Raw genomic sequence first — 144,179 nt, 5'->3', positions numbered from 1 at the left:
TCAGAGAAAAAACAACCTACTATTATGAAGTAATATCGATCTATCTTCATCACAAAAAGTGCAGATCTGTCCTTCATCTCCTCGGCCCTGAGTAGTGTTTACAGTTAGCCCTAACAAACTCCACCAGTATGGGATAGCTTGTATGTTGCCTGAGAGGTAAAACCCAGTCCGCAAAATCAGACGCTGACAAAACACAACAGTGAAAAGTGTTGCAGACGTACCAGAGCCAAATAGATGGAGCCCGCAGCCTTTTATTGCCTGTAACCATCTGTGAATTGTCTTGTTAGAGCATTCACACTTTGGGGAATTTCCCCAACGTGTTTTGTGGCATCCCGGTCCCAGTTTCAGCCGAGGTGTTACACTCACTTTGATAATAGAGGGCTTTCAGGTGTTGCAATGCTTCCTCAGGCAGCGTCACGTCTTGGGAAATCTCGTCTTGTGAAGAGCTGATTGCGTTCTCAAATATTCCGCTCGCATGTCTCAAACCAGCGCGGTGAATTTCTCTGGTGTTTTTTCAGTAACATTTACAGGTTCTGTGTCAGGGCTGCACAATTAATCAAAACAGCAAAATGGCAAAGTGAAATATCCAAATTGCAGGAGCTGCATATTTTGTGATGAAGGTAAAAATGTGGCACAACATATCATTATGACTGAAGCATTGTGGGGCTACAGAGATGCCCCGGCCTACGAATCACATATCAGACAGCAGGGAACATGCTTGTTTGGTACAGACCTTCACAAAAATCACAAGCATTTTTATATTTCTTTCAGGGAAATTGCAAATATTACCTTCGCGACTAAAATCAAACTCATATCACACTCGCAATATTTGTCAAAAATGATCTTTTTACATGTGTTAATCACCTCCACAACTTTCACTGCCTGTAACAGCCTCTGGATTGATTTCTATAGAGGACCCAGGACGAATCTTACAGGAAAATCCAAACTGTGTGAGTTCAACGTGCACTCCTCAGTGTCTCAGAGCTGAAATCAACTTTCAACAGTCCTTTTTTGCACAGGCAGTTTGGTGATATCCTGACAGTGATGGTCTTGACCGGTCTTAAATAAAATCCAGAGACATCTTTGACTGAGACCAAGACAACAAGTCTGAAACCAGACCTTAAAGAAGTGGCCTTGACATCAGCTTCTAGACCAAGAATGGTAACAAGTACAGTCAGGTGCCAAGCATCGGCCAGGCGCACCCACTTAGTGTACGTTTAAACCAACAGCTACCAGAGCTTCCAAAACAGTGGAAGTCATTCATTTTCAATGAGAGCCCAGCGACTTGGGCGACTTGGATGACCTGGTCGTCAGCAGCACGTCTTCAGCGACCAAAGCGACCGGAGCGGTCCGGAGGGAAGTTAAAACACGTTTAACTTTATGGTAGTGAGTTCTGCATAAAGTTCGGTAACAAGTCGGAATGCTGACGTGCTTCGATGAAGCCGGTCCCACAGAACAAGCCATGTAACTTTGGTTCCTACTGCCATTTGTTCCAACAATGGATATCGAGAAGTTTACTACTTGCGTTTGCGCCCACTCAGTCCTTTATAATGTGTCGCTGTTCGGTTACAAAGACCAAAATAAAAAGAATGAGGCTTGGGACCGCGTCGCAGAGGTAGTTGGTTGGTCTGGTGAGTTTTAAAGTGTGTAATGTTAGCAATAGAGGAGAGAATTGCAGGCTAATGTTGACACGTAGCATGCAAGTCTTCCTTGCTTGGTTTCAATGGGATGACATACGTTTTCTGTTTACACTGACCGCACATCACTTTCTGTAGGCCAACTATGAGCTTTTTGACTGGACAACAGCAAGCAGCAACTATGCTGCTTTCAAGCCAGTAGTCCGCTTTGCGGCTCCTTTAAATTGACAAGCATGATCGAACGTTCAATGATTGACGTGATTAGCGACTAGAGCATCTGCAGCGCACTTAACGTCCAAGAATTTTCTGAAAGTTAACTACTGAACCTCATGATGGATAACTGAATTAATACATCAGAGGATATTCTCCCACATCCAGCAGATACAGAGCAAAATGAGCGCTCATTTGGAGTCATGCCTCTGGCCACCTGATGAATGTTAGGCCGATATTAACTCTGGTGCTACCTTTGTTTTGGTCTCTTACAGCTCCTGAGGGAAATATCTGGGTATTTAGCTGCTAGACGCTCCTCTGTGTTCATTAGCAGTGTGTTGGTTGTTTGGTACAGAGGGTTTTTACAGCTCCATCTCTAAAAAACAGCTGCGATGAGAGTCGACGAAAAGTAGAGTCGTGTGTGGATTTTGTTCACCCTGGGTTTTGCCTCTCAGGCTACATATTGGCCATCCTGCAGTGTTAGTAAAGGTTGTTGGTTCAGAAAGGAACACCTAAAGACACTACTCCGCCAACTTCATTTTTCTTATTGGTCTCAATCTTTACTTACAGCTAATATCCCCTTCAAAAGATTCTGAAACTATTGTCACTAGTTTCAGACAGTAAAGCATATTTCTCTTTGTAGAAAGTATGAAAATACAACATTATATGTCAGAGAGTTTTGTTACTACCAGCACAATAACTATTTGTATCATAGTGTGCAATTTGCCAGATTGATTTAAATGTATTAAACTTAATACTGATGAAGTTAATCCAGACAAAACATTTCTTACAAAACATAATCGGCGTTGCAAATTAGTCGAACGAAATGTCTAGGAGACGGGGTTGAGCAATCACCTGCTGATACATGGATCCAATCAGGAACGATTAAGTCAATCCACAAGAGTGTGTAAACAAAGGCAGAGGGCAGAACAACTTGTTCACATTAACAGGTACTCTGTGTGGATGATGTGTCACTGCTAACACAGTCAGTGCAGCGGCCAGGGGGCAAACTGGCTCCATGCCTGGTCAGTACAGGGACTGGGACTGACTGAGCTACTGCCACCCCAAAATGTAAATCCTTTCATTAAAGTCACATTAGATTCTTATCGTTATGTTCTGATAAGGAAGTAAAGAAAAAGAGATAAGAGGGAAAACTGGGAGAGATGGGAACAAATCTCTGCTGGCTGCCCAAATTCATATCAGGCTGATAACCATCCTTCCGCATGATCATGCAAAGAAATGGACAGGGGTCATTATGAGTTTTCATCCTGTCTGACTTTCCCTGCAGCAGGAGCAGTGCAGGTTAACACAGAAAAGAACACATGTATGTGGAGTTCATGCAGTCAGTGAAAGGTTCAATAGGTAGGTATCAATATGCAACAGGACAGAGATAAGATAGTTGAGAACAATCTGTAATCTGTATTCAAAAGACCACAAAGTTGTAAATCCCTGTGTTCCCTCATGTTTTATTCACTATCAGGACCTTTCAGATCTTAAAGGAATGGTTTGACATTTTCCAACAAGAGTGTCTGCAAGCTAGCTATGTAGCTGTTAGCTTAGCTAAACATAAAGCCAGAAACCAGGGGGAACAGAACCAAGACTGAAGACTTAGCTCAAGATACTTGCTTTAGTGAGCTCACAACAGGATACTATACTAGCAGCTCTGTGAGGCTGCACGTAGCCACAGTGATGCTTTGCACTGTATCTCTTAAATTTGGGGGTCACCTAGTATGAGTGGTGCACCTGGTCACGCATGTGCTCACTTGCTAGCTTCTGTTTCCATCAAAACTAGATCGCAATAAGGACTTTGAAGTGCGGGACAAATGTGTTTGGATAGAAAAAATCATAGAAATGGACATTAAACAACAAAATTATTTCTATATGGTGTTAAGAAATATTCATTTAAACATATTAATTTAAAATAATGTCGTATAATGATTGAATTAGCATATTGTACGTATCTCAACACTGAGATCAAAGTTGTGGGACATGAAAAAAGTGATGTTTGGGCCCATAAAGTGCTTTATAAGTTTCATTAAATCACAGTATTTATCAATATTTTTTTGTGTCTAGATGTGTAATAACGTTGTGTATATATTTATCAACCATCACATGACAAATTTTAACTAAAATTTCACAGCTGGGACTTAAAAGAGCCCGCAGTTGCAGCAACACCCCACTGCACATACCGAGGCAGCTCCACTGGAATGAACAGGTGCCATCTTGGGATTCAGTATCTCGGTGTTATTATAAATCTATACTCAACCACCAGTGGGAGTGGTTATTGGTCCAGTGAGGCACAGTGCATTCTGGTAGTTGTAGGTTTTCTACCTCTGTAGCAAAAGCAAATGCCACTGCAATTTTCCCCATTTTCTATGGACATATAGCACCAATTTCAAAAGTATTTCTACTGCACAGTTTAGTTTAATGAAAAGACCATCTTTATAATTTAACCAGAGTGAATACACCTCTAGCTTTAATTATTTATAAGTAGCAAGTAGCTTCCTTGGACATTAATGTGTGTGATTGCAATATGTTGCTGCATGTTTCCTGAATGATGTTATACTGTGGTACTGCTGACAGAAAATAGGGTCAGAAACACTGTCGCTGTGTAACACCATATCTGAACGTGTGAATGTTTCTGTATGAATACATTAAAATGTGTGAATGTTTTGATCCAATTAATTTAAATGTTTGAGTGTGTAAGAAAAATATCTTGGGAAATTAATTTTGCAATCCATCACGAGATTTGTCGCCGTGCATGACAGTTTGTGAAGACATGAAATAGATGCCAGATAAATTCTAACATGGTAGTGCATGATGACGATGGGAAGACGGTTTGGAGTTACACATCTATCTGTGGGTGAGAGAGAGACGTTCTCCAATCTCCGTATGGATTCAAAAATCATTTTCTTCTGATGATTTTTACACTTTAAACATGTGAATTAATTTCATCAATACAGCTTTACACATTCACACATTTGAATGTACTCGTACAAAATGTTTTCACACATGCAGATATGGTGATACACAGCTGCAACACTTTTGACCTTATTTTAAAGAATGTCGCAGTACTGTACGTGCTCCGCCACACAAAGCCAAAAGAAAAGAAAGCACAGCCATTCAAACAAATAATGGAACAACAATTTCATCTTTTTATGCTGAAGTGAAAACCATCTGCTCTTCAATATACTCATCTTATATCCATAATTGACGCCGGAAATTGCTGCGTGTCTGCGTCGTTTGCCGCATGAGCAGTTGTTGTTGCACTCCTTTATGTCTGCCACTGTTAATGGACACTTCAGAGCTATTTTACAACAATATGAGCCCTGACATTCTTCAAATAGCTTTTCGAAAATGAATCTGGGTGTTTTGAAACAACTTGAAGCACAAGATGGTTGAGCGGGGTTAATATCATTAAAATGATTCGGATGACAGCATCAGGAATATTGTCAGTTATTAAACTGGGCACAGGTACCTGGCCCACTTATTGAGAATCATCTACGCTGTCTGGTGCTAGAATAGTCCTAAAAAAAACAATCAAATCTGGGGTGATGGGAGGCAACAGCCTGAGGGCTACAGATGCAGAGAATTGTTGCTTCAAAGACGCGCTTGTACTGGGCAGAGAATATTTAATTGTTAATAGAGGGTAAATGTGGAAGACAGCGCTTTTAAATGTTCCCAATAAAGTGATCAGTGCTGTTATATTAACCCCAGCTGCTCAGTGGTGGTACAGTACAATCAGTGTCATGTCTGTGATTCAGGGATCAACAAACCCTGTCTGTCTCAATAAAGCAATGTGATATTCTTAGGAGTTTAAAAATGAAAACAGAGTATGTCGGTTTCATTAAAGCTGCAAATTGGATAGTGGAATGAAGGCATGTGCCGCATGCACAAACAAATCTCCGACAACTCTGCAACCCCGCAAAACATTTGGGCCTCATCTGAGGGCTTTCATCAATGGAAACTCTGGGGAAATCTGCTCGTTGGTGAGGTTCGTCTGACTCTCAGCCTTATGCAGAAATGTTTACAGCACAGCAGTGGCAGCAGCAGCAGAGAGAGAAACGCAGTACTGGGCTTCATCTCACAATGCCCGCCACTGACGTCTTCATTAAAGATGCATCCTGTTTCTGTCTGTGTGCCTAAAGTAACAAATAGGAGCTCAGGGGAAATCTGACCAAAATAGTTTCACAGATATATCTTCGTCTTTCCGTGGGGAAATCTTCCGATCAAAACACAAATCCGATGAGATCATCTGTGAGCCCAATTTACATATCTGTTCCGGTCCATTCCATCAAAACCAAAAGCATGTTTTACAAAATTTATATGGGAAACAAACAAAAATAAGGCTGAATGTCTTATATCTGCCACATAATGGACCTCAGTTTCCTAATTTCTACTGGCGCTACTGCCCGGAATAATACAGAACAGCAATGTCTTGGTTCTCATACTTCTCAGACATGGGTAAGTATTGAACAGAATACAACAACTGCTCTGCCCTTAAATATGGTCTTATACTCCACAAAGCTTCCTAGTACAAAGAGTTGCTCCTAGTGACAAAAGTCTAAGCGTTTTCTTAGAATTTCTCCTTAAAGTTAAGACTACGTCCTTGTAAATATAAAAGGTATTCACAAAGTGTCTTAGACCTTAAAAGAGCTCCTAAGGTGAAAAACTGTTAGGAGCAGAGAGGAGGACTTTTAAGAGGTTTAAGAGTTTCTTAATCAGAGGAGAAAATGGTGGAAACACAAAGAGGTCTGAGAAATATTCTCCCTATGCTGGATGACAGTGAGTAAATGAAATGCTACAGATAAGATCAAGCAGGGATAATATTTGTGGTCGATCTCATTAGGGGTACGCACAAATTTTCCACCTAACGCTATAACACCAGATATAACGTGATCAAGATATCTGGACATTTGGACAACTGGAAAAACGCAACAGTGCAGCAGTCCACACCTTGTGGGCTCACTGAAGGGCGTGTCTGTGACAACCAATCACATCTGTCAAAAGAATGCATCATACCTAGCAACGGGGTCAACCACACCTCCTCAATGGGATAAAAGTAGGAGCTATCTGAGTGTATTCTCAGAATGTTTGTGAATACGGCCCCTGGACATTTGGGTAACTGGAAAAATACAACAGTGCAGCAGTGATGACTTGGGTCTGTCTCAACCTCCCATCAGCAGAGTGATCAGACTAACAAAGACAACACTCTCACAGTCAGCAGTTCATCTCATTTCCACTGAGTGTCCACACCTCGCAGGTTCACTAAAGGCCATGTCTCTGACAACCAATCACATCTGTTAAAAGAATGCATCATTATCCACAGAGGTCTCCACATCTCGAAAAGGAATGGATCCAATGATATAAACTATTAAAATTACTGAATAAAGCTGTTTCACATTACAAATCAGTGTTTCTTTGGCATGTCTGAGACAGGCCACGAGTCCAGCACCTGTTAATGTGTGCTGACCTTTCTTCTCTGATAACTTAAGATCCAGACGTTACAGAAAGCAGGTTTCCTCTCCAAAACAAATGGACCCAGAGATTAAAATGGGTAAAAACACTGAATAAAGCAGTTTCATGTTTTAAAAATCTGTGTTTTCCGGAGGAGGAGGAGCAGCAGAGCAGAGGAGCTGCTAACGTCGGGTGGCTGGTGCAAAACTGCAAATTGCCCTTTCTAGAGCCAGTGTTTGGTTTGTCCATTCTGAGGTACTACAGAAACATGGCACTGCAACATGGTGATCTCCATTAAAGAGGACCCCTACATCCTACGCACTGGACCTTTTACAAAATCTGGCTTTTAGTCATTATCATTATTATTTTTATTATTGATCTGCAGAATGATAAATTCACATTTGAGGAATTAAATAAAACACAAAATTCCCAATTCTCATTTTTTTCAAATCTACAAAGAAGGGATTAAAATACCAAAATTACATTGATACACAAGTCCACAAGTGCTTCACATCACATTCGCATTTCCTCAGCTAGATCTCCTGTTTCACTGCACAACAAAACCGCGGCTCAGGGGAAATCCTCTGACCATCACAGTCATTACAGGGGAGTGATTAAGAGAAATGAGCAGCCGTCGTCCGAACATCTGTGACAGCTCTGTTAGCCTTTTTGGATCCTGCCAGGGGGGAACCTGAGTCAAAGCCATCACGTCCACCAGCTGTCACCACCAGGCGCTCACACTCCTGAGGTTGGCCATTGTGGTCGTTTTGATACGACTATCTGTGTCTGTACCATGATGTTACTTTTCACGTCTTAAAGCACTGATGCCTTTGGCTCGGCAGGACTGCAGCCATCTTGTAGAATAATAACACAATCCTATTGGCTTTCATAAAGTCAGGATTTAAAAACAAGACGTCCCAAGTGGCTTCAAAGGCGGATTAAAAATCAGCCAAGCCAAAACAAAAAAATCCAAACTGCGATTGAGGTCCAACTTTGGATTGACCTGCTATCCATCCATTCATGTTTGTCATGGCAGTGGAGTAAAAGGATTTTGAGTGCACATGTTGTTTTGCTTTCATCCCAATCACACAACAGACCTTGAGGAAACAACATACAAGCTCGTCCAGTGGGTGTCTTAATGGATAAGCAATGTGAGGCAAAGAACAAAATGCTGTCTTTACACCCAACCTCTGTTACATGCCGCCTCCCGTCGCTGCCGTACTTGCTCATAAACGCCTGTAGATATTTAGCGTACTTCAGGTGGAATGCCGATCTACGCTGTGATGTCTCTCGCCTTGCTGAGGTTTTTATTTGCATTTGAAATGGTGAGCTGTAAAAAACAAACCCGAGGCAGAATCAACACCAATCTTCTGGCAGCTGCTACCTTGCAGAGTGCTCTCTCTGGATTTAGGAGAGGACGAAGCCAGATGCCAGAGGAGAGGCCTGAGACAAAAACACTGTCAGAGTACAGAGGTACATTGTTCAGAGGAACAGCAACTGGGCCGGGGGATGGTGTTTTCTAAAGTGCACCTGGACTCTCTTTATATTAAGACTAAATTCTCTGCACAGGGTGTTGAATCTTGTGTTGAAAGGTTTCCATCTAGCAGTCAGGTTTTCAGGAATTGTGGAGAAATGTATTGTCAGGCTTTGGGTTGTGATCACAGGTATTGATTTGACTGAAAGAACCATGAATTTATGAAACTAAAAATAGTGTTAGAGAAGCATGGACTGTTGTAGCTCGGTAGCTAACAGAGCTTCTAGTCAGTGGTAAAGGGGTCTCTCATTTCTGACTGACAACCGTCAAACTTATTGGCTGAAACATACAACTAGGAGTGGCTAGGAGGTTTTATCAGCTGTCGTTAGCTTGTGTTAGCTAATTGAAATTTGCATTCGCTAAATAAAAGGGCAATGGCATTTTGTCCTATCATCCAGATGGAGCTGTGATTTCTCATCTTTCTGAGGGTCTCATGTACCTACACGGATCTCTGTTTTCCTGTGTCCAATGTCCAAGTATTCGGAAACAGCTGATCACCCTCAGTCAAAGCTGGAGTGAGTGCCCTCTACCTTTCCATTTTTAATACAGATTTTGTCCAAATGGTTCATCTTGGTGCAGATTTCAGCTTTGAGACCCTTAATATCACATTGAGGAGCCTCTTGTTCTTCCCTGTGTTTAGCAGCCAGCTCTGTCAGGTCTTTCTGGTCCTTCAGGAGCTGCTGCTGGAGGTTCTCTGCCCTCTGATCACACTGCTCAGTGGGTTGCTGCTGCAGCTTCTCCTTGGCCTCATCCATTTGGAGATTCAGGCTGGTCTCATTGCTGTATGCATGTTCCAGCTGGTCTTTGAGCTCTTCAATGATTGTCATATTGTGAAGCAGAGTGGTTGCAAATTCTGCGAATTTCATCCAGCTGCATCTGTAAATCGATGACCTTTCACTCCTCAGCTACATGTCTGCATTGAGACGTGCTGCTTGAACTCCTCCATCATATATCTGACTTTGTCACCCTTGGGTTTGAAACTGGATTTGCCCTGGAATTGCTGAACCTCCACAGAGTCCTTAGTGTTTTGTCCACCGTCCAGGTCAGTGTTTTGCTGTGTCTCTATGTTTTTTGCCTTTGGTCTGACAGCTTTCTGGTTTTCTGTTGCCTACATCGATACTTTCGTCATGATACAAAATGAAATGCAATTTTAAATGTTTTGCGATAGGCCGAGTATTGTGATAACATATTTTGTGATATATTGCAATTCATAACCTTTTTTCATCTGTAAATAATGTCCCCAAAGGAAAACTTTGTCAACTGTTATCTAATAGGACAATGTTTCAACAATAACATTTTCACTTTTCGAGTGGACTAAAGAGCAATTGATTTTACTACTATTCTAGGAGTGCACCAACATTTTAATTGGCATTTGCAATATTAATCATTTATGTATTAAAAAAAACAATACTTGGCGTCTGTGAATCAATACAATATTGCCACACAACATATTGCGATACTATGCTGTATCGATTTTTCCCCACCACATGATTTCAGCTAGTTAGACGGACATGCCAATATTTGCAGCTTACATTGAAGCAAGTAAACACACCACAGTCCATCTATCCATTATCCATAACTGCTTGTCCTTAGCAGGTCAGTGGGGGCTGACTCCAGTCCCAGCTGGTCGCCAGTCAGTCAAATCTTGGTTCAAATTTTGTCAGTACTAAAGCAAGAAAAGATACAACCTGCCAAGCTCTTGCTGTCACCCCATGTACATCACTTGTGGATAATTCCTCAGCTTAATAAGCCGTGCCGTGTTACAGTTGATAAGCTATGATCAGACTATTGCTATTAGGGGAGAGGTTTAGAAAAGTTACAGACAGACATAACTTAGATGTCTGAAAGTGGACCAGGCCATTATTAACGTGAGGAGACACTGATCCACCACACCTGCTCTCATACCTTCTGTTAACTAGAAAATCTCCATTACAACCCTGCAAACATTGTCTCCACCTGAGGGATGGACAGCAGGTCAAAGGCACAATCTCACAACCACAGAGCAACCAGACATTGTTAAAGAGTATTTTTAAATGCAACTTGAGAGTTATGTTTGCAGAGCAAGCTGTATAAATGTAAAATGTGCTCTACTGTGCGAGCCTAGCACTTTCAAAACCAGGAAGTATTTATTTCAACCTACTGCGAATGTCTGGCATCCTTCAAACATAGAACTCTGTGTCACTTGAATAGAGTAGCACAAACAGCACACGGTATCAGTAAGTTATGTATTAATGTAGAACATCAGAAGATTTTTATGCCTTCATAGAAACTTATAAACAGTGGCACTTAGTTTGCGTAATGTGTTATCTGGCGGTAGTCGGTGGTGCATGCTAATGCTGTACACTAACTAGCTACCGCTGTTCTGTTTGTGAGTGTGTGCCCGTCCATTTATTACTGTCATCTTCTTTTTGTGCTTTTGTGGCCACTTCGTATTATTTTCACCTTTTCATAATGAACACAAACAAGAACACTGTGCTCTTTTGATTAATTCGCAGGAACACGGCAAACTGGAACTGCAGAGCCATAATGAGGACCTCGTGATTTGTGGAGAACATAAAGTGCATCCCAGTCAACTATTTACCTTTCAAGAGGGTGCACCAGACGCTGTGACCCATGACCTCAAAGTAATATCATTTGGTGTGGTATTGGACTTTAATAGCTAGGTTTAGGAGGTAATGGAGCAGTGATGCCAGTGAAGATTTTGCCATTTACACACATTTTTTAGACCATTTCTCATTAACGTTTCATTTCTCTAAACCTTTGCTTACCCAGTGATAAGTCAAAATGACTGCCAATGTTGAAAGTACTGACGGATCTCAAGGAACTGTTTGTTTTGCCTCTCGACAGATGAAATGATGGAGAGCTGACAGCATAACCCATGACTTAGAGCATGCTATGTCTGACCACTTAAAGCATGTTTCAGGAAGAGGGGAGGTGGAGGGAGAGGGAGGGAGTGGAAGTGCCAGGCAGGCGAGATTCTTTTTGATTGGTTCAGTGAATTATTTTATATGCATCAGACTTAAAGAACCTGTATTATATGTGGTAGCATCTATGTACGGAGCCCTTAAAGTCCCAGAGGGTGATATTTTTTATTTTGTGGGCACAAGTGCAAACAAGACGTCAGGATATAGAAATGGAATAAGTTTAAAAGCTGAAGACTGCACTTTGAGATGATGAAAACATCGTGACCTGATGTTGTGGAGACGTTAAAACTGCATGCTGAGATGATGATATTGTGACCTCCTTGGTTCAGGTTGCATATTGGTTATATTTTCCAACCTCCCTGACTGCGTCTAGGTTTGACACCATCGTTTCAAGGTCAAAATGTATGCTGGGAAGATTTGTTTAATGCACCAGTTGGTATGTTGGTCTGTTTACTGTGTATCTGTGTAAGGCAACTCTGGGCTTAAATGCCCAGTGCATTGATTTAAGTGCTTCTTTAAAGCCTCCCATCCAGGAACATGATTGCATAATTGGACTGATGCCACAAAACCATATACAAGACGTGTGAAGGGTGCAATCATGTGAAGTGGAGAACCTTTAGATACACCGACTCGTTTAAAAGCTGGAGCCTCTTCTTTTTTTTTCGCGTGTCTTCTTTTGAGCTCGCTCGAGTCAAATAAAATATTCAGGCTCCATCCCTGCAAGCTGAAGACACTCCGGATGGAATTTTTCTGAATGCACACTCTGCCTTTCTCTGTCTCTCTATATCTCCGTCATACACACACACTCACATGCACACCCACCCCCCCCCACCAATGCCACAAACATACACTGTTTGCCTCTGTGCTCTGTGTGCTACAGATAATCTTTATGAGGCAGAGACCCCATTGAGAGTATTTATAACCCAATCAGACGGGTATTCAGCCTTTTCTTCTCCTCTTTCCACTGTTTCTGCCCTTGCTCCTGTACGAATGTTACAGCTACTAAATCAACATATCAACGTGAGCTCCACGTTAGCCTTGTGTGCATGTGTGTGTCCTGTATGTGGGAGCAGGTGGTTATCCTCAAAGGAAAATTTAATCAAAAGTCGTTATTGCCAAAACCAAAACTAAATTGTCATTCTGTTTAATACAAGTACACAAATGTGCACGCATGAAAGGTGAAAAAGCTGTGCATGCACGCGCCTTCCTACAGCTCTTTCGGCCAATAATCACAGTTGTCAACTCAAGATGTGCGACTCCAGATGGCAGACTTTGAGGTGAAATCTTGTTAGTTGCATGTCATTTCCCAGGGAGCTGCCGTGTTGCTATTTATTTTGTCAGTGCTAGGTGAATGGAACAAGCAGGTGTGTTTGTGCGCGCAGGCATGTGTGTGTATCTGATCAGTGATGTTAGAATTACACCTTTGGTGAAATCTTGCCAGAAATGACAAGTCGTATCCCTAAGCTGCTGCGGTGTCTCAGCAGTGGAAATAAATATACAAGCATGGCGGTGTATGAATATTCTTAGATCGTGTTTGTGTTGATGAAAATTGGCTGGTGACACAGTCATGTCTCACTTGCTTTCATCTGGAGAAGTGGGTGGATGTATCCCAGGGATATGTGTATGTACAGTATATTAGTGGGCTTTGATTTAAATTGACAAAACTAAATGTTAACTGGATAGAAGGAATGCTAAAGAAAGAAAGAAAGATCGTTAAAAGACAGATGAGTGAATCAGGAAATGGGTATTTTGAGTGCAGCAAAAAAAGGTTATTACAGACCTGTACAAGCAGGGCACAAAGAAATGTTTTCCAATAAAAGTAACACCCACAGTGGGTATAGTGGATGTACTTAGACACCACAGGTTTCTCCACAGCTTAACAACAGTGGAGAATGTATAGGACAACTGTGTCCACTGCCTCAGGCTGTTGGCAAAAGCACTGCCCAGCCAGAAAACCATCAAAAGGGTTCAAGTGCTCTGAGTGTGTAAAGTTTATCTTTCAGAGTCTGATCTGTGGAATTTGAGTACAGGAAAAAATATATATTTCAGTAGAGGAAAAGCTGCAAAAACAAAGGAAATGTTTTGACAATTTTTACGTGATCAGGGAGAGAAAAAAATATTCAGGAAAGCAAGAGAGCTCTTATCAAAATGAGCACACGCTAATCAAATCACAGACTTCCTTTCATGTACATCATATGGCTCAGCCATAGCAGTGAGCTTAGGGTCACAAGAGCCTGCTGTTTGCCAAGTGTGCACCTGCGTCAGACGAAACATCCGTCTTGACTGGAGAGTTGTTCAGCTCCGATCTGTGATCATCTGCAATTTAGCCTCCACTTGGATGTGCTGCATCCTGATCCAATATATCAAGAGGCCAGAAAAGTGTGTGAGATAGAAGGAGGGAAGGATTGTGCAAGCCATGCATCAAGGTTGACCACTGTCATCAGCAGCGGCTAATGGCCCTATTATTACATGTTAATACAGCCGTCACAGGCCAAATTACAGGGACAGAAAATAGCATGTAGTTCATAAAGAGATGCAAATTTCAGAGTTGCGGTCGCAAATTAAAAAGATGGTGCCAGAGACGCAGAGCCATCCTTTGTATTTTATGACAATAAAATTCAATGTTGTCGACACACCTCATCAACACCCTGCTATTTCCTCTTTGGCATGTTACATCAATCAGGCGCTTAGCTCCTTCGCAGCCAGACCCCACATCAATCAGGCGCTGATTTGTGAGTTTCACCTACCCCTGTGGGGAATGTGCCGGAACATGGCATGGAGAATGGTACTGTGTGCACATGAACCTGAGACATGGGAGGTTTGTATAATCCCCCGTTATTGACTACGGACACACCTCGTTGTGTGTGTGTGAGAGGGTTCTCGTTTTCTGCTGTTTAATTACTCAAATTAAATGACAGAAAGTTGTTTATGAAACACGATGTAATTTCAATACAGTGCAACATCTAAAAATGTGGTCGTAAACAAGGTGGTTATGGCTGATCTGAGGTACGGAGTCTGGTGTAAATCCTGGGAGCTGTAATTAAAATTGAATGAGACAGGCATATTGAGAGGAGGACATGCAGGAAAACAGAGCACCCGCTGAAAGTGGTTGTACTGTACTTGACATACAGCTATGAAAATGTGCAGTGGTGAGTATAAAAATGAATTATGAAAATTAAAAATTAAAAAACAACAGCGAGGAATGCCTTTTCACTTACTTGACATTAGACGTATTGCTTGTTTGACTGCTAAATATTTCAATAGTCGTTGCATTTCTGATGGCGCAAGACAAGATGTGAGATTAAACAGATGACATATGGCAAAGGTCAAGATTTCTGCTGGGACTAGCAGAGCTGTTTTCATTCAATTATTACTGCTAAATTGCTTGTTACAATGCTGCTGTAGTTTGGATGGGGCACCATGAGGAACTGTTTGCAAAATATCAGTGGCTGATCCTTAAAGTTACTTATTCTCAGACTGTGTTTGGTTGTTAAAACATATTTCACAGTTTTAGTTAGTTTCAGTAAAGTTCTTTTCAACAGAATATATAAATTACATAACTTAGAACAGCAATATGTAACTTTTAAAGGAAGAAATAACACGTTCTTCATCTGGAAAATGTAAAGTTGGATTATTAAGAAATAAAACGCTCCATAGTTTACAGGTATAGGTTACCATGGGTGCAGTGTGCAGGTGAGGTTGGAACTTTATAAAAAGGTAGCAACCTAGTGCCAGATCGTAAGCAGCAGGTATACAAGGGGATACAAAGCTACGAAAATTGCAGACACAGTGCTGAAAAACTCAAATATAGTGTATCTCAGGTTTCACTTTCACTTTTGTTGGTGATACTGTTCACAAACACCTCATTGTTTTGCCAGTTGGCGAGCATGATCTCACTCCAAAGTTGTCTAAATCCGGCGCCTGGGCAGTGATTTGCGGCATCAGAAACTAACGAAAAAAGGGGTCCTTTAACGTTGTCGTGATACGCAGACAGTTGCCATTATAATTTAATGGTGCCCGGCGGCATGAGGGGGAAACTCAGCGGGTCAACGATGAAATTTAAGGCAGCGAAGGTCTGAGTGGGGCGGACAGAAGTGGTGGTCGATGGGTCCAACAAACACCAACTTTCATTTGAGAGAGCAGTGTTCGCGTCCTGTAAGATTCTAAAGCTATACCCTGTTCTTTTTTCTTAAACATAACCACGTGCTTTTGTTGCCTAAACCTAACCACATACTTTTTGTTGCCTGAACCCAACCACGTGGTTTGTTGCTCAAACCTAAACACATGTTTTTGTTGCCTAAACCTAACTGCATACTTTTTGTTGCTCAGACCTAACCACGTGTTTTTGTTGCCTAAACCTAACCACATGCTTTTTGTTGCCTAAACCTAACCATGTGTTTTTGTTGCCCAAATCTAACCATGTTTTTGTTGCCTAAACCTAACCATATGTTTTTGTTGCCTGAATCCAACCACGTGTTTTTGTTGCCTAAACCTAACCACGCGATTTTGTTGCGGGGTACCTGGCACATTGTATGTGGACGTGGAAAGACCAAGACCAAAACGTCAATACATGACGAGGTCAGAGTAAGAATGTGTTGAGTTGGCGGACATTTTTGGCTGCTGTTCTTCTTTGAGTTAGCTGCTAACTGCTGCTAGCTGCTTTTGCAATCTTCCTGGGGTGGGTCAGACACATATCACATCATCGAAGCTTCACACCTGTCTGATAGATTCGGCCTTGTTACTACCTCAGCTACTGGCCCAAAGGTGAGACAACTATCTCTCCATCCTGCCATCATACCATTTATAAGGAAAGCGCAATAATAGCGCGACATTCTCGCCTTTAAAAGGCAGTGTAAAAGGGGCAATTGACTGTAAAGTAAGCAACCAACGTATAGCCTCTTAGTATGGGATTCCTTAAGTCTTATATTGACTAGCAACAGTGTAAACAATTCCTGAAATTCAGTTTAGCTTTTGGTTTTGGTGTGGCACCCCAAGATTTTCAGTGGCCCCGTCTGGCCACCCCTGTGAAAAGTGCTAGGGGCGCCACTGACTAATGTTAGCAAACTTTGGTTAAATATTGTTGTGTGCTACTGTCATGTTAGTTTAGCATTTTAGCTAACATTATCCCAACATTGTCACTTTCAGTTTCCTTTTAGTGACTTGTTACTATATATTTGCTTGATGTATTTTTAATGTTTGTGTGTTGAAACAGTCTACTGTACTGCTTTGCTGCTATCTTGTCCAGGGCTCCCTTGAAAAAGAGGCTTTGTCATTTCAAAAGGACTACCTGGTTATATAAAGGTTTAATAAAATAAAAATAACAAATCTGAGTTGCTTGAGCAAATCATTTAAAGATGGATTATTTTAGTGCAGCTGTGAAGTGAAGCACAGAAACGACTTTGTTTTTAACAGTCCTTTGATTTAAACAGGAGAGGCACAAATCAAAATGTAAAGAGCAATCCTGTTGCACAGTGCCTCTCGAGCGTTATGAAGGATTCTGACTGTGAGGAGTTCACCTCTGTGAAACCAGACTGAACCTTTGGTAAACAAACACAAAGAAAAACATGCTTCCTTGTTTCCATTAGAATCCATAATTCATATGATCTATATTCCAGTGGTTGCCCCTTGCTCTGACAATACTGAAACTGAATCCTGTGATGTGGACCGTCCCAACCTGAGGAGCTTTGCAGTCTCAGGGTATTGTGTTATATAGGTTTGGGGTCTCATCTAAATTTCACCAGCAGATGATGCTATATAACACTCACATCCTTTCAATAATGAATATAGCAAAACATAGGAATGCGTCGTGGCCTAGTTACACTGGTATAGATGTGTTTTACATCTCGCTTTGAAGAGAGCATCTGAAGACTTCAGTGTTGATTCGGTCTTTGTATTAATCTTTAACAAACATTTGGATCAATCACGTGTAAGCATTGTTGAAAATGATTTACTGTGTACTAGTGCTGCAAATGTATTTTCTGTCTTTTCAACAGTCAGAATAACAAATGTTAGAGTTTACAGATTTGATTCAAATTGAACAGCAATAGAAGGACCTTCCTTATTATCACAAGATAACTGAATGCACTAAGCACATAAAGTACAGACGCCACATGCCACATAGTCTCGCCACCAGACAATCAGAGATCTCCGCCTTCTGATAGTCTGGGGACACTCCTTTCTAAAGTGTGTTTAACACACCGGCGAAAACGGCCGGCAACAAAGCAACGCCTCTTGCATTTTTGAAAAGGAAACAAACACACGGAGAGCTTGAAAATGGATGCCGAGAGATTAAACTCTGTTTTATCAAACGTGTGCTCATCCAGCGGATGTCTTAGTTACAACATGATTGAGCTAACTGGAGTAGTTTCATGTCGTATCCGACAACGGGAGGCTTTTAACAGATGACGTCCTGATGTTAGCTTTGCTACTAGTGTTAGCTGTCCCTGTCAGCTGCAGCCACTGATGCTTTCTAGACATCGTGATTTCCCAAAACTGAATAAATACCACACATAGCAACACAAAACTGCTTTGCTAGCTCAATCATGTTGTAACTAAGATATCCGCTGAAAAGATATTTTTTTTCACGGACCGTTTAATTTTAGTTTAGTTATTACCTATTACAGACACCGCTAACGGCTAACAGGGCTAACAGCTAACGGTTTTTTGTACCGCTACACGTGTTTCTAGTGGGACCATGTTTACAAGCACAAGATGTCAGTGAGCCACCGAAGGACCGCCCTGCAGATTTACTATTGGTTCTGCAACGTAGGGATTTTTTTTAAACTCTGAAATTATATCCGCCCATCTAAACACAAAATCAGGGAGAAAGACACTACATCTTTAGTTAAGCAAAGCGTCTAAAGACTGACTTGTGAGTCTACATGCCACATACAGACACCAGTTTCTGGCAACATGCTGGCTATTGTAGCGGTTTGCCCCACTTTCTTAGCTAGGCTGTTAGCTTGGCTATATTAGTTAGACTGATTGTTGCTTAGGGCCCAAAGTGACATCTTCAAATGTACTCACAATGGAGAAGCTTGAGCTAGGGAAGGTTAATCATTAACTAATGTTTCGGGTCTAGGAGAGAACTTTTGTGAGCATAGGTAGCACTAGTTTCAGAAACAAATGCTAGCCAAACAGTGTTAGCTTGGTCAAAAGCCAGTTGTTTTTCTGTTGATTGAGAAATCGATAATTCGACTTCATATCGATTCTCTGGACAAATATACAATATATGCAGAGATCACAAAGTCTGCCACAATACGATTTTAATTCAATTCATTTCAGCGGTCTGCGATTGATATGAGACAATATCACATGCCAATTTAACACAATCAGTTACAGAAGAAGCTGCCACCTCTGTCTTGTTTGCTTTTGGCCATAAGAGGGATAAGTTAATCTTTAGGGCCTTCTGCAAGAAAGACCTTTCTGGAAGAACCCAAACCATGATCTTTTTCCTAAAACTTCAGGGTTATCTGGCTTAAACCCCTGAAGGCTAACTTCTCCAAACAACCATAAAACATGAATTACTAACAACATCATTGAACAAAAGTATTTATTTGGCTCAATAATAACTCTCGAGGTTCATAGAAGTCGACTGTTCTGGCTCAAGCACTTTCACGTTGCATAAATTAGCCTAGTGGCTACTGGACTTTCTGTCTACTCATAGCTTAACAAATTACTTGTATTATTCATACTCTATCTAAGAGTTTAAATCTCCCAACAGTTAAGCATGTCTAAATTTCTGCCTGCATGCACGGTATTTCAGCTCAATACTGTTGAAACAGAACCGCTTATGTTGCTGATGTGAGAAGTTAGCAGAGTGAGATGCCCAGGCAGGTAGGTACGTTGTGTTTACTGAGTATTTTATCTTATAATAGCATTACATGACAGGTTCTCTGTCTGTTGACCCGTATTTACCAATATCTGCATGCCGCTGTTTGCTAAACCCCGATGGGCAAGGAGAGAAATTTTGTTTTCATGAATAGCTTTAGTTTCTCAAATGAATGCTAACGAAACAGCACTAGTTTGCAGCGAAGGCCAACTATTTTTCTGTTGATTGACCAATCTATTATTTGACTAATGTTTCAACTCTACTTTGATGACAAGGAGAGAACTTTTGCTAGCACAGGTAGCATTAGTCTCAGAAACTAATGATAGCCTAACAGTGTGAGCTTAAGTCAAGGGGCAGTGTTGAGTGTGTATTAAAACCATTTTTTCTTTTGTAAGACAGGTAAAGGGACACAATTTATGTGTGGGGAGGTTTATGCCAATGAAGCCAGCTGTGGCAGTTTATCCTAAGCAGACACTATGCAGATATAAGATATGGTTAAGCAGCTCTTTGTGTGGGCAAGGGTTGGATCCAAAGTCAGTTTAAAAAGTACGTTAGGCCAGAGTTAGAGAATTGTGATACCAGTCCGAGGGCTCATTACCCACCGCAGGGCTTACAGTCAAAACACCATCAACCAACATCATTCTGTGGGAATGCTCAACCAACCTTTGGCACATTTACTATGTATTGATTCAGTGTATACAATATTCAGGCTAAATCTAGCTTGCATTTTCTTCACCATCAAGGCCTCATCAGCCTTACCATTGAAGGAGAGAGCTATAGAGATTGAGCCCTTCTGAAGGCTGATTACCCTCACAGGACTCGCAGTTTAATCTTCAGTGGTACTCCATCTCTTTACTATCATCTCATTCTTCTTGGCTGATATAAGACTGACTACTGCCCATGAATGAGGCTGGGGTAAGGGAACAAGAAAAGCTGCCTTTTGGTTAAGATACTTCTTTATGGTTAGATGAAATCCTGGAGGGGATACAGGCTCTTTTGCTCAAGGTCAATGTCAAAATGTAGCCAATATAAAAGACGTGAGCTTCTGTCCCTAAAGTAGCTAAACAGAAAATCCACACTCAGTTAGTCTTGATCAGTTTCTGATGTTTTGCCTTTCAAGTTATTTTGTGATTTCCCAGAATGCCAAACAACAACGTCAGAGGGGAGAGTGGGTTTTTATCAGATGAAAAAAAGTGACATTATACTAAAAATGTAACACAAACTGAGGCTGTATGATCTATCTTGGAAGCTATGAGCTACACTGGACCAGGGAAAGGTGATATAAAGTGAAAGGGTTCATTCGATGAAACATGCAGTGATTCTTGCACTCCATAATGTGAACCACTGTTCATCAAGAAGGTGTTACTGGTTGATCTGGTGTCTTGAGCTCAATACAGACTATCCAAATGTGTTTTTAGTTTTGATTTATTTATTTCCAGTGCAGGCAGTCCCTGATGGGAGGGAAAATGGAGCAATGGTAGCCCAAAGGTTACAGGAACAGGCTTGTGCCTGGAAGGCCACTTTTAAATCCCCTAGAAAACAGAGAAGGGAAGATGAATGAGTAGCACTCTTGTGTCCTTCAGCAAATATACAGCCACAAGGTCCTCAAGCAAGGCATCGAGCTTGCAGTAGAGCTGCTAAACAATAAAGATGCCAGTGGACGGTACTCCATCAGAAGTGCTTGTTGGATGGTCTTGCACCTTTCTGATGTTGCAATCGAGGGGCATTGCGTCAGACTGTAGGCTGTAACTTTCTGAAACCAACAATTCAACACTCACAAACACTCCATGTAGTGATTTGGCAGAGGAGTGGGGGTGGACAAATAAACAGGGTCTGAATTTCTCTCTCAAGCTGTCTTTTTTCATTCTTTACACAACTATTTTCTGTCACTTTTCACGCACAACTCTGTAAATGTCTTCCGGCAAAGACAGTTATTCCAATATTTAAACAATTATCGCATCTAGTTCCTGTCTGTGGCCTTTCGTCCTACTTTTGAGTGTGGCTGTTTGCCTTCCAACAAAGTGCTCTATGGATTTGTTTCTACACAGGGAGGACGGGTACTGATTTTAAGATGCCTTTAAACGATCCCTAAAAATACCCTGCTGTTTTTTTTCTTTCTGTGTAGGAATAGTTTGACATTGCTTTCATTGCGAGACTCAGATAATCAATACCAATCTCATATGTTGTTAAGGCTACAGCCAGTAGCCAGTTAGCTAAGTTTAGGTCAACAAGACAAGACATTGACTTGCTATATCTTGTTTTCCTTGCACAAAAAGAGTTAACCTGTTAATCAGTGCCCTGTAGGGCAGGCACCCATGTCTCTAGATATTTAGTAAAGAGCTCTGTTATCCTTAAAGGCTTATGGGTATAATACTCGTGGTTCTTGTAGGGCTGTGGTAAAGTGTGTCTTGGTGCGCAATGTGTAGATTTGTTCTAAACATGATAAAGAAACCATAAGTTACCATGAAAAACAATTTTGATGTACAGCATACTGATAAAGATATTATTTACACTTTAATCATTTTTAAAAATGTTTTGTTTTGATGCAATTTTGATGCAATAAGTCTTAAAATCTACAAAGCTCTGAGTAAGAGATTTCTGGCCTGATAGTTCATTTTAAACTCCAAAAACACAATTAAAGTTGTTTTTTCCTTTGACTGATGGAAACAGCATGGCGTTTCTGTAATTAATTACTTACAGTACCGAGTCATTTGCATGAAAAATGAGGAGTTTTATTATATTTATCAAGATTTGGAGAATTCCTACCCTATCATTCAAAGTCAGAAAGTTTTGGAGTAAATATTAAAGATCAAAAATGTCCTGCTGCGAGAGAAATGACTGACAGGCGACACAATACAGATACACATGTGCGTGTCTGTGTGTGTGAGGGGGGATTTAGGGAAAGTGATGGGGGTTAAATGGGAGTAAATGAGGAGATGGGGGTGAACATGAGATGGGGGAAACAGGAGGGAGCTAGAGGAGAGAGGAAACCGAAATGGAGCGGAAGAGCGTAGCGAGGGCGATGGCAGCAAGAGAAAAGTCTTAGCAGGAGATAAGGGAGGGAAAGAAAGAGGAGGGAGGGAGGGGGGTGAGATGGAGAGAGGAGGAAGGACAGAAAGAGATAAGGGCTGGCAGTTAACGGGGGCAGCCTGCTGATGTGGATAGCTTGGGGAAAGCACATCGAAACACAGCAACTCCCCCGCTTGGGGGAATTATTCCCCAAAAAACTCATCTGTCCTACAAAGGTAGCCACAGCAGGAAAGGTACAAAGAATGTGCCATTACTGGATTTCTTTTCTCAAACACGTTCTAGCCTTACACTGCTTTTTCAGCGAGCAATAAAAGCCTTTCAGAGGCAGCTTTTTTCCCTCCATGCGATTTCAAATCTAGTCACTGAAAGATAAAAGATGTTATCCCCTCTTCGTTGTTCATCAAAGACGCTGACAGATTTATGTGCTTTAACCCAGCAGGGGCCAATTTGTGAAGCCCTAACACCACAAAGGTTTTCATCTAACTGCTTCCATGCTTATTGTAAATTTGTACATATTAAATGACAGAAGAAAAAACAAATAAGTTTGACATTATGTATAAAACCTGAGTCAGTTTTAGAAATGTAAAAAAAACTAAACTTGCTAATTCATGAAAATAAATGAGTTTTACGCTTGGCTGAGGTGGAAAAGTTAGCAAAAAAGTTAAAGGAAAACAATAGGGAATAAATAATACCAGACGGCTGAATCACTCAGGAGGTAAAGAGGTGCTTTTCCCCTAGATGTTTTATAATTGCTTTTTAAATTCAATTTGATTCATTGCCCGTGGGACATGCAAAAGTGGACCATGTCTTGAGCTGAGACTTTTTGCTGTTTAGTGGTGAAGGGCTGACTGGTTGACGACTGGAACCAGCAACCAACTCTTTGGTACACTGATCAGCCAAAACATTAAAACCGCTGACAGGTGAAGTGAATAACTTTGATTGTTTTGTCCCAATGCATTGTTCTGCTGGGAAACCTTTGGTTCTGGCATTCATGTGGATACCACCTGACATGTTCCACCCACTCTAACACCGTTGCAGATCAAGTACCCCCCTTCATGGCACCAGTACTGTTTAGAAATGTCCTGTGGAGCGTGACAAAAAGCTCAAGGTGTGGACCGGGCTTCTAAATTTCCCAGGTCCCAATCTGCTCAAGGATTCTTGTGATGTGCCGGTACCCCAGATGTACCCCTAATCCAAGGTGGGGCCTCCTTGGATCGGACTTGGCTCTGACCTGTCCGAGCATGGACACAGGATCTCTGGGAGTGTCTGGCACCAGTGCGTTGGCGGCAGATCCATTTAGTCCAGTGGGTTGTGAGGTGGATTAATGGCACATGCCACACATGCTCATTCAGATTGGGATCTGGGGAATTTGGAGGCCAGGTTGACACTTTGAGGCCTGTGTCACATTCCTTGGGCCATTCCTGAGCGATATTTGCAGTGTGGCATGGTGCATTATCCTGCTGGGGGGCCACTGCCATTGGCGGGTACTGTTGCCATGAGGGGGGGCACTTGAATCCTCATGAATGCCAGAACTAAAGGTTTCCCAGCAGAACAATGCATTGGAACAACATAATCAAAGTTATTCACTTCACCTGTCAGTGGTTTTATTGTTTGGCTGATTGGTGTATTTTGTTATAAAGTAAATTAAACTGAATTCATAAATGTTTTTAATACATTAATATTGATGTTCATGTTTTTCTCTTCAAATGTAAGTTTTTAAACCTGCAATAAATTTGGTTTTTTTGTGTCCATTAGGGGGCAGCAGAAACAAGCTGTGAACACAACAATATATTATAAACTTTAAATGTCTAGTGTGTAGGATTTAGTGGCCTCTAGTGGTGAAGCTGCAGACTGCAACAAACTGAAACTTGTCCCAATGTGCCAAGCATGTAGAAGAACCAAAGTGGCCACCACAAAAAGGCAATACGATGGCCAACACAAAAAATAAACAGAAAACAACACAAATGGCCCTATCTAGCGCCAGTGTTTGGTTTGTCGTTTCTGGGCTAACTCATTCTGAGGTAATAAATACACAATGTTTCTTAGTTTCAGATGATTATAACTGATGAAAACATATTTATGAAGATAAATATTACATTTCTTCCAACATGTCCCCCTAAATCCTTTACACTGGACCTTTAAATTGATATGGCAAACTTGTTAGCATACAGTCATATGCTGTTGCAAATACAAAGCAACATTAGCATTCATTTGGAGTTATGTTTCTGACTACCTGGCAAGTCCAATATTTACTCAGCGTTTCTCTCTGTTTTTAGCTCTGTTTTGGAAAAATATCAGGCTGCTAAATGTTACACTATGTTCACTCCCTAGTTGCCAACTTTGTCTGCCATTTGTAGTCTATATTGAATGTAGCCAAAAACTATGCCATGACAAAAGTGAAACTGAACTAAAACAGCAAAGTTGTGGGCCAGAAAACCAAAACAAATATTTGAAAGATGCTAAAATGCTCAGTAGAGCTGAGGGGAGCTGCAGAGTCAGGTTATAATTCTGTCAGTTCGTCACTATGAGCAACACCTTTTATGTTACATGTAGTCATTTAATACATTTTCAATGTAAGTATATGGATTATAGCAGACTTAAAACTAAGCTACCAGCCACTCAGTTGCTATGTGAGAAATAACCCATTTCTCTATTAAAGCCAGTTCATGGAGGAACACAGTTAAAGCAGCAGGAGAGACAAGAGAAGAACAGTTTAGACAGGAACATTTATCATGCAGAGGTGCAATCAGCCTGAGCTCCTAAGTGGCATTGATACAAAAAAAGTAGATAATTAGTGGGAAAGCCTGTTGTGTGTGTTTATGTGTGTGTCTGTCTACTGTTTGTGGGCATGTCAGAGTGGAGGACAGGGTGTCTCAACAGCACAGCACACTATATCACCAGACTGTCATGTTTGTTACATTCCTGGAAGTATTTGTACAAGTGATGTCATCTACCTACATTTTTTACACTTCACTAACTCATTTCTTATATGAATGTGAATTTTCAGAGTTCTACATGGGCACAGAGAGAGGGATTACATGGCAGCTGCACCAGCAACGTCAAGAGGAGCTTTTGGTATGGAAAAGTGCTACTCGAGGTCCTTATGGAAACCACCACTCTACACTTCTTGTGGCTGTGCAGCTCAGTGCAGTGCATTCTGGTCAATTGAAGCTGACAGTGGAGAAATTGGTACTTCTGCCTGCTCGGAGGACTGACAACCAAACCTGACACTTTCACTGCAGATGTTTAGCTGTGTTGGAAATAACTTACACCACAAAATGGACCAGGAGAACAAGGTAAATCAACAACAGCTAATGGTTTTATGAAATCCCTTACAGAGATACTCCAGTGATTTAAAATTGCACTTTTATAACCCTATAATCCTAGTTTGTATTGGAGGTTTTCTGCCAAATAATTAACTTTATATGACATCATCTGGGTTATTTTCTCAGACTTAGGAATCTCATTTTAGAGCAATGGAAGATATGGTTCGATGCAATACGATATGATACGATACGATACGATACAATATGATACGATACAATACAGGAGTCGTACTATCTATGAGGAGTAAACTGTAAAATTGGCAGAGCCCTTCTTTAAATTGCTCAATAAAAGTTGAAATTTCCCTTTAATCTCTACAAAAATGGGCACTGGAATGCCATATCTATGGGAAGAAGCAAACTTCCTGAGCAGATGGATGTATATTTGCCAAGTCCAAGACTGGCATCTGCTGCTGAGCATCACAGTTTTCTAATTTGCAAGGGAAAAAAATCTGCATTGGATGAGATATTTAAACATTTTACTTTGAGACATATAATGAACCTTCATCTGTCTTCAACCTCCTTGGACAACTATGTCACACGTTTGTTTCATCTTCTCTTGTATCTCTCTCTATTCACCTGCAACGGTTTTGTTGTTTCTCCTCTCATTCTGCATGTTTGTCTGCCTTTTGTTTTGATCGCCTTCCCCCTGGTAGGCCAGTTTCATTCAATCATGCATGACAAGTGAAACAGAACTAATTTTCTGGGGAGCAGAGGGACGCCGCAGCAGCAGCCACAGCCATAGCGAAGGACAGATATAAAAAGTAGGCCGTGTACGTCTTTATTTTGAGTTCGTTTTTTGGAGAAGATATCCCTACTTTTAAAAAAGGAAGAATTACAAGAGTGGCAAACTGCGTGATGTTGGTCCCCCATGTAAACTGGTTTAAATAAATCATGTCTGCTCTGAAAGGCTCGGCGCTATTACCCTGGCTTCAACGGGTCAGAGAAGACAAGGCCTCTGTCTTATTCTGTTTCTCTCTTTTTGTCTATCTGTTACCACGTATCTATTGCCTGTGTTTATCTGTATCCATGTCAAATCATCATTGCTGTTCAATGTCTAAAAGGCAAAAGTGTGGGACACTTTGTCCCCCCTCCTTTTCTGTCTATCTCCTTCTCTCTTGTTGCAGTTTCTGCCCCAGTGGAGAAGGAAAAAAGGAAATCTTTCAATAGAGCATCAGTAAACAAGCCGCCCAAAATATCACAGAAACAAAACGGACAGAGTGGGCAGCTTACTGAAGTCAAAAGGAACTTAACAGCCGAGGCCGAATGGAGGACAGTTTTCATGTTCCTTTTGAAAGTTTCATACCCGACACTTAAGCCTGCTGGGTGTTGTTACAGGGTGTTGTTAGACTGACTGCTACACACCAGCTCTCAGGCCACTAATCCACAAAGACTTGTTTGATTTGTGAGAATCTGCTGAGGCTGCAAGTATGCAGAACTGGAGGTTATCCAAATTATGTTAAAAATGGCTCTGTCCATTATATGGACGTCAGTGGTTAACCATATTTTTGACCAGTCACACGTCTTGGTCTATAGGTCAGTTTTGCTACCCTTCAGTTTATCACCACCTGAGTCTGGTGGGAGCTAGCTGGCAACACTGCTCATTTGGCGATTACAGCAAGTAATGCCATCACATTGAGGGAACTGGATACAGCATTGAACGTTCATTCCTATGAGAGTTGCTCAGTGGTGCATGAAGCCAAAGTGGTTAAACTGCTGTGTATAAATTTGCCCAGATGATCTGAGAATTATCGGCACTACTACAGCACTGCAACACCCTTTACCATTATTAACTATGTTATCACTGTTAGCTCTGTTAGTGGTGTTAACATAGTTTACAATGCTAAAGGGGTTTTGCAGTTCAAAATAAAGCTGTTTACACACCAGGGCTACCTGGGGACAGACAGGAGAGTGGTTACCATGTTTGTGCACCAACACCACCTTGTTACCGGCAGTAATCACAGAATGAGGGGCACCGCTAGCTAGCTCCCACCCGACTCAGTTTGGTGCGCAGTACAGAGCACCCAAGGCTAACGTTAGCCAACCAGTGGCTGCTCGAGGGTGGGCAGTGGCTACTATGCATATTAACGCGGCTAACCACATGTCTGTCAGCAAAGACGTCACGTTATTTTGTGTTGGGGTTTTTTCTTCTTACAAAATTAACTGGTTAGGTACCAGACACACAACAGCCCTTCTTTCTACTCCTGCAATAAAGTGGAAGCATGCCCATTTTCAGAATTCTTACATGTTATTCCTTTGGTCTTAGACAGTCCTTAACTTTTAATAAACATGAATAACTCTCTCCCAAATCCAAAAACTAGAGTGCTAAAATTAAATTCTGTTATGTTATCAAGAATAAAGTCTGGAGTTGCTCCACAGACAATGAATGGGTGAAGATGTCATAGATGACACTGAGAGCACCCAGGGGAATGATCTGAGAATATGGGTACAGTTTCTGTTTCAGAACTGAGAACACTCCAATAGGATAAAGCTCATTTGGGTATAAAAATGAAAATCATTCTGTAGGGCAACAACATCAGGTTCTCATTCACTGTCTACAGAGCAGCTCCAGACCTTGAACTTGATGACACCACAATTTTGATGCTTGATTCTCTGGTTTCTGGCTTTGAGACAAAGTAGCTCATGTACACAAATATTGACTGAACTTTCCTAGGTCATGGAAATAACTTATTCTTAAATCTTAGTTTCGGGAGTGTGCCCCTTAAATAAAAGTGAAATGTGCAACACAGATAATAAACTATGACAGCCTCCTCCATTTTGTACTCTCCAGCCCCTCCTTTACTTAAAGGTCAGGACTGTCAAGTCAGTTTGCTATTGGTCAAGGGCAAGGCTTTGTGGATCAAAGTTCACCAAAGCTGGACTGAACGCTAAAAATATGTGCAGACTTACTGGGCCATCCATCAGCAAAAGGTTTCCTTAACAGCTGTGATCCTAAAGCTTTGATTTACTTCCAGCAGTCCTACATCTACTGAAGGTTTGCATTTAATGTAGAAGTTCAAAAGTTTAAAGCAATCGCAATTCATGTGTTTCTACAAAAAAAGAACAGTCAGAGGCAGGGGCTGCATTTAGATATCATGAGTGCGGTAGAGTACATTATATACAGAGAACTGACGGGCTGCCTTGGTTCTTGTGCAATTTATGATCCTAATACACTTTCTGTATTTCCAGCACACGACAGCAACATCAGACATGAGTCACATTCAAAGACCACACACACTCCATATGGTCCATTCTGTGAACTTTGATTCTAGTCTTCGCCAAACTTCTGCTTAAAAGAGAGTGAGCGTATACTGTACCTCTCTGCCACTAAGTGTAGTGCATCAGCAAATGCACCATGTTGCTGCTCTGTAATGGAAGGAGCAGGAATAGCTAAGGCGCCTTCTTACAGCGTGTGTGTCTGTGTGTCTGTGTGTGACTGGAGGAGGAGAGCTGAAGAATTCTTGAGAGTATAAATACCTGGGACAGAACATATAGATGAAGCATGTTGTGTGTTGTTGGCCTGTTGGCCTGTGTCAGAACATGAGCTCAAAGGGTTGTCTTTTTTTATCATGTTCTTGTGAGTGTGCTAAAACATGAGTGAGTCACACAGACAGGCAGAAAAAAGCACATAGATGCACATGCTAGTATTTTGGGATTTAATGGGGTTGTGAAAGCTTTGAAAATTATTATTTAGAGCCAGAAGGGGTGAGTGAGGGCAGAGGAGCAGGTGTTAATTGCTTATTTTTTGAGGGCTGAGCCACAGTGTGTGATTTTTGCCAGGCACTGCCTGTCTTCCTTGAGTGCAACATGCTTTAATTGCTCATTCTTGTTGGCAGGAGGAAACACTGCATGCCATTTGGAAACCTTTGGAATACGGTGCTATGACTGGGTGCACTCCATGTTTCTGTCATATGCTGCTTTGGTGCTTGGGGGAAAGTAAATGCCAATTAATCTAGTTTCCAGCAAGTCTGCCTGCTTTGCTTAGGGTTACTTTGTGTTTTAGCAGGACTGACCTGGAATATTTTAAAAGACCAACACTAATTTGGAAGTGTTATACTCTGAGGTCTGATTTAAAACCATTTATTTATCCATCCTAAGGTAAAGACATACTTTAGGTAACAATCTTGTCAAGCTGTAAACATAACGTTGACATCAAATCATCTCATATACTGTAGATGTTTTTGCTAACATGATATCAAGGAGGTGCTTATTTGCACATCCAATAACATACAGAGCAGCATTATCACCTATGTGGAGTCATGTTTCTGGCCACTGTATGACTTTGTTTTTGCTCTGTTTTGTTCTCCACCAACTCCTGAGGGAAATATCTGTCTCTTTAGCTGCGAAGTGCTTTGATATGCTCACCAGTTAATGTCTGTGTAATTTTCAGTAAATATCACAATTTAAAACGTGTGCTTTCTGTTTTAAAAAGTACAAAAGTAGGTAAATACTTCACCCATCTTTTAAGTAGTTACGTCTCCAGACTAATCTCGAGTGTACCGCTGATAGGTACATGATTTGTTTACAAGATGTAACAGAAGTAAATATTCACAGGTTTCAATATGGACAGAGAGCATCCGATGTTATGCAATGCACCGCGATAGCCATACACTTGCTAACAAAAAGGACACAGTGTCATTATGTTCCAAGTGCAACTAGATCTAGTGGTAAAATTCAGTATACTGGTCCAGTCCAGAGTTTGGCTCAATATAAAACTGGTTTGAACATTCATACACCGGCCCAACCCAACAAGCAAACTGCTTTCACATTACTCTTGATCCATTATTAATGTAAAAATATCGATAAGCACGGCTGTGGTTTTCAAAGGAAAACATTTTTTATTTGACAATCTCTGCCTTTTTGTACCTTCTGATAGAAAACAATGATGTAGTCTACATCCAGGTCATTAAACTTTTGCTTGTTTTTGTTATAAAAACTATCTGTGTCTGGACCATTTTCCTCTGTGTGATTCTGCATTTTACATTTGCATTTGTTTTGGAATGAATGAAGCATCAGATAAATGAACAGCAACAGCCAAGCCTGAACACAAGTAAACAGACAGAGAAAAATGTCCATCTGTTTACATTAATGTCAGCAATTATTTTTACAAGAAATTCACTTTTTTTTCAGCTGTTTAGAAAAACTACTCCTCTCCTAGAGATGACAGGTTACGCCTGTGCAGATCACATTTGTACAGCATTTCCAGCCTTTGCTGTGGAGTCATGCACATGCGCCCACGGGCTGAACTGCTGAGTAAATAACTAAATAAGAGAGACTGTTGAGCTGCTGATGATGTGCTTACCCACTTTGTGCTGGGATTGCATCATAAAAACATCAGCTGTTGCGTTTCACTCGCCCACTAGATCCCACCAGCCGCCACGAGCTGCTGATCTGTAGCCAGTGAACAAGACTGAAGAGACAGATTGCAGTCATCGCTTACATGCAGAGCCTCACTTCTGCAGGAACAATTCTCTCAAAACTCTGTGTTGAGCAAGCAGCGCCAAAACTCTTATTTCTGCCCTGAGAGCGAGCCAAACCACAAATAACAAGTGGAAAAATGTCCAAAATGAAAATGAGTGGATGTGAAAAAAAAGAAAAAGAGGAAGAGAAACATCTCAGTTGACATTCAGGAAACAATTACTTTTGTATGGACGCCAGGTTACACACAGAACGTGAGCAGGTTATGAAATTAATCCCACTGTCCACTGCACAAAAGTTTTAAATGGATATGAGCCACTGTTAGACTAGTTATAATACCCTCTCTTCATAGGCAATAATGCACCTACCATACTATAAATATTAAGGCACACTGTCAGGTCCACTTGAAGATAATTGACTGGTGCTGCTGAACCCTCCAAACAATAATGCCTTATTGAAAACACAAGACAGCAAACAGAGGGCGACTGTATTTGTTATGCCTGGAACATCTGCGTGGAAATAAATAAAATGTTGTCTGAGAAAACACGAACCCGAGCCATGAGCTTGTCAGCTGACCTGGTGCCAGAGCACACAGTGTGGCCACTCTGTTGTCCTGTCCCTTCCTGCCTGAGCAGAACGGACATGTATTTTCAGTTCTCGTCAAAAATAGCAAGAGGCCTGTTACACTGCAGCCACCAGAGAACCAGAGAGTGGGAGGCAGTTTCTCAGCTCATTACAGAGCAACAGTCTGCCTTATTGGTGTCACAAAGCAACACCTGGGAGAGCTCACACCCCACACAGCATTCTGCTTTTGAAGTGTGCCAAGTAAGGAGGGGAACAAATATCAATATGGGAAGATATTGTTTTACTTCCTCTTGCGAAACATTATCGATACACTGTCGCCAAATGTCAATATCTTTATTAAAACATGCAGGCGCCCTTTAACAGACTCCCCTGCCAATTTGACTCACTGTACTCAGCGCTTCTTGATTTCTTGTGGTGGTGCTTATCAAATGAATGAAGGTAAAGTGACTGCATGTTAACCAACTTGCAATCAAGAAGAAACTCACAGGGGGAAAATGGCAGACAGTGTGGACAGCAGGGGAAAACAAATCAGAGCGGAACCGTCATCTTTCAAATCGAAAGTCTGGGCACTCATCTGCTTTTTCAACAATGTACAGTACACAAGCAACTAACCCCATCGCCAGAATAAATGTTGGCATTGTACGTGTCTGCAAACCATTATAAAGTGGTATGTTGAAAGTCTACATTTCTTTACTTTTCAACAACACAGTGGTTAATATTTGGTTAAGTTTAGGCACAAACACCACTTGGTTAGGGTTAGAAAAAGATAACATTTGGACTCAAAATACACAGTTTTCGCGCCACAATCACCCCTGGAAATGCCACCAATGTCTTGCAAAAAAACAATCCAGTTTTGGTGACACGATTGTAGCTGGAAATGTCATCAATGTCACGCCAAAAAAACAAACAGTTTTGTTGTCCATTGGTCTCAATCAATGGTTTGCAGCTTGACAGCGGTATCGACGTCCCGATGACAAAGTCAGCTCATACATGTGTCAGAACTAAATCACTTTCGAAACCTTGATATAGTACATATGAAACGTACAAACGTAACATGTCCAGGGTTTGCAGAAATGTACAATGCTAACATTTTCTTCAGGCGATTGGGCTGGGGCAACACATGAGCATGCATGAACACCTGATTCGTCGCCATCCTGATCTCGTCGTAGGGAAAACAGCAAGAGCTTACACAGGCATGATGTACCGTAGATGATTGTCTTGCAATGTATCAAGCGTCACTGCATCACTGTATTGTGATACCATCTTTAACATGGGCAACATAACATGATAGTATCGTGAGTTATGTGATTGCCACCCCTAGTGCCAAGCACACATTCATTTAAACCTTATTTCTATCCAGGGAGGGGGTTTGTCAGGACTTGAGATTTCAACATAAGTCTTCAAGTGCTTGTGACTGAGCAAGATTTCTGTGCTCTGACTAAGGGCTTCTTGATCATGGTTGTTGAGGTGAAGGACAGGGTTACTCCCTTGATTGAGAGTCCTTGCCAGATAAAGAATTTGATGATTGTTCAAAGAGCTCAAAATCACCTGAGTTCAGTATCAAAGCAGAGAGCAACATAGTGTTCTGACTGCAAAGTGATAAGGAGCAGGTTAGAGATGGCACTCCGTCTCCCAGTAAAGTGCAACTTCACTGTGCGGATTTACAGTACTGGATTAGTGGACAACCCAATAAAATCATACCCTGTATGATTATAGAAGAAAGGTCAGAGGCTAATTAATAAATAGTTATTGAATGTCCTGTTGCACATTTCTTCTTACAGTAGCTATGTTTTCCTTTTTATTTTCCAATATAGACTGAGAGCATCAAGTTTGCAGCAATTAATTTCTACACACTCTACACAACACACTAAAGGAAGTAGAGAAAATAAACCCGAAGGTCTCAGTGGGGTCTCTGAGGATGAAGACAATTTGCAGTGCTCCGACATGCTGAGGCAAGCTAAAGAGGGAAACAATACAGGCAAACATGTTTATGTTTGTTCAGGTTGTTGCATACTAAAGATAGTGTGATTGAAAGAACAGGACTGATTGAGTCATCTTCACATGATGTGTGAGTACAGCATGAGATGCAGAGTGAGAGGGTAAGCAGCATGTGGTAAGCAGTGTTTATCTTCTGTATGATGACTGGCGATATTGCCTGATTGATTTCAGCCATGAATTATAAACAAGCAATACTGGGGGAGCTCACTGTCAGATCAGTATTTCATCATCTATATTTTATATCCATGGGTATAGATTATGACCACATTCTGTCACTTCCAGATACACATACATACTTGCTAAAAAATAACAGATGTATGAGTCATTCGGGTCATTTTCGGCAGGGTTGATTCAGGCCAGTGAACTGCTCTGGGAATCTGGATCGACTTCTCACCAGCTTTGGTGGCAGGTGCCAGCATATTGGTGAGTTCACACCCAAAATTACATCAGTTTCCACCATTAGTCAGTGACGCCATCAAACTGACCTCGCTTTAAACCTCCAAGGACAGAAAGACGTTCGATGCTGAAACGTCCAGCACAGGCCCTGGTTTGATAAAACAGTGGCCTCCCGAACCAACCACCAAAAATGGTCCTTCAATCCCCAATTCTTTGAATGGAATGACACAGAATTTTGCACAGACATGTATAGTATCTTAATGAAACTCCTGATTTTTTCTGTGTCACCATCATCAGTCCACAAATATGTCCAAGAACTCCTGCAAAAACAATCACATGCATATAAGCCTCAACTGCACTTTAAAGTACAAATCTAAGTAGCAAATGTTAGCATGGTAAACATTACACCTGCTAATCGTTAGCATGTTAGTAGCATTTCTATTGTAAGCATGTGGCATGCAGACATTTAGCTCAAAGCATAGCTGTGTAATACCTCACAGTCTTAACTTTCCTTTGAGCATAATTGCCAAAAACATCATACTTAGCATTGTCATTGTTAGCATTGTTTATTTAGTGGTAGTGATAAAATTAGCAGAGCAAGCTGATGTCTTTTTCCTCCAGGATTATCCTCCAGCTCTTCCCAGGGGAGTCCCAGGTGCCCCCAGGCCAGCTGGATGATCCACCAGCATGTCCTGGATCAGTCTGTGCAGAACACCTACAAAGGGAGGTGCACAGGGAGCTTCCTTCCAACTCAAATAATCTCAGCTGACAACACTACAGTCCGGTACAATGTCCACACTACTGCAGCTGCTCCCTCATATGAATTAGACCCTGGGACCTCAGACCTGGAAGTGCTGATCCACATCACATTCAGCCTACAAACTGCTCCAGTGCACATCAGTGATCACAGTTCGTTGGAGCCAGAAGGACAGTGTCATCGGCAAAGAGCAGATAACACCCTAATGTCAGTGAACTGGACTCTCTCCAGACCTCAGCTGCACCTTTAAATGTTACAGGGTGAAAAGTGATTAAGGCCACTCCACCTTAAATGTGCTTCGCCTTAGTGTCAAGGAGACACAACTCTTGCTTGGAGGGACCAAATGCCTTTCAGCAGTGACCCTGGCAGTCTGTACTCCCATAGGATACATTGGGCAGCACAGTCACAGCCACACAGCCTTTTCCAAATCCACAAAAAAAAATATGTCGGTAAATTATGTGAGTCTCTGATTCACCAGGACCAAATATTGTAAACCAATCATTCCTCAAGTTAAAAACATCTTCTTAATGTTTCTCTACCTGTCTGCTCCGTGAGAAATGTGGAAAAGAGAAGTAGAGAAGTCGAGCAGTGATGAACTGATGTAGTCCCTGCACACAAATCATTTTACCCACATACTCTATGACTCTAAAGTACACAGGAGCTATGACATAGGCTGTTAGGTTAGTTTGATAAGGTGGGAGGCACAGTGTGTGTGTGTGTGTGTGTGTGTGTGTGTGTGTGTGTGTGTGTGTGTGTGGTAGGGAAATCAATATTTCATCTCATGGAGTGTTTATCTGAAGCGCCATGCAGTAAATATCACTGATGGATGGTTAGCAATGGGGTGGGAGAATGCACATTACACTAACAGGTCAAGGTCTTACACACACACACACACACACACACACATACACACAGAAAAGAATGAGAGTCCAGGACGAGCAAATTCTTTAATCTCTCTCTTCTTGTGAGGACATTTGATCCTCATAAAGAAAGAGTCACACACTCACACTCTCACACACATGCATACTGTAATAGCAGTGGGTAACCCTTAGTAATCCCCAGCCTTCTCTGTCTCTCCCAAGCAGCTGTGGCGTTCCTCCCTCGTGCTTCTCAGTGTATGTGCACATGTGTGTGATCCCAGAGGGATTCCACAGCAGCATAGCAGACAGTGATGATAGCCGACAGATTATTACTCGCCGTGTGCACTCATGTGCACACATATAGACTAAAGCGACCCACTGTGTGCGTTCACACTCCAGATATGAAGGGTTGCCTCAGACTACCTCGGAGTGGTAAAATTTATTTTCAGTGATTTGTTGACAGATTTGCCGATCTTTGATGGCTAAATGCTTTTGAGCAGTTCTGAAAAAATTCACATGATGGACTGGAATGAAACTGACTCCAACAGTGCTTTGATAAACAACCTGTGAGTGTGTGTGTTTGTGGGAGTGAGGGAAGGGATGTGGGAGGAATAAAAAATACAGTTGCAGTTCTACATGCATACATTCATACATACTTTACACACCACACATGTGACCAAACCTGTCAGTGACAGCATTACAGCGTGCACTGAGTATGACAAATGAAACCTCGGATGAAAAATTTAAACTGCAAAAACCTATCATGGCTGCTCTGCAGATGATCTCAGGGCTAAGAATTTAAAAGTGGACCAAATATTAGTAAGCTGATTAAACCCAAAACACAGCTAAGAGTCTAAAGCCATGCCAGTATCTCTATGAGGCTGCACCAAGACACAGGAATGCTCTAAGCTAAATGCTAATGTCAGCATGCTAACATGCTCACAGTAGCAATGGTGGGATTTTGATGTTTAGCTGTTTACCATTTTAGTTCAGCGTTCTAGCATGCTAACATTTGCTAATTAGCACTAAAACCAAAGTACAGCCAAGGCTGATGGGAACGCCATTAGTTTTACAGTTACAGAATGCTTCAGCATTGACTCTTTTTGTAGGACAATCCCGAAGTAAAAAATCACCCTGGTTCCCCTCGACTAAAAGCCAATGGGATTGCTCCATTGGATTTTAGATCACTGCTGGAGGCAAGGTGTGTGGCAAACCTTTATAATACTCACATGGTTTGTTCAGCAAGATAATCTTCACAAATGAACACCACTTTTATGATTTTAGAATCAGAAATGTAATCGCCAGAACGTTCACTGGTCTCATTTAGCTTCTTGTAAGCAACCACCTTTTTTAAGACATGTAAAAGCTTTAAAATCCACAAGTGGGGTATTTACTAACATATTTTGTTGTAGAGCAAAAGCGAAAATCTCTTAAGCTTGTGTTAACCACAGAATCCCATTTTAAAAAATCACTGACTTTGAGATTACTAAATCCAGTCGTGCAAAAATACAAACTCATTTCAAAAGCATTTGACAAATTAAAGTTTTGAACAGATGTACAATAGGGGCTAGACGAAAAGTTCGGAGATCACTACACTTATTACAATTCATCCTATGGGCACCATGAATGGCTGTACCAAAATTCATGGCAGTTCATCCATTAAATCTTGATACAACTCACTCAAAAACACAAATGTGAACCTGCTGGTGATACAGGAGGGATATGATATAGATATAGATAGATAAATGATATATGTAGAAAGTATTCTACCAATGCCGGACAGAAAAACTACAGAAAATAATTACACACTAAAATAAAAACCAATAATATAAACAGAAGGTCCTGTAAGGCAATTGTTGAACGTTACCCCAGCTTCGGCTTAGCAAACAGACCATTAGCTAAGCTTTTTGCCCATGCTATGGAAGCCAGTAGGTCAGCCTGCACTGAAAGCCTGTTGAGCGCACTTCCATCCACCCAGCAAATCTCTATAAGCAGTCAGGAAATAGACCGTGACTCGGGAGCCTGAGGGTTGGGAAAAGTGGGCTAGTGACAGGACAATTGCTGGTCTGAAGCCCTGGAGTGGCAGGGGGAACCTGGGGCAGGTGGGGAGAATGACTAACACTCACTGCGGCTTAAGTGACTGCTGTTGACGTGTCTTTGAGCAAGGCAAAACACGGACTGAGCTGCCCAGAAGCAAGGAGGAGAGAGCTTTTATGTGTGTAGCCGTTTCTCATGCAGGTACAAGATGGAGGCAGATGCAGTGGTGAGAACGATGAACAGAGTACGACAATAAAAGCAAGGCTGGAGCAAACTAACAAAATAACATGCATTAATTAAAAAGTAAAGCTGTGAAAAGTTTTGAAAAGAGGTTAATTTGAAAATATTAAAATGTCAAAATCAGCTCAGGATTTTATAAGCAAGTGGTTGTAGTGGTGTCTGCGTACCTCCCAGCTGTGTGTGTGAACGTGTGAAATTCCCGTCCCTGAGGCTACTGCAAGAGCTTGTTAAGACAAATGTGTTAATGAGGTTTAAAGAAGAGTTAAAGTTGACAATGTCTCGTCAGTTTCACTCCTCTCCTGTCTCTGGCACATCGAGGTGTTTGGTAGAAAAGGACCAGGAGGGATTTTTAGAGAAACGTGGTGAAGAAAGAATTACTGGTAATTAAAGGTAAGCACGTAGAATCCTGAATGCAAGCTACTCGCACTGATACTGTATCTAACAGCAGTGGAGCCTTTCGTAGAAACCAGAGTCATAATCTGTATCAGAGATTAAAACTGTGCTATGGGCCTTAATCCTTCCCGGGGCGCATACACACACTGATGAAGCCCGGCAGCATAAATCCCACTTAGGCTGCTCTAAAGCACGCTTTAATTGAAAGCATTCCACATATTTAAAAAAAGGTGGCTGTCACACTGTGGCCTCCATCAATAGAGAACAGAACAGTGTGTGGATGCTATGGAAATGTATCTGGGATCAAGATGAGACAGACTGAGAAACAACAGCTACTGTGCTGGAGCAATATTCAGTGTTAAACTGCTACGTGACGTGCATGCATAGCTGTGTACATTTATTTATTTCAATGCTAAAGCTACAGCATGCACAACAAATCTCACACACAAAGGTCCAAAGGCATTCATTTCTGTTCTTTGCCCTTTTATTACCCTGCGTTGTCTTCTTTTGACCTTTCCATGACCTCTCTATCCACTCTCCCTCTCGCCCGAGGTCACCCCCGCTGCACAGCTAACATGCACCCTGACACCGAAATGGACCATTAAGCGTGTGGCTTCACAAGATTGAGCTCCCCGTCATCACCTGACTCCACAGATTAGGTGATAGTGAAATTGAGTGCCAGGGTTAAATCAAGTTGTAGGCTGGTTTGGCTTGTTTGTAGCTGGGCGCCGTGTGCCTGGGGCCACGGAGATGGAGCTCGTGAGTAACACCCGCTGTATCTTTAAATAAATCAGAAAAGTGCTGAGAGCAGAATGAGATTTAATACACAGCGGGCAGGGAACACAACAGGAGTACAACCTGAAACGCCAGGATTCAGCCTCGGCGTCAACTCTGAAAACAGCATAATTACAAAGGTGGGTGTGTCGGATTACACTTGTTGCCAATTAGCAGCAGTGAGGTGTGACAATTATAATGGCCCCAGATTTCACAGTTACATAAGCAGTCAAAATGGCAGTAAGCTATCAACACCAGTGCCGAACCCAGCACATTTGGCACCCTAGGAACCCCCAAACCCAATTTCCGCCTTTTTTTTTTCCGACTGTACTGCTTTTGCTTTGCTTACTCTAATGCATTCCACATATAATCCCTTCTAGAGCTGCATAATATGCACCATAAAGGTATCGCCTCTGATAAAGGACCTCTGATAAAAAGGATATCACACACTGCATGTCAATATATTTGGCCGATCAGATGGAGCCCAACTGCCCCAGAGGCCCAGATGTAGATACGAGGGAGTAATTGTGAACAACCAATCTGTGCTGAAACAGTAGCGTCAGGTGACTGTAGGCCAAGATTTGAAAGTATTTCTCATGTCACAGAAACCGCTGAGAGCAAAACATGTGTTTTGGATGTTATTATCATACTGTCCGTGATGAGTCTGTGTTTTTGTTCTGGGTCTCTGCACAGATCTGACGCCTGGCTCTCTGAGGTTGGTGCACAGTGGTTTCCTGGTAAAGACAGCAGGGCGGCGGACAATAATCTTGTACTTTTATATTCGTAAAATACACTGAATTCACAAATATGTAGGATGTTACGACAGACAAGTGGTCCTGCTGGAGTTGACTGTTCCCTGGGAAGACCGGATGGAGGAGGCCTTTGAAAGGAAGAGGGCCAAATATGCGGAGCTGGCAGACAAGTGGCGAAGCAGGGGATGGCGGACCTGATGCAACCCTATCAAGGTTGGATGCAGAGGATTCATTGGCCAGTCTCTCATTAGAGCACTCGTGATGCTGGGAGTGAAGGGACTGCACACAAGGAGAGCCATCAAGAACATCACTGATGCCGCAGAAAAGGCGTCAAGATGGCTGTGGATCAAGCGGGGAGATTCGTGGACAACTAAAGCCACTTAGACACAAGCCGGGGGTTGCCGAGGAGAGGGTGTATGATGTTGTAAGACCCGAAACACCCAATGACCCCAGGATACATCACTGATGATGTGTCTAAGGTGCACCAAGAGGTGTTTGCTAGAACTGACAGAAGTGCTGTAATCACTTGTGAGTGAACATGGTGTTTTTTCCTGATAATGCTACAATGCCATAATGTGACTGTGCTACTGATCGATATGGTCTCGACTCATGTTGATGATGATCTGATTTTTTTTTACCATCCAGACAAAGCTGAGAGAAAGTTGAAAACACATATTTACCGATGGCCACCATTTTCTTACTGTATATATCGTATATTTTGCACAAGACCCATTTTGTTGTTGTTTCCTGTTTTGTTTTTAGTCTCAATAAGCGAAAAAATAAAACATAAAAGCTCTTCTCAGGATGAAACAAAATAAGCATGTTTCTCAAAATGTTGAAGTATCAAATTTATACAGAAATTTTTATGCTTTTTACTGCTCTTAACTCAGCTCAAGATGTGTTTGTATAATGTTTTGTACATAGACTGTATATAAAGATGCATATGAAGTCTTAACTTTTAGATACATTTTCATGTAGCATCAAACAAAAGTTTAAAAGTACAATTTGTCAAAAAACAAATTTTATCCAGACCCACTCAAACGTCCACCTGTGGGTCCCAGGGACTCACTACATTGAAAACCTATCAACCTCACTGCATTTCATTCATTGTCTGAGGTCTATTTTAGCAGTCGAACCTACAGCACAAAGACATTAAACGGTCTGCTTCAATATTTGTTCATTTATCACAAGTCATATTGTCATCGCAATATTATGAACACCTTATAAGGTGAACTTTGTCACCAGGACTAAAGGTGGTGGCCCGATTACAGACTGACCGTCAGACCGCATTAGAACACATTATGTTCAATATTTCTGAATGTAAAAGATATGTTTTTTTTCTGTGTGTGTGTGTGTGTAGGAAGATCTGCCTCTGTATAACCACATAGAAAATATTGAAAATTCCAAAATAATAAAAATGTATTTTAACTTTAAAAGCAGTAAAGCAGCATGCATGCATCAAAATTGTTCAGCTGCTTTAAACTGAAATTTACCAAAGGTAGTTTTGGAGTGCTCATGGTTAAAGTGTGTTGTACAGACCCTGTTCTTCATGTGATTGTGTTAATTATTTTCCAGTATTATCAGATTTTCCCTTTCTTCTTCTTTTATCTGACAGTGAAGACTGAAAGTTACCCCAATGCTGGAGGAAGGCTTTAGATAACAATATATACCTTGCCTATTTTAAAATTTATCTCAAGGTCTCCCTGATTATTTGTAAGACCATCTTGCCTGAAGGCAAAACAGTCTTTAAAATCTCTTCTTCTAACTTTCACATTACTGTAAAGCCTTTATTATTCAAATTCACCTTCAATATTATTGGATGTGTGCATATTTTATTCTCCCTACTTTGTCTGTTTGTTCACGGCATCCTTTTTTTGGCATAATTGCTGATATATCCTTTTGTTTTGTTTTTTTCCATATTTCATGTCAGTCAGTTTCTTTCTTAGTTGTTAAGTAGTTTTGTAACTTTCTTATAAAAGGCCCTCTATTGATATTCATTATTGATATATTTATTATGAGGCAAGCATGGTAGAACATGGATTTCTGCAAACATTGAGTAGATGCTGGGCAATATGGGCTTGTGGTGTTTCCCTACTGTGACAGCATGCCACAGCACAGGAGAGGGCAGGCATGATTTAAATGAAAGGAGCCCAGACCTGGCAGTCTGTTGATATCTCAAGATGATAATACACAGGCATAATTGCCTTTTGTGATGAAATCAGTTGAGGGACTGTCAGCCCTGGGCTATCTGACAGACCGTCTGCTCCTGCATCACACAGAAAAACCTCAGGGGCACAGACTGTATGGAAGCTGTAGACATTTCATTTTCAAAAGGTATATGCTGTATTTTGAGGAAATATTCCACGGCATTGCTCCATTACAGCATGTTTACACTGATTACTCTAACATACAACATGTCACACTCAATAGCCTCAATAAAACTCTTATTCAGTCAAGTTTTTATCTTTAGTAGAGAAAAAAGAAAGAAATAAAAGCAGTAAAATTGGGATTGTGCCATTCTGGTGAACATGTGTGTGTACTGTAAAAGCCAAAGTGGGCCAATGCATCAAAGTTCATTTATTTTATAAAACTGTACAACAATCCACAGTCTTATTTGCTGCTCTGAATATAGATTTCCTGCCCAAAAATAAAAATGTGGTTTGTTTTCAAACTGCTTTCCTCATAAAAGGTAAAAACTCTGAAATTCCCTGCCTGCCAGCTCAAAGCAAACTCAGGATTTTCAAGTCAAGTCCAGGTTAAAACTTGGCAAGAACTGTAATCATGACATCAACTTGTCTTTTTGTGTAGTTGAGTTGTTTTGTGTTCAGTTTTGTTCCAGTCTGCTTGAATGTTTGTGTTGCAGCATCAAAATGTCAAGATGTTGTGTGTTTGGTTGGCAGAATCGATATCACAACAACAGACCCAAGTTCTAAAGAATTCCAACAAGATCACGACCGTTTCAGAGCAACCGTGATTCGCTTTAATGAGTGACCATGTTAACTGGTGACTCAGCCGAATGTCTCGTGGTTGCTCTTAGTAACAGCAGCTGTTGAAACACAAATAAAACATGTAGGTGTCCTGTTAAAACCTTCAGTTTTAAGTTAGTCAATTTAAAATACATACTCATCTGTCTGATTATTATCTATGCCAAACATTTAGGTAAGTTACTACGACCAAGAAAAGCTGAAAGTCACCGTCGGCGTCTATGGCTGCAGGCTTTTAAACATGTTGACGATCACTGGACTGAGGACGTGATTCAAAATTCTCACGCAACAGTAAGACAGAAGCAGAATTTACAGTCAGGTCCATAAATATTTGGNAGGTATTCATTGTTTCATTTAAAACCCATTGTGGTGGTGTACAGAGCCAAAATGACGACAACTGTATCATTGTCCAAATAATTATGGACCTGACTGTATGTTTGCATAACAACTATGGCCCAATCCCATTTCTACCACTTAAAATCTTCCACTTAGTATTGATTGCCCTCATTTGCAAGATAGCCCTTGATGAGGGAAGTGAGAAATACTAGGGTAGAGATATTTTCCTAAGAAATGAGACACCACTTCATGCAAATCGGTGCTGCTGACGTGCAGGCATACATCACACGTAGTAGCGACGCATGATACCGGTAGGTGGGTATTTCTAGGGGAAGTGTGGGTATTGGGACAGGCCCTATAACACCAAGCTCTGAGCTCTGCTAGCTAGCAAGCTAACAACACACCCTGCCATGCCGGTGCAATTCCCTGTTAGGACGTAGCCTTGTATATAGTGGTCTTGGGCAGGGAGAATTAAACATACGCGTCGGCAGCGCTTAACAAATGCAATAACATGCATTTACCATCCCTGTTATGTGGTGGCTGATCTCATCGTCTGCTTGGAGGCCAAGGAGCTCCCAGACTTTAGTGTTTTCCCAATTTGCTGACATTTTCGGCAGCTGCTAACTGCTATCAGCTACTTTTTAAAATCTTCCCCGGTGGGTCCTACGCACAACACGTCAAAACGTCCCACCCATCCCACCCATGATAGCTTCCTGCCAGCTGTCCCTTTTATACAAAGCTCGTTTTGGCGCTGTTACTACCTCCAATGCCGCCATGAAGGCGAAATAACTCTTTGCCCCTTTTCCGCAATTGTACCTTTTACACAGAAAGGCGAGGCGTCATAATTCCAGCCTTTAAGAGGCAGTGTAAAAGGGGCTAATGTTATGGTATTTAATGTTCTGCACGTGACCACAGAGATCACAGTTGTAAGCATCTAGTCACTTACATGAACATACAGAATTTTTCGCCGGTACACATGCTACGTTTCTCTACCAAATATGTGTAAATGTGTGGCCAGATTTTAAACTGTAACATATTAATTTATTGTTTACGCGATCTATCTAAGCCCATCAAGGGACTGGTATAAACACACGTATAGTACATCAGACACTACTGCTCCAACTATCAGTGTTTCTCTATACTTGTCTCTTACGAATAAATTAATAAATTAAACTAAACTTTACTGAAGCTATATGGGAACATAGTTTGACAGCGCTATGCTGCTGTAATGTTAAAACATTACAATTAAGCCTCTGTTTCTCGCTATATAAGCTGTCTGGAACCACAGTGCGCTCAAACACCTTTCATTTTGTGAAAACAGACGCCTGAGCAATTACACACAACAATTTGTGCTCTAATTAACTCTGATTTTTGGCAGTTTTGATAGCTGGAACAATTTTCTATTAGTGCTGCTACTCACAATGAGGAAACAGGCCTGTTAATTAAATTGCTTTAGTTACATTAAAATCAATTATAAAAATATGAGCTCAGGATAAGAAAAATACTTGTCAAGGTCAAGATGAATATAACTCGACAGTGGAGAGAGCTTAAGTCTCCGATGATTCCCTAACATGTGTCTGTGCCTGATAAGTATCAAAAGCTAGAGCCTGTTCTCACATAGGTAGAGAATGTAGTTACAAAAGCCTCTGAGGTTCACCATACGCGCTGTGATCTCTGATTACAGGAGAAAGCCCACTGCATATCAGGATCTACAAATCTGGTGGTGGTTAAAATGAAACTCTCTCGCTCAAAAAATGTCAGATGAAGAGGAGAGGAATGGAGCCAGACATAAAAACAGATAGCAAATAGTCATTTTAGTACCAGGCATGCAACCAAGATGTGCCTGAGCTGACAGAGGTTGATTTTTCACATTATGTTAAGGTTCAGTGATTACAACGACAATCACCACTGCGAGGAGTTTGACCTTGTGCACTCTTGATGATCATCAGTAGATCAGATGGTGCATTAAATTAATTTTGGGAATATAAGTGTCTGTTTTACACAGGTTGGAGGAATATATTAGCATGATAATACATTCAGAACAGTATGGGGAAGTGTGTGGTTTTCATTAACATTCTGTGCATTCGTCACATTGTGTGAGTGTAGTGGAGCGAAGCGAATGTTTCATATTAGAAACAGTTCATTTGTCACAAAATGATTGGAGGATGACTGTCTGTCAGGTGAGACAGAAAGAAAAACATAAGGACTTAATCACCTCTTATACCCTGAGAGAAAAAAGCTAATATAAGGCCACGGCAGGAGGGAAATTTTATAAACTTAATATTCTCTGTCAGTGTTGTTGCTGTCAGTAATCTGTGTGAGTGTATATGGATCTGATTGCACATACAAATATCTAAACCCCAAATACCATACATGCTAAAGAAATTATACTGGCACCTGGTCAAATGTTAAACATGTCAGCTTTTAAATCCAAGAACTTTAGCTCTACACTATCAATACAATAATGTGCGATTATGTTAAATATGACTATGTGCAACAAGAGGATCTACAGACTCTTTGACTCTGAGGCAACATTGTGATTTGTGGCTTCTAGGGCTGCCCCCTAATAGTCGACCAAATGTTCGTCAACCAGAAAGGTCATTGGTCTGCAAGATTTTGCATTCTGCAAGTTGATCATGTTAGCGCAGGGCTACCCAGAGCTTTACATCTGTCCCACGGACGATAGGCTTACACACTTATAAACAGCAACTGGAAGAAGATCAGCTTCTAATTTCCAGGGCTGGTACCTGCAGTTATTCCACAGGCTAGTTAATAACATGTCGGGCAGGAAATCCAAAGTGTCGGATCATTTTGAGAAGGTGAAGGATGAACCCAAGGTGATATGTAAACTCATCTTCATTGGTCAACTACAAACATGACGTATCATCTGAAACATGGAAGTAGCTACATGCCCATTAGCCCACAGCGTCATTAACAGGCGGCTCGCTCAGTGTGTGACGTGCACTTGTAGATAAAATATAGGCCTATATTAATGAAGGTTCATTAGTACGGTTTTGTATTTCTCTGTAATGTAGCACAGTGTTAACAATGTTACTGATACTATTCTTTCTCACACCTTGAACTCAAACCATTGTGTTGCCCCGCCCAAAATCTAAAATTTAATAATTAAATTAATATCGTAAACGTGCGGGTGACTTTTCAACTAATGGCCCGAAATGTCGACTATTGGTCGACTAGGAAAATTCTTAGTCAGGGGCAGCCATAGTGGATTTACAAATATATATGACATGACTTTACCGGGGCTCTTGAAAAACCACCACACAAGAACATCATTGTGTTGATTCTTTAAAACCCTTGATTATGTTCAACATTCTTCTATCTCCAATTCCAGTGTTTGTTTGTTTTGTTTTCTCATTCTTTGCTGTCTATTATGGAAGCCCATTTCCGTCAGGGTGATGAACAAGGAGTACTTTGCTCAGCCTGCTGCCCCTGCAACCTTGAAAATGGATGGATGGATGAATGATGTACAAACATTTCCTGGATGTCATTATATTGAGAAACTTTCATACAGTAATGACTTATTTAAAACAAAATTTTCTCAAAATAAAGAGAATCTTTCTCAAAATAATGAGGTTGTATACCAAATTAGAAAGAAAACTAATTGTTTTGACATACAAAGTCATCATTTAGAGAAAGTTTCTCATTATAATGACTTACAGGGTCTGTAATTTTCTTTTCTTGGCAGAAATTGGCTTTCGTAGGTCAATAATATCTTTGCATACCAATTAAATATACTTAAGGTATGTTTAGGGTTGGGGCAACGAAAACACAAAATATTTTTTGTGCAATTTCCCACCACAGTACTCCAATTAAACATAAAACATTCAACTTCTGAAACAATGAAATGTCTGTATTTTAATGATGAATATGTGATGGAGCTTCATCTGCTTATGTTAAGCTTAATTAATCTTGACAACATGTACTCTTTCAACAGCAGCAGCTGGAGGCAGCAACATCTGGCAGCAAGCGCAAACATTTTCAGAAAACACACATTCTGTTGTCACACTTCCAGCACGCTGGGGTGGTGTGTATAACCACATTCAACTCACTCCACACATTCCCTGCATGGTTACAAAAGTAATGCACCAATACTGGGGAAGCAGCCAAGTAAAGAACTGAACACTGATCAGCATCTGGCAGAGCGTTTTCTTAAGGCAGACTAAAGTGCCACAGCAACATGAAAAGACTTCCAACACTTTCAATGTCTAAACAGTGGCAAACAATGTACTGCAAGGTGAGTCAATGCTACAGTATAAAATTCGAAAGGATTCCTCAAACCCCATGGTATCTGTTCAGCAGTCTTATTAGGCTTACAGAATAATTATGTACAGTGAGTGTTGAGAGGACCAAGCAGAATAAACACTGTTTTGATGAAGTCTCAAAACCACTGACGACCCTGTTTTCTCTCATTTTCTTGTGTTGACCAGGTCTCCCTTGAAAGCTAGCCCAATTTCAAAGGAACTAACATGCATACAAAGAAATCAAATGAGAATAAAGCGTGATTTTTAAAAAGTAAGAGTGTTGTAGTACTACAAACACGCACTGGGAATACTTTTGGCTACAATGGGCTTTTCTAGTTCAGTAATTGGATGGATGGCTTGGAGCCTGTAGAGCTTACCTCACTGTGTTTATGCTGTGGTTACTATGCTAATTAGCGGTAAACATGCAGCTGGTAACCACCCTTCTGATTGTCTTGTGTTGTTTTGTGTCTTACATTTAAAAAAGCAGCTTTTCCTACAGCACTCATGCATTGGTAACTGCTGTTGAAAGCAATACTCCCCTCAAGGCTCTCCACTGGAGCGATGTGAGTCTGTGAGTGTTGGTGACTCTCTTGGGTATTATTATGACCATGTTTGAGTATTCGAGTCATATGGCTGAACAGTGTATGGAGTCGACTTCAGTTACTGAGGGCTGGCTTTAATTGAAAGAACGCCACTGGTGTTGAGGCCACTTAGGGTTTCTAATTATCTTACACCACAATGACACTGAGAGCAGTCGTTTCACACCAAGTGTGATATAAGAGCAGTATTTATTTCTCCAATCCTCCTGGTCTTTTGAAAGGATTAACCCTGTCAGTGGTTCAGGACTCGTGCCAAGAATCAGAGGTTCTTGTTCCTCTATTAACCCTGATTAAAAGAGCGATCAAGGATTTACAGACACATGGCAATGCTACTGTGCCACTGGAGAAAAAAAACACTGACTATAATAAGTGTATTTGCTTTCGGTGAAACACACTCTGAAAATTTTATTATGAACATTTTTGGGGGGTGGGGGTTTTTAAGAAACCTTCTGCAAACTTCAAAATGTTCAGCTCGTTAACATGCCAACTGACAGTTCAACTGAATACAGTGTACACACTTTCACTGCTATTACTACAGCTAAAATTTCAAGTACTCCTATCACTGACTTGTCTACGGACACTTTAATCGCATTCACCTACGCTTCAACTGCTTTTATCTTATTCCACAACGGATGCTTCAACTGTTTTTATCTTATTCCACAACTGACAGTTCAACTGCGTTCATCTCTTACTCCACAACCATTGTTTCAACTGCTTTCATCGCTTACTCCACAACTGACAGTTCAACTGCTTTCATCTCTTACTCAACAACTGACAGTTCAACTGCTTTCATCTCTTACTCCACAACCGTTGTTTCAACTGCTTTCATCGCTTCATCCACAATTGAAGTTTCAACTGCTTTCATCGCTTACTCCACAACTGACAGTTCAACTGCTTTCATCTCTTACTCCACAACTGACATTTCAACTGCGTTTATCTCTTACTCCACAACTGATGTTTCAACTGTTGTCATCTCCTCAGCAAACATTACAAAGCAAAGTTACAGCTGCTTTCTTTTGTCACATGGTTACTTATATTTCAACAGCATTTTTCTTCAACTGACATTTCAACTACTTTCAGTGCTCACAATTAAACCCAGACCCTTTTAAGTCTCAGGTCTTCACCTTTGAGCAACTGCACCAACTACTACAACTACAACCTTGACTGTTTCAGTATTTTAACTATTACAATTTTTTACAGTAAGCACATGTGAAGTTTCTTCAGAAAGCACTTCCTTTTCTAATTTTCACATCTTTGTTGTGTTACAATACAGTTTTCCATCTGCTTCATTCAAACTCAGACTCCATTTTCTACAGTTTTACTTAACCGTTCTGTGTGATGGTCTTTAACATTTGTAATTGTTAGATGCTTCTTCTTCATTACTATTATTATTTACACATAAATGCCCTACAGGTTTTTATATTGACATCTATTGCCCATCTCACAGTTTCCTTCAGGTGGCTGTATATTTAACAACTGAATGTCTGCTGACACTGTGATGCTTTAAATGCTTTGCAACAAAGACTCAAATTGTAAACTAGATTAACTGCTACATTTAAAGGCACCTTGACTGTCTCACAAAGCACTTTGTAAATTTTGTTTTAAAAATAGTGCTTCATAAAGTTTATTATCACAGTATTCTATGATGGGCATGTGTGTTGTTGTGTGTAATGTTTCCATCTGTATCCCTCTCACTGCCTCCCTGTCGCCCTCCTCGCTGTCTTAATAAAACCTTTAAAAAGGATAGCACAAGGCCCAGTCTGAATCACAATCACCTAATTTACCAAGGAACCAGGAAATGGATAGCAAATTGTGTCAGGGGTGTGAGGTACTGCTATTTTGACAAACCTGCAATTTCACAAGCGTAGTGACATAAATGCACGGAGAACAGGACATCCTCTAATAAGGTAAGGCGGACTACTACACATGCCTGCAAGCAGCAGTGATTTGGGTCTCGACCCCATCATCATGTCCACTTAAAAAGAAAATAAGTTCACAGAAAAACAGCCTGAAATAGCTCAAATTTCCATCTCTGGGGAATATCTTTTAATACAGATGCAAGATCAAGAAATACTTAATAAACTTTCTCTTGTCTCTGACTAAAACATTTAGATATATGAAAATTAACTGAATGAGGAATATTTTTGAACCAGTAAATCCACCTTGAAAGCTGCTTGGTCTGCAGCCCTCCTGGACTCAGTCTCTGCTTTTTATCCAGGCTCCAGAATAACCCAATCTAAGGTAAGGCCTGCCCACTCTCCTCGACAAAATGGGATTTTATTTGCTGTTTGTTTTTTCCCCATCAAAAATAAACATTTGTATTTCCGTCCGCAGAAATGTCAGGGGGATTTATGTGGTCCCTGTTTTGTGTCGGTGGCCTATTTAATGCTACAGTGCACACCCCTCACAACCTGAAATGAAAGCATGACTCTTTATGTAGCCAGCCATGTTTGCTGCCAATCACACTGACGAGTATTCCAAATTCAGATTCTCAGATAGCGTATGTTTGGAAATGTATTTCCAGGTATTGATATGAATCATATCTCCAGTCTGTCATAACCTGAATTAGATCCACTGAAGAACAACAGCAGCAAACAGTGGAAAAAGTGTGACTCAGGCCTCACCTGAGTAAAAAGTAGTTCTGGGGACTGTAGTGCCACTTGGTGGATACATTTTCAAGGACTACGACGCCCTCTGTAAACACAGCATGTAGCATGAGTACTATGAAGTCTAAGAGTTGTAGCACAAGGACATGTACACAGAGACGGACATGCAGACAAGCCTTGTTACAAAATTGTTCTTAAGAGTACCCAGATTTCATTCAGCCTCCTTTCTCAGAATCCAGAGTATTAGTCCCTCTGTGGTTGGGCATCGTACCATCTGCCTGCTGCTTTTTCCTATTTGGATCCTCTTGTTATTCAGTCATCTCCACTTTCAGATATTAAGCCTAAGAAACACCCAGCAGTAATCTCTGTGATCTGAGTTTCAGGTTCTTGGAGTAAATCCTGTCAGATAAAGGTAGTGTTTAAGAGAAACCATCTAAAGAGTATTTTTTTAACTGAAGGTAAAGCTAACGTCAGTTGCATGATTTGACTGAGCCAGCACCGACAGGTCACCGTTCACCTTCAGCTGAGACGATCCCCCTCTGGCTCAGCTCTGTCCTGCACCACTTCTTGGCCTAATCGGGGCTAATTTTAAACCAATCTTTTTGGGAAATTGAATTAAACATTTGATAGCGTCTTCTCGCCATCCCCCCTCCCCAAAGACACCCAGCAGCATGGCTGAGTGAAGAATCTATTCCATCACATCTCTGCTTCTCTGCCTTAACACTTTAATGCAATGGCAGGGGGAAATATTTCCTCAATGAGAGACAGAGATTTGTTAATGTGCCATATCCACTGTGGAGAGGAAAGCACAGCGACTGGTTTGAGCTCAGTCCAATCAGCTGAAGACCAGGGCTTTCATTTATTCAGGCATCTTAGAATCCATCCTTGCTCTTCAAACGTGCTCACTGCATTTGCTATTCTGCCGAGTTAATTGTGGCTTTTACATATTTGACTGTCTGATACCATTTAGCAGAGGCTAACAGTTATCATTTTATAGAGCTAACAGAGACGAGCACTGGAACCACAGTGCTCAGAGATGACTCAGAACACAGCAATTTTGCACTGCTTGAGGCTATGTCAGAACACTGACATTTCAAAATACAACATATTAACACTGCGATGAAGCTTATTAAGTCGAAGTGGGGAATGTGCACTGATCACGACTGAGCAACTATAGAACAAAGGTGTAATTCAAAGTAGAAGTTGGGATCAGAGCAATAAAAGGGCACATGAAGGTTTAGTATGATGCAGAAAAAGAAAATGTGACAATATTTAATGGAATGGTAATTATGCCTGTGGACTAAACAAGACAACAACGTCATTCACATTTTTTGATTCAACACAAAAGTGCGTAAGTGCACCAAACAACACAACCACGGTACCTTTATATAGCTCACTCAAAGGTGACTCATTATATTGGCAAGATTACTAAAAAAAGCTGCAGCCTATGAAGAAATGACAACTGTGGCATTTTCGTACCACAGTGCTAAGTGCACGAGTGATAAAGACTTTGTCATTTTCAAAAACCACACAGCACTCTGAATCTAAGTGACGATGCTGACATTCTGGGTGCTTATTTTCCAGGGACCACAAAATCGTTTAGGTTTGGAGTTTGAAAAGTGACTGTAGCATTTTTTTTAAAGGTACACCCATGGCAAGAGAGTAGATTTAAAAGTGTTCATCAATAAAGAAATCTTTCTAGCTAGCTTTCTAGCTCATTTAATCAAGGTTGAAGTCTCGAAAGGAATCAAGTTTAGTGCATCTTCTCCTGATTGTACATGATCTTTGTACCAGACATGGAACCATAGAAAAAATAGTTCCTAACTATATTCAAACTAGTTTTTACTAAACCAACTAGGTTCTATGTTAAACAGATTTTTATGGCCCAAAATGGGAAAAAAACAAAGGGTTCCAAGTTTCTAGGTTCTGCATAGCATATAATGCTAACCTGGAAAAGTTTGCAAGCTCTATATTGGTGTAATTTGACACTGGCTACGGTTTGGTTTGGTTAAATTTTGCTCTTTGTCTGTCTATTGTTAATATCTATTGAAATCGTTATCACAAATTAATCTAAAACTTAATGTATTTAACTACCTGAGTTAGGTAAGTGAGGTAGCTGAGATGGTAATGCTACTGCTCCGCTAAGCCAGTTAGCATTTTCAGGGGTTTAGAGAGCTTTTTTCCTCTGTCATGATTAAGACCCAAGCTACTATGTAGACATAGCCTCATTTCATTATGTTGAATTAAGAACCGTAATACCAATATATGGCTTTGTTTCAATCAATAGTTTTCAATTACAGATAACAGCTAGCAAAAATAAGTCGGCTAGTAACACGGTTCTTATCTTAGAAAAGGGTAGCTGTGGCTCTCGTATTCATCTGTCTTTTTAGCAAATGTTGTAGTTACTCCATGTTTTCTCAGAAATTCTCTACTTCTATGCCATAATAATTTTTATATTGACCAGATATGTAGTTACTGTGTTTTGGCTTTGTAGGCCTTTTGGATTAAATTTTATGCCCCTGAGACCCCGTGGCCTCGTATGAGGACATCACATTTTGGGTTTACTTGACAATGAATACTTTATTCTACTTAATTTAGACTTGTTGTTCTTATTCATGGACACTTTTTGTGTCATCTAGTGGTAGTGAGAGCACAATATACTGATCCATGTAAAAACAAGATGGCAGCCATCTCTGCCAAGTCAGTCTGAAGCCGATACCTTTTAGCAACAGTACCAAGCTATGACGCTGTTAATTAGGAAGTACTCATTTGTAGACATCGTCTCGTTTGAGGACATTGGGACTGAAGTATCATTGACCATGTTGAGTTTTTTTATACTTATTGGGTCCTCCTGATCCCAAATAGCTAGGGAAACATTAAAAATGCATACCAAACAAAAGTTCATAAGACGATCAATATACTCTTCTACATAATGCCATCTAGTAACTGTAACTGGAGCAGTGAAGAAATTTTTTGACGGAGTGAATTATATGTAGTAAGAAATCTGAATCCCTCTGGAGCTCTGATTTTAAGTGGGTGTAAAAGCAGCAGCAATTGCACGAGCAAAGATTCAGTTCACCTGTTGTAGCTTCTCTGATCTGCCTCCATTATAAGTCCGCCTGACAGGGCAGCTCGCAGACATGTCCGTGTTGCGCCAGCTCAGCTCTTCCTCGCACTTAAATGCACCCAATTTTGACAGAAGTAGAAGGCGCCATCGCTTAATTTAGACAGGCCTTTCAGTGATTCCGCTCTACAAATGATTCAGGGCACTTTGCCACTGCCACAGCCATTATGCCGTGCGATGACTGAGGACAAGACGTGGAGCAGAGTCCACATTTGCATGACCCTCAGCCAAAGATCAGAAATAGTCGGTGGAGATGTCAGGGCTATTATTCTGAGCAGAGTTGTTCATGGTGGATAAACAGCTAAACAGAAGCGACTTAATGCTCATTATCACTGGCTCCGACTCTGTTAGACAAAGTGACCTGACCATTCTCCACATTTTAACACTCACTTCCTTCTTCGTTTCTCTCTTTGGATGAAGACACAAACATCAATTTAAAATTATTTAAAAAACAAGAAAAAGGCTGTGTTCTTTTTAAAAGCCTCGAGAGGTACTGCTTTATATTCAAGGCTACACAAATCATGTCTTGAAGCCATTCAAAGCTCTACTTGAAGCCCTTCCAAACACGGACTGCACCAAAGACTTTGTTCAGAGTTGGACTGAATGCATTTCAGCTCTTGACAGAAGTTGCTGGGTTGCCAGTCAAAGAATTTCAGGGAGAATGTAGTATCTCTGAGGAGCCATTACTCTGAGGGAAAACCTACTAAAACCGCAACACAATTTCTCTCCCAGTAAGTTTTAGGGAGTGATTCAGTGAAATGTGTGAAGTGAAAAGCTGTCAAGTGTGAGCGTGTTTAAGGGCGAAAGGAGGAGGGAGAATCAGGACGCTGTTAAAAGTTGCAATCACGTCTGTTGCTGTAGGTCATTGTGGGTGAGATTCTGCCTCACAAATGACCTCTTGTCATCGTTCTGTCCTATTTTTTTGAGATTTTTCACGACGGTCAGGTCATTATGAACTGCGCTAAGCTATTTTCTTGCCACGGGGTGACCAGTAAATGGGCTGGCTAAAGCAAAGCTGCTCCAGTTTTCACTTTGTTGCTGTGAAAGTTTCGCCTTATTTTGCTATCAGGACAGAGCAAAGAATGTACAATTACATGGTGAAAGCTTTACAGAAATGTGAACTGTAAAAGGAGCCATGGTAGATACGTATTTGTTACTGGGAATGGCAGATGCTGCTCACTGCTGGGTGAATTAATCTCTCTCACACACATTTCTGTTACTATTATTACACTCTCTATTACTTATTCAATGCATATCATTGTTATGGCTTTGATCAAATATGTAGCGACAGTATTGATTCCCCTGACGCATATATTCCAGGTCCTAACCTGTTCTAACGTGCAAAAATATGAGCATAAATAATACAAGTAATTTCTCAATGGAATCTCTGCTTTTCAGCTGCAGTGAAAGCCAGAGCTGTGTCCTTTAAAGCCCACCCTCTACTGTCACGTCACTGCGTTCTGACAGGGAATAGTTTGGCTATAGGCTCCAGTATTCCTGTGTGGGTCCGACCCCACGTCTAAAAAATGTGACCTTTTTTCATAAAGTGTGTGTACGTGTGTGTCTGTAGAAGGGACTTCAAATAAGAAATGTCCTTTTAGTGAATTTTTCTAGAGCACACTGCTGTTAAGTGAGTACATACACATTCTCACTGAAGGACAAATAAATGTGGAAACCTCTGACTGTGGAACTTGCAGAGTTGGAGCTCCCTCTAGGGGTGGGAGCAGTGGACACATGCTGTGCCAGACGCCATCCTGGGGAGTTCACAGGATGTCTTTTGATAATTAACCTCTCACCTCAGCTGCTTTCTTTATATATGCACATGAATATTCATTTTAAATGTTGAGTGTTTTTTAAATAAATGTAGAAATAATAAACAGCCCATAGCTCACTACAAATCAGCTGCAAAAACAAAAATCAATATTCAGATGTAGTGTTACTTTTTTGACTTGGATGACACCAATTACCATTTCAAACAATAGAGATCTCATCAAAAACCACACGTCAAAGCAATGAAAAGCATGTGACTTTTTATTTCAAATGCATTCAAATCAAAAAGGGTCAATCACATTTAACTGTCACCAGAGATCAAGTATGCTTGCAATACAATACAGTTTAATAGTAATGAGTAATGAGTGTTTCTACAACACTATGAACTACAGCATAGAGATGCAGAATTTGTATCTGAAAGCTGTTGTCAGTAATGTGATGTAGCTTATATATGGATGTGTGTGGGTGGAGGGATAACGAATTTGCAGGCTTTGTAAGAGCACAGGAGGAGAGCTTACTGGTAATTTTGAGTAGGTGGGAGGGAGGCTTACACGTGGGCGAGAAAGTAACCAGGTTTTATTTTACAGACGTGGCAAAACAGGCGATGCAGAGTCTCGTATAGGCGAGTGGGATGGGTGTTGTTTGTAGTCCTGCGATTGTGTTTATTCATCTGCGTGTGAGTGCATTTTTGGAGGTTTTTGTGCGTTGCTAGAAGTGTGTGGGGGATGTTTTTCTCTTCACACTACTCTCCTGGTGAAGTTCTGTCCGAGACTCCAAGGCTCTTCAGTCTGGTTATCACACTTCTTCCCATCTGGTTAAACTCAGACCTGTAGGATGCCTCTGTCTGAAGCTCCCTCTGGTGCCTGTGACACAAACACGTGATGAGAACATAATAAAATGCAGCATTTCAATTGGGAAAATATATCTTTTTTTTAAAAAGGATCAAATGTGTTTGGATAAGTTGCGATACCACTCAATACTAATTCTGACTACTGACACCCAGGCCTAATAAAAACTGAGTTAACCGAGTTCATATACACGTCACCCTCAACAACACAGTCTTGATTAAAGGTCAAAGGCAATGACAAAAACAAGTTTGACTCAGCAGCATCATGCAGAGCATTCCTGCTCCCAGGAAGCTTTTGTTGGAAGGAACTCCAGGTACACAGTTTGCACATTTACTGACTTCATGTTTATCTTTGAGGAGCTAAAAGTACAACGTGTTCTGATGTCTGTGAGTGGATGTGCTTGAACATTCATATTATTTATTGCATAGGAAGTGCTTGCTTCGTGTAAATAAGCAATTATTGTGGGACTTAAAAAAAAAAAAAAAAAAATCCTCTCTCGCATCTCTTACCTGACCGTCATTCCTCTGGTGAGGTTGCTATTGGAGACCAGAGCTCTCTCAGACAAGAACTCTGCTCTGATAATCTCTGGTGTTAGCTGGACTCCTGAGCTTTCACACCTGAACACAGACACACATAATCTGAGCATGAAAGCAGAAAGAGCCTCCAACAAAAAGATCAATAGCTGTCAATGCTGCATGTGCTTACGGTTTGTCCATTAGTGGTGGCAGATCATCGGGAGGGCCGCTGAGAGGAGGAGGAGGTGCTGTGAGTGGAAGTGTATCTGTGCTGTAGTCCACAGACCTACAGAGGACACACACAGTGCGTTTTCCCCTGAAGAGCCAGACCACACATTACTGAATCCAGATAATGGTCACATATCTACTCCATCTTACTTAGATGAAAGGACTGCTCAGGGTTGTTTGAAATCGCAGTTTGAACGGGAATGATAAAAGATCTCTCCAGTGAAAGTTGATACCACTTACGGGCAAGATAAAATTAAAACGCTGACAAGCCACAGGTTTGCTTTTGGAGGCAGCCGTGGGCTCTGAAAAGACACTTCATAGTGGCGGGCATGGGAGCACAGTTTGCAATTTGAGGCATACTGGGTCATTTTGAGACATTATTAAACATGTCTGTCATATTTCATGTCACCTCTTTTACTCTTTAATCTAAACAGGTCATGTATCTGCAAGCTAACGAGTTCTGGGAGTTATCCAGCTCAGTTAGCTACTCAGCTGACACCTTGCAGTTACTGGTTGTATATATCAAACCTGCAATAATAAATGTTCTTTGCCACTTTGGCGCAGTGGAAAAGGAAACAAGTTGTGACACTTTGACATCACTTTAAGGTTGACATGGCGAACTTGTTTGCTAACAGTTTCTTGTTTTCACATCCAGCAGTTACAGAGCAACTTTAGCCTTCATTTTGAGTCATGTTAATGATTAACTGAGTAATTATGGTAATTGTAAGTGCGTTCTCATCACCTCTTAATACGTGTATTTTCAATTTGCGCTTAAATAAACTAGTTTTTGTGCATGAGAAAGGTGGGAAAGTTGGAGTAAAAGGTAAATGCCACTTTGTGCAATGGAAACTGATTCAGCGAATAAAAGATGACACACAGTCATGACTTAATATCACCGCATTGGACACTACAAGCTCTCTCTATCGTCACTGGATAGCTTTTAACAGTCTTATGTATGCACACAGGGTTACCAGAGCTCTTCCAAGGGCACAGAGCTGTCATATTAGTTGTTCAAAACTCTATTCTTATTGGCCGGTGTGCTCTATGTTATTATACACGTATTGTTTTTTTTGTTTAAGGTTTGACTGGCGCTCTTTTAATTAAATCATCTTGTTGCGCCACGCTTGGAAGCTGATTTGTCAATGGCCAAACCTTGTGATTACAGCTTCTGGGTTCATCACATGGTGCCATTGGGCCCCAAAAAACTTGTTCCCATAGATATACTTTGGGAAAGTGTGCCTTTCCTCATATATGCAGAAGCAGAGTGGAGGACAATTCTAAGATAAAGCACAAATTCACATTTTCTTTTGCAGATTTTATGCTACATTTGGATGAAAACCTTTGTAAGTCCAAAATTCACACGGTGTTAGCTCTGTTTTTGGTCTCTACCAACTCCTGAGGGAAATATCTGTCCAGCAGCTGGTCACTAACTGTGTGTGTCTGCTGTCTGCAGAGTGTTAGTCTCGCCACCAGACAATCATAGATCTCCGCCTTCTGATAGTCTGGGGACACTCCTTTCTAAAGTGTGTTTAACACACCGGCGAAAACGGCCGTAAACAAAGCAACGCCTCTTGCATTTTTGAAAAGGACACGCCCTCCCGAAAATGTGCGCTCCCCCTTTTCTCGTCCGCAAGGAAACAAACACACAGAGAGCTTGAAAATGGATGCCGAGAGATTTAACTCCGTTTTATCAAACATGTGCTCAGTCCACAAGATTGTGGAAATGAAGGACTTACAGCAATTTGAGCCATTTTGTACCGCTACACGTGTTTCTAGTGGGACTATGTTTACGAGCACAAGAGTTCAGCGAGCCACCGAAGGACCGCCCTGCGGATTTACTATTGGTTCTGCAACGTAGGGAGTTTTTTTAAACTCTGAAATTGTATCCGCCCATCTAAACACAAAATCAAGGAGAAAGTCATCAGTCTTTAGTTAAGCAAAGCGTCTAAAGTTCTAAAGTTCTGTAAAATATTCAGGGCACAAATGCTATAAACCATACAGTGTTTTGTTACCAATACCTTAATACTAAACTACAAAATAAGCATTTTGATTACACCCATGTATTATAAGTTTCAGTTGCAGTAAAGTTTGTTTGTAGTTGACTACAACAGAATCCTTTTTAATCATTCTCACACACTGTATAAGGGAAACACACTTCTCTCCCTCTCCTGTTGTCAAGATGCTGTCAAGTTCATTCTCATCTTCTCTTACAGCCACCTGACATAAATCATATTGTTTGTGTTTTTAGGATAACCAGAGAGACTGTGAATGTAACCACTGAGACAGAGATAGAAAATTAATAAGACTGAGCGGGGAGGCTGGGGAAAGTCATCTCTTGCATGATAAAAGAAGAATATATCTACAGTTATCCTGCAGATCAGTGCTGACAGGCATAAAGAGAATACTTTGCCTCGCCAGGCATCGCATTATGTAACACAGGGAAGGTGAGGAGAAATGGGAAGTAGACAGAAAGGTGAGGAGGGAGAGCTGTAGCAGAGTCAGATCTAAGCCCACGCATTCACAAGTACATCATGTGAAACAGTGGCTGCCCAAATTACTCGGGCATCTCGTCAAATAGGGACTTGAAATTGTTTCAGATCTCACAGGGAACATTGCTTCATTAGCTCTCCATCTTTAATACCCATCCTGCCAGACAAATAACAATGTACATGACATTAATTTCTTGAAAGGGTCAGTGTTTTGCATACCTGAGTGGTATTCACTGTGACAGGGCGCATTGAGAAGCATACAGTACACCACATGGGACAGGCCAATGCTGTGTTCACTAATACACTACATCCAAATATCATCATTTATTCACTGTCCATTTAGGCTAAAGACTGAATAAATCATTATTTCACAGTGTAAGTGAAGACAGTGTGCTGGGCACTTTGCCTCCATATGACCTAGATACTGCGCGCGCGCACACACACACACACACACACACACACACACACACACAAAGTTTTTCACTTGAGGTATACAGTAGTACAGGGCAGAATGAGAAGACCCTACACTAGATTTTAAATTCATATTTTCCAACAAACTGAAACTAGGACGGTTCACTGCAGCGATAGCAACACACATCGATTCATAACTACTGAAATGTGGACATCAAGTGTCAAAATCAAATGTATGTTCTGATGAAATCGGAGGCTCGACAACAAGAGGGAGAAACTCATCTCCACACTCAAGATTGATTTTATAAATATAGAACTTTACAGACTATTTTACAAAAACTGGTCTGATGCACAGCTTTGTCAAATCCTAATAAAATATAAATAAAAGCAGGTTATTTATCAAAAACTAATGAAATCAGAGCCAATACTTGTGATCCAACAACATAACTGCTGCGAGTGCCAACAACTGCAAGAAGTAAACTTTCTGTCATACCGCATGTGAGATGATAAATTGAATTCCAAGCTACAAAATACTCAAAGCTTTGTCTTGGAATTAGACAGGATAAATATTTACTCCATGAAGATAAATATCTACCCAAGTGACCAGTTGTTGAACCAGTAATATGAACCTGTGTGTTACAGACCTGATGTAAGCGGCATGTAAAGGATCTCAGTATCTCAAAGTTGATGTTGTGTGCATATTACACAAGTGATCATCGACAGCAGGTCACACACTACAAGACTTGACACAAGGAGGGCTCTCCAACAACTCCAACTCGGTTTAGTCTACAAAACACAAACTAGAAGTGATTCGGGAAAGGGCGCAAAGACAGGAGAACTTTTCTCCAAACATGGATGTCAGCGAGAAGCCAGCGATGCAAGTTGTTTGGGCGCTGATGTGCAGAGACAAACCGAGGAAGAAAAAGAATATGGAGGAGAGAATAGTAGCAAGGATCGCCTGCTATCTACCTTCATTGGCGGTCAAAACTGATTTCACACGACAGGACTTGGTCTCGCAGACAGGTCCAGATATTTAAGCCACTAGATATCTCTCAGGTGTCTGCACTGCATCGCTGCATCGTATGATCACGTCTTTGAAAGTTCACAAAGAGCAATCATCGCTTATGAGAGCGAGGTTTTTGTCTAAGACTGCTACACTGCTGCTACACAATACTTCGATATAAATCAGTGAGATGCACCCTCCCCACTACACACTGTTATAATGTGTGAAAATACTACTGACAATCTTAGAAACTGGGGAAGCTATAATGACCGTGACCGCGCGGACATGAGTTCAAATTCCTCCACAAGCTGAGGAGATATGGAAAGAGGAAGTAAAAAAAACAGCCAAGCTCCCTTCTGTAAACAAGCAATGTAAACACGTACATCTTCATTTAGTCGGAGCTTCTCTGGTTTTATATGGGAACCTCTGGGTGAGTATCCACTGTCTTTTAACTTCTGGGTGGCTGCTGTCAGTATCAAGACTCTCATTGTCTTGTTAAGTGAGTAAGAGCGGATGATGTTGAGTTCTGACCTACCTGCGCAGCGCACAGTCACTGGGGAGAGCCGGCTGGTTGGACAGACACTTCCAGGTAATCGAATCAAATTCCTTCCATGTCATGACCCCGGGGATCACTTCCTGTTGGAGGTAAAGAAAAAAGACGGCATATTTGCATCAGTCCAGTTTAAACAGGAGCTAGTGTCAGATCAACTCATTACATTTCAGCAGCAACACAAAGTGATTGTGTTTGTACTGATGCTTGGTTCAAGTGCAAAGTCTCAGAAAAAAAGTTACCTTACGATCCAGAAACTTCTTCTGAGTGTGTGGAGTGTGTGTCCCTCCACTCTCAGGGATTGCGTACCTGCAAGCACAAAGCACTTTCTGTCTGAGTACCTGGCTTTGGTCAGTGAAAAGTCCAGTCTCTAGCCAGGTATCATCAATATAGAGTTACAGTGTATTGTCAAAAACACGTATTCACTGATGTGTTACCTGGGCAGAGGGCAGAGGTGGAACTCCAGGTCACTCTCCAGGTATTTAGGGGTGGGTTTGTAGCTCTGCAGGCCTGGAGCTGGGTTCTTAAACACACAATGAGATAAACAGGGCATTTAAACATCATACTGGCACACATAACGTACATAAACACATCTGACGCTCTATTAAATAAGTATGATGAATGACAGCCTTACAAAGATTCTGAGTGGGTTTACTGGAAAAGGTGTGAGCAGAGCTTCAGGGGCGCTGAACGAGAGACAGGCAGCCTCCACGTCCTCTTCTTTGTTGTCATGCTGCTGTTCCTCCCGTGCTTTGGGCTCCGCTGTTGTGAGAGACTGCACCGGCTCGTCCTAAGAAGTGACAACAACACATTGAGGGAAATTTTAAATTGAAGTCTTCCGCTAAAATTGGCTAAACCTGTATGTTTTTGTTTGTTTAATCCAGATGCTGTATAGTTACCGGAGCTCCAGTGCGAAGTGGTCTGGCCAGTGTGGTGGGGATATAGGAGTTAAACGCTTCCCAGGCTGACACAGGATGGTAGCCCATAAGCTTATAGTGCTGGGGAACCTAGAGTGACAAAGCAACACCAGTTTTTATTTTGGTTTTAACAGCCACAGAACATAGAAACAGCTGCATTACTAAAATTTTGTTTCACAGAACAGTTTATTAAAAGCTTGACCATAGTTTTTAGTGTATCGTTTGTTCAGTCACAGAGGTCCTTCTCAGTCTGGTTAATCAATGATGTCCTCCTTGGCTGAGCTGTGATGTTAGCTCGCTCTATGGTGCTAGCTGAGCTAGCAGTAGAAGCGTGCTTCCTTCTTCAGGTTTATACAGTTGACAGATGTAGTTTTGTTTGCTTCATATCATTCTATTGTAATCAAGAGAAGTCAGACATCTCTATGGCAAATAGCTCCAACACTTGGGAACTCGCACTTAACAATTAAGACTGGTTAATAGCACTTCTGATTTTGGAGGGAACTGTCCCTTTAGGTAAATGTAAAGTATTATGTACTACAGGTATCAAAAGCAAAAGGTCTGTAATAACTATAATAATCCTCTCTGTCTTGGAGTGGAGTGGAAGTATAAGGTGGAATGAAATGGATACACATACAAGTACAGTACTTGAGTAAATTTACTTAAGTACTCTCCAGCACTGCTGCAAGGTGCATCTCTGTTGATTTATAAGTGTGATGTTCAGATGTCCAGGTGCTGCAGTAAATACCTACTTGAAGCTTGAAGAAAGGAATATGTGTTGTCACAGTCACATCAATAGGATCCACAGGCACTGTGACCAAATTACTGCGAGCCTGGAAATATCAAGGAGACAAATGGCATTATTTGTTCAATTGAACACCGAGGCCTTTTCTCTGTGGGGCATCAGGAAAATGAGAGATTTAATCAAAGTGCGGGAAACTGAGCTTCCTCTTTGATTCCATGCCCAGATCAAAGACATCTTTCAGGGGAAATAATGAATGAAAATTGTTTCATGTGCAGCACAATTGGCAGCGCTCACTTCTCAGTGGTTTCTCATCTTCCGTATGTCAGAACCCATTTAGTGGTTTAGGATTTCATTTCAACAGGCTTTAACAAGACAAACCGATTTGCAAAGAAGTGGTTAAGCTGTTGTGTTGACGGGCTGCTGATTACATTTTTGATTCTAATGTGTAATTTCAAACATTTAAAAACTTGTAATCTGCAAGATCTTTTTAACAATTGTTAGTGATGTCATGTACTCACCAGTGGGTCATCTTCAGCAGAGAAGACAGGAAAAGCAAATGGAAAGACTCTGTCTGGTGAGATCTTCAGATCAAAACTCGTGTCCTCTTCGACTGAAAAGGGTGAGACGATTCATGATGAAATAAGTTTATTTCCAAAGATCACTATTTGTTCAGGTCAGTGAGAAATGTCGCAGCATTCGATGTATGACTTAATGCATGCAGCATAATAAATAGCCCCGTCCCACGGGCATGCATGCATGTTCTAAGACGCTCATAATAACCAGAGGGGATTTCAATTTTACCTCTAGGAATAAATTCAATTAAAGCATGCTTCACTGACATGGCATAATGAGATTATTTCTGAATGAGGAGATTATAGGATAATCAAAACCTTTCTTTGCCAAGGGCAAGTTCTTCATACTGTCTTCAAACTGTTTCTTCATACAGGTCAGTCTCCGGTTCATGCGACATCGGATCACCATCTGGACAGGAGAGAGGAGTACGGGGTGTTACGAGTCAGTCATACTCACCTCTCAATCTAAGAAGGAGGAATGTGGACAAAGTTATATAAAAAGAACGAAAGAAAAAGGATGTTTTTGTAACTTCTTTGAGTTGCCAATAAGCAAAGAGAAGCACACTCCTCCTGTGTCTTTAAAAGGCCATATCAGAATCCTACTTTTCCTGGGACGCACTCAGTGTACCCAGGAAAAATCGACTGTAAAGATATTATACATTCAGTGTGAGAATTTACACATGGCTGAGCTAAAGGGACAGGGGCACAGGGACGCTCGCCCGCTCCTGAGGGAAACGTGGTGATGTATTCATGCATCGAAGCATATGCATGCACACGTACCTCGGTGACTATACAGTGCTTGGATGTGTGTACCTTGCGTGCTGCCTGCTGGAACAGTTTGAGGGCTCTTTGTTTCAGCTCCCACTGAAAACTGGAGTAGAACTGGAAGGATGGGGCTCCCTCGTGGGCCTGGGAGAGGTTCGAGAGACGTTTATTGCAGACTTTCATGTGCTCATTTGGCACTGTTACATTGAGTGCATATGAAGAGGACCATAAAGTGAAATTTCACGAGGTCTCTCAGTTTAAAGTATTTAAAAGACAGCAGCAGATTCATGTAATTTAAGACCATTGAAAGACATTATTTTGCTTCAAAGAATAAAAGAATGTATCATCCAGATGTGCTGTGACTTGGTATTATCCATACGTTCACAAAGAAGAAATATATAGACCTATTGAGCCGTACTTCATCATTATGCAGAGAGATCAGTGAGATCTGTATAAATATATACACACCACAGTGAAGGTTTACCTGTCCTGCCTCACAAAGCACTCGTCTGGAGTAGAGTTTAGGTTGTCCAGCAGCAAAGTCTCCCTCGTGTCTTACGCCTCCCTGTTTGACCTACAACAACATCAGTTAGCATGATTAAGGTCTGAAAAGGAATTGGCAAGAATCTGCTAAAAAGCATAGGGAGACTGGTGTATATGCAGGGATGGAACCTTTATCTAAAAGGTGGGCACAAATCCTCAGAAGGGCTTTTTCAGATACCTCATAGCCTCATGGCCTCATATCTACCAAGTAATAACAAAATATGTATTTATTATGAAACTAGAACTTTAAAAACAAAGCAGTCATAAGCAGAAACACTTTGAGAGCATTTCAGATTGCAAACCTTTTCTTTTTGCTTTTATTAGGTACTGCAGCTGCTCTTAAAAAGGGGACATACTACTTTCTCCTGACATTACGCCCTGAACGTTGACCCTCTTGCTTTTATATGCGTTACCGTGGAGATAAAACAAGCGCCACTTACCGAGCTCGCCAGAGACAGAGATCAACCCTGAGAGCTCTGCTGTCGTTACTTTGCAATGTATGTAGTTTGATTTTTAAGTTACGACTGCACAGATTGTAGATTCAAATATATTATATTTGCGACAGTGAAATTACATTTGTGATTATTTTGCTCACTTAAACAATAAATATTCTTATTACTGTTCCACCGTCATCAGTCACTGCATCTTCTGACAGCTGTCAAACAATGAGCTGTCAAGCTGTCATCTGTTTGCAGTTAAGTCGATGTGACGCATCATCCGCTGTGCAGAGTATTGTGGGTCAGAATACCCAGTAAATCATGCTGGCTTGCATACTGCAAAACTGGGCTGGATGTAGTGGAACATTTTTGGCATACTGCATTTGTCCTACTATGCATTGGGGCATACTAAATCTTTTTCTAGCATTCTACATACTATGGCAGTATGGGTATTAGAACGTTTTTCTTACTTTAACTTGAGATAATTTATGATGGTATTTTGGCACAGTTCAGGCCATCACATTGATTAAGAATCTTTGCACAAAAACAGTGAAGGTCGAAGGATGATACATTTTAAAATGCTTTTTTTTAACATTATGAGACACAGTATGCAAAGAAAAGCTAATTTAATCTCATTTGTACTTTTTAGATTCCAAAATGTATCTCGTCTTACAATGACGTTATCATGCACACAAATATCCCACTATTACTGCAAATATGACAACAATTTCAATTTGACAAAGGTCATGTAAAAGATATGCTGGTATTATTCTGGTTTTAAATGTAAAAGTAGCATGTATGGCTCTCGAGCTGTTTCATTTTTCGAAATTTTGATGGGATAAACAAGATGTTATGGCACGTTTATCAGAGAATACACGGCTGCATGTAAACAGGAATATTAGTGGAATAATCATTTTGTATGTAAACAGTTTAGTTGGAGTATAAGATACGAACATCATTTCAAATCTCATATCTTTCTTTATACAACACAAGTTTTTGATCTGTAAACATGTGGAGGGGTCCATACTGCCCTCTGAGTGTCCCCTCCCCCATAAATGACACCCTTGGATATATGGCATCAAATCAAAAAGTAGTTGCTGTTCTTTTGATTTCTGCTAAACCCTTCAGAGATCTGGCAATGACAGACGGTGCGAGGCCAATGGAAAAAAAATATTCCAGCATGTTTGAAATCCTTTGGCTGAAGAGGCAACAGTCTCCATGTCTTATTCTGCGAAACAATAGCAACCATGACAACTGATCCTGTGGAGTGTGGTCTCATTTGTTCATAGGGATGACATATATATATATATATATATATATATATATATATATATATATATAAAAAGGTCTCACATAATTATTTGACAAATGGTTTTGACAAAGAAAAGAAGTCAAACCTAATGTCACTGTCCCAACTCTTGACCCAGCAGCTGAATCACTCTTGAGCAACACAGGGTGATGGAATGATAACGTCACAAAGCTGTAAACTATTGCTGCAATGCAAACAGAGCAGGACGCCTTCTCTGTTGAGTTATTTAAGTTGTGGATCCTAAAGATGACATATAGAACAGAAGATACTAGCTCTTCCTATCATATAAACAACAGGGTACCCATAAAATACCAAAAGTGCGGTGATATGAAGCTGTAAACGAGGAGTGTATGGCCAAGGACTCATTTGTGTCTGTGCATTATAAACAGTGCAGGTGAGGAGGAGATGGGGGAGGAAGTGCTGTTAAGTGTCTGTGAGGGTCCTGTCAACTATTCAAATAACTTTTCTGAGAAAACACACACACTCATATTTCAAAAGTGGTGTTCCTTTGGCTGAGACTGCATATTTCCTACGTGACTCAATAAAATCAGTCACAGAGGCAGCGTACGAGGATGAGAATCACTGTGTGGATCAAATCATGCTGCGGCTGAATTAGGTTATGATATTGGTATGCATACGGTGTCTGGGAAAAGTGATTAGCTAGCAACACATCGGGTAAATGTCATGTTGAATGAAACAGGAAAACAAACTCCAGCGTCTGACATTAAAAGGTCTGCTGCAACAAAGCCGGAAAAATCTGTTCTACTATGAACAATAATTACAGGCAGGCGGGATTTGACACGCACAGATTGCCACGCATGCACTATAGAAGACACTGCTTTCCAACCAATACTCAGTTGTGATCCTTGACGGTCCGGCAGGGTTCTTGTTCCTCTCAGCTGTATTTCTCAATAAATATAGACCCTCAAGACCCAGAGGTCAGTCATCGGGGAACAGTTAAACATGTAAGAACAGAACTTTCTTTGCACCAAGCTAATGCAGCAGGGCTCAGGTTGTAGTTCCCCAAACACAGAGCATGATTATCCCCCAAACTGCAGCACTGCAAAGACTAACAGTAGGACAGGGGGCGTTGGGGGCCACAGTGCCAGACTTGAGGAACCCCTGTGTTACATTTAACATGCTGTAAGAATATGAATGGGCAGACTCTTACCATGTATTCATGTAGCGCAATCTCTCTCTCCTCTGCTATCTGCCTCCTGGTGTGCTCCGACACAGGGTCCTTACCAACATGAACTTGCCTGAGTGACATATTTATTATTTAATTTGATTTTTAGCATCAGTTAGTCCAAACTAGTTAGATTTTAGTTTGACCTACCATCTGAGGTGGTTGGCTTGCTCCTCCTTTACATTCTGTTGAATCTTTTTCATGAAGAGGGCTTCCTTCATCTGACGGTTTTGCAGACCATCCGTGCTGCCATAGGATATGGCTGAAATTAAAAGGACACCAGCAAAATAAGAGACAAGAGACAACCTACTTAAAGAATCATGTGAATAACTGAAAGCGTAAATTCATCGGCCGACATCTACCTTCCCTCAGGTCTTTGGAGCTGAGTTTATCGGCGTCTTTGATCAGCATCTTCGCCACTCCTGCTGGGGTGCAGACATCTACCAGAGGCTTCAGTCCAGGCGTAACAGTAGCCTGATCTCTCAATATCTAGAGGACAGGTAAAGAAAACAACAGCAAGGAATGAAGGATAGATCACACCACTGGTAGGAATTATCAGCCTTACAAAAGAGAGTAAGAATCTGACCGTTACTGAAACACACACACTACCTTCGACTTGTCGGCCTCTTTGGTTGACCTGTATTTGGTTTTACTTCGAGGCAACACTCCACAACTCGACTTTCTTCCCAGCTCACTATCATGCAGAAAAATACACACATTATGGAGTGAAACTCATTTTAATGATGACAGAACTGCACAGATTAGTACGGGCCAAAATAGATTCATCAACATAAAACACTCATTTGACTGCAAGTGACATTTTTGCAACAGATTTAAGACTGATCGTGTAAAAATCTAAATGAACAAACAGTGGATGGAAAAACTGGAACAGTGGGGAGGAGGTGGCAGACACAGTAATTGGCTCATTTTCGTTCAGAGGTCCGGGATCAGCTCTCATAGCGGAGTGAGAATGGGTGTTTATACGATGATATATGGTCACCACTGTCCATATATTGGACGTGGCAGGGAGGCTGAGCAATGAGGTCAGAATCCACATCATGAATTTTCATTATATTTACATTTCTCCAGCTGTCTGTTTTTTTCACTGTCCCCTTCATGTATGCAAATGAGGGTGGACAATAATTAGCAAGCGAGATAGATAACATCAGCATCATAACCAAGAGGCCTTTAATGGCCGCACTGTTGACTCAACACTTCTGACACTGTGTCAACAAGAGCCTAACATTACAAGCGTCACTCAGATTTACAAGGTTTATTTAAGGACTTGTTGAAGGTATTAGATTGATTAGACTGATGGAAAGTGCAACGTAGAAGCAGAGATATTAAAATAATCATCATCTGTTTATCTTAAGAATAGCCTCTATGTTGGTCAAATATATCCGCCAGGGGACACTAAGCAACAAGCATCAGGCATCGGTTCTAGCTGGGGAAACATCGGCTCTTGCATATAATTCTTAATCTCTCAATTGCACATATTTCATCTTTTATTTGGTTCCACTGCGGGGAACAACAAACAGAGGGAGAATGTTTTATATGCTAAACATCCATCGGGAGGCATATCCATCTTGATATTACTGCACCAGCAGCTACCAAGCTATTTTCATGAATTATTAACTTTCGGCCGAGATAACGCCAAGACAGTGCAGCGGATGGAGCTACTGCTATGTGATGGATAGCACCCTCTTTCTCATGGGAACAGAGTTAAACATTGGGTTTCATACTGCCTAAAAAAAAAAGTGTGGGGACTTCTAATCAGCACATAAGCCTATTTTCTCTGAGTCATGTTTTACCTCCACATGGAACGCCTTGTTTGATAATTTAGTTATATTTTCATACTGTTATGTGACAACAACATGGTGTAACTTTGTTATATAATGTACTGTCAAACAGGCCTTGTCGACTTTTGTTGAAGATGTCAATAGAAACCAGGGAATGTTTGTGGAGTAAGCAAAAGCAACAGGGTATGAGATCGCAGTAAGATGAGAGAGGGAAAACAAGACATGTTACAGTGCTGGAAAAACATGCCGCCACTCCTTAAACAAATCATTTCTGCTGGTCAATAGAAATACTGGTATCTGCACACCTTTAATGCCACGGGTAGAACAAGTAGTACTGAATGTTGGATTCTTCAGCTAAACAATCAACTGCTCTGATCACCTGAAGGCTACATGAGGGGCGGAGCTCCCAGTGATGGTGCAGAGGTAGGGTTTGGTGTTGAACTGGGAGATGATCAGCTGGATGGTGACCTGAGACGTCTCATATTGGAAAGGACTAAAGGTCACAGTGATCTTCTCCTCACCATTGGCTGGTATCACACCTGGGAGAGCAATGAGAGGATGGCAGGGATGAATGGGTGTGTGTATTTGGCTTGCCTGGGTCAGTGAAACAAAGTATTTTGTACAAAATAATGGATGAATGGTGTTGTTGTTGGGACATTGCCAGGAAAAGGCCTTTCTAAAATAAGAAACTCATTTGTATCTCTTCTCCTCATTTCAGATTTGTACCGCTGATAAAACTGCAGCCATAATTCACATCCTAAGTGCTTGGTTCCGCCATGTGTTATGATGCTTTCCAGACCATGAATACTGCTTAGTGTCAGCGTGTGGAAACTGGAGGCATCATTCAGTTTGGCAGTGACTTGTTTAATATACAACACTGGTGCGCTGTTTTGAGAAAACACAGCACCTGCTCTCCTGGTGGGTTGTATTCTTAATCTGGGAGGCTAAATGACAACTATCAATGGAAAAACTACTTATCACAGTTACATGGGGAGCAAACAAGAAGCAGAATGCCAACATGTTCTCTTAAAGACACAAAATGTACTGTAGAAATCATGTTTCACTTGCCCATACCTGTAAGGGGATAGATGGAGAAAGCGTCATGTGGCTGAATAACATGCACCTGAAACTTAAAGTCAACGGGGCAGCTGCATCTCAGAGGAATAACATGGCAAACACTGGAGACAGGTGGAAAAACACAGAGATGAGAGATCTGTTTTTTATTTGACACCAACAGTTGAACGGAGGCATGGTTGGCTGTATGGATGAATACGAAGAGACAGGCAGGCCCTCGGGCAGATGGGAGGTCAAAAAACAGTCCATCACAGATCCTGACACACAAGCTGTACGTCATAGACACACACACACACACCTCTGTCCAAGTGGTACGGCTGATAGGTCGATATGAGAGGGGATGTGCAGGTCATCGATGACAGGGTAAGCATGAACTGGAATTAACAGGTTCTCTTCCCCCTTGGATAGGGTGTGGATGGGTTGAACGAACAAGACAAGAGAAAACATGAGAGAGGAAATACAGATAAGACTGGACTCAAAGTAAATATGGGAGCATATCCTCAAAAGAGACAAAGCAACTATAAATAGTTACGGGTTTGCTGAGCCGTATGTCTTTCCAGTAAGTGTTAATGTCAAAGCAAAGTCCTCTGAGAATCATTTGAGATGAACACTAAATGCTTAAAATACAAAGATTTGAGTGTAAAACAAACAGCAGTACAGTATCCACAGTGTCAGATCCTAACCTTGCAGTGAACCCGTACGCAGTCGTAGAAGTAACGCCACTCGTCGGGACAGAACCTGACCTTCACTGTGTAGGCGAGACCCGGGATGAGTCGATACTTGAAGTGAAACAGATGGTTGAGTCATCAGAAACAACCCTGATTGCAGTAATGGGCAAGTGGAGTTATTATATTACATTCAGGTCAACAATTAGCGATGAAAAAAAACATACCTTTTTGATATAAGCTGTTTGGAAGTGCTTGGTTTGGGTGGGAATGATATCAATATTCATGACTTCAGATGAGATGTTGATTAGTTTCTGAGGGAAAGAGGGAGAGGAGAGAACAGGAATATTCATTTCCATCCAATCATGTGCACTTGAGGAAACCATTTCCATATTCTGGGTGTTTACATCCAGTCTACAGTGCTTCATCATTCATGTATGGGGTGAAATCAGTGCCCATTCAATGAGATCAAATTCAGCCATTTATGACGGGATGGAATTTTTACAGTTATTTCAATACTTTACTGCAATGTCTTCACCATTTCACCAAACATTGACTGGAAAAAGACACAATATTGCACCCACACAGCCCAAACAGACGCCTTGGCACAACACCAAGGTCTACTTTCTGCTTAAAGCTCTGCTGCATTGCTGCAGTGACAAACAATAACTCAAGCTTGGAAAAACCTTCCCATCAAGCACACTGATAATACACTTTTAAATAACTCAGTAAATTAGCGGTCCAATGTAGGCTGTGAATGGGACAGTAAAAATTAGTGGTATTTTCCTCACCAGGATCTTTGTGTAATCCTTCCCCAGCTCAAACCCACTGAAGTGAAGCTCAGGAGGCTCCGCTTGGATCAGAGTGTTGCTTTTCAGTTTGGCATAGATTTCTATAAGGTGCAAAAAAACAATTACTGAAGTGTAATGAGCTTTTTGCATCACAGAAAATGTATGCTTTCCACATCTGCAAAGAGGTTTTCCAGACATTTAAAAAATCAAACCCTACAGTAGGTTACTGTAAGGTTAAATAGCTGGTATCAGTACAAAAACAGCATTAACGCACTCCATCAGAGAGTTTCAGAGGTTACGCCTCATACGCACTTGATTCCAGTAGATGATTTGGAACGCTGGCTCTGCTCCTGCTATCCTCCACCAGCTGGCTCAGAGGCAGAGGGGTCCCCCTCCTGAGGGGCTCTGACAGTATCTGCGGGGCAGAGAGGGCCACCTCCATCCTGGCAAAAGGTCAGCGCTGGCTGCTCATGAGAGAAATGACAGCAGGCTGGAGGACAGACAAGGAGACAGCGGTATGTTGGGAAATATTCTGATGGTAAACCTATGAATTTATAATGTGAGTACAAGAGGGGAGACAGGGAAGGACAGCGAGTTATTATGTGGACAATTTGTAGTCACTTAGGTGAATTAGCTTGCATGGAGAGTCACTGTCATACAGTACATGCACTTGCAGCATCCATATCTGTAATGTGCATTAATAGAGGCTTTTTACATTTTATAACGTTGCAGCCTTGTGTTAAAAATGTTTGAATTCATTCCCCCCCCCCACATTCAACTGCACTCAACCTTATACTGCACAAAAAACACCCTAGCTTTTTTTCCAAATTTATTACAAAGAAAAACTGAAATATCACAGTAGCGTAGGTATTCAGCACTTAGGTGAAGCCCCGTTGGCAGCGATTTCAGCCTTGAGACTTCTCGGGTGTGATGCAACAAGCCTTGCACACCTGGATTTGGGGATTTTCTCTTCTCTGAAGTTTCTCTCAACTTGTCAAGTTGGATGGGGACCATCTGTAGAGCCATTTGCAGGTCTCCAGAGACGTTTTGTGAGGTTCAAATGTGAGCTCTGGCTGTGCCACTCAAGGATATTCGCTCCTGCATAGTCCTTTCTCACAGCAGGCAACATTTTGTCACAGTAGGAAGCGCACAGGTGTTGCTGATAACACTAATGACGGCTCAAGTGAACCTGAAATCAAAGCAGCTAGATGGAATTCAGTTATCATTCACCATTTACACATGTGCGTCTCCTACTGTGACTTGTTTAAACCTCTAGCAAAAAAAAGGCCTGCTATCTTGGGTGTTTGCTTGGGGTCACTGTCCTGTTGGAAGGCGACCCTTTGACTCACCCTGATGTCCTGAGCGCTCTTGACCAGGTTTTCAATCGGCTTCCACCGAACCCTGACCAGTCTCCGCCCCCAGTCCCTGCCACTGCCACCAGTCAATCAACTCAATTAACCACAGGTGCTCTCCAATCAAGGTGTAGAAACATCTCGAAGACAATCAAGAGGAATGGGAGGCACCTGGCTATGTCACTCTGGGGTATTTAGTGTAGTTAAATAAAGGAAAAAATAATATAAACGATTGTAGCATCATAAAATGTGAAAAAGGTGAATGGGGTCTGACTACTTCCTGGATGCAGAAATTCCGCTGCCTGTATTCAACTACATAATTCTAAAAGAAAAAAAAAAGTAATAAAAAGTAACACATTTTACATATTTACATCGTGCTAGATATAGGCAGCTGACTTTAAATTCATTTTTAAGAAGACGAAGACACAGAAAGTCTTCTTATTTATGTTAACAGCTGGCTCTAATTATCTTATGTGCGACTTTAGCAAGGAGGCTAACAATAGCAACACCGCTAATGCTAACCTACCTATTAGCTTAATTTGACGATGCTACCGTCACTTAATTATACGCTTCATAGCAAGTTTTATCACCTTCTCATTAAAAAAACTTATGAACAATTAAACTTCAGAACTTACTTAAGTTTTAGACAACGGGTTGTGTTTGTTGTTCAGATTAAACAGCCATATTCCTTCTTTATTCGTGGCAGAAACATTTCCTTTAACTCCTACTAAGAGAAAGGACCCCACTCTCTAACACTGTCGTTGCCATAGTGACCCCAGTGCTCTGAAGGGGCGGGACCAACAGCCTGGGAGCGAACACGATTTGTTGGCTGAACTACATCAATCCACCAAAATAAAACCAGAAGCTAGCCATGCCACCTTCAAAATAAAAGCACAATTACAAACACAATGCTGCGTATTGCTTGTTATGTTTTGTTTGACTGTAAATACAATTTAAATACGTTATATATATGAACATTGTCATTTAGTATGGCTCTGTTGCTACATACTAACACAGTTTTGAGACAAATGCATGATTATTGATTTTATTTTGAAGGTGACGACATGAAGTTGTAATTTTATTATAGCTACATTGATCAGCGCTTATCAGATTGCCCTGGAGAATACAGTGCGGGCTTATCGACACTGTGAGTAGGCCTGTTTGATTTTCAGACCTCATATATCTGCAGCATGGCAGGATGCTTGCTTTTCATTCTAATCTGATATGCGCCGTGAGGTTTGGACGTAGGCACCTATCTTGATGGAAAAAAGGAAGCTGTCAGACACAATGAAAAAAGTTGGACTTATTGGAGTGCTGCTGTTACCCCAGGTGAGAAAATGCATGCATGTTTTAATTCTAATGTATATAATTTAAGAGCAAGTGTACTATCGTGTAATTATTTGCAGGCAAAGTCGTCATCAGGGTGTCATCCTCATGTTAATCTTGTCAGAGAGGAGGAAAAGTGCATGACAGATCTTTTAAAGTCACACAGAGCAACAGGTGGGTTTAATGCAGTTTCTAGATTGTGCATTTGGCACATATTGTTTTAAGTTATACTTTTAAAATTATTGAATAACAACATTTTTTTAAGTGTGAAGCAGCAATCTTGATTTCTGACATGATTAAAATCTTTGAATCAGGCCCTTCTCGACCTACAGAAATTTGATGCAATGTCTTAGTGACATCTAGTGGTTATATCATTTAATGCACCCTCACTTCCAAAACTTGCATGAGGCAGAGTGCATTTATATGTAAGGGTCACGATTAATCCAAATATGGTGTTTTTGCAATATAATATAATATATATAATATTCTGCAGCTAAAAAAAAATCAGAGCCCTCAAATAAAAGGTGTAATTTCTGCTCCACTATTGAAGAAAACAATATCAGTGTGCACTGTAAGGGAATGTGGGATGACCTGAACTGCTGGCCACCTGCATCTCTTGGAGAAACTGTCTCTCAGCCATGTCCAGACTTTTTCAATTCAGAAGGTGAGACACAACACATGCACACACAATGACATGTATTTGCACTCCAAACAGACACCCATTATCTATAGTACATTTCACTGGTTAATTATTTGCCAGGCACCCGATTTGTTTGCATAAAGAACTGGGACGGTTTCCTCCTCTCAGGGGCTCTATCCAAACATTCAGCCATAAAATGCTTGAGTACATAGACATCATGTATCACCCTGGAGTGCTATGTTTATGTTGTTGAGAGATTAGGACAATAGATTTAATAATAATTTATCTTAAGAACCAGAGCACCTGAAGAGGGAAAGTAATGGTCTTGAAGCATTTCACTGTCTAATAAATTTGAGATCTACATGCTCCACATCTCCTGACCAGCAGGACAAACATCCTCATAAGACATCATTTTCAGGGTATATTTATTTGTCTGTCTGGCTCAAATGTGCTTTCAGACAACAGTAACAGATGTAGGATTTATTGCTATTCTGCAGGTAAAGTGCACCGCAACTGCACCGCCAGTGGCTGGACAGACCCACTCGTCCCACATGAAGATGCATGCGGCTACACTTTCAATGAGACGCTCCACTTCCTTGGAGAGGTGGGTGGTAACTAACATGCATACAGTATGTGTAGATGATATCTAACATAAGGCTATAAAGCACTGAAGCACCCAATTTTGTGTCATAAAAGGATTTGACTATCCAAGTGCAGACATACGGTAACTCTTGAGGTGGCTCTGAATCATAATAGAGGTCAACTGTGTGTGACTATAATCATTATTTATATGCATGCTTAGGTCTGTGAGCCAATTGGAAGACAGTATAGGATCCGTGTGTGATAAAGTTCCTTTTCTGCCGCAAAAGTTTAAGAGCAAATAAGATGCTACTTTTACACTTAATTAAACTCCTAATTATGGACACCCAATTCAGCCAGTGTGATTAAAAAAGATCCTGTGAGTCATTATAATGATTTTTTTTCCTCGAAACAAGTAGTTAGTATCTCAAAACAATGACTTACTATCTAAAAATAAAGATTTACTACCTCAAAATAATGAGACAGTATCTCAAACTAATGACTTAGTATCTCAAATGATGAGTTAGTATCTCAAATGATGAGTTAGTATCTCAAAATGATGAGTTAGTATCTCAGAATTACATAATAAATCAAAACAATGACTAACATTCTCAAAATAATGAGATAATACCTCAAAATGATGACTAACTTACCTTAAAATAATGACATAGTATCTCAAAATGGCTTAATATCCCAAAAATAATGAGATAATACCTCAAAATAATGACTTAATTATGTCAAAATGACTTACTTATCTCAAAAAAATGACATCTCAAAATAATGAGATAATACCTCAAAACAATGAGAAACTTTAATTTTTGACCCTTCTCAATTTTTTTTTTACTTATCTCGAAATACAATACAGTATCTTAAAATAATGACAAACATATCTCAAAATAATGACTTAGTATCTCAAAATGATGACAAACTTTTAAAAAATCATGACTTATTATCTCAAAGTAATGACTGACGTATTTCAAAAAATAACTTTGTATCTAAAATTACTAATAAAAAGTCAATATTTCAATAAAGTTTCTCATTATAAGGACTAAGAGGATTTATTCATTCATTTTAATCAGAATGAGAGGGTAAAAAAGTATCTTCTATGTAAATAATCGGCTATAGGTGAAATGAAAACCAAGGACAGTCACACGAAGAGTGAAATGTTCAAGTATTAATGAGCAAATATCACTTTATCTACAGTTTGTCATAAATACGTTCATAGCCAGCATTATAACATTAGCAAAGTGTTTATCTTTCACACTATGAGAATTAATATTCAGCTTGTATTTTACCTGATAAAAACATTACATTTATACTATTTAAAGTCTTCAGAGAACTTTTTTCCAGGTCTTGTAAAATAGAATTTCAAAATATGTCTGTATTTTAGGCTTGCCCCCTTATTATTAAAAATACTTTTGACATATTACCAAACTCTACCTCTGTGCCCTGTGGACTGCCCTCACCTCAGGCTTAATTTCAGTGCTTGAGTTTGAGCCACATCCTGGGCTGAAAAACTGGTCACAATAAGTGGCTGTTATTGTATTTAATTATTGTTGATGTTAGATATATTGTCAAATGATGCCGTCCTGGAGGTGATAAAGTGACGCTGTCTTTCCCTTGTTCAGTCCTCAGATTCCCATTTGTATTTCTCCTACGTGAAGACCATGTACACAGCTGGGTACACGCTCTCTCTCATCTCCCTCACCATCGCCGTCACCATATTCTGTCTGTTCAGGTGTGAAACTCTCTTTCTTCTTCAGCCATAAAGACTTGTGTAAACTGTATTGGTTAAACCTGCCCTGAAAACTTAACAGCTTAATTGTGAACGTTAATATTTATTTAGAAAGCTGCACTGTACCAGGAACCACATTCACATCCAGCTGTTTATCTCCTTCATCCTGAGAGCCATCTTCATCTTCATCCGAGATGCTCTGCTATTCACTAATGAAGAGATCTACCACTGTGACTACTACCCGGTATGGATGACCAGCTGATACTCACTTTAATTTACTACATTTACAAATGAGTGTCTGATGAACACACCGTCTTTCCTGCGCCACAGGTGGCATGTAAAGTTGTGCTGATGTTTTCCAACTACTCCATCCTGGCAAACTACAGCTGGCTGCTGGCGGAGGGTCACTTCCTCTTCACGCTGGTGAGCCGCTCCTTCTTCTCCCTAAAGAAACACCTGGCCTGGTACATCGTCCTAAGCTGGGGTAAGGGAGACTTGTTATCAATTACAGTGCACCTCAGCAAAGCAAATATTGACTCTGCGCCTTTTTTTTAGATTCACCCACGTTTTATTTGATCACACAGGCTTACCTCTGATTGTTATTGTCTCCTGGGGATGTGCCAAGTACTTTTACGAAGACGAAGGGTAAGGGGGTGAAAAAATCTGTCTCACACATTCATTTTTAGGTATAAGATTATCTAAGTGTATGATTTTAAAATGACCTCTTATCTTATTGCCATAGCTGTTGGGAGACCAGGAGACATGAATGGATTTGGTGGATACTTCGAGTGCCAGTTCTTCTGACTATATCTGTAAAACCCATTTCTATTTTACCTAAATTTCTTTTTATTTAAAAAAAAAAAAATAGTTTGACATTTTGGGAAATACACATATTCACCTTCTTGCCAAGAGTTAGATGAGAGAATCAATCAAGATCATCAAGATTAAACATAGAATGTATAAAATAATGGAAGTTACCTCTGTGAAGTCACCCAGTGGTTTGTGGACTCCTGTTTTGAAGTCTGACTTTGGAATTACGGCTGTCACCATCTTGGATTTTTGGAGCCAGAAGTGACCATATTTGGACAAGAGGGTGAAGCTAGCCCTACCAATACCTGCTAGCTTAGTTAGCGCGGTACATTTGCTGTTATGGTTAATTGTGATAACGCTAATGGTAATTTTCGTTAGCAAAAGATTGTTAAGTGTTTTTTGTTAAGATCAAACAAAGAATGTATAAAATAATGGAAGTTACCTCTGTGAAGTCTGAGTTTGGCATTTTGCCCTAACAGTACCTGTTAGCTTAGTTAGCGCAACACATTTGCAGTTATGGTTAATTGTGATAACGCTAATGCTATTTTTTGCTAGCTAAAACAGGCTTAAAAGAAGCCTATACTTACCAGAAAAAGTACATATATAACTCTTTACAGGGTCTTTTAGTACAACCAAACGCTGAACCAGATTTTTTTAGGCAACCAACACGTTTCAATTAACTTTCATTGATGCGAAATCACACTGAAATAGCATCAGCTACGGCTACGCGTATACTCTGTGCATGTGGGGTTAGACTAACATTGTTGCCACAGTATTAGTAGTAGACTAAAAAAGTTTTTGTACCAGGCTAGAAACATTTTAATTTTTGCTTTTGAGTTGGGCATTTTAACATGGTGGTCTCGGGGGAATTGACTCACTTTTAGAGCCAGCCTCAAGTGGTTATTAGAGGAACTGCAGTTTTTGGCACCTCCACCTTGGCTTCATTTTTCATCCTCGGAGGTTGCTGCTTGGGATAAACCAAACAAGCCAAACCGTGTTCATTAGTTACCTTTAAAAGGTGCTGCATAGGTGGCCATTTTTTTTTATCTTTGTACAGAGACAGGCTAGCTGTTTCCACTCTCTATGCTAAGGTCAGCTAATCAGGTGCTGACGCTTTATATTCAGCACACATGTATGAAAGTGGTATTAATATTCTCATCTAGCTCTCAGCAAGAAAGCAAATGAGCATATTTCCTAAATTGTCAAACTGTTTGCATTACAAAATAGTACAACAATAATGTTTTAATCCTTTCAGATGAACCTCATCTTTTTCTTGGGCATTTTGAGGATACTGGTGAGCAAACTCAGAATGCCAGATGCACAGAGGAATGAATTCAGCCAGTACAAGTGAGTAGTGATCACACTGTGCTATTGTTGCATTGTCGTACTATGTGCAGTATCTGATATGTAAAGCTGAGACCACTAGGGATTTACATATGAGAAAGGAGGGTCTTTGAGGAATGGGAATGTATTTTGCATAAGATAAGGTAATAAAGAAGGTTTCTATTTGCTTTGTTAATCAGCAGCGTAACAGTACACACACATGAAAGCATGTCAGTTTCACAGGGACAGATGCAAAAACAGGGAAATTATACAGTAGGTAAAAGCCTGGGAAACTGTTCATTGTACTATCGGTGAATAAAAATATTTTGTCTTTCAGGAGGCTGATCAAATCTACATTTTTTCTGGTGGCTCTGTTTGGTCTGCATTACATCCTGTTTGTTTTCTTACCTGTTCAAGTCAGCAGCTCAGTGTTTAAGATATGGACCTTTGCAGAGCTGGCTCTGTCTTCCACACAGGTAAATTAGGTGCATGTATGAAAAGGATAACATCCAATGAAGTCAGAATAATGACAAATGAAACTGCACTCACTGAACTTTCTCTTCAAATCTCTAAGGGTTTTGTGGTCGCTGTGCTCTACTGCTTCATGAACGGAGAGGTAGGAGCTGGTCGGCCAATTACAGCCAAAATGCAAGTTAAAGTAAGAAGCAAATTTGGGATCTATGATTTGCATTTTTTGTCTAGGTGCAGCATGAGTTTCAGAGGAGGTGGAGGAGGTGGAGGCTGACTCAGCACCTGCCCAGTCGGCGGAGGCAGCATCACAGCTCCATCAGCCACAGCGGGTCTCCCCACACACAGGTCTCCCTGCTGCCCTGCTCCCCAGGCAACCCGACAACAGGCGGACTCCCCATGGATACTGTGGCGATGTGATTCAAGTTGGTATTGTCTCATTTTCTCGCTCTCCTCCTCCATCGGAACACAGTGGATCCTGGCTTTAGTGCTGACAGCCAATTAGTACACAACAGCAGCTTGAGTGTTTCTTCCTGTGGTACTGTCAAGAGTTTATTTTACTAATCCCTGGAGTGTTTTTATTAGATGACATAAGGATGTAATGTGCACTGTAGAGGCCCAGCTGCCAGGCTTGTACTTATACTAATGTCTCAAATTGGTGTGGCAATGATTTGTTATGTTCAAATGTCACATATATAAGTTGTATTGAACACTTAAACACCAATTTAAATGTTCAGTTATTTGGAACTGCCCCATTAAGTTTTGGGGACTTGAATGACAAGGATAGAAAAAAGAAGTAGGCACTAAAATATAGTGACCTTTTGTCCTCAGTATTGTGAAAACTCCAAAAACACTTGATCCTACATTTCCCATAATGCAATTCAACATCATTTCATGAACCCTGGTAAATGCCTTTAAAATTTAGTGGCCCCAATTTAAAATGCAGGGTTTCTGTTAAAAAAAAAAACATCACCAGGGCTGTTTTTCCGATTTTACTGATTATCTTCACAGCCACAAAAGATATTGAACAACTAAGCACTACACTTCAGCGCTACTATCGTCATTTTCAGGCCTAAAATTGGTGAAATTCCTCTTTAAACAGTAAAGGTTATCATAAAAATACCTTTTTGTATCCACCCTCTGTGGAAAAGAATTTATCTCTCTTCCGTAAAACTTCAATTAAAGGCCTAGTCCTAGTAAAACCCCCAGTCCTTTCTACAAGCCTGGTGTAGCTACACATTTTGACAAATAAAGGCCTGTCTCAATTAGAAGCCTGGTCTGGTTAGCAGTTCATATTTATAGGTTTAAATAAACAACTTATTTGACTGTATTCCCATCTTTGCTGAGCAACAGGAATTAAAGCCCTGTCCCAGATATAAGCCTGTTGAGTTCAGTGATTTAAGCAAATAATAGCCCAGGCTACTAATTCAAGTTTTACGGCATCTATGTGTGAAATTCCTCTATGAACTCAGTAAAACTGAAATGTACAGCTAGCTAAAACTTAAGCGCTTCAAGTTAAGTTTAATGGTCAGTTTTTGTGGAACTTGATTGATTTTGGAGCCTGTAGTTCGTGGTGCTGTTGTACTGCATCATACTGATGATTGAAGGTGTGTTTGTCATTTATATTTATACCTTGTTGGATGTTTAGCCTGCTGGAACAAGCCAAGTCCAAGGCCAAAGGAAAAGTCTTTTGAAGTCCAGTCATGTATACAAATTGTCTTTATTCACAATGATTTATGTGAAAGTGTACATTGTAGTTGCACTTAACAGAACAGTTTAACACTTTAGGAGACACATTTATTTGCTTTTTTGAGGAGAGTTGTGAGGTCAATATGAATCTAGAGCCTGCAGGCGATTTGTTCAGCTCAGCATACAGGGTGGAGGCAGAAGGAAACAGGTGTTTTACCTTGACAGGCTGCATGTTTCCCCCTGCTTCCACTTTTTATACTAACTGAGGGCAGAGGCGTGCTGGCTCTCGCTTCACAGATATATAGAGATGCTTTCAGCAAGAACGCAAATTGTGCATTTCCCAAAATGTTGCTCTTCCTTTCTGTTTTAATCAATGTCAAGTACCACAAAGTACTCCAAACTGCAGCACTCAACAGCATTTGATCCAACTCCGTCTTACATGGTATCACAGTGCCAAAGAGTGCAGCAGCGTGTAAAGTCAGGTCTAAATGGCATCCAAAGTTTTTAGTTTCTATTAAGAACAAAATGAGAAATGTGAGGTTTAAAGTGCAACACACTGTAAGAATCAGTCATAGAGTATAAAGTTACAGATATTGACATGAACTTTGTATCTTTGTAATATGACCTTGTCTGTGTTTGTTACATTAACTGCTTGTCTGCTTTTTATGTTCATGTTTCCTGTGTTTGATAAGCCAAAAACAAATTTCCACTTTTGTGGACAATAAATATATAGCCCCTTTTAATCCATCCCGTATATTCCTTTCAGCTCCTCCACCAACTTAACATAGGCGTCCATTGCTTCCTCTTTGGACAGACCTGTTGGTTAAAAACAGAAACAAGCAAACCAGTTGGTTTTTGCAGGAAGATTTGGTTTTTATATTTTGCATATGCTCTCTCATGGTATTTTTGAAAGAAAAGTTTTATAAACCTGACCTTTCTTTAGTATCCATGCATCCCATTTCGCTCGACCAGCGATGTTAAACATCCCTGGACGGTCTGTGGACATAAAAGCAACCATCAGTAACTGAAACAAAATCTACCTGAAGCATCAAAAGGAAACAAACTGCAGAGAAATTGCGACATGGGTGTTAAACTATTATCAGTATCACATTCTACAACTGATTCCAGTATTTTTAGAGTTAATATATTGAAATTTGACAAGTTTTAGACAAACAAATAAATGAATAAATGTTCTGCTGGGAAACCTTGGGTCCTGACATTCATGTGGGTTGCACCTGAGGCACAAAGCGCCATTGCAGACCAAGTCCTCATGGCAGCCGCACTCCCTGATGGCAGTAACCCCCCAGCAGGACAATGCACCCTCCCACACCGTAAACACTGCTCAGGAATGGCCCGAGGAATGTGTCAAAGAGCTCAAGGCATCAACCTGGCTTCCACATTACCCAGATCCAAACCTGATTAACCATCTGTGGTGTGTGCCAGTATCCCACCTTGCATCCTGCCAAACACCAGGGAGACCCCAGCTTAGATTGGACTTGGCTCTGACTGATTAAGACACGGACACGGGACCTCTGAGGTATTAGTATGTCCCACAGATGCTCCATCGGATGGGGATCTGGGTAATATGACGGCCAGTACGACACCTTATGCTCCCGAGCAGTTTTTGCGGTGTGGCATGGCACATTGTCCTGCTGGGGAGGGTTACTGCTATCAGGGAGTGCATTAGGTGGCATCCACATGAGTGCCAAGATAAAAGGTTTCCCAGTCGTACACTTTTTCAAAGCCTTAAGTCAAAGATATAAAACTTTTTTATGCACTCAATTGATACATATTTCTCTCAAATTTTAGCCACAAATTAGTTATGTGTTCGTGAGCTCTTGTCCATTTTCAAGATTATCTATCCACCTGACAGGTGTGGCTTATCAAGATGCTGACTGAACAGCATGACTATGACACAGATGTGCCTTGGGATGGTCACAACAAAAGGCCAGGGTGGGGCTAAGAACAAAAAAGATTATGTCACAAACCTGTTGGGTTTTTTTAAGTCTTGAATGGCAACATCAAGTTTGCCTTTTGCTCATCCAGCCATGAATGTTGAATGTTACAGCTAAATCCTTCTCTGAATCTAAGTTTGTAGGCGCTTTATAATCCTCTTTCTGAAAATTCATGTTAGTAATTTTTTGTCATTTTCTTTTTCTTCCCTTTAAATAACATGCTCTATGTATCAACTATGAGATCTTTCACAGACACCTGACCTGTCAGACCTCATTCTTTCTCCTCCTTTACATATTTACAGGACACCTCAGAGCACATCCCAACAGTCTTTTTCAGTGTTTCCCTATAAAATTGCAATGTTTAACACCTTAACAAAAAGGTAGAGACTCACCTAAGGTATTATCACCAACTGTGGCCTGCTTGTATAAACCGTATAAGTCGCTGAGGTATTTGTTGTTTGGTCTTTCTTTGAGCTTTGTCGCATCGACTGCTGCTGTTTTAAAGTTTTCCTGGTAGAATGAAAGAAAGATATGAATGAAAGTTGACACAAGCTGGTGCAGACATCTTCTTCAAAGCTCTTAACAGCCACACTTTTAAGTTTGTAATTGTTCTTGTTCAGTCACTGAGTAGAGGGATTCCTGCTGTAACATCCTCCCCCTATGAATCTGGACAAGTAAACATACCTGAGATAACTTAATCGTACAATAAATCTTTGTAACATTGTAAGAAAGGCTTAAATTCAGAAGAGATTCTTACCTCCATGACTGCTGTGGGAAACTGACACACCTTGCTGCTGCTGCTGCTGCTGCTGCTGCACCTTACTCGTCAAACTTGTCCTGCGATAATGTCTTTTTGTCATTGTTTGGTTTCGCTGGAGACAATAAAGTGGGAGGACATTCCTTGAGGCAGACTAACTGCCATTCAGATTTACAATTCTTTAAGTTAATGAGTAGAAGAAAATAGCATACTTTGATATGACAACTTCAGTTTTTTCATACGTTGTCATATATAAGGTCTTGAATGTTCACACACTGACACAGGATATGTAGTGGACAGATCACACTGGAGGTTTCAGTGACATTACTCATATTTTTAATACAACTTTGAGCCTCTGTCACATATTTCACAAAAAAATATCAGTTTTTGCTTTTGTGTTTTCCAAAGTACATATACACATAACAAAAAAAAAAAATAAAAAAAAATATATANATATTTTTAATACAACTTTGAGCCTCTGTCACATATTTCACAAAAAAATATCAGTTTTTGCTTTTGTGTTTTCCAAAGTACATATACACATAACAAAAAAAAAAAATATATATATATATATGTATATATATATATATATATATATATATATATATATATATATATATATAGCTTTGGGAGACATTTGGAGACTATTATTGTTCTGCCACAAGATGGCAGCATTCACATATTAAATGAAGTTTTTATCAGCCTTTGACTCAGTTGAGAAATCTTGACATGAATCATCCACAACAAATCTATTTCACTTTAATTAAAACATAAATACAATAGCAAAAAAATGTAGAAAAACGCTTTATTCTATGTTCTAGAAATTTCCATTTGAAATCTACATTCATGCTTTTGTTAGACTGCTTAAATTTCACTACTTCACAATGACGTTTTAATTAGGATTCAGTTAGAAATCTACCGATCACATAACGGAGAATCATCTTTGGCAAGAACACATGAAACTGAGAAAATACAAATTCATATAATGAAACAAAAACTGCTGAAATCACACAACAGCTCATGATAAAAACAGTAAAAAAAAAAAAAAGTTCTGTAACACCCTCTTGATATGTTTGTAAGTAAGATGTGTACTTGTACAGCAGGTCAGTTTAGTACAACACTATATTGTAACCATATTTAAAAATAAAAAACTCATCAATGGCAGTTTTCTAAAATTGTGTAACCACTTGTCTGTACTTCACAACTGTGGCAACTAGAGATGCAGGAATGCCTCAGATGTGGCTTTCTAGTTACACTGTAAAGACCACCTGAGTAAGGGACTGTACAAAAATTATTGTAAGAGGGAGGGGTGGCCATTTTGTCATTTTTCTTTTTTAAGGGAACACTGTCGAACTCTCTTGAAACACACCTAACATGATCAGTTCTGCATGTTTTCAGTCCTTGAACTCACAAACTTGATCACCTGTTCTTCCAACGCTAACAAGCTAGAACCAAGACACATAAAGCTTTCTTTGCATTTATAACTACATAAAAAAAGCAAATTCCTATACGCATAAAACAGGAAGTTAACGTTTATCAGCCCTTGGTTCAAACACTTAAATTGGCTCATATGCCGTGCATTTGGTAATTTCAAATTTCACTTCTAGTTTGTGTAATAGTGGAGGACATGAAATATTTAAATGGGGTACATCATCTAAAATTCTTTACACTTTGCCTCTTTAAATTATTAATGGTTCCAGGACCTGAATAAACTCAATAATGGTTTATCACGTAGAGATACTGGGTCCGCCTGAAGAGCAAAAGAGGTGGAATGCTGAATGCAGTATCAGAATCTATCTATCATCTCAGACGATTTTGCTTGGTACTAGTTTTTCCCTAATTTATCAGCATTCAAACACAGATACCTGTTTATAGAGACTAGCCACAATTTTGTCCGGACCTTTCTCAAGTTACTAACTGAATTGTAAACAACGAGCGGGGCATGGAAGAGGAAGTCTTGGCCTGGATATCCACTGACTACACCAAAACTCCCGAAATATCGGCCATTGCCCCCCAGAGGCTTTACTGTAATCAAACAATAACTGGTTCTGAGGTTGAGGGGAAGGTCCAAACAAAATCGTAAGTGCTATATCGTTGGCAACTGGACTTGCTTGCGTTTCTTGAAGACGTTTTGCCTCTCATCCAAGAAGCTTCTTCAGTTCTAAATTACTGGTACGAAGTTGCAGGCTATAAACCCTGTGTGGGTGGGAACCCTTGCAGAGTCGTAGGGGTCACGTGAGCTCTTAGTTTCAGAGTCGTTAAGGTCACAATGTGAGTCGTTGACCCACCTGGCCAACTGGTTCGTACCAGTCATTTAGAACTGAAGAAGCTTCTTGGATGAGAGGCGAAACGTCTTCCAAGAAATGCAAGCAAGTCCAGTTGCCTACGATATAGCACTTACGATTACCATGACCTGGATGACTGAGAATCTTCACCGAAAAGTCCAAAGAAAATATATATAATACTGGGGAAGGATAAGTTTCACCTCCCTCACCAGCCCAATAATTTTCATACAGTTGCTTTTAGTTTGAATTAATGTGACAGCACATTAAATTTTCAAAGTGTTGCAAAATAAAATGTAAAACAAAAGAAGAAGAAACACTGGAGTTTCATCAGTGACAGCAAAAACAACACAAAACCATGTCTGTTGCCATTTTAGCATGTGGACAAAATGTCGCAGGCTGGCTGACAATAATCTGAGCAGCCATCTTTAAGTGCAAGAAGAGACAAAATAAAAATGAAAACCTTTAACTGACAGGAATGCACAAGCCAAGAGGAAGGGTACGTCTACCTCTGCTGAGGAGAGCGAAGAAATCTTATTTCAAAGACTCAGTTATGAACTTATGCAAAATTCAACAGGTTCATTAGAAGTGTAACAGTGACAGTTTTGCATAAATTATACCAGAAGTGAATAGTGTTCGTCCTCAGCTCTGGGTTGAAGCTTCAAACAGAGAAACAGATAACAATAAATTAAAGTCAAAAGCATAAGGAGCAACTAAATACTCATTAGTGACGATGCATAGTGCAATAAGGTCGACGACTACAGCTCTACTGGTCGAACATCTCTGAGGAACTACCAGCTGATTTGTTGAAAAGAGGCTCACATACACCTCTGAAATCTCTCAGAGACGAGCCTTCGATACATTCCAAGAGTCTATAAATCATTTATCTCATATGTGCATGCACACATGAGCTCTGCTTTACACCTTTTTTGTCTGGCTCTTCACACACACACACACACACACACACACACACACACACACACCTTACAGTGTGTTTCTCACACATTACTGACGTCCTCCAGCCCGTTGCGGCAGTCGTCATCTGGCAGAGTGAAGCGGATGTGTCGGCTCTTCTCCCAGCCACGGCGGATCTGTGCAAGCCGCCGGGCCATGCAGGGTAGGAAGAGAGCCAGGCGGCCCAGCAGAACCGCCAGGGGAATAATCAGGACCAGTATGAAGGTGGGCGGCAGGTTGAAGTGGTACTGGGCTGAATCAAAGGCACGGTTCCAGCCGAAGAGGAGTGTGTGGAGGGTGGCCATGGACAAGGCACAGTAACCCAGTGTGGACTGCAGGGGGTGAAAGAAGGGCGTCACGGGTTGAAGTAAAGAATATGTACCACTACAATCATCCTGTCCTCCAAATATATGACCCACATGACTCTTCCTGTGTCCAGCCAGTCCACTACATTAGCTCACTGTGTTACCACCTACAGCAGACCCTGGGGAAACACACTGACCTACCACTCACGAGCTGACTGAACCCCACTTGTGTGTGCATGTGTGTGTGCCATATACTGTCCCTATGGGGCCCGCTAATTAAAAAACTTCCCAAGGTTGAGTCGCGTAGGGGCCAGGGGTTAAAAATAGCCTCATCTTCCTTGTTCACACACTGACTGCACGCAGTGGGTCACAATTATTTCCACTCGACAGGAGTGATGACTTTTTATTACAGTGCTTTCTAGGGCTGTGCTGAGGAGTTGGAAGCTTTGAATCTTCATACATGACACTCACATTCACATTTTAGATCAACTTTTAAATGCTGTGCGTCGAGGGCTGGGTATTCTTTCAAAAATGACGACACCAGTACACTAGAGTACATTCGTTTATAAAGTTTTTTCTTCTTAATTAACGTGTTTTCATCGGATGAAAATATTCTTCTTCATTCCATATTCGCTGGTGTTCAGCCTTTCAAAAAAGACATTTCACTTTGGTCGAAAAACTGCTTGCGGCACACAAAGAAAGGCCCCCACCTGTTTTAACCTGGCGGCAATCTAACGGCACCATAGATTACATTTATATAACAACAATAACAAGAAATCTATTTCAGCTCTGACAGTATTACAGTAAAGTCGATCCAAAAAATATACGTTATGTATCTGCATTTGCTTCGCGTACTGTTCAAATACAGGATTTTGTTTGAGGATTTTTTATTTGTTTTAGGGTGATGACATCATGAAATGAGGACAGACATTTGAAAACCTCAATAGAAGCTTTAAATGTACAAGACATGACATCTGGTACAGCCCTGGTGCTTCCACATAAACGAAAGGAACAGCAGCAATTTAAAAAGGAAAAAGAAGCAAACTAATCATTGCCGTTTGATAGCAAGAGCATTCCCAAAGTGCATCTAGAGAACTGCAATAGACATTCGGGGGGATTTTGGTGCTTCAACAACAGACATTTTTCACAGCAGACATTTGACCTGTCACAGCAAGAAAAGGACAAATGGAACTACAAGAGCAAGTGGAGAGTGTGTTCATCAGCAGCAAAAAAGCCTTGTGGAATTTAAAGTGGATATATCTATCAACCTGTGTTAATCCACTTTTGAAAACAGTCCACAACAAATGCACTACATCTTCCTGTTTGAGTAACGTGTGCTTAACCAACACTGCCTCGCTGTTTCAGAAACTGTTGGTTTGTTTTTAAATGAAACTATATATTTGTGACCTGTTTCTCAAGATTTATGTCCTCAGCCAAACCAATGGGCTGAGAGCAACAGGCTAACTGAGGAAGTTGCCAAGTATTGCTGGCTTTAGTCTTTGTGTGGACTTCGTTGACCATAACATCAGGTCTGAGATAAGGGCATGATACTCCCACAGCACATTTTTGCCATTTCTGTTCAGTAAAATTTGGCTTGTTTTATGTAATGAAGTGACCACTGTTTGCGTTATTTAAGGTTTTTTTTGTACACAGTTAGTTTAATTATAATAATCACTCCTAACACAAACTACCATATCTCATGTCGCACTCAAAATTAAAACACTGCAATCAAATTAAGACGCCTGTAGTTCTGTTCATTTTTTTCCAGAGCAAGAGAGAAAACTTTGTTAGATGGGTTTGTGTTCACGCTTTTTACAAGCATGAACGCCTGGTTCACACTACACAACATTTTTGTCCGTTCCAACAGTCACTTTGTCACATTACGCAATTGTGGAGTCATAAAGTCGTGCAGTGACTTGGCCGACAGACATGACACACTCCACGATGGTCCACACCAAATATCCCCGGTCGTCTTTCACGACATATGTGATGTCATCAGGTTATTCTTGTCCTATTTTTATTACTTGTACTATTATTTCAGTCACTGTGTCTGTTCATATGCCAGCTGAAATGTTGTGGTAACGTAAAGAGCGCCACTGAATCCTCCACAACAAGTTCCTGCAAATGTTTCACAATAAAAGCCTGTTTAGAAAATGAAGGGATTCTCTCGACTTAAGTTATAAGGGGCTTTTAATTTGAAACACATACAGGAAGTGTTGAGTTTGAAATGACAGCACGGTGAATTAACTTTATCAAGGCAAACAGGAGTGGATAAAAAGTAAAAATATAAAAATACAGAGGGATTATTAAACAACGTCCCGTTTATTATGTAGTCTGTTTAAAATGAAGCTGGTAGCCTCTGCAGTTGTGCTGAGTAAAAGCCACTATTTTCTGATTTTCTTACTTTATGTCTGTCTCCATTATGAAGAAGTAATGGCAGTACTCACCAGGTTGACAAAGTGCCTCTGCTGTTTCAAACCATCATTTTTCTCTTTTTACTCTGTGTGGTAACATCCCTAGAGGAAATATCTAAAAGGCTGAGCTGTTGTTGACACACAGTTGTCTACGGCAGCAGACCGCTCTGTGTTCCTGTTGGTCAAAGTGACGGCTGTGATGGGAGCAGTCGTGAACGACAAAAACAAAATCAAACATGCTAGACTTTCCGTTGGAACGTCGTGAGGTATCCAAGACGTGGCGTGGGTTGTCGTCTATGTGATGTCATCATGTGGGATGCAATGACGCATCTCGACAGCAGTCTGAGCTGACTANATTTCTATTGACCTGTTCAGCACTTTGGTCAACCTTGGTTGTTTTAAATGTGCTTTATAAATAAAGTTTGAGTTGAGTTGAGTTTGAGTCTACTATGACATTACACGAGATGAAACAATGTAAATTAACGTATGACACTCACTGTCGTTCACGACACCGTACGTCACTGCGTCGGGCTAGAATCGGGCTGATATCGTGTAGTGTGAACCCGGCATAAGTCATATGGAATGACAGGTAACTCATTCATTGGACAATTTTGTGATGTCACATTGCATCATCATCGTTACATGGACCTGCGTGGGGAAATCAAAGCGTGGTGACTGACAGCCCGTCATGCTGCACTTTACTAAACATTACTATGTGGCCATTATGTTTCACTTACTTTTTAAATATGGAATCGCTTTGTCTAATTTTTCATATAGATAGATAGATTTATTTATTTTTTTTCTTTTCAAATGTACAGGTCAAGTGGTCAATGTTCTGCCTTTAGTGACTAAGGTAGAATCCGAGTCTATAATTGGTAAATCATGTATGACTGAGGCTCAAGCTCACAACGACACAAGTACGTCTCTGACACATAAACAAGTATGCACACACACGAACACACTGTCCTGCAGCGAGTATAGATGTGCCGGGCAGAAAGTTGCTCCTCATCGCGCCGCCTGTCAGCACATGACTAATCTGACGGCCACCGGATTAGCTGAACGGATAGATGAAAGGGAAGAAGGCAGCACCGACGGACCGCCAGTCCTGGAGAAATGAAGGCCACGATGGGGGGGACGTTAAGGAGGCGAGGAGAGCAGGAAGTGTGTGAGTCACTACACTCCTGATGGCTTTGTCACAGCCCAAGTTTAACGCCAAATCTGGGGCAGCTGCAGGAGTGCAAACACACTGTCTGTATGTGCCATGTGAACATGTTGGGGAAACAGTGTGCATCTGTCTACACATTAGCGTGATGCCTGCGTCTGCCTGTATGTTTATGTGTCAAGTGTCATGACTGTCTGTCAATCTTTGGCCTTTGTCTGTATTCATCACATCTGTCCTTACCCGGTATCCAAGAGGAATAGGAACCAATGATTTTGGCAGGATATATTCAGATGAAAAAGGGGGTTTTGTTTCTTTATATAACTCACACGTAACGCCTGCATGTGTGTATGTGTGTGTGTGTGTACCTGTATAAAGCTGAACTCTCTCCAGTTGACAGCGTTGGCCACTGAAGGCAGCGAGGTGACAGCCAGCAGAGAGAGCAGCCCGAGGGCCATGATGCCCACTGAGAGGTACAGCTCCATCCTCCACACCTCCTCGTCATTCCACAAGTCCTCCGCCCCCCCCTCCTCCATCTGGACATCATAAAATAAACAACAATATCCTCAGTGTGTTCAGAGTAAGGTATTTAGCAGACACTACATAGGTAGCAACAATCAGGTCCTCTGCTTCTTTCTCTTACCTGTTTAAAAGCCAGGAGCAGTTTGTAGCGGGCAGACTTCCTCATGGGGAGACACAGACTATAGATGGCATGAAGACCCGCACACAGGAAGCTACACAGCCCAAACTGCTTTCTGCTGGTCAGCCACCGGTCCAGCCAGTTCGGGAAGCGATTGTACTTTGTGCCCCACCACAGCTGGAGAAAAGCGGCGCACAAACCAGGCAGATAGACCAGAGAGAGCATCACCAATGCCACGGAGGGAAGCGTGACATTGACCATCTCGATAGGCATTTTGTAGAAAACGCTCTTCTCTGCTTTGACGTAGGGCCGCAGGACGTCGCGGACGAAGTTGTACACGTAGAAGAAGAGGAACAGGGTCAGAGTGCAGAGGACTGGGAGGCGCCAGGAGGGAAACAGAAAGAGGGGGAGGTTTTCGATCTCCAGAGAAGAGGAGAGGAGGCCCATGTCGACGGGGACGAAGCCCATTCTACGACAGATTTGCATCACCGAGCTCTTGGCCTTGCTGCTGTTACTGCACAGGAAAATCTGGAGGAAAAGAATTCAAATTCATTCCAGGTCAGAAGTATCACTGGACCTTCATGAATCCACAAGTAGCAGTTGATGTATCCTACCTGCCTGCTTCCATCCCGAGGCCCCCTCTGGAGGGTCCAGGCTGATATGGTGTTAAACCCTTTGACGACAGTGCTCTCTGGAAACAAGTCGGCCAGCTGCTCGGCGTGCGAAGGCCCGTCGCGGTTGATTCTCAGACCGTTGCTGACATCCACCAGCGTCTTTCCAGCTAGTGCCGGCTTCAGCTCCACCAGCGTGGAGTGGTGCTCCGGGAACACAGCGACAAAGACAAGGTCTGCCTGGCTGGCTGCCTCCATCTGGGACGTCACCTGGAGGACAAAGACAGAAATAGCTATACTTTATATGCAAATTTTTGGCTGGTTAGCATTTGATTAGATAGAGCTACACAACCAATTACCAACAATAAAAAGGCACGCACATACATACACGTCCACCCCATACTGTACGAACTTCAGTCGCTAATTTTTCTGTGTCTCCATTGTCCCAGGTTAATTATTGTCTTTATGAATTGAAATGTATTAAAAGCATATTTTTGCGCATAGGCAACCCCCCCACCCCGAAAAAATAGGGCTCCCCTAAAAGCCAAGGTGTAATTTGAACACTGAAATTTACCATGCACTTAATGTTTTTCTTGTCAATATATTGAACATTGAATTACATAATTCTTTACATTAAATGACGTCTAAATGATCTCAGTGTTATTCCTTGTATTTTGTATTATGTATAGCAAATATGAGCTTTTCCTAGTTCCTCGATTAATTTCATAAGAAAACTGTGTGTGTCATGATGTCTCATACAAGAGCATTGCCCCAGAAGACATGCCGCTCTGACAGTTTTAGAATATGAATTGGAATATACAGTATTTAATCACATTGTCAGTCAAATTGCGAGGGATGCACTGATATTTTTTGAAGATGTCAGTATGAATTATGATTCCTTCTGAGGGTGAAAATATAGAAACTTAAAAAATGTCTGTGAATGACTTTATTCTGTTCCCATACCACAACTGACTCTCATCTTTAACTGAGTTGATGTGGTGTGTATCTATTCAGACTAATAACAACAGTTATTATGCCTTGCGGATAAAGTCAGAGTAAATATATAATCACAATGGGGGGAGGAGGAACAAAAACACTAATTATACAGTGGTGAGTGTCAGTGTCACTGTGTGTGTCACCTCGGCTTCTTCAGGGAACAAAGCCACAGAGCGTTTGGGGTTTCGACTCCCCACCACCACTTGGTAGCCGGAGGCCACCAGCCTTCTCGCCAGCGAACGGGAGAAGTCACCCGTACCCAGGATTCCAACAACTGGAGCGCCTGCTTCAGACATGGAGGCTTCGAGATGTCTGGAGCCTCCTCCTCGGATTAAAGGCCTCGCCATTTCATCAGGCATAATGCACTGATTAATCTACAGAGAGGGGACATGATCATTAATTTGGTTTATGTTTATTTCTATCAAAAAAAAAAAGGTTCCTAAGTTGCAAAAGCAAAGATCTTTAAATTCCACATTAAGATGTTGATATTAACGTCTTTACTCACAGACTCTGTTAGGTGTAGACTTTACAGGCTTTTTTTTCATCCAACATAAGACCTACAATGAAACATGCAGTTTACATGCAGTTCTACCTGCCCTTTGTGTGCTCTAGGATTTCCATTATCTCTGTGTCTCAGTCGACATGTCCTAGATCTGCACAGTAACTCAAAGCAATTGGTGGCCATCCAATAATAGACTAAAAAGTATGTTACGCACCCTGAAGACAGCAACAGTCAAATCCGTAACCAGTCTATCCAGCTGGCTCAGAAAACATACCATAATCAAACAAGTCTGTTATTAATGCAAAACCTCATTTAGAAAACAGCTAATTTCGACACACCCCCAGCGCGCGGTAACGTTACTTACGTTAGCGGTGGAGATAGTAAAAATGTGCTCCTTGAAGAAGTGCTGCTTTAATAGTCATCCAGCTATACGCCGAATTTACCAGAAGACCCCGACTCTTCATAAACTGTTTCAATTATTGTTGCTCAATCTACTACAGCTGACCGCTAAGCAATAAAACATTAAAATGGGAGAAATCCGTACTGACATTTTCTATAAGAGAGCAACGTGCCACCTTGCTTCTTGTCCTTGACTGAACTCGGCGGAAACTTTACGTCCGAATAAAGTTGCTCTTCTTCACACACAGGACGACACAGCCAAACATACGTTTACATTTAGATAAAATACTATCTTACATTACATAATTTCGCCTCTGTTGGTACTTTAAGCGATATTTTTCCAACTAACTTTCTGTTTTACTCACCCAGCTCGTCCGCTCTCCGTTAACTGGAGCGTTTCTTCTTCCTGATAAGATGACGCACAGCCATAGCCCCGCCCCTACCACGCCCACACGTGCGCGCAGAAGATAAAACAGAGAGACGGCAGCGCGCTAAAACACTATGAATATCATTTAAAGAATAAATAAATACGTTTTCAAAAACACTTTATTTATATTGCACTCTTTACTACACCATATTGTTTTTGAAAATTAAAAGTTGAATAACACTAAACAATAATTTAATGCAACACTAATGTTTTTGCTCCCATTTTTTACAGGTTTAAGTTAAAGACCTGAGACGTTTTATGCAGTCAGTAGATTATATTTCTCTCATATTTTGGTAACAAATTTGTTAAAATCGTGTCATATAAATTAATCATTAATACACAGGTGTGCCTTGGGACGGTCACAAGAAAAGACCACTCTAAAATGTGCAGTTTGATGACACAACACATCGCCACAGTTGTCCTAAGTTTTGAGGGAGCCTGTCATTAGCATGCTGACTTACAGGAGTGTCCACCAGAGCTGTTGCGCGTGAGTTTAATGTTCACTTCACTCCCATAAGGGCCATTTCATAGTCGACACAAAGGAACTCGTACGGGCACACCCCCATTTATATGACAGTTCTAGTGCCCTGCACTCTAATAAAATAGTACTAGCTAGCTACAACAGTACTAGCTAGCCGGAATGTACCGGTGACTCTGCCACCCCCTCTTATGTGAGCGATGTATTGCATTTCAAGTGTCACCCGCGTCGCTTGCGTTCAATGTGTTGACTATGAAAGGAAGTGCGTTGCTCGCGTCGCTTGCATCTCTTGCTCGCGTTGCGTGCATCTACTATGAAATGGCCCTAAGACGTCTCCAATGGCATTTCCCTGAACTTGGCAGTACATCCAACCAGCCTGACAACCACAGAAGTTGGTTATGATGACAAATTGCTGTCAGGTCAATTGTTGCGTCAGCTGTTAGGGTGGCTGGTCTCGGACGATCTTGCAGGTAGGGACGCTGGATGTGGAGGTCCTGAGCTGGTGTGGTTACAAGTGGTCTACGGTTGTGAGGCTGGATGGATGTACTGCCAAATTAGCGGAAACAACATTGGAGATGGTTTATGGTGGTGAAATGAATATTCAATTCACAGGCAACAGCTCTGGTGCATCAGCATCTTGATATGCCACAGCTGTCAGGTGGATAGTTAAATTTAGAAAAGTGTTTTGTGTACAAAATTTAAGAGAAAACATCGAGTGCATAAAAAAAAGATCTTTAATTTAAACCAGTGAAAAATGGGTGCAAAACCAAGAGTGTCACATTTGAATTTTGGTTCAGTATAATTTTCATAGTGTCTCATTAGAGATAGACTTTTAATAGTAGTTCCCCCCTTGACTCCATCTGCTGCTGTTGGTGTATATTGGATAAATTGGCCTTGGGATTAGAACAAAAAAGCAAAAGCAAAATCGTGTTAAAAAAGAAGTCTGACCGCGGGTTACACACTGTCAACATGACTTCATCAAGTCTGCCTTTGCCACTTGCAAAAGGTTGAACCCCCCTGGCCCTCTGCGCTGCATCAGTGTCACCACACACAAACACATAACCCAAGCGCGCACACATACACAGTGCATACATGCCACCCTCACTTTCACTCTCTTCAGGCCATGGCCTTGTGTTTGTTTACAACCCTTAAGGTCATAATCCTTGACAAACATGTATGATTTTGAGATTTTACATTCATAGGTATCGATTACTGGTGTCTCCCGGTGTGGTAACCCATTAATCTTACAAGTCAAATCAACTGAAGTTATTCTGATCCTGTGGCGACAGATTTCAGCTCACGACTCTCCCTGAAGTGAGCCTGGTGATCTGGACTGGAAATGTTAAACTACAGCAGCACACAGCAGGGTCTCATAACCTTTCCTGTTCTTTGATGCTGTTTTGAAGTCCATAGATTATCATTAGCCCAGCGATTAGAGCGTCGGATGGGAGGTATTAAAGCAGAGCAGTGAAGGCATGGTCATAAACGGTTAGCCTGAGGTGGACAGGTACAGCTATGTTAACATCTGACAGGACTTCACTGTCACAGTGTTACATGGAGGAAGACAGTTGTTTCTGTGCTTTCAAGGGCAGAGGTGTTTTCAGTGGCCTTCATCAGGGATTAGGGACACATGTTGAGACAGGAGCTGATGTTGCAAGTTCTTACTGCTGTATTGTTGTGGCTCAGTTAAGGTTTCCCACACAGAGGTACAGTAATACTCTGTGACATTTTACACTGAAAAAACACAGTATGTTTTGCTGATCTTATATTAACATGGGACACTATTCAGCCTGTTTTAAAATCATAGTAATTATCAGGTGAGGTAGGTTTATCAGTCATAGACTAATTAGAGGGTTGCAATCACCCTTTATGGTGGCCATGGGCCTCTCTTTGGTGGATTTAACAGTGCATATTTAGCAGTAATTTAAAGGTCCAGTGTGAAGGAATTAGGGGGATATATATCGGCGGAAATGGAATATAACATAATATATAATGGGGATGTGCATGATTAGTCGTCTAAATGACTAATCATCTGTCGGCACCAGAAATATTAGTCAGCTAAACCAATTAGTGTTTTATTCATGTACAAGGCTGCTTAACTGTCATGCAGCCGCCCGCCACTTGTGGGTGCTACAGAGCTGTCAGACAGCAGTCCCCCTCCCCACGGTAATGCTCAAGTAGACTGGAGTTTTAAAACAGCACGGTGGGAAATTGGAGAGATGTCCTCTCGCAAAACCAGCGCGGTTTGGCAGTTCTTTGATTGAGAAAATGAAAACAAGGTAGCATGTAGGCTGTGTCGGAAAAAACTGGCATATAATCACACAACTGGAGCAATGCAACAGTCGACAAGGAAATTAGTCGCCAGGAACATCCCTGATATATAGCTTTCATTCATGTGTAATCACCTGAAACTAAGAATCGTAGTGTTTTCATTACTTTAGAATAAACCATTCACTTCTACATAAGGAGCAGGTCCTCTTCCATAGAGTTCACCATGTTGTTTCCACAGTAGCCCAGAATGGACAATACAAACACTGGCTCTAGATAGGACCATTCACGTTTTTTGCATAATTGCATTGGCCACCGTAGTTCTCTGAAACACTTGGCCCATAGGAAAAGTATCAGTTGGTGGCAACCTCATTACTGGATGCAACCAAATCAGCACACGAGACATTTAAGTAGATCAAAAAACATCTTGCTAATCCAGCTAAAACATTAAAATGCTACTTGCCTGTTTATGTATCAATGATATTAATTATAATAATATTAAGTACTCTCAAAAGGGCAATTCTGCATGAGTTTACTTTTGATACACTTTCCTGTGAATTCCTCATGCTTAACTAGGCAATTTGAATCCAGCACCAGAATGGCGGACTCCGCCACTGCCAATTCAAATCAACTTTACAGGGATCGAAATACACTGAATAGCTATTACATAAAAAAGGCATTAAATAGCACAATGAATGGGGTTTCATCTCATGGAAATGTAGATTCTAACTTTCATTATATTTTATTGTTAATAATTCTTTACTTTTACTTAAATAACACTTTGAATGCTGGAATTATACGTCACAGTATTTTACAGTGCTACTTTTTCAAAGCGTTTGCACTGTATGTGTGTTCTCAAATTGGTGAAGACTTTTGTAATTGCTTATTTTTTGTTTATTTGAATGTGTTTCCTTAAGTGGTGGTTCTTTGAGCTCTTATGGCCACCATACTTCTTGTCCACTTCTTAAATTTCTCTCGATTACTGCACAAAAGCACTCACAATGTTTCAGGGTTCACCTGATTAGATACCATTTAAGGCAGCTAATGATGGGCTGATTCATTTGTCTCACCGTATGGTTCGTGCGTATGACACAGCAGTCCACTAGCATGCAGCATGATTAGAAGCAGGGCAGCGCCGCGGGGCGGGATAATCTCAGCAGCTGCAGTGCATAATGTGGACAGTGTGTCGTGCATGGCTCACCATAGCCTTAAGATACAGTTCACTGTACTAATCCTGAGTAAAGGTCATTTCTGCAGTCATGTAGCGGACGCGGGGAGCGAGCACAATGTTCTTCTCTGCATGATTATTTTCAGGGTTTTGTTTTTGCAAATGATTATTGTATCCAGTGAATTTGATTTAATTTCCAGTTTTGCCAGGACTGTCCTTTTTGACCGGGCTCTCCTGACTTGTCGTGCTCTTTCTCACCTTCAGACATGAGCAGCCCGTCTGGAGCCATGTTCTGGGGAGTTAAAGCTGAGCTGAGCACGAGTTGAAATTGCTTAGGGGCTGGAGAGGGGAGGGGGCGTCTTCTGCAGTGTAGGGCTTCAGCTAAGCCTTGTCTCCGGCCTCTGAAGATTTCTCAACATCCCCTTGAGCTCTAAAGCCTCTGTTGTGGATGTGGGGCCTGCGCTTCAATTCCAGGTGCTTAGTTCCCAACCCGCTCTCTTGAAGTATTTCAGGTCCTTCGGGGGGAATTTTTGAGCTTGAGGACAAAATCAATAGACGCTTTTATTTTCGATGAGCAAAGACTCTCTTCATTGAGTGTCTCAAAAGCTTGCGCTCTTTAGAAATAACCAATGAAAGGCATTAGTAATAGTCTCATTCAGCTGATGTGCTCATGGACCGCACAACTAGAACAAGTGCACCGTGGCCTCACTGGAAAACACAAAAAAGAGGCTAAAGAGGTATTTAAGACAAATCTGTATGCAATAGAGTCATGATTGTCTGTGCACAGGATGAATTTTAATTTGCTGGAGAATCGAAATTCAAGGCCCGTGGCTCTCCACCTCGTGAAACAAGACATCAAATATGTCCCTGCAGCTGGGGAGCTCGGAGCTGAAGGTGTCGACAGCCGTCAGACATCTCTGGTCCATTTCCTGCATATATTATCTGCCCCCCCCCCCCCCCCCACCCCCCCCCCCNACCCCCACCCAGCCCTCTGTCTGCTTCTCTTGCTCCCCTTCCCTCTGCATGTGTGAGTGTGTGCAGTTGGTCATTTGATGTCACCATAGTGAACCTGCCCTCAGCTATTGGCTCTGACTTTGAAAAGACCCCTCGTGGGCTGAGTCAAATATTTGGATTCATTCAGTTGCTGTGAATCTGATTTTAATCTTTATTTCTGCTTAAAAATAAAAGTTAATTTATGCCTGTTGATTTGGGGAATCTATTGGGTGCGATTATGATGAGATATTTCTGGACATTCACCACAATAATCTCCTAAACTCAGAGAAAGCGTGAGGCTGTAAAGGGATTTCATGATGCCCAAAAAGATTAAAATATTAATACATTTTAAACACGGACTCATCATAAGATTAGACAGGTTAGACACAAATCCAAATCCCCTTTCTTAAAACAGAGGAATTAATAGATCTGCTTAGAATTCCCACAGGGAGAGGGGTGAATAAATTGTATGGTGAGCTTTTAATGTATTCCACCTATAGGAATACATACATAAATGTCTCTCCGTTGAGATTTATGAAAATAAATATGCACTCATTTGGCATTTTCAGGCTATGTATATATGCATGGGCATTCAAGTATACGATTGAGATTTTTTAACATATAAATATTCAGTATTCTTTGCTGAATCATAATAAATATTTAGTGCATATGCTGAATAAAAATTGCGCAGACTTAAACTTTTACGCACAGGCTGCACCTGGTCCTCATGTCAAGGCAGTCAAACTGAAATGCCTGACTTCCTGTTGCACATTAGAAAATAAAACCCTTGTTGACCATCTGGTTTTATGTCAGATCATAGGTGTAGATTTCAGGGTGACGCAGAGGACACGTCACTCTCAATATTTAGAACACATGTGCTATTTATTTGACAATTTGTGCTAGGTCTGGCACTGCTTGCATCTGGGTATGTAAATCTATCACAATGCATCATATGTTATAAACTGTTAAATCATAGATGTGATGGCCTGCTGACATCTGACTGCAGAGTCTCTGTCAGACGTGATCCGTGTGGAGCCTGAGCTTATTAAAAGTTACCTGCAGTTTTGGCTCTGACCTGCGCAGCTAACGGTGCATATTAAACACCGCAGTGTCGTTAAACAGTGCTGATGAGATGCATATTCTTTTACATATTGTCTCTATGCATGAACGCAACCCGCACTGTTTTAATTTGAAGGCCCTATCTCCTATCTTCCGGTCTTATCCTCGCTGCCTTTGACAGCTGGCTGCAGCTGGACGCCGCTGTCCGCGCGCACCTCTCCATCCAGCCAGGACGCGCTCCCGCTCCCCGGTCACAGCCGCTGCCCGGGGCTTGAAGCCACCAATTAGAGGAGCTGAACCCGAGAGATGCGCACTTAATTAACTTCATCTCTTTCCTTTTTGCCGTCCTCAAAGCCCCTCTGTCCTCCGTCACAATTCCCCTCCAGAGCGGCTCCGCGGGTTTTCTGTCATCCGTTCGTCCCCGAAGCGCGCGGAGGAAGTGGCCGGTGGTCTTCCTGGTGAGCGCCGTCGCGATGGTCCTGCTGGCTCTGGCCGTCGCCGTCCCGCTGCTGCTGCTCCGCACCTCCGAGACCTCCGCTCATTACTATGAGATGATGGGCACCTGTCGGATGGTGTGCGACCCGTACACCCCGAAACCGGGAAGCGCCACCGCCATGGAGGTGATCCAGAATGTGAATGGGGTAGCTCCGCATCCGCCCATGGCGCAGGGGAGCCGCGGGGAGCCAGGGCGACCGGGTAAACCGGGATCAAGGGGCCCACCGGGAGAACCAGGACCCCCAGGTCCGAGGGGGCCACCGGGAGAGCGCGGCGACAGTCGACTCGCCTTCCCAGCGATAACCGGACTTGGTGGGGGTGAGAACGCTGAACCGGACGGTGTGAACTCCACGGGCAACAGTTACAGGATCGCTTTTTACGTGGGTCTTAAGAACCCGCATGAGGGATATGAGGTGTTAAAGTTTGACGACGTGATTACAAACTTGGGGAACCACTACGACGCGAGCACCGGGAAGTTCACCTGCCATGTGTCCGGGATCTATTTCTTCACCTACCATGTGTTGATGCGGGGAGGAGACGGCACCAGCATGTGGGCCGACCTGTGCAAAAACGGACAGGTAGGAGCAGAGATGACCATGAGTGCCCCGATCCCAAAACGGCTTTACTTGAGGGGAAACCAGTCCAATTAATAAAACAACCAAATATTATAGTATTATGACAACATCGCAGCATTACATCCCAAATTCATCAAAGTCATCTAAATCTGAATTTTACGCACGAAAAATCGCACAAGTTATTCTCCTTAACACGATTTATATAACTGTCTATTCCTACTATTTACATGTGATGATTCCAGGGCAACATCTGTGATATTTTTGGTCATATCTGAGCATGTGTGCATACTCAGTTCGTGTGTAAACCCTGTTTGGATTCGTGTTTCCTCCCACATGCCAACAGCTCCATGGAGCAGCTGGATGAGGGGTCAGATGTGTGTCTCACCATAATCAGTGTTCATTAAAGATGCTGCAAAGGGACTCAAATTTGGATAAGTGTCTGGTTCAGAATGTATTTTTTATTTCTGATCTTAAATAATTAGTGGTGGGTTTAACCTCTAATTCACCCTCTGAGTGTCTATTTTTAAAGCTGCACCACTGCTCACTGTGCCTCTCAGGCACACATGAACTTTTCTGCTTCTATATATTCTGCTTCTAACGCTTATCACAGGAAGTCTCGTCCCCTTTCCCCCCCAGGTACGGGCCAGTGCCATAGCTCAAGACGCAGACCAGAACTACGACTACGCCAGCAACAGCGCCGTGCTGCACTTGGACTCTGGAGACGAGATCTACGTCAAACTGGACGGCGGCAAAGCTCACGGAGGCAACAACAACAAGTACAGCACCTTCTCCGGCTTCATCTTATACCCCGATTAAACCACACGACAGCAGCTCCATGGACAGTGATCACAGCTGAAAACTGTTTCCATTAAAGTGTACGGTCCAATATGTTTCTCCTCTTTTGAAGATAGGTGCCACAACACACAGGCTTATCTGTATGTTCTGTTCATTTAGTGAGGGACCCTTTGTGTGTTTGGTTTCACTTAAGTTCAGATGCTCTACTGTCATCAGAGTATCTTACAACTGCAGACCTACAGTAACACCCCATGTACGCTTTGAGCTGAGAAAGTCGTGTTTCCTAAGTTTACTAAATTGCTTTGGGGAAATGAGCTCCAGTAAAGGTCTTACGGGCTGCTCACTGTGTGTGTGTTAACGGTATCTAATATTTCAGACTGGCCCGATGAAAGAAATCCATTAAAATCGAGAGATAAACTAAAAGTCAGAGCAGCTGTTTTCAGAGTACACCTTGGCCAGCGGTGTTTGGACCTAAGGCCCGGTCACACCAGTTCATTTCAATGGAATCATGAGATGATTCTCTTGTGGGGAAAATACAAATATTTTAAAGATATTTTAACCTTTGTGAACTATGACTCAGTGGAAATCTCAGAGTTCACGAGTTGTGACGTGTTTGCTGACATTTTCAGAAATAGCAGAGGTCATGAAAGTCCATTTTTCAGTGGATGGTTAGTTAATATATTGTAATGTTAGTCATATATTATTTTTCTTTGTAATTTTATATGTCTGAGGAAAATGTTGGCATTCCCAGCGGCCGCATCTTTTTCCTTTTTCATTATGTCTCGGCATTTCCTGCTTGATGTTACTTGCTTGCTAGTTTGCTAAACCTCGGTGGCTTCTAGATGCCATTGCCTTCCCATGTTGTAACCATGAGCTCACAAGTTCTATTTGAAGGCAGCAAGAGAGCTAAAGAGTCCCAAATGGAGGACGCTACGGTAGCTTATTAGCTGTGTTGCACCGTCCACCTTTATTTCGTATAAACTGTTTCACATAAGAGAAATGGTCTGCAGACAGTCATGAGACAAGAGACAATACATCAGTTAAAAAACAGTGAATTCACTGTCCCGCTAGCGACAAAGCTAACAAGCTTGTAGCTGAGAGTTAGCAAGCCTGCTAGTTTGAAACAAAATGTCGGGGGAGTAAACAGCAGTTTTTCCTTATCCGCTGCGAGGGTCATAAGGACAGAGGGATGTCGTATGCTGTAAAGCCCTGTGAGGCAAATTGTGATTTGTGATATTGGGCTTTATAAATAAAATTGATTGATTGATTGATTGTATAGTAAAGCTCATAAAGCTATTGTGACTGACTAGCGCTAGCATGTTCCTAGGTGGATAATATATTAGTAGTTAGCACGCCAAATCTGTCACTATGTCATCAAGCTTCTACAACCAAGCCCCCAGGAAGTGCGCTGGGCTTTAAAGCCAGTTTTCCTTGTGGCCAAGCAGTGGAATTACAACTTCTGGATCCATCTGTGATGCCATGGGACACAAAAAGACAGTTTTACATTGACTTACATTGTAAAAGAGACATCTGTAAATCAGTGGTTACATTTTTTTTCAGTGTCACAACTATCGATTTGATGCATTCAGTCCGATAACATTTTAAAAGTACAGAAGAGCTGCAATAATTTCATCCCCATTCAAGTTAGCGGAGAGCTAAACGAAGGTTAGCCAGTCTGGCCGGTGGAAATTAGCCACTATGCTCTATGGACCCACCCAATCAGTAGACAGTCAAACTCTTTTGGCTTTATGTGCAACTGAGCAACTTTCATCGGAGAGACCAGGGCATCTCCAGTTCTATTTATACATCCACGAGTTGTGCAGATCAAACACTCTCTGGTGTGACCAGGCCTTTATTTGGTAACTAAACTACCGACATTCTGAGCCACGTGATTTTAAAAAAGCCCGATCTCCAGTTATTTTTCTTTCTTTTCTTTTTTGCTCCAAAGCAGAACGAGCAACAACTCAAACAGACATACTGTAGCCAATGTCTTTCTCCCCATGATTCACCTGCCACACACCTGAACTGGATAAGCCAGGCCTGTTTCAGATGATACGATCAGTTGGTGCGATGACGTCAGTGGAACACATTAGATAAGATGCAAACAATCTAGGCCATCTTGATTGCTATAGCTATAGCAAAACCGTGGTGCTTTGAGTCGTGTTCAGTGTTTCACTCAATAACCCAATAGCCGCACATGAGAGATACAAACGGATGTGTTGCATCAATATTGTATCAGTTATATTTTGTTGTCATATATGCAAATAAATATTGTTTGACAAAAAAGTTTGTGTGAAAAGTGAATCCAAGTGGAAGCAATGGATTGTTGCGTAATCTAATGTCATAGCTGCATGTTTCTGCGAGCAATTTGTCTGTTTGTATTTTGCTCCTCAGGATCAGACTCTGGCAAGAGAGTGTCAAGTGCACGCCGCCTCACAGGGTCCTGGAGCATCCCTGGAAGTCCTTTGCTTTGCTGTAGCTTGCAGACTTTTTCGTCAGTGAGCCTCATTCTGGGCTGGTGTGTACTGAAATCACATTTTTATCATATCAAGTATGTCACATTCTGTTTATTCCAGTCCATGGCAAATTCTACTTGTTGCAAATGCCCATCAACAAATCACTGGTGTATTAGTTGATCAACAGTAACTGCTTTTCTTTGTCATATTTTGTTTTTGACAGTTGATCAGACAAAACCAGCAAGTCAGAGATGTCACCCTGGGCTCTGAGAGATTGTGAGGGGCATTTTTTCCACTTGTTTTTGACATGTCAGGGGCTAAAAATAGATGTATTGAAATTCAAACTGATGGAAAAGCAAAACAGTTTATAGCTGCATTGCTAGTCCTATGTTATTCAGAGGCAGTGCTGTGTAAGAGACTAAATTTAATAAGCAAACATTAATTACTATTATAACTTAATGCTTCTATTTTGAAGGAGAGCTTAGTGGCACAGAACATGAATACATCCTCTGCGTCTCCTCAGATATTCTCAGGTATAAATGTGGGGAGAAGCCTGTGGCTGCCGGCTCCTGTGTTTCACTTCTGATTAACTTGTATTAAGATTTGCAAATGCTCTTGCAGACTCAGATATGGCTGTAAGCCTTCATTAAGATGATGGCTGTTTTGTTTAATTTATTATTTCTTTTTATCCCATCCCCTCAGGAACACATAGACACACACAGACACACACACACACACACACACACAAACAGCTGTTTACACACCACCCCTGTCAATTTAAATAGAATCATGGAAAACAAATATTAGGTGTCTGGTTAGATAAACCTCTATTAAGGCGTTGGCTTATTCTCCCGCACTCTACAAACTAACTGTCCTCCTCAGAGGGGATTGTGTTGTTCTTGAGCTGCTCGGCGAAAAAAGAGGTGGATTGTTGTTTCTACGGCTGACGAAAATGGTACAGTTTGTGATTCATTAGTCTTGGATAGTATGGTTTTGGTTTAGTTTCTCTAATCGCTACAAAGGAGGCAGTGAATGCCACATTCATGGAGAATAAGCCAGGATGAAATTAGAGTGTCCACAGGTGTTAACAAGTTAAATTGAAGACTTTTGATGACATTTCTCACACTTCAAATGGAATTTAAGACCAGATGATGGAAATACTCTCAAAAACTCTGATGCAGTCGTTTTAGATTTCCTTCATTTTCAGGCTGAATTTTGTGGATTTGGAGCTAAATGTTGTGCCTGGGGCACGTCATGTATTAATGATACTCGTTACCTGGAGAGGTTGGAAAAAGATATACGTTTCTTCCCTGTTCCAAAACCAAAATCAAACCCTGAGATATAGCCTACTGAATGTATACACATGCTGCTTTTGCTTTTTAATGATTATAACAGTGAAACAAAGACCGACCCTGCTGTACAGGAACCGGTGAAGGGAAGCAGGGAAACTTTGCTGATATTCAACCAGCTCTGTGTTATCGCTTTGTGCAAAGATTAAAGGTGTTCAGCTCTGTGTTATCGCTTTGTGCAAAGATTAAAGGTGTTTGGCTTCCCCCATCTGCACACACTGCGATGCCACACAGCTGGTTCAATATCAGCAAAGTTTCCCTTTATATTCATTGTCTTGTGTGGTGATCAGCAGTGATGTGGTGGTTCACTTTTACACTGTGATCTGTAGCCTATACAGATCACAGTCGGCTTTAGCTTCTAACTATCTTTGTCTTTTTAACCTGTTGTTGCTGCTGAGTCAGTTTGACATCCTGGATATATCCTTCAAACACACACTGTAGACCCCTCTGTCTGCTTCCCTCTGGAATCACTCTTTCATTTTTCCAAAAATAAGATAATATTTCTTCAGGGAGTGCAGTTAGTTACAGTGTGGGCTCCATGCTTACTCCACCCGCTTGTCGGACCATCACAATCACGCCAGGGCCACACCACCCGCGGAAGCGCTGCAAATAGCCTCGAAGCGCCGAGAAGCGAAGCCAGTTTCCTTTCGGCGCCCATGTGAACCGATTGTGTCATCCACATCGTGGCCGGCTTGCGCCCTGCAGCGATCGTTTCGGCGTCTATTTTCTGTGCGAGCCGCGAGCAAACGTGTCAAGCAGTGCGTTCAGTGTAGCGGCCCAGGCCAACGCCCACTCGCAAAGAGGACAGCTGCGGTGGTGTTTTTTTTCTCTCCACAACCGAATATCAATTTTCACATTCGAAGGTCCATTTTTTTTTTCAAATTCGAATTTAAATTCGAATTTAGAATATTCGTTGACAGCTCTAGTGGGCTCCATGCTTACTCCGAAAGTTTGTTCCCCTGTCAAACCATGACCATTTGATAAGATGTCACACCACTTTTGCATCACTTTTTTGTGCATTTATCAGAAGCAAGAATAACAGGAATAAAGCTGGCACTGATTTTGTTTTCAGTCACGTCCCACGCATCCTTATTGTCTACACTTACTAACGTGGCAGTAAATTTATTCATTTATTTTTTTTGATAACCCTTATCTATCTGATACAGTTCAGGTTTTATTTGCCTCCATTTCCACCAGTTTCCTCATACTTCATCGCTAATTACACATTATAAATATATTAGATTGTTGTTATCTCACATAAATATAAATAAAAGGCACACCTGTTCTTGCAGAATAACATCACTAAGTATGTGAGGACATTCTTTCATGAATGAACAACGGGAGGTATGTTGGAAACACTGAGCCCTTTTTTGATCGCGCAGTGACAAGTGCAAACTGATATGTCTGGGTGGATGTCTCCAAGCACACCTGCTATTTTGGGTCATGTATGCCGCAGCAGCACAAAGTGCAAAAGAGCTGGGTGAAGTGGAATATTGCTCGGGGGGTGTGGTGATTAATAAATACATTCTCAGTCAGTCACATCACTGGTCTCATCGCTCTGTGAGCCAATCAGTGAGGCATGATGAACACAGCTGAACCTGCAGCCATGTCGTCAGTGGTCACATCATCATGTCAAGAAGATGGTCAAGATAAGATAAACAGGCTTAATTCACTTCCTGTTAGAGATGATCACTGTTCGGGGAGGTTCTGAAAATGGGAGCCGGAGTGATGATGTCACCAGCAGACTTTTTAAACTGTGTAAAGATCAAAGCATTGTGGTCTTGTAAAGGCTCTCGGCTCCCACTGCAGACACATTTAGGATGAAAAGTGGGGCTGCTGACACCAACTGAGACATCAACAGCAGTGCATGTCACCAGCTGCCAGACGGATGCTCTCACACACACAAACACACACACACACAAACACACATAACAACACGATAGATGATCATCCGTCCCCCTGGTCTGTGTGACAGTGAGGGATTGTTGACTGACAGACGGAGTAGTGAAATTCTCTGATGGATGTGATAAGTGGGACAAGGTAGTGAAATTCTCTGATGGATGTGATAAGTGGGACAAGGCCTCACACACACACACACACACACACATACACATGCACACACACAGTGTTCAGGGGAATGCAGCTTGACAGGCAGCTGAGCAACAGGCATCATACTGGAGTACTAATAGCATGTGTCGCCATATCTTATGTGTGTGTGTGTGTGTGTGTGTGTGTGTGTGTGTGTGTGAGGCCTTGCCGCTGTAATTACAGTAAACTATGATCTTTCTAATTAAACCCTATTAATCTGGAGTCTAATCTAATTATGCCAAAACACCAGCCTGCTGCCCAAACGTGTGTCTCCAGCAATAAAAAGCAGCCTGCTGCCTCGGTTGATTCCAGCAAGCGCCTGATTGCCGAATCGACATGAAAAATTGCAGCCGACAAGCTCTCTGCACAGGCAGCCAATCATCGGGACATTTTTAAAACCTCTCCTCATTCTTTCACTCCGCTGATTTCCTCCCCGCGATGATTGATCCATGAGTAACGCTCATGCCTGAGATGCAAATGCCAGGGTGGCATGAGCGAAATATAAAGAGGGACATCTGAAGGGCCCCGCAGAGAGGGGTGAAAGCCGAATCTGACACCTAAAAACCTTCTGCTTATCTCCCGCTTTTGTTTGTTGTCTAAGTCTCATTCAAGCTGGTGTGCTCGCAAAGCACACAGCAGGGAGAGGAGAACGTCCTCACTGGAAAATAAAAGAAAGGAGGTAAAACTGGAAAGGAGGTGCATTAAAGATGTGACTGTGTGTGGTGGAACAATGGCTGTCTGACTGCCTGGTAGATTGAACTCTATTTGATCATTTATATAAGGAATGTGTTGAAGTTTGGAATATTGTATTTTTCTTGTTGCCGTGAGGAGGGCAGTCTAAGTTTCTGGGAATACTTGCAACATGTTAATGCACAATAATGAACCATTAATATAATATAACACTGACAGAAGGGTATTCTGCATAAGGAATAGGGCTGTCACAATCACTGTTTTTGTTGGACGATTTATTGCCCCAGAAATAATCGTGATAAACAATATTATTGTCATTTTGGGACCATTTTATGCTGCTGATATAATGTTAATATAATAGCATAATAATGCATGAATACCCTTGCAAGAATATTCATATTCAGAATTTGGATATTAAGACTAAATACAAAATTGGGCCAAATAAAACAAAACCAAGTGATGCCTCTTGCGACTAACAGACAAGCTTAGCGAAGCTCCAGGAACACTGCAGTTACCTCCATAATCTGGCCAGTGTGCTGCAGTCGGCTCCCGGGGATGGACAACCTGGGAGCAGGGCAGTTTACTGGTAGAGGATGTGGATCACGGAGTAGAGGATAACATTGTTGGAGGGTAAAGCTTCAAACAATGACACATTTTGGCTGGTTGTGAGGGGTTGGCAAGCCAACAACTATCAGGACTGTGCCTTTTACACTCCAAAAGTGCAGCTGCAGGCTACCGGTGGGCTACACTGTGTCGTCTTTGAGGTGTTTGTCTTTGGACTTGCCCAAATAGGTGGAGATGTAGAGGAAACAAGGAATAATTGCTGCACCCTAGTCTTAAGCCTAGTTCACATTACATGATTTTCACCCTGATTTTGCATCGTGGAGACAATCGTAATCTTTTGAGTGTTCATACCTGGTGACGTGTGTTTCTGTCAGCGGGAGTCTCGCCAACTGCGTCATGACCTGTGTGTGCACACTACAAGATTTCTCCACCGAGCCCTCGCAGACAGAGCCCCAGATAATGCAGTGACGTCACAAAACTTGGAGACGACACATTGTAAAAGCATGGATATTCTTCGCAGTGTTGAATCAGATCTGCCTCCAGGGCCTGGGTCCAAACACAACACGCTCCCCGTGATCCTGTGGACGCCGCCATTGTTGTTGTTGCTTGCCGGCTTGTCAGTGTTGCCAAATCTTGGGAGAGAAACAAGCAACCAGGGCTATGGAAACAAGCCCAAAAGACTATCGACTAGCGACTATCATGCGTTTAAATAACTTATTAGACGGATATATAGAGAGAAAGATGACATTTAGAGAGCAAGCCCAAATAAGCAACTCCACTTTAGAAACGAGCCCAAAGTCGCGGCTAAGCAGACCTGGCAACCCTGTGGCTTGTCCTCCTCATATGTCTTCCATCCTCCTGCGTGCTGACGTGGGACGTTGGCTGATGCTCTTTGTCAGTCGTGTCAGTCCCATTCGCAGGCGAGGGGGTGACTTGCTCATAGGCTTGTTCACACATGAGGACTCGTCGTGGCAGACTATCTGCCGACTCACCTCCGACCCAAGGCAGCTCTCAAGATCCTCTGCGACGTCAAAATCACGGTGAAAATCGTGTAATGTGAACTAGGCTTGACAATATTCGTGAAAACATCTGTTGGCTAAAATGTTGGTGACATTCCTACGTAAACACAATTGGCAAGATCAAGGTCAGAAAAATGATCAAGATAATGTCCATGAATCATATCATAAGTCATAAGTAAGACAGGTAAAAGTCTGAAGGTAGGACATTTTCTTGTAATGGAGTATTCTGTATGTACTGGGGCTGGGCAATATAACAACTATGTACGATATCTCAATATATTTTCAAGCAAGATATAGATGTAGACAATACCGTTTATGTTGATATAGGGTCAAGTTGCGTTACATAACACACACCAGTGTAGATGAATGAAATTACCGCAGCAGCACACGTACAATACTGTGGGCCTTTTCCTCTGTCACTTATGGCCGCGTCCAGTCAAGCCATGCTGCGCCAATTTGCGTTTCCGTTATCAGTTAAGACACTCCATGCCACCCCGAGCTGCGCCAGAGATGGACCTTCTCTGGAGTAGGTCCAAAAGCCAGGCTGCCCACCCTCAAGCAGGTAGTGGTGGTGACATCTCGCCAACAGCAGCCAACAACCGACGACCCCTGTTCGCCCTCTCAAACTAGCCTTTTCTACCTCTGTCTGCAGGAGACCAGAGAGAAAGGCCTCTTAAAAGTCTCTGTGTTCAGCTCTCAGTACGTCTGTAGCTTCTAACTGAATCTCTGTGGTTTGGAGTTTAGTCTCTCTCCTGTGTCCTGTTTGTACTTTAGAAATCTGCTTTATTTCACAGTTTCATGTTCGCTATCAGCCGTATTAGAAGTTGTGTCAAGTTGCTGCTGGAAAACTCAACATTTCCTTATTTTCCTGAACGCTGAGACCTATTTGCTTTATGTTTCACCAACATTACTCTTACTGTTCTACCACACAAATATTTCTATGTTTCTCAGTATAAATGATCCATACAGCTTATGAAAAAATCTAATTTCAACAGGTCAGTTGTCTTCATGTCCCAAAGGTCTCCAGAGTGAACCTAAACAATCCACAGCAAACACAGACACTGAGACTAAGACACTCATACATATTTTTGCTTCGGTGAAATATATTCTCCGTATAACGATTCATATGCTGGATAATGATTCAGCCAAATGCTGACTCACTTCATCTGTCAGTCTGCACTTTGAAAATTACATCTCTTTTGTGCTTTAATCGGCCAAACGAGGGAAAGATTTGGGAAACGTGGAGAGGAGAGTGAAAGAGGAGGAAACAGAAAACAGTGAGGGGATAAAACAGCAAACTGAACAACTTTTTTTCTTCGTGGAGGTAAATAACAAAACACAAAAAAGACAAATGAGTCCCTGGAGGTTTAAACTCAGGGTTAAGCCTATTTGGGGAATAATATAATGTCGTGGGTGCTTTTGCAAAGACGATAAGCTTCCAGGCTCATGAACATACCTCCTGTCAAATGCTGAACACTTCAGAGTCATTATAACGCACTGAACCGTCACTCTTGAATATCTATCGTGCCACAGCTTATTGTTGTTTTTGAAAGGACATAAACTTTAAAGGCTGCAGTGGCAGCTAGTAAAAGGTGATCTTCATTGATTTAAAGCTGCTTTTGAGTCATTTGAGAGGGAGCTGTGCTACAAGTGGAACAATCAATCCATTGTTTCAGTCATTTCCTATATAAAACAGCCCTCTGGTTTTAAGCTTCAGATGTGGATATTTGCTGGTTTTCTTTGCCCTCTATGATAATAAACAAATATTTGGATTGTTGACTGTCAGACAAACAAGACCTTTAAATAAGTCAGCCTGGGCTTTTAGCAATTGTGATGGGGGTTTATCACTATTTTCTTACATTTTTTACAGCAAACAACAAACAAAATAATCAGGAAAATAATAAGCAGATTCATTGATAATGAGAACAATCATTAGCTGCAGCCCTAACATAAAGGTCTTGGCCAATATAAGAGGAGCATTTCTGTAATCATAATAAAAAAATATTATATTTCACCCTGATGTAAGGAAAGAGATCTTCTCTATAAGTGATATTGAAGACCTTTTTGCTTAGAATTTCTGAAGATACCTCGACTGTACATACATCAATTGGTGCTGAAGCGATGGACATTTTTATGCAAATGAGATAAAAGTCCAAAACAGTGTTGCTCATACTAATCTTATGAGAATGAATTACTCTCCAACTTTAACAGAATAGCCTGCCAAGAGTTAGATGAGAAGATTGATACCTCTCTCAGTGGTTAGCTTAGCTTAGCATTTTAAAAACACAGAAGCAGGGAGGAACAGGTAGTTTGGCTCTGTCTAGTCTCGCATAGCCTGATGCATCTCGTGCTTTGCCACCGCTGTAGATGGGTACTTGTTTTGGGGGGAAATTTGCACGTTGGGAGGCCAGCGCAGGCGTTAAAGATCTAGTGGCATCTAACGGTGAGGCTAGAGATTGCAACCAACTGAAACTTCTCCCATGTGCCAAGCGTGTAGGAGAACTACGGTGGCCAAAATGAAAATGCGAAAAAAAAACCCACAAATGGCCCAAGCCGGTGTTTGTTTTGTCTGTTCTGGGCTACTGTTACAAACAACATGGCAGACTCCGTGGAAGAGAACCTGCCTTGTATGTAGATGTAAACAGCTCATTCTAAGGCAACCTCATCTCACCCCAAAGTCGTCTAAATCTGGCGCTTGGGCATTGACTTATGGCATCAGACACCAACGAACAAAGCCATCTTTCAATGTCAGCATGATATGCAGCTGGTCGCAATTATAGTTTAACAGTGCTCAGCGGCGTCAGTTGGAAATGTGGCGGAACAAGAATGAAAGTTAAGATGGCAAAAGTCCAAGTGGGGCGAGTGGGAGTGGTGGTGGACGGGTCCAACAAACACTGACTTTCACACTGGACAGCGGTGTTCGCATCCTGTTTGACTCTAAAGCCAAGCCCTGTTCTGTTTTTCCGAAACCTAACCACATGCTTTTGTTGGCTAAACACAATTACGTGCGTTAGTTGAAGGAAAAAAAACATCAGTTAGTGTGTTGGACTGACACGGTGTCCCAGAACGTCAACGACCAACGCACCCAGGGTATCTTACTTTACCTGACACGACGTGTCTGGACGTGGAAAGTTCATGACCAAAACGTCAATATGTGATGAGGTCGGAGTAAGAATATGTTGTCTAAGGTAATGAAAACACAATTATTCATATTTTCAGGTGATTACACACTAATAAAAACATAGCAATGAATATTATATTCCATTTCTGCCAAAAGATCCCACTAAATCCGACACACTGCGCCTCTGAAATGACTAAATCTCTGCAAAAGAAAATGACACATAACACATGACAAGAAGCTTTAGCTTGTAGGTTGCTAACTCGGATGTTGTTGTATTTGTTTCACACACAATACAAAAAAGTCTAGATGCTCTGTGAGACAAGTTACATGTAACTTAGTCTCACTCACCAGACCTTTCTCAAGAAAAGAAAGGTCTGGCTGGGCCGACTCTCACTTTAAGATTGGAGGAAAAAACGCCCCAGCTTTTTTTATTTCTTTCAACCAATCACAATCGTTCTGGGCGGTGCCACAGCAACGGTGCGCTTGCAAAAATATTGCCGGGGGGAAACAGGTTTTGGTGTAACACGCCCACAAAAATATCGCCTACAGGATTCAAACCATGGCAGAAAAATGGCTACATCCCCGCAAGGTCAAACACCACAAAAGTTAGTAAAGGACGTGTTGAAAACTGCTACACAACCGGAGGTGGTAGGGCGGGACTTCAGCGGGTGGCTCGTTCCGCCCAATGAGAGGCTGATCTATGCAGCGAACTTCCGCCCACTCAGACTACATGTAACTATAGAGATCTGGCAACAAGCTGAAAGCGGAATGAGATGAGAACAGGCCCCCAGGAAGTGCGCCAGACTTTGATGCCAAACCATGTAACAACAGCTTCCTGGTCCGTCACGTGATGCCATGGGGCCCAAAGAGACTTTTCCCCATAGACTTACATTGCAAGAGAGATGTTTGTAAATCAGTGTATACATTATTTTGAGCATCACAACCACCGCCAAACGACATGATTAAATCATTTCATCCCCTTTCAAGTTAGTGGAGGGCTAAACCAGAAGTTAGCCCACAAAGTCTCTCTTGCTCTATGGGCCCAACAATGCGGAAGATCTCAGTTATTTTACACAGGAAGTCGAACACTTAATGTGCCACAGAGCAACTTCCATAGAAAGGAACAGAACCTCACCTCCAACGCTGTATCCAGTTCTCTTTATAAATCCATGGTGTGAGAATTCAATTTGAAATAGGCAGACAGTGGCAGTCCTATACCAACAGTCTACACCCTGCAAGGTAGACTAAGTTCTATCCAAAGTTTAAAAACAAATCGGCCAACCAGCACCTCTAAGTTCATAAATTTACACATAGTATGTTTACATACATGACTACGCCACCACGTGTGGTACCAATCTTCTCATCAAACTCTCAGCGAGAACGTAATATTTCTTAAACTGTCAAACTATTCTGTAACCCTTGCTCTTACGCACCATCATCTACCTTACACAAAACGTCTTCACTTCTGTCTCTGTGAGGACGTTTGATCTAAATATAGCCAGAAACCCGAGAACTCGCACACATGCACACAGATGATTTGCAGGCAGGACGGAAAATGGCATAACTGTCAGAAACACATCCCTGTCTTGTTCTCGGGGCCGAGCCATAATGAGAGGCTAAAAGAGCCGACGCAAAGATCAATCAAACATACACACACACACACACACACTCCCCTTATCCCGTCAACTATCATCCACCTCTCCCTGCCTGCCGCCGTCTTTCACACACATTTATATCGTCATTATTTATGTCCTGCCTCCTCCCTCTGCTTGTCATGAGTTTTAGAGCCTTTAAAATATGTTCACCATCCACCTCATGCAGAAGCTAACATGCAGCTTATTTAACTCATTTCTGCAGCTCTTTCTGTCAGACTCATTGCTTACCATTAAGCATCGAGTCTAAAAAAGCAGTCTGAATGTTTTGGCTGTTAAAATGTGTATACTCTGGGCACACTGTCTATTTCCCTTAGATTACTCAAACTGTGTAAAATGGCTGTCATCTGTCTGCTTTCAGATGTGATGACGACTTATCGCAGATATCATTAATTTATCGCCGTGTCTCTTAGGAGGTTTTTCTAATCCCGTGTCATCCAATCTGTCATTTGTGAATAGAATGGAGTAAAGGTTAAGGGAATAAGTCATTGGAGCAGGCGGCTTTTATTGTAACAAAGCCAATGAGGACTATATCTTTCATCGCTCCTCTGGCTGATGACAGTGACAGGCCAAGGATGCCAGATGAGAGGGAGACGATCCTCTGAGAGTCGACTGAAAGGTTAGAGTGGCCCCAGGCAGCATGGCTGATGAGGACACACACACACACACACAGATGCGAAGACCCCTTCAGTCACGCATACATACGGTGCTGTATAATCCTTGATGTGTCTCATTACACAGGACATAAAACACTTGTGCTTGTGAGATGGGGAAATGTGAAAAAGGGGGAAATTACATAATAATCATAAATCCATCAAGAGACACATGAGCGGAGATATCGACTCTGTGACGGCTGACCTACATGCATTCTAACCCTATGATAAATACGACTCAGGCCACGTTTAGATTGACAGCACTGTGTGAAACACAGCCTCCTCATTTATATGAATAAGTCATGTGACTCTGTGCGGGTGCCAACGCTGAGGGCTCTGGCAACACAATGTAAGACGCTGTGTTGGCCAATATCACACACAAGAGCATATTCCTGATAGTTTACTTTGCAATGCGAAAGTCTGATGATTGCCATCCTGATTAGTTTCCAGAGTTGGAAATTTCTGTTTGTGAGTATTACAAATTGTTGTACTGTGTTTTGAGTGCATTCACCCTTTGAGACTCACCATGGACCCATTTTTGTCATTTTTAGGCACAGGGGATCTTATGTGCAACACAGAAAAGGTATACATCACCTGAAAACTGGGAATCTACATAGATTCATTTGAGGTGCAAGCGCTGTGTCGAGACACATATCTGTGATAATCGTGTCTTGATCAGGCACACACTTGAACTTTTACAGTCTATAGAACATTATGATGGAAGTAAATGATGACCCATCCCACATTCAATTATGTAACATAAGTTGTTGCAGCATTTTTTACTTCATTTATTTATTTTGTTTGCTCCTGTCTACAAGATGTTAAGGCGTGCATGAGCCTCCACATTCTAGTTTTTTGCATTTTTATTTTTGTTGACACTATTTTGTTTTACACAGATTTGGTGCTAAATATAAGAATTTTTGACCACTTGAGAATTAATAAAAATGGTCAAAAATCCCTCCAAAATACCACATTCAGACACCAAGATGTTAAGAAACACCACAGAAAAAACCACGCTGTGATTTGGTGTCAAAAACTTTTGACATTTGGAGATTTCTGTAAGAATTGCATTTTTCAGCAATTGAACAGCGAGCACTTTTGTTCTGGAAAATGCTTAAACATTCTCTTATTGACAATACGTCTATGAAAGCCAGACAATCTCTGAATGGCCAAGGTCTCTAGTTTGTGGTTGTGAAGTTTCATGATGCTGTGATTGTCCTAGAGGTCACAATCGGGCGTTTTATACAGTGATGTCAAGTTTCACAAAATAGTCTCTCTACAGTGAAATGGCTACTACGGGGGTTGACATTATCACACATGAATCCATAAGAGTCTCAGCTTTCCAGTCATACCCAATTTATGCAATTTCAAGACGGTTTAGGGACCCCACTGTGCAGACATATTCAAATACAATAGGTAAAAATAATGCGTCTGTGCTGCACTCAAACAGCTGCATGGTTGGGATTAGCATAAAGTGGACATAGAACCCATTTTCATTGAGATATGCTGAAGTGGTAGTTCAAGGGATCCCCGTGATAATGGCCATGCCCGTCTTTTCCTTGCCACAACTTAGCACTTTGGAGGGTTATTCAGTCTGCTTCCAAGCCAGCATGAGATGGTTGGTACCAATGGATTCTTTAGGTCTTCGAAACTAAGCACAAAAAGTAAGGAAATGTGTGTTTGGTAGATGATTTCTTTGTTGCGACAATGCTTCTTTGCAATAAATCTTATACCGTTGGAAAGCCTGTTTATGTCCCTTTTAAATGGTGCCACATTTGTAAGGAACATGCATTTGTGGGATGAGCAGCAGAGCTGAGTACGTGGGTTGCGCCCATGAAAAAGCTGTTTGGCAGAGACAATTTGGCAAGTTCTCATTGTTACAACAAAGAAATAATCTACCAAACACAAATTTCCTTACTTTTTGTGCTTGGTCTAGTTTCATTAGTGTCTTCTCTCTAGCTTCAAAACACTGCCAACTACAGTATAGCCTCTGAAAGACAGTAATGTCAACCAAAAGCTCTCTGTTACTCCAGCTAGACCTCCTGGTTTGTATTTCTTTGTCTCATCACTACCTTAAACATCATTGGTACAATTCTTAATGGCAATTTATCCTAATTAAGATGCCATATCTTCTGTTTCTACATGTTTTATGTCAAATCAGTTTTATCTACACAGCCTGATATCACAAATCAAAATAGGTGCATCATCTGTCCTTAGACCATCGATTCAGATGAGGTAAAACACCAACAAAAAAAAACACCTTTAACAGGATGAAAATGGAAGTAAACCTCACAAAGAGCAACAAAAGAAAGATCTCTCTCCCTGGACGGACAGATTGACAATAGATGTTGTGTGTACAGAACAGATCGACAATGTAAAATAACAGTATGACCGAAGTACGTACGGACAGATCAACGTAAATGTCACTCTCATGCTGGTGTTAGAGGACAATTAGGGAACCATAAATGTCTTAAACACATCATCTACATCTCTGCTTTAAAGCGTCACCCCGAAGCAGGATGGGCAATTGTGTTAACACAAGCCCAGCGAAGTGTCTGCATCGATTCAATTTGCCAATTACTAAATGGGGCTCATTTATCATCACGTTAAGCTTTCACAAACTTCTCAGCAAGATGTAATAAGACTAAGGAGCAATCTGTCCCCCTCTTCTCATTAGGACTCTAAAGAGATCCCCTGAAGCTTAATTATTTATCTGCATTAATATCCCTTCAATTATTAATGATGGGTGAATGTGTGTGTGTGTATGTGTGTGAAGGCCAAAGATCAACCCTCCTTTACCTCAACCTCCCTCCTGATTAATGGATGAGGGAGAGGAGCCCTTCATGTATTATTACTGGAGAGAGCCTGGACCTTGGAGAGAGAGAGACAGAGACGGACAGACAGACAGAGGGAAAGAGAGAGGGAGAGGAAACTCAGTGAATGATAATCATCGTTTAGTATGCAAACATGTCCCGGTGTGTACATCGCTGGCATTCCAATCCTATGGCAGACAGTGATTGGATTGAAAGTGTCACCATTGGAAATTCATCCTTGTTTGTGACGTCTCTTTAGCATTTGTCTCGCATCGCCGCAAAGCTGCTTAAATGTGACACTTGTGGCGTAAAGTTGTGAAATGTCAAAGTATGAAAAAGTGGGAAACAGTGGAGTCATTCAGTATTCTGACGCCGCCATCCATCACGTGTTTGCATTAACAATTTTTAACAGGCAAATCTCTATAAATTGTATTATTTTATTCATGTAGGAGCTTTCAGTCTGCTGTTTATTGCTGTTTTTGTCGACTAGTTTTACAGCCTCGCCGCTGTAGTTTAGAAGTCTTCGACAGGTTGAGATATTTGGCATTATAACACTGACATTTCTTACTCTTTTAAATGAAAAATGCCTTTGTTGTTGGGTATTTTGGCTTTTATGGTGACAGAGAAATATTCTTAAGTAAGCCCATTTATCCTGTTTCCATATTACTAATATACAATGACTGATTTATGCTTCTTTTGTCTGTGTCTCTCCTTACTTGTGGTGAAATGATAGAACAGTTCAAGATGCATCAGTGTCTCTTTTAAGCTGCTTTACTCTGACATCTAGTGGACAAGCACGGTATCGCAGGGAAAAATGAGTTGAATTACTGAACAGGGATGAAACACATGGGAAAAATACATATATCATTGTACATTTAAAAAAAAAAAGTCTCACAAAATAAACAGCATGTTTTGTATTTGGATGGTTTGTATAAAAAAAAAAGCAGTGTACAGAAATTCATATGTGCGAAATAACTTGTTCCGGGATATATATTTGTGAGCATATTTAGATGTTCCGATATTTTCAGATACTTTAAATAATATTTAGACATTATTTCAAATGTGCTGCTTCTAACTTATTCATCACTTAAAGCTTTTATTCTATTTTTTATCTATCTATATATTTTTTGTCTTTTTTTATTGTGCTTTTAAATCTTGTTCTAGTGTGTTTCTTCTTTTTATGTAAATCAATACACAATATATTTCGCAAAGTGCTATACAAATAAATTTCCCTCATCTTGCCTTGTCTAAATGGATATTTAATGTAAGAAGAAATATTTAATTTATTTAGAAGTAGGTTGTTTTTTCTTTTCTTTCAACACACAGTAACTCAATCTGCAGCAAAAAAAAATCTCTTTAAATAAATGGAGCTAGTATAGATTGCAGATTGGCTGGTTTATTTTTCATATGGTGTGCTGTGTCTGCCATATAGATGAACATGCGTCCAAAGTGCTTATGCCACTTACACACCAGAGCCACTAGATGTCGCCAAAGGCCTATACTTGCTACTGACTTCCTGTTTTCACATGTGGACATTTGAGGCCAGAGGTTCACACAAAAATATAGTTTTTATGCTCTGGCGGGCTATTTTACTTCCACAGCATGTGTTCTTTCAGGCTAGTGAAGAAAACGTCCAAAATACATATTCGGGTGTTTATTATAGTTCAGATTTCTGTGCTGGAAATGTATTCAAAAGAGCATATTTAATCAGATAACGCATCATTTACACATTAAAATGTAAAATTTCAGAAAACTTGTGATACAAAAAATTATTGTAATCCACATAATCTACTGGGGAGGTTTCATGGTGATACCTGTAAAGTCTTATTTTTGGTCTTAAAATGTGTGGAATCTTATAAAAAAAAAGGGCATTTCTTAAAATACTCCGAGCCAAAGATCTCTACTTACATACAGCAAACTTTCCAGTTTCATTTTTGTCTATAGTCTGAAGGGTTTTAAAGAGGGTTCTATTCATATATCATCCATAGCTTAATTTATGTAACATTTAATTCATAAAACCACAGCAAAAATTGATTTATTTTTATGGCTGTTGACAGTATTTTCTGATTTATGAAAATGTAAAAACAGATATCCCGAATTCTCTCTTTAAAACCTTCGATTTTAACATGTCAACAAAATGAAACAAGAGTTTTAAACCTGGTTTTATCCAGTGTTCAGATTTATGGTCTGGAGATGAATGCAAATTTGCACATATCTAATTAGATAATGCCTCGTCTGCATGTTAAGTCATAACATTTCAGAAAACTTGTAATACAAAAAAATATTGTCTTGATGCAGGTGATCAACTGGAGAAGATTTATAGTGATATTTTGTTAATAGTTTTACCATATTCACCTGTAGTGTCCTTGTCCTTATACTGAAGACATGTGAGAATCTATGTTAATATAAATTTAATCTGAAAACAACTGCATTAAAAAAACACATATACAGGACCGTACCCAGTCTCATAAAGCACAGTACTCTCTCTTTGTTCTAACAGGCACCATCTTGCTCACTAGGTGGCAGCACAAGCATACAGCTGCACCCTTTGAGACACAATCAATGCAGAGCTTCACAACCTCCCTCAGACTATCACCTTATTTTGGCACCTGAAACATGGAGCAATTTGAATCCACATGACAATGTGATTTTTAATTTATTTTTGCACAAAGAGACCATATTTACCTGAAGATAAATAACAACACAGAGAAGCATCCATGAAGTGGACAGCAACTTTTTCATGTTCACAAAACCTAATTGTGCAGATTACGCCATTGCTACTTATAAATGAATCCTTTATGATCATATATCTATATATATTTGAACTCTAAAAATTTGATTAAAGAATATATTTTCTCTTGCACTGTGAAGATGAAGCTGCTGTTTCAGTTTCAGTGTAGCTATTTGGACTTACACTAAATTTAGACATAATTATTTTGGGTGACAAAAAATGATTTTTTGCAGTTTCATTTGTGCACTTGGTATAGGCCTAATCTGTTTTATTTTTATATCAAACTCAAGGCTTTTTTTTCCTAATGAAAAACAAATGTGTTACCAAAAGAGTATTTATTTCTATTAAAATAAAATGGGTAAACAAAGTGCAGTGAAGCAACTAAAGATGTGTTAAAACAGTGTACACCTTCATGCCAGGCCGATATAAAAGGGTAAAAACAAGAACTAAACGTGGAGAAAAGGATGATAAATCAAATGTAGAATTATTATAAAGGTAGTTTTCTTTGATTTGTCGTCCAGGCTACATAGTGTCATCCGGTCCTTCTCACAGGAAGGAAATAATCAGGTGAAACGCCTGAAAACACATGATTTTCTTTCTCTGTGTTATGTAGAAGCAGTTCCGGTGCAGTCTGCACACACTGTCATGCCTTTACTCCAGACAGCTTTTCAACTAGAGCCTCATCATGAAGTGTGTGTGTGTGTGTGTGTGTGTGTGTGTGTGTGTGTGTGTGTGTGTGTGTGTGTGTGTGCCTGCCGCTGGAGCAGTATATAGGCTACTCAATAAAACCGGGGCTGCGATCCGTCAGTGCATTTATCATCCTATTACGGCGACAAATCCGGCTCCCAATACATGAAAGGTAAAATGAATTACCAACGTTAAGCCGTCAATAAAGTCATTTCTGTAAATGGTGTCTCCGAGGGCCCCCGCTATTATTCAACAAGCTTTATCAGCACCTTGGAAATTACGTGGCTTGTAGCGCGGCCCCTGCTTCACTTTGATTAAGGGCCCTGCCAGGGACCGGTGACAGCGCTTTTGACTCGGGTTTTATTCAGCCCCGCTCCCCGTGATGAACACCGGGCTGATCGGGCGGAATGAAGACTAATTAAAAGCTATAAATTATCTCTCGCAGCCCCTCTCAAGGAGCCTCTCTTTGCGGCGCCATGATAAGAGCAGACTGAGTGCTCATTTACCCACAATGGCTCTGCGGCTAAACACCATATTGATACTGTCCTAATTGGAATTTAATTAAGTAGCCATGGCTTCCCCACTCCGGCCTGTGGGATAAAGATTTCACTGCGGTGGTGTTAAACATCAACACGTCCCCACGCTCACGCTGTTGCTATTATGATTATTAATATTAGTATTATTATTTCAAATCGCCAATTAAGAGCCTTGTGGAGATTTTATTCTTATTGTGGAGATTTTTGCAAAACCACTGTGTGTCATCAGGGCACATTCCTGCTTAATACACCTCATTGTGTTCCTAAAAACCTGATTTTTCACGCTTATATTTTTTTTAGGTAGAAGTGTTTTGTGCTGCTGGGTTTTCCAAGAAGCTGCATGTAAATATGGCGTAAATGCGTCACACAAAAAAGATGAAAAAAGGCCAATAAAAAACAGAGATGGCGACAATGAAAATGACCTTTTTGACGACACTTTTAGGTTTACAAATCACTAATATTTATAAGCTACATAGGGCATTTCTTTCCTTTATTTTCTCTAATATTTTGGGAATATTTCAGGCTACTAAACACGCATAAGTCAAAGCTTTCTACGCCATAACACCTGTCATTAACACGCCTGCGGGTGTTATGCTAAGTTAGCTTCAACTAAAATAAATTAAAATCTCATAAAGTTGTTTTATTTTTATTTATTTTTTAAATAAATTAACTCTAATTTGACATATAAGTAAAAATATTCAGTAAAAACATAACATGTGGTTTTAAAATGTGTGTTTAAATAAAGAAAACGCACTTTCCCTGCCGTTGTGTCACACTTATAATGGAGGCTGCCCGGCTGTTGTTTTTGTTTTGCTGTGTACATGTGTGCGCACGTGCGCCCTCACCCCGAATCGATCGAACTCCGCGCGGGCTGTGTGCGCGCGTGCTCGTCCGCAGCGCTCCCCGAGCCCTAATTGGACGTCGTCAATTGTGACAGCGGCTGCCTCCGCACCTGATTGGTGCGCCGCACGTGTGTACGCGCACACGTGCTTCCGGCTGGGTGTAAGAGACAGAAAGAAACACTCGCGCGGAGATAACGGTTTTAGGAGAGTTTAGGACGAGCAGATATTATGCTGCACCGGACACAGGCAGGGACACTGGTTATCACGGGGAGCTGTTCGCTATGTCAGGTGTCGGAAGGCTTTTAGGAGGCGGCTGTAGGTGAAATTAAACATTAACGCAGGTGTTTGTTGGTTTTATTCACGCGCAGAGGTTTGTTTTTATGCGGTCCGTCTGAACTGGATACCGAAGGGGGGCGGGAGCGCGAGCAACAAGTGGAGTTTGGCGTGGAGAGGCCGTCACCAGCTATGGAAGAGCAAAAGGAGCCCAACAGCAGCCGGGACTCGACCGAGGAGGAGAGCATGTCCCTGTCGCCGAACCTCCCATCCCCTCCTCTGATCCTCCCGCACCAGGCGGCCCAGCAGGCCCACAGAACCACGAACTTTTTCATAGACAACATCCTCCGGCCGGACTTCGGCTGCAGGAAGGAGCCGAGCTACCGCGACCGGAGCCACACGCCGGGCAGAGAAAACGTCAACCCGCTGAGCGCGAGGCCGCCGCACACCGGCAGCCTGTGCCTGGACTCCAACTGCAGCAGCGACAGCACCTCCTCGTCGCCCTCCTCCTCGTCCTCGTCGTCCACGTCCTCTTCGCCTTCGTCCAAGCAGAACTCGTCGAAAGCGGGCGAAGCGGCGAGCAACGGGAGCGGCAGATACGCAGACAGCCCGTCGGCGATTAGTTTTATGAGTGGCAGCAATGGAGGATCTCAGAGCATAACGAAGGAGAGCCAGCCGATGTTGTGGCCCGCGTGGGTTTACTGCACACGGTACTCGGACCGGCCCTCATCTGGTAAGGCGCTAATGGGCCCCGAATCATACCGGCTGGGGGGTGAGAGTGCTGGGACAGTGTGGGGCTGACCTCCGCACTATCACTACACTCTCTAAAAGTGTGTATGAGAGGGAACTTAACATTAACATATCAATATTCATTTATTTGTAATGCTTATTAGTGTGGCTTTAACTTTAAGGATCATTTTTTAGATAAAAGCAATTTTAAAATAAAATGTTACCTGAATAAAAATGATTATAAGTATGAAAAATAACTGGTGTACAAACTAGGTAATAATGTCCATTAGGCTGCAACTCTCTCCCTCACACACAGACACACAAAGACATATTTACGCACACATATAAACACATTAAAGCGCATTATGGGATGTAGTGTCATATTTATTACACTGCATTTATCATTAGCCTGAACTTAGTCAATTTTAAAAAATAAATCTGCAAAATGAATCCCATTACGCTTTAAAGTTTTTTTTCCCAAACAAATGTCTTACATTTAATTATTTTGCTTGGTTAGAACAATGAGACTTTTTTCCACCTTTATTTCTTCATCAGCACAGACTGAACATGTTCCCAAAAAATATATTTAAAGGTGATAATTTTTTATACATGATTTTATATCATAGATAAAGTAGCTGTAGACTGTTGTGAGTTTTGGACGGATGACGACAAGCATTGCATGCCATACTGCAGCTGTGTAATATGTTTGTAGTGTGGAGACATTTATTTTTACAGAATATTAAACTATAATTCGATTAAATAAATATTATATTGACATGACTTTTAAAAGGCTATAAAACAACACCACATCTTCACACTCACCAGCCTATAATATAAAATTAGAATATTTTTCCAGACACTTTTTACCCTTTTTTACCAGAATAAATGATCTTATTCGACTTTACGTTGGTTCTAAAAAAATATATTAAATAAAAAGGATGTATGTTAAAGGAGTGGGTCAGAATCTCCGCCATTGTTGTGCTTTCTTTTAAATAAAAAAGTGAAGCAAAACAATTAGGGTAATACAGGAAAATGTGTTCATTTACATTTATTTATTCCACATCTTTTTATCATGAATGGTTTTGTGGTTGTTAGCTGATGCTGGTCCAGAGGATGCATTCAGTGTTTGGTGACAGAGGCTGCAAGAAGCGTTCTTAAATAATAATTTTAATAATAACTTGAGGGCACAGAATGAAGTCCGACGCTTCATCGTTAATATAATTTGCATTATATTTACAGAAGTCATCGTTTACACCGAGAGTGATACAGATGCATGATGTGCTTTTTGTTGTTCTAGTTGCTGATGATGTTGATGTTGATGTTGCTTTTAATGGTTATTATAGTGTCAGAGTGAGGAGGGATGAAGGTCAAAGGGCGTCCCATTACTTTTCATTTTATGTCATTGTTTGGCTTTTCATCTGGGAGGATATTAGCGTGTATAATGTTTTCTTCAAGTCTCTCTTGGAGTGAGCTATTAGTCATTATTATTGTAAATGTACAGTCATGTCAGCGCCTTAAAATCCCCGCATCCATACACACACACACACACACACACACACACAAACAGATTAACTGCAGTGTGTTATGACAGTGCGCGCTAACGTTCATCTGTGTCCAAGTCACCGCTGCATGTTTGTTTTATTCCACGCATGCATCTCGGCCTGATGATTCCTGAAGTCAGCACAGCGCTGCAGCCATGTTTATGAGATCACTATTGGTACAACAGGATATGAGAGAGTTTCTGTGATGATGCGGCGAGACTCGTGTCAAAGGCAACTTCTTCCATTTGAACCGTGGCAGCGGGTTGCTGCTTGTTTTGGCGAAGGAACAAGTCAGATGTCACGGGCCTGAATTAGACTTCGCACAAAGGCCTGACTGGATCTAATGCAGCACATTCACACCAGCAAACCTCACTCTGACGAATAATAGGGTGTGAGGAAGACAGGAAGTTGCTGACCTGTTATTTATTTCTTATATGAGGGGCTTGTGTGTATTTTCCACATTAGAATAAGTCATGAACACACGCATGACCTGAGAAGGCCTACTCCAATTTAATAGCCTATGTGTTAATATCATTTAATAATTACGCACTAATGTTTGCGACCTCAAACACTGCAGGGCCTATTTCTAGTGGCGGAAGAATGTGTTTAATGTGTTTTATTTATCTGTTATTGCTGCTTACACACTGCCACGCAACTGCAGAGAGTTAGCAGCCATGCACGAGTGTGTTTTGCTAAAGCATTATCCATATTTAATAGCTTTATGTTTCCATGCTGAATCCAGTTGGTGTAAGCGCGATGGATCCAAATTGAATGCGCATATTACAGTGAGCAGATGATGGTGAAGTAATGAAAGGATCGAGAGGAGAGTATCCAGGACATGCGTAATTTACGCACGGAGCAAATCATCCATTATCAGGACACTTTGGTGACCTACATTTGATCACACCGAGCAGATAATAAGGCGCATCAGGGACACACTCAGTCGATATGAGCAGACACATATAGAGGGACTTTGCGCGCAGTAGAATAAACATTTTATTCCCATTGTTGTTTCCACACCAGGCCCAAGGACACGGAAACTGAAAAAGAAGAAGAGCAGCACCAAGGAGGACAAGAGGCCCAGGACAGCGTTCACGGCCGAGCAGCTGCAGAGACTGAAAACCGAGTTCCAGGCCAACCGGTACATAACGGAGCAGCGGAGACAGTCCCTGGCGCAGGAACTCAACCTGAACGAGTCCCAAATTAAAATCTGGTTCCAGAATAAGAGGGCCAAGATTAAAAAGGCCACCGGCTACAAGAACGGCCTGGCCCTGCAGCTCATGGCCCAAGGACTGTACAACCACTCCACGACCACCGTGCAGGAGGACAAGGAGGACAGTGAATAGTAATGAGACGCGGCCCGGACATTTCCCTGCTGAGGGCCAACATCTGACTCTTTTGGCTTTTGGAGATAATAAAAAAAAAAAAAGAACTGGAAGTGGGGGAGACGCTATTTAAAAACACAGATTTCTGTTTATGGTAACAGTATATGGACATAATTATATAAATGAACGTTATTAAAGTTTATATAGCCAAACAGTTATCATGTTGTATACAGTATATTTAATTTCATCTCTCACCCGGATCTTTTCTGTCATTGTTTTTTAGGATGTCGAATTGGCTCTTTAGGGTTTTTTGTGGTCCCCCCTGTCCCCCATACGTGCGCCACATTTTCCTTCAACACATCAGACTCAAAAACAAGCCAAAGATTTTAATATGTTCACATGTAGTCTGAAATAAAGAGAGAGAACGGTAGATATATGGACTACAATTTTTCTTTCATTCACCCGATCCCACTGATAAAAGCAGTTCTTGGTGATTAAAAAAATAAATCCATTTTTTATATATAGTTGTTAAGCTGAATTTATTTTAACACCCCATTTTAAATTTAAAAGGAGGAAATTAAATCTAAATTATTATTTTGTCACTTTAACTACAGCAAATTTAAAGGAGCAACCCGTAATTAATAACAGGCTTTTAAATTCTTTCTGATAATATGGTTACAGTTATGGTTTATTATTATTTTATTAGAAGTATTTTGATGTTTGAGGGAGGAGATGAGGCAGAGACAGAAATACAGACATATAGGGCACACACACACACACACACACACACACACACACACACACACACACACTCACACACTCAGTTCCTGTTTCACAGCTCGTGTTACACTATAATCAGACACTGCTTGTTTCTCCATAATGGATACCATTTCACCTATTAATCTATTCTGGGCATTCACACCATTTCACATCTCTAGTAAACTCTCACTCGCACTTTTAGACTTTTAAATGAAATGAAGGAACCTGTCAATGTGTGTGTAGTGACCTGACTTCTTCTCGGTGTCTGCTTGAGGCAGAAACATGGGATACATGTGGCCTGTTTGGCCTTACGTGACCTCAGGTTCAGGTTTGATCGAGGCTGAGGGTGAACCCTGTGACATGGCGTGTGTATTTGGGAGTGTGTGTGCGAGTGTGTGTGCTCCAAGGTCAGCGAGAGCACACAAAGTGAAGGGTCTGTGTTTGTCTGATGATGTGAGAGTTGGTAACTGTCATTATTTTATTTTTTTTATTTTTTATTTTTTTTAAGGGGATGTTGGAGGAAAAACAGACAAAATTCAGATACAAAAATTTTAATTTTACTGGTGTGAAAATCCCTCTATTTAATCCCCATAATCTGCAGCTGGTGAGAGATATATTTATAAGTCTCAAACTGATGTGAATAAGATGAGGGAAAACTGCTTTTATGAAAATATGATCCACAACGTGTTTATTTTAGTGACAAAAACAGATGATGATTAGGTCTATTTTTTCTGTTTTTCTATTTTCATCAGGGGTGCATGCATAATTTTATGTGCCCTGACTTTCACTTATATCATCCAGTTCAGCTCTGTGTGTACCGATTGTGACCAATATTCAGTGTTAGACACATATAAAGTCCCAGCCCAGCCTCTAATTGCAAAAACATGCCTTTTAACAAGTCATTTTGCATCAAACAAAGCGTCAACTTTACATCAAAAACCGGCCCGTGAGGTCAGGATTTGTCTCCAAAGCTTCTTGTATTTGTGCCGAATTATTTTTCATGATAGTATGATTATTTTCTAACCTAACATATATATAAATACACAGAAAGGGAGCGCTCACTTTGATTTCATTGTAAATTTGATAAAAAAGCGAATGAGCTTCGGTGCACGTTCCGTCTGAGCAACCCCGGGCCAAACTCCTCCGACCCAGCCACGCAGTGATTTCTCTGATTTCTGTTTGTCACGTCGCTTCTATACAACTGATCGTGGATCGGATTATTTAATTAAGAGCTAACAAGCCTGCAGAGGTCTGCAGCGGAGGAGTTCACGGCCTCCGCGTTTCAGGCTTTTTAATTATTTCAAGTGCTGCTGCGTTTGTGTTGAGCTCTGCCTATAGAGCAGATTTAATAAGCGCACAGCAAAGCATCGTGGTAATAATTGATTTCAATAACGACGACCAGGGACTTGCTGTTAGTGTATAGGCAGGTTATTTCAGATTTAATTAGCGCTTCATCTTTTTAAAAAAAAATTGCCATATTTATTTATTAAGTGTGTAAAGACTGAGAGTGAGCGGCGCCTGTTAGTGAGCGCTGCATTATTGAATTAAATCGTCCTGAAAAAGCTTATAAATGGACAAAAAAACATGATTTTGTGCATAATATAGCTCATAATATTTTTTAAAAAATCAGATCACACTGCATGCATGGATTCTGGTGCAGGTAAAGTGTCCCATAAACCTGCAGGGGTCCTGCAATATTAGGAATAATTTCATGTCACTGAAATTTCTAAATAAATGTTCATGTTGATTTATCTTTGACACAAAATACAATTAATCTAAACACTATCTAAAGTGAGTCTATTTGGTTAGGCCACATACACCATAAAAAACATTTTGCACCAGCTAAAGATATTTTGATGTCTGCAGGAATTAAATAAGAGGTTGTCATTATGTTTAGAAAACACACACACACACACACGCAGGCCTAATGTGTTTCTAAATCCAGTCTCTTCTGCCATCTGGCCTGCATGTGTGAGCAGAGGTGAAGAGGCTGCCTGGCTCTTCACGGTCAGCTAACCCTGCAGCTCTAATATTCTAATGACACTCTCATTCCCTGCTGTGAATGCGGAAGAGGATCCTATGACAATGTATTTAAAATTCATACAATTATGAAACAGCGAGAGGATTTCTCTCTCTCTCTCTCCCCTTCCCTCCCACCTTGTCATTTAGGAAGCCGAGGGTTTATCTGTAAAACAAAGAAAAGCCAGGGATCGTTTGCATAGTTAGCATAGTCTGCCTCGCAGGCACAATATGGATTTAATTTATATGCAAATGAAAGCAATAAAAGGAGAATACACACTGGAAATCTCTGGCTGTTTAAAAAAGGGGAGAGAGTAGGATTCGGAGCAGGTAGCACACATGAACCAGGCATTATCAGCCCCAACCAAGAACAATGTTATATAACAGCATCCACAAACTTGCAGGAGGCCTACATTGCAGTATTTTAAGTGTAAAGATCTGCGTTCTTGGCTGAATAAATCTAATAGTTCTGGTGACACTGATCACAAATGTTTCTCCAGCTGTAACATAAAATATACAGGAGCACGCAGTACACAAACTGGGGTCCCATCCACACATGCAGGCTAACCACCTGTCATTCAAACAAAGAGGGAGGGGGGTGACCTCACCAGTCCATGCAAACTAAGCGTTCAGAGTGTTTACTTTGCCTGATGCACGCTGCTGGAAAATACATGTCAACACAGAAGTCGAGGAGCTTTTCAGGGGAAAAACAATTACAGCTACAGAGACGAAGATATGCACCCACGCAGAGACATACAAGCATGTGCAAAGAGGCAGGAAAAGAGACCCTGTGCACACACACACACACACACACACACACACACACACAAACCCATTTAAAAAAAGCTTCTTAGATCACTACACTGTGACGGCGGTGGTGCTAAGTAGAGAAGTTTAGAGTAATTCCTTCCCAGCTGCTGCCCCCATTATGGGAGGGAGACAAAGACAGAGGTCCTTCATGTCTCTTCAACTGTTTTGTCCCTAAATACAAAATTGCACGATTTGCCACACTGTGCAAAAACAGAAAGGAGTCCCTGCAAGAAGAAGAGCTATTGTCATTTATTTTCTTCCTGGACTAACATCTAGAAAATGGAGCGAGTGACATCACGCAGCTGTATGATGCAACACAGTGTTCCTTTGTTGGATTAAACATGTGTTCTAATGAAGTGTGACAGTAAACTTTGGGATCAAACTGTTCAGAGTTCAACTTTTATTTCATGCCACTTTGATTCACGGCGTCACTTCTCATAATGACACACTTTATTTCATAGTGTCACCGCCCTCTCACCTTCCAGCCAATCACGAGCCGCCTGCTTCTTAGACAAGCAAGCTCAACATCTGCGACTAAACTGAGCCGGTTAGCCCTTGTGATGCCAAGTAGGGGAGACCGGGGTGGGTTGGCACACTTTTCACTTTCACTACACAGACTTTTAAATCTTATATCAAAATGTAGCTGACTCCTTGTTCTTTTAACAAGTAATACATTTCCAATATATCTATCAACCACAGTTTTATAGCACATTTAGTCCACAGACGACCTCTTTTACTTATGATACTAAAAAAATGAAATGTACCCTTGCCAAAAAGTTTGAGTCCCCCAGATTTTTCAACATGCAGATGAGTGCAGGTCAAGAAAGCTGACATTTATGTTACGTTTTTGTGACCTTCAAATGACCAGAAAATAGCTGCCCAAATTGAGGAATCTGCTGTCAGTATGAACAGCATTTGACACTATTTATTTATTTCATAACATCTTCTTTATTTATTTAATATCGAACATTTTTTGGGTTCCATAGCCTCGCTTCCGAGTTATCTTAACTCGATATAGCCCCCTGCTTTCATTTCTCTTAAAGTGCTTAAGTGTAACAGCCCGCTGATTACCAAATCAGATTTACATACTGTTTTCACAGAAATTATACATTTGTACGGTAAGATGATTTCAGACACCAAAAGGTCAGAGTCTGAACTCAGTTTTGACCAAATTATTGTGTTTTTACTTTGCTTGGCAGGATAAATTAGAATGAAAATAGCATATGTGGGCCGTATAATGTAGTTGAATTCTTCGATAATGTATGAAAAAATGTATGAAAAAAGTAAAATTTACAGCTCTAACTTGAAAGAAGAGGAAGTGTTGCCCACCACCAAATATTACTTGTTTGTCTGTGAACCAATGAGAGGTCCAGTCCTCTTTGCACTTGGCTCAGAATAACACTTGCAGTGAGTGTGTGAGGACAGCACACATGTCACACCAATCAGCAGAATCATTTTCAAACCATTTAACACCGAGTGTTTTCACAAGCACACATACACCGAGCTCGGTTCTCACCATGGGGAAGTTTACTCATGACTTATTGTGGCCTGTCAACTGGACTATCTCCGACACACACGCACTCACACGCACACACGGACACAAACGGACAAAGGTGGCATTGAGAGGGAACCTCCCACAATGCAGCTGAGCGTCCAGGGGGGCTCTCTGCTCCAACAGCCGTGATCTCACCGAGCTAAATCCAGATTACATGGAGGATATACACAGTGCCACTTGTTTACTCTGCCCGACAGGGGGTGATTTGAGGGGGGTGGGGTGTGCGGTTGGTGAAGGGGGGGGGAGATTAATAACACACTGTATGTAATGCAAACTGACTCGCAGGCCAAAGGAGACGAAAAACTTTCTCAACATTTTGCACACAAAAAAAATAAAAAATCTATGAAAATGAAGATGCTTCTTTGTATCACAAAGTCAAACATGCGTTCAAAGGCTGCTTTCCTACTCTTTAAATCCACATTTTTTTTCTAGTCGTGCATGAGGCGAGTGTTTCTGGAATAAAATAGTACTGGAATTACATAAATCAATTTTTTTTTGTCCCTGTGAACTCAATCCTGCTCAAACCAACTCTGCTTTTTTTTTTTAAAAAAAAAAATAAAAAGATGATCCACAATGTAAGGATATAATTTTCCAATATATAGCGTGCTACTGAGAAGGCGGCGCAGTTGAGGACAGTTACTCCGCTCTAATTAAAAAGCAAGCGTCAGGAAATGACAGTGCGTCTCCAGCCACAGCTATGTGGCAGACAACACTTCAATTCAAGCTGCTGGCGAGTGTTTTTTAATCCGCTCCGTTTGTGTCAGAATAAGTCATCATGCGCACCACGTTAATCAGTGTGGGAAGTTTGCAAAACAACACGGAGGTGCAGAAACATGACGGAAAAATCTGAGTTTAAATTATTTTCATGGGAGTTTAAATGACCGTACAGCGTTGTCTTACACTGATTCTCACGGTGAGTTTCTGATAGCGGCCTGTACACACACTCACACACAGAAACACAGTGAGAACAAAGGCAAAGACACCTGGGATTCCCCCGTTGTATGGGTGGTCACATGCACCTCTGCCTCTTCTTCATGCCTTCCACATGTGGAAGCACTTTATCTTCCCACTGCCTCTCTCACTTTGTCTCTCTTCTACTGTGTGTGTGAGTGTGTGTGTGTGCCTGTGTGTGTGTGTGAACCACTTCACTTGAGGAAACCAAAGCTGTGAGAAGATGGTCATCGATGAGAATTTAACTCCCATCTGTTGCCCCTTGAGAGGTATAATGCTTTAAAAAAGGGATTAGCTGTAGAAGTACTGCACAACATTTTCTGAGAGATTGTCACGTTGGTCAACACCACAACCCTCCATAGCATGGAGTACTGTGCTGAGTGACAGCAGCCACTGGCGTTGACCTGTTTGCTGTTTCAGTTTGTGTTTTTTATTCTTATTTGTGGTTTTATAAGAGATTTAAAAATCAAACGATGGCTGAATGTCTGGTCGCTCCCCTCTCACCCTCTCCTCACACTTCAAAAGCGGACGCGCTTGTGGAGATCTCTCCTCTCCTCCGTCTTTCATCGTGGCGGCCTGGAGGTGATGCGGGGAAGCGATTAGTCATATTCAATTTACATACGGCTGTCACAGGCTCCTCCGAGCTGAGCGCTGATGTCATCCGTGCGTGGGGCCCTCTGCGGCCACCCGGCGCATGGGAAGACTTCTCGCTGTCAGGAGACCTTCTCTATCACTGTTAGAGTGCTATGATGAATGTGGGGCGGCACTTTAGTGTGCATGTATGTGTTTGTCCAGCAGAAGCTGGGAAATTTCTGCATGTGTTTTGGTACTAAGTTGAATAATAGCAAGCAAGTATTATTTAAATTTGAACTGAAATTCATTTACAAGATTAATATATTTTTGCTAAACATCAATACATAGAACCTCAGTCTTAAATTTGACTCTAAGAAGTGTATCACTTGGCTAACATTGTAATTACGAGACAGGTAAAATTAAAGTTCTATTTATTTTTCTGCACTAATAGCACCATCTACATTAGTATTCTCCAAGGGGTTTGAATTTTGTTATTGACTGATTATGCCAGTCACAGTAAGTTTTGACCAAGCCCCAGTGCAGCGCCGGGCTTTAAAGCCAATTCAACAAAGTGGCCAATCGTTGAATTACAACTCCTCAAAAGACTTTTTCCCATAGACTTACATTGAGAAAAATATGTCCAGAAATCAGTGAATACATTTTTGGGGATTTCAATCCATTCTGTCCAATACCATTTTAAAATCATTTTTATCCCCATTCAAGTTGGTAGATGGCTAAAACAGAAGTTAGCTGCTCAGCTAGCTTAAGTCTCAAGTGTGATTGCTCAGTGGGCCCCACAATATATAAGATCTGGGTAATTTCATACAACAGTATTCAAACTTTGTTGGCTTCATGCTGACAAAGTTAAGCTAACACTAACTAAACCTCCACAAGTGTGGACTAACAGGAACAAAAAGTTAACAACAGTAGCTTCCATCTTTCGAGAAGCTAGCTTCCATTTTCTGAGCGGAAGCTAGTTTTACGTTGCATTCATCTGGCAGACACTTTAGTCCGAGGCGACAGCAAGTGCATGTAAACTCTAAAGGAGCTTGGTGCTCTGCAAAATTGGAATTGGTACCCGCCCAATAAACAGCTCAGTGAAATGGACGCCAGAGTTGCTAGTTAGCTAGTTAACCTCGCTTGCTAGCTTCCATTTTCAAGTGGAATACAAACTTAAAAGCACCATGAGTCCATTTTCATAGGAGCCAAAAAGTGGAACTACAACTTCCAGGTCCTTTACGTGATGCCATTGGGCCCAAAAAGACATTTTCCCATAGACCTAAATCGCAAAAGAGGCATCTGAAGATCCATGGATACATTTTTTTGAACGTCACAACCTCTGTAAAATGTTTGGTTTCACTGACGGGATTCGTCAACATTTCGAAAGTCTAAATGAGATGCATGATTAAATAATTTTATCTCCATTCAAGTTAGCGGAGGGCTAAATCAGAAGTTGTGGGCTTGGGTCACCAAAGTTTGGAGTGTGCTTGCTCTATGGGCCCAACGATGGTTAACATCCGCGTATTTTTACATCCAGGAAGTCAAACTTTTTTGGCTTAAATGCCTTAGAGGCTTTATCCAGTTCTCTTTCTGCATCCATAGTCCTCCCAACATCTCAAAAAAGTTAACTGTACACAACCAACATGGCCTTATTTTTAAAAAATGGGAAAAAAAAGACATTTATAGGTTATACAGGGTTATGACTTGTTCTAGTCAGAACTGTAAAAATATTTTGAAAAAATGTTCACAATAGCTCCAGAAAAAGTGAGAAAAATTCTAAATGTTTCATCCTTGTAAAAACATGAAAATTGTTTCAATACATGAAACAAAAACCCAAAAATTCTTCATATATAATTATTTTATGTCAAAAATAAATGGTTTTGATTTACAGCTTTTGCATTAGGTTACGTAGCGATACTCACACACACATGCACACACACACAGGGCTGTGAGAAGGAGGGTGGTCGAATACTTTCGCTCTTCCTTACAGAAATATTAGCTCAAATATGGCTCTGAACTCCTCGAGGGGTCAAGAGCCGGTAGTCCATTTTGCAGTCGGCTGCTCAGAGAAAGCCGTGGAGCTTGTGAGGTTTATAGTGAAGAGCCACTGGCAGACATCCAGAGGAGGAAGTCTAAGTTATTTATGAAGCCTCGCTTGACAAAAGACAGTAAAGCTTCCCATATTCAGTGAGTCTGGCTGCTCCACCTATGACAGTGAATCTAATCTGCTGCAGTCGAGGGCAATTCATTTAGCGGACAATTAGGTAAGCTCATGTGCAGTGAGCTCAGTGCGATGTTAAGGGCGATAGTTCTTTTTCAAACATGTACTCCTGAGGACATATTTACATGCACATATGCACATATTATTATATGCAGACCCACACAAAGGCCAGAAGTTCAGGTTACCAGGGCAACACATCTCTGGATCTGGGCAGCAGAATGCGAGACCGTGAATAACTGTTTTTACACACAGCCGGCACAATGTGTGGTCTGTTACATACCATCTAAAGCATAACTCGGTCTGTCTGTCTGTCTGGATGTGTGTATGTGTTTGACGTCAGTCTCTCAGTGCGCATGTGTTTCATCTTCATCATTCTGTTTTGCTGTCATGTACGAATGTGTGTGCATTGTCTACGCAACCAAGCCCCTTTGCAGTTATGATTCAATGGATGTTATTAATGTTGCAGTGTTTATTGCTAGTTAAGTGTTTGTTAATTAGTTTGAAGCATGCATACAAGTTAGTGGTGTAACTCCATGATACTATCTGTATCTGTTTATGTCCAAAATATCTGAATGTGGATACCTATCAAATGTGGGCGGGGCCTACACAGGAAGTAGAACCCTGGGAAATACATGTCACAGGCATATTACATCATTTTATTTTAAAAACTGTAAGTTTTCTGCCCATAAAAGCTTTGCCAATGTTGCATTTTTAAAAGAAATTGTGAGGAACGAGATCCAGATAAAAATTTGATTTAAATGTTTTAATTTATGCAAAAGAAAACACAAAAAAGAAAGCTGTTGACAAAAAAATCTGAAAACCTCTCTTGGTCATTTTGCATGCACTTTATAGACGATCCCTAACTTTAGCTCGTCAGTCTCACAGTGCCTGGCTTTAATACCAGATCACAAGGTTTAAATACCACCTGTGGAACATCAGTCAGCTTTATTCTGCACTGTCCAACAAATCCAGTGATAACTGATGCAAAGGTATTGAGTCTGAACCTTACAGAGTGTCAAACTCAAAATGATCTATATGTCAGGCATTGTTAATGTTCATGGCCAATAAAAGATTATCACAGATAAGTAATACATGATGAAAAGTAATCCACTATAATTCATATATAACCCATGTACTTGAGAGCCAAGAGGCTGTGATCATGTGAAATTTTTGCTGCAGGCTGAGAGAAGAGAGAAGTGACGTGGTATAAAGAGTGACAACATCCATGTCAAGAGGCGGTCAGATGGATGAACGGGTCAAACAAACACAGGACTGTGCCCCAGGAGGCCGATGTTTGTGTCTCATGTGAGGCCAAAAGTCAAAGTTGAGTTATTGTAAGTTACATACGTACGAAACGTAACATCTTGTCGTCATGCCATGTCACATTAAGGGTGTTTTCACACTTGGTCCTTTTTAAACAAACTCAACTCAGTCCTCTTAAAGTGGACTGACAGAAAAGGGACTCAGTTCTCTTTGTGTTCACATTGTCAGTTCATTTGAAAGAGGCCTCAGTTCTCTTTCTGGTCCACTTCAGCTCTCATGGGGCCTCAGTCCTCTTTCTGTTCACACTATAGCCTATATATAATATATGTTGACATAGTTTTGTTTTTACTTTGACGTGGCACTGCAGTGCAGTTATGAAGCCCCTCGCTTTCAGATGAACTTAAAATTGTGTCAAAGGAAAACCTTTGAGTTGATGTATTCTGCATTCCACATCTGGAAACGTCAATATCTTCCATGGACCAAACTACTCCTCATCCTTCGTCCTTGCTAACGTTACAGGCCGATGTGGTTTCGTCTGTTTTTTCAGGCATCCCAGTGCAACAGCATGTGATCTCAAAGCAAACCTGGAGCGCTTTGTGTTAACAATTTACAGGTAAAGCGAACCGCATCACAGACTTGAAGCAAACTGAACAAGGGGGTCTGAGTTCGGTTCACTTCAGAGGGGTCTGAGCTCTCTTGGAGTGTTCATATATGTGCAAAAAATGCAGAGTCACCGCTCTGAGTCCACTTAGGGGGCTGAAAAGGACCAAGTGTGAAAACACCCTTGGTAAAGTATGTACTGTGACGACACCCACCCATGATTCTTTTCATACACTAATCAGTAGGGCCCCAATCAGTAAGATACCATAGGCACCGTGTGCATAATTTTTACTAAGATATTATACAAACAGTTATATGGAGACACGTTGCACAGATTGTCATAATAGAGGACTGACGGGTCTATTTTTTAACTATAAAATGAGAGTTTGGTCACAATTCTTGCATAAAGAAATCCTTTTTCAAAATCAGCTTTGGTTAAATTCTTAATTTTAATATTAGTGTCTGGTGCAAAAAAAACGGATCTGTCAGCCTCTGGCTTCTTTTAACATCTGAAAAGAGCCCCATTTTAGATGAACTCTGCCATGTTGATGATGTTGTCATGTAATGTTGGAATGCTAATCTTAACCAATGCTCAAATACTCAAATGATAGTGTCTTTGCTGTTGTAATGAATCATCTCTGTTTGATATTTCAGTCATTCTTCAGTGTTCACTCATTTGTATTGTTTGCCAGTGCTGTTTGTCGTTTGTCTTTGCTTTCCCACCTCCTGCTAACAGGTGTGAGGCCGAACACCTGCATGTTGAGCTGTGACGAATCAACAGGGTGAAAGTTCAGACGTGGTAGACATGTTTATGTGAAAGATGTCCTCACGAACACGAAGTCCAAGAAGCTATGTGACGCTAAAATGACTTCCAAACTGTGATATTTTTTGGGGGTCATTTACCAAACATGAATTAGAAGATGAAGCTCTGCTTTAAATGTGAACTAAATTTGTTTTCTTCCCGCCACCGCCAGCTTCTGTGCATTGAACTCAATGTTCCAGAAATCATCGGGAGCAGATGGTTTGCGAGGCAAAAACAAACATCAGAGAGAAACCGGGAAAAGGGAGAAAAGAGAGGAGCATAAGGGAGCTGAAGTCCTGTATATTTCCCGTCAAACTGTGGAGATGAACCGCAGATGTTTGTCGACAGAAGATGAGCCGTCTCTAACAGCTGGTCGGGGATCAGATTTGTGTCGGTGCGCACATGACCTCCTGCAACGTTGGAGCATGCTCGAAACCAGACGCACAGAGACAAAACAAAAGTTTGATTTTAAAAAAGTGATTTCAGGTCCAAAGTGGAACCCAAAACATCTGCTGAAGTGCCCCTGAGCAAATCTCTAAAAGAACAAACAGATCAATAAAGAGAATGTTTCTGTGACTGTTACAAGTTATAAAAATCACGTCAAATGTCACAAGAAAGAAAAGCTCTTATTATAGTTTATGTTGGGAATTGATTGTTAAATTCTCGTCGCCGCCACCCACTAAGCAAGAGGCTGTCCCACTGCTATATTAGCCAGTGGTCTCAGTCAGGAATGACAACAATACTCAGAGGCTCTTGAATAGCCGAGTGCAGTGCCAGCAGAGGAACGCCCCTCCACTGTTATGACAAGTATGTGGTAAAGAACCATCAAAGACAAATTTAAATGTCAGCGTTTCAAAGATGCCAGCCATTTTTGGTTGGTGCAGGGGAATTCAGAGGCTGTACACATGTGTGTATGCGTGTGTGTACATGTGTGTTTCCCCCCCATGTCTCCACAGGCATTCACAAATACAGACTTCAGAGCAGTGTGACGCTGCTCTGTGATGCATGCTGTGTGTAAGAATAGCTTTCTGGTTGTGCTCTTTCTTTGTGTTTAAATCAAAAGGGGGAAAATGAGTACAGTGTGCCAAAGGGGGACATGTACTGGTCAGCATGTCAGTACTCATAACTGAGCCCAATCAAGTACGGTTGCAAAAAACTCCTTTAGTTTTCTCCTTAAGTATGACACTTATGTTTAGCTGAGGGATGTACACAGTTGCAGAGAATCCCTTAAAAGATTTCCTTTGTTACGAAAAAATGCTCCCTCATTTACTGCGTTGAAAGAGATTTTGCAGTGCTAAAAGTTTCCATGGAGATTGTTTGTTTGCTTGGACTCAAGCTTATGATGCCTGTTATTGTCTCACAAAGTTGGCTTAGTGTTAGTTAAAAACGGCAGAAGACGAGAAGACAAGAAAACCATACTGGTCAGAGGAGGAAAAGTTTAAACTTCTGGAGGAATGCAGTCGTACTACAAAGTAAATCTGATCCCCAAATACCAGACAACAGAAGAAAGAAATGCCAACGAAAATTAAATTCAATCAAATCTAAAGTGTAAAAATCAAAAGTGTATTCATTGGGTTCTCCTGGTCGCAGAACACTCTACTAAGGGTGTTAGTTTTATCATTTCTCACCATAAACTCGGCCATGTTGCAGTTAAGATAGAGTCAGAGGTACCTTAAGTTGTTTTTTTTTACCTTACTTTTGTTGCTAAGGTCTTTTGTGCAACAGTCTAGGGATTCCTTAAGGACAAGACAAGGAAAAACCCTTAATAATTAGGTGAACAACACAAGACTTAAGGGTGTTTTGTGCAACCGATTTTAATTTGAGGAAACCTTAACGAAAACCTTAACTTCAACCCGAGATCCTTTACCAAAGTATTAAAAACACTTTTATTACAAACAAGTCCTGCATTGAAAAGTCAAAGTATTTTCAGCAAAATGTCCTTAAAGTATCAAAAGTTAAAGCAGAAATACATCCCTTATTACTTCTTTTAGATAGTTTATACTGATGCAGCGGTGCAAAGGTAAGGTAAAGGAGTTTGGTCCAGTGTGTACCATAAAATAAATGTAAGGGATCCTAAGTTTAGTGATGAGGCAGCAGCCGAGTCACCAGAAGAAAATGCTGGCGTTGTACGTTTCTGCAAACCAGGAATATGTTACATTTGCATGCTTCATAAGAAGTATATGAGCTGACTGTGTCATTTGGAGGTGGAGGGGGTGGTGGATGGCGTGTCATCTCGACGAGATGCCAGTCAAGCTGCAGACCGCTGTTTAAGACCAACAAACAAAACTGGTTGTTTTTTTATCAAGTCACTGTCATGTTTCCAGCTGCTTTTTTAAGGCAAAAAACATGGGCGCTTTTCCAGCCGGAATAGTGCCACGAAAAGCGATTGTTTATTACCAGGACATTGCTGTGTTCCCAGGCAGGATTGTGCCCCTAAAACCAGGCATTTTAAGCCAAAACATGTTCTTTCCTAACCATGACCAAGGGGTTTCTGTGCCTAAACTTAAAAACATGTTAACCACAGCGTTGTTGAAAAGTTAAGTTTCAAAATATCCGCCACACAATAATGTGTAAAAGTAACTTATCTGTTGTTTGCAGAAACATACAATGCCAGCATTATTCCGACTGATTGGGTTTGAGGGGTAGGAAAGAAGTAAAAACTGTTTCAACTTCTGCTGCACAAAGCTGTTCTCATTTTCTGTACTTTTCTCTAATATTTGCTTTGTGAAATGTTATTCTGAAAAGTAATTACAGCTGTCTGATACACACAGAGGAGAAAAAGTATAATAATGGTCTCTAAAGTGTAGCAGAGGTGAACTATAAAGTAGGGCATACTATATGTGGATGTAGTCAAGTAAAGGGTTCAAATGTGAAATGGGGAGTTTCGGGTGGCCCTCACCAGAAAATTTTAAGGGTCAAACACTTTCCTGCATTCTGGTGAATTTTTATGCAGCAATTTCTGCCTTTTCTGCATCAATTTATGGTATAAATCTTTAATTTTAAATTTAAATATTAAGGAGGATGTGTCCCCTGTGCCCCTGCTTGTTTGGGACTGAGAAGAAAGACGCAGGATGTAGGTTCTAGATTTAAAAATATAGAGAAGAAGAAGAAAATAGAGAAGGTCAAATTAAAGTGAAAGTGTATGGGTGGGGGAATCAGCTGTCAGTCAGCTGGTGTGACTGTGTTCACAGTCGTTCACACAATACAACAATGAAAAATATTTTCTTTTATTTAATATAATAAAAATAATACTGTACAGGAGGAAATTAGACACAATATTGAATCAAATATTTCCAGTGGCTGCTGATGGCTGGATGAGCCGTTATGGATCACTGACACGTGAAGTGCAGCCCAGTCACGTTCACAGTCAGTCGGCCAAATGTCTTCACGCTGGAAACTTAGTCCCGATTTCACAAATGACAGAAATAAATAGCATGCAAGGCTACATTTGAAGGCACATTTTGCATTTGTTTTCTTTTTCTTCAGAGATCTTTTCTTGGTTAGGGCTTTATTTGAAGACAGATGTGAAAAGCCACAGTTTTTCATTATAGTGTTAAGTCAGGCCACATTTCGTCTTCTTTGGAGTGAGCCGAGTCACAGATATGTGGAGAGGACTGTCTCGTTCTTTTAAAGTAGATTCAGGAGGCCAGTTTAGTGTTTTCTTTTGTGATTTCTTGCCTTTGCATCGCTCCTTTTATCATCTTTTCTCCGCCACGCTTGCT

General features: G+C 41.1%; 6 protein-coding genes across 9 annotated transcripts; 3 read left to right on the top strand and 3 right to left on the bottom strand.

The window, feature by feature from the left end:
- Positions 1-56,102: 56,102 nt before the first annotated feature.
- Positions 56,103-74,798, bottom strand: cfap221 (cilia and flagella associated protein 221). Of its 2 annotated transcripts, none has more exons than XM_050063071.1 (25): positions 74,669-74,798; positions 72,994-73,225; positions 72,682-72,782; positions 72,118-72,204; positions 71,909-72,004; positions 71,524-71,624; positions 71,226-71,329; positions 70,531-70,690; positions 68,962-69,046; positions 68,715-68,841; positions 68,503-68,614; positions 68,338-68,425; positions 65,362-65,451; positions 64,926-65,021; positions 64,431-64,521; positions 64,059-64,150; positions 63,548-63,628; positions 62,781-62,888; positions 62,516-62,671; positions 62,319-62,404; positions 62,124-62,190; positions 61,867-61,967; positions 57,391-57,486; positions 57,195-57,302; positions 56,103-56,700 (listed from the first exon to the last, which is right to left on the bottom strand). In XM_050063071.1, exons 2-25 carry the CDS (start codon positions 73,121-73,123, stop codon positions 56,580-56,582), a joined length of 2,484 nt encoding a protein of 827 aa, XP_049919028.1. In that variant the 5' UTR covers positions 73,124-73,225; positions 74,669-74,798; the 3' UTR covers positions 56,103-56,579. The 2 variants fall into 2 exon arrangements, with proteins under 2 accessions (XP_049919028.1, XP_049919027.1); XM_050063070.1 differs by having other exon boundaries at positions 57,391-57,516; positions 72,994-73,171; positions 74,669-74,794.
- A 382-nt stretch (positions 74,799-75,180) lies between these two features.
- On the top strand, positions 75,181-82,494 carry LOC126401779 (secretin receptor). The gene is made up of 13 exons (XM_050063277.1): positions 75,181-75,362; positions 75,440-75,533; positions 75,910-76,023; positions 76,497-76,603; positions 78,207-78,316; positions 78,425-78,557; positions 78,644-78,797; positions 78,898-78,958; positions 79,056-79,125; positions 80,379-80,470; positions 80,784-80,922; positions 81,021-81,062; positions 81,149-82,494. Exons 1-13 carry the CDS (start codon positions 75,294-75,296, stop codon positions 81,332-81,334), a joined length of 1,371 nt encoding a protein of 456 aa, XP_049919234.1. The 5' UTR covers positions 75,181-75,293; the 3' UTR covers positions 81,335-82,494.
- A 121-nt stretch (positions 82,495-82,615) lies between these two features.
- On the bottom strand, positions 82,616-85,441 carry LOC126401780 (acyl-CoA-binding protein-like). Its single transcript, XM_050063278.1, has 4 exons — positions 85,316-85,441; positions 84,951-85,068; positions 83,537-83,599; positions 82,616-83,419 (listed from the first exon to the last, which is right to left on the bottom strand). Exons 1-4 carry the CDS (start codon positions 85,319-85,321, stop codon positions 83,343-83,345), a joined length of 264 nt encoding a protein of 87 aa, XP_049919235.1. The 5' UTR covers positions 85,322-85,441; the 3' UTR covers positions 82,616-83,342.
- Positions 85,442-85,814: 373 nt separating this feature from the next.
- On the bottom strand, positions 85,815-95,988 carry LOC126401778 (metalloreductase STEAP3-like). Of its 3 annotated transcripts, XM_050063276.1 has the most exons (8): positions 95,543-95,565; positions 95,182-95,233; positions 94,820-95,050; positions 93,684-93,950; positions 93,073-93,597; positions 92,798-92,965; positions 88,581-88,883; positions 85,815-88,256 (listed from the first exon to the last, which is right to left on the bottom strand). In XM_050063276.1, exons 3-7 carry the CDS (start codon positions 95,033-95,035, stop codon positions 88,596-88,598), a joined length of 1,464 nt encoding a protein of 487 aa, XP_049919233.1. In that variant the 5' UTR covers positions 95,036-95,050; positions 95,182-95,233; positions 95,543-95,565; the 3' UTR covers positions 85,815-88,256; positions 88,581-88,595. The 3 variants fall into 3 exon arrangements, with proteins under 3 accessions (XP_049919233.1, XP_049919231.1, XP_049919232.1); XM_050063274.1 differs by lacking the exons at positions 85,815-88,256; positions 95,543-95,565 and adding an exon at positions 95,943-95,988 and having other exon boundaries at positions 88,540-88,883; XM_050063275.1 differs by lacking the exons at positions 85,815-88,256; positions 95,182-95,233; positions 95,543-95,565 and adding an exon at positions 95,943-95,985 and having other exon boundaries at positions 88,540-88,883.
- Positions 95,989-102,255: 6,267 nt separating this feature from the next.
- On the top strand, positions 102,256-106,086 carry LOC126401871 (complement C1q-like protein 2). The gene is made up of 2 exons (XM_050063409.1): positions 102,256-103,043; positions 103,677-106,086. Exons 1-2 carry the CDS (start codon positions 102,444-102,446, stop codon positions 103,854-103,856), a joined length of 780 nt encoding a protein of 259 aa, XP_049919366.1. The 5' UTR covers positions 102,256-102,443; the 3' UTR covers positions 103,857-106,086.
- A 19,125-nt stretch (positions 106,087-125,211) lies between these two features.
- LOC126402026 (homeobox protein engrailed-1-B-like) lies at positions 125,212-129,334 on the top strand. Its single transcript, XM_050063669.1, has 2 exons — positions 125,212-126,042; positions 128,603-129,334. Exons 1-2 carry the CDS (start codon positions 125,502-125,504, stop codon positions 128,923-128,925), a joined length of 864 nt encoding a protein of 287 aa, XP_049919626.1. The 5' UTR covers positions 125,212-125,501; the 3' UTR covers positions 128,926-129,334.
- The last annotated feature ends 14,845 nt before the right edge of the window (positions 129,335-144,179 follow it).

Source organism: Epinephelus moara, chromosome 15 (assembly GCF_006386435.1).
Source record: "Epinephelus moara isolate mb chromosome 15, YSFRI_EMoa_1.0, whole genome shotgun sequence".
Lineage (NCBI taxonomy): Eukaryota > Metazoa > Chordata > Actinopteri > Perciformes > Serranidae > Epinephelus > Epinephelus moara.
This window is presented reverse-complemented; position numbering and strand designations above follow the sequence as displayed.

Bases quoted from the DNA above. Each gene is read 5' to 3' on its own strand.
- cfap221 (XM_050063070.1), bottom strand. From the start codon at position 73,123: ATGGAGGTGGCCCTCTCTGCCCCGCAGATACTGTCAGAGCCCCTCAGG. The intron at 62,672-62,780 runs GTAACTATACAG...GTCACTTCTTAG, and splicing joins CACTTCGCACTGGAGCTCCG to GACGAGCCGGTGCAGTCTCT. The intron at 56,701-57,194 runs GTAAGAGATGCG...TTTGTGTCACAG, and splicing joins ACCAGAGGAATGACGGTCAG to GCACCAGAGGGAGCTTCAGA.
- LOC126401779 (XM_050063277.1), top strand. From the start codon at position 75,294: ATGGAAAAAAGGAAGCTGTCAGACACAATGAAAAAAGTTGGACTTATT. The intron at 75,534-75,909 runs GTGGGTTTAATG...CCACTATTGAAG, and splicing joins AAAGTCACACAGAGCAACAG to AAAACAATATCAGTGTGCAC. The intron at 76,024-76,496 runs GTGAGACACAAC...GCTATTCTGCAG, and splicing joins AGACTTTTTCAATTCAGAAG to GTAAAGTGCACCGCAACTGC.
- LOC126401780 (XM_050063278.1), bottom strand. The intron at 83,600-84,950 runs GTGAGTCTCTAC...TTATGTCCACAG, and splicing joins AGTTGGTGATAATACCTTAG to ACCGTCCAGGGATGTTTAAC. The intron at 83,420-83,536 runs GTCAGGTTTATA...TTTAACCAACAG, and splicing joins TGCATGGATACTAAAGAAAG to GTCTGTCCAAAGAGGAAGCA.
- LOC126401778 (XM_050063274.1), bottom strand. From the start codon at position 95,035: ATGCCTGATGAAATGGCGAGGCCTTTAATCCGAGGAGGAGGCTCCAGA. The intron at 93,951-94,819 runs GTGACACACACA...TTTGTCCTCCAG, and splicing joins TGTTCCCTGAAGAAGCCGAG to GTGACGTCCCAGATGGAGGC. The intron at 92,966-93,072 runs GTAAGAGAAAGA...TATGATGTCCAG, and splicing joins TGCTCCTGGCTTTTAAACAG to ATGGAGGAGGGGGGGGCGGA.
- LOC126401871 (XM_050063409.1), top strand. From the start codon at position 102,444: ATGGTCCTGCTGGCTCTGGCCGTCGCCGTCCCGCTGCTGCTGCTCCGC. The intron at 103,044-103,676 runs GTAGGAGCAGAG...TTTCCCCCCCAG, and splicing joins ACCTGTGCAAAAACGGACAG to GTACGGGCCAGTGCCATAGC.
- LOC126402026 (XM_050063669.1), top strand. From the start codon at position 125,502: ATGGAAGAGCAAAAGGAGCCCAACAGCAGCCGGGACTCGACCGAGGAG. The intron at 126,043-128,602 runs GTAAGGCGCTAA...TTTCCACACCAG, and splicing joins CTCGGACCGGCCCTCATCTG to GCCCAAGGACACGGAAACTG.